At 37.5% G+C, this 139,740-nt stretch overlaps 17 protein-coding genes and 1 non-coding gene across 22 annotated transcripts in view; 4 read left to right on the plus strand and 14 right to left on the minus strand.

Moving 5' to 3' along the window:
* LOC18777200 (50S ribosomal protein L7/L12) overlaps positions 1-601 on the minus strand; it is a 1,629-nt gene extending 1,028 nt beyond the window's left edge. Inside the window, exon 1 of one of the 2 annotated variants that reach the window (XM_007209573.2) lies at positions 472-601. The gene's annotated coding sequence lies outside the window, so the exon portion shown is untranslated. Of the gene's footprint in view, positions 1-249; positions 445-471 lie in introns of those variants that run through there. The other variant, XM_007209572.2, reaches the window with a different exon arrangement.
* Positions 1,704-3,890, minus strand: LOC18776482 (dof zinc finger protein DOF5.6). Its single transcript, XM_007210165.2, has 2 exons — positions 3,542-3,890; positions 1,704-3,049 (listed from the first exon to the last, which is right to left on the minus strand). Exons 1-2 carry the CDS (start codon positions 3,590-3,592, stop codon positions 2,117-2,119), a joined length of 984 nt encoding a protein of 327 aa, XP_007210227.1. The 5' UTR covers positions 3,593-3,890; the 3' UTR covers positions 1,704-2,116.
* On the minus strand, positions 10,774-12,486 carry LOC18777050. The gene has a single exon (XM_007208985.1). It carries the CDS (start codon positions 12,484-12,486, stop codon positions 10,774-10,776), a length of 1,713 nt encoding a protein of 570 aa, XP_007209047.1.
* LOC18775923 lies at positions 17,468-19,180 on the minus strand. Its single transcript, XM_007208878.1, has one exon. It carries the CDS (start codon positions 19,178-19,180, stop codon positions 17,468-17,470), a length of 1,713 nt encoding a protein of 570 aa, XP_007208940.1.
* On the minus strand, positions 33,669-35,381 carry LOC18775816. Its single transcript, XM_020564777.1, has one exon. It carries the CDS (start codon positions 35,379-35,381, stop codon positions 33,669-33,671), a length of 1,713 nt encoding a protein of 570 aa, XP_020420366.1.
* LOC18775824 (serine/threonine-protein kinase ATM) lies at positions 43,930-79,542 on the plus strand. The gene is made up of 79 exons (XM_020563871.1): positions 43,930-44,251; positions 44,794-44,902; positions 45,001-45,138; positions 45,236-45,397; positions 45,505-45,700; positions 45,842-45,998; positions 46,100-46,239; positions 46,386-46,473; positions 46,956-47,059; positions 47,239-47,337; positions 48,001-48,057; positions 48,334-48,412; positions 48,983-49,057; positions 49,786-49,827; positions 49,943-50,013; positions 50,119-50,167; positions 50,389-50,460; positions 51,077-51,223; positions 51,325-51,414; positions 51,501-51,688; positions 52,208-52,817; positions 52,919-52,990; positions 53,108-53,272; positions 53,911-54,036; positions 55,386-55,513; positions 55,767-55,923; positions 56,607-56,653; positions 56,930-56,993; positions 57,729-57,803; positions 59,124-59,243; positions 59,591-59,776; positions 59,952-60,073; positions 60,156-60,225; positions 60,347-60,474; positions 60,887-61,028; positions 61,182-61,322; positions 61,427-61,525; positions 61,909-61,955; positions 62,194-62,365; positions 62,453-62,674; positions 63,708-63,779; positions 63,916-63,985; positions 64,385-64,502; positions 64,592-64,715; positions 65,288-65,425; positions 66,532-66,642; positions 66,811-66,858; positions 66,985-67,089; positions 67,325-67,411; positions 67,624-67,941; positions 68,070-68,185; positions 68,282-68,348; positions 68,430-68,504; positions 69,053-69,178; positions 69,895-70,059; positions 70,145-70,243; positions 70,990-71,141; positions 71,239-71,440; positions 71,527-71,574; positions 71,689-71,772; positions 71,999-72,082; positions 72,341-72,421; positions 72,634-72,723; positions 72,799-72,861; positions 73,129-73,269; positions 73,378-73,434; positions 73,602-73,661; positions 73,920-74,014; positions 74,115-74,223; positions 74,713-74,802; positions 75,733-75,812; positions 75,901-75,979; positions 76,483-76,529; positions 76,622-76,721; positions 77,062-77,193; positions 77,292-77,426; positions 77,514-77,579; positions 78,060-78,203; positions 78,865-79,542. The coding sequence occupies exons 1-79, from the start codon at positions 44,183-44,185 to the stop codon at positions 78,940-78,942; spliced, it is 9,081 nt and encodes a 3,026-aa protein (XP_020419460.1). The 5' UTR covers positions 43,930-44,182; the 3' UTR covers positions 78,943-79,542.
* LOC18777257 (probable inactive poly [ADP-ribose] polymerase SRO5) lies at positions 80,745-83,765 on the plus strand. 2 transcript variants are annotated; one of them, XR_002271879.1, is made up of 6 exons: positions 80,745-82,012; positions 82,230-82,471; positions 82,581-82,717; positions 82,816-82,911; positions 83,098-83,211; positions 83,355-83,438. XR_002271879.1 is itself a non-coding variant. In XM_020564819.1 (5 exons), the coding sequence occupies exons 1-5, from the start codon at positions 81,417-81,419 to the stop codon at positions 83,460-83,462; spliced, it is 1,179 nt and encodes a 392-aa protein (XP_020420408.1). In that variant the 5' UTR covers positions 80,757-81,416; the 3' UTR covers positions 83,463-83,765. The 2 variants fall into 2 exon arrangements, 1 of the variants encoding a protein (XP_020420408.1); XM_020564819.1 differs by lacking the exon at positions 83,098-83,211 and having other exon boundaries at positions 80,757-82,012; positions 83,355-83,765.
* LOC18776156 lies at positions 87,553-89,003 on the plus strand. The gene has a single exon (XM_020564938.1). It carries the CDS (start codon positions 87,873-87,875, stop codon positions 88,806-88,808), a length of 936 nt encoding a protein of 311 aa, XP_020420527.1. The 5' UTR covers positions 87,553-87,872; the 3' UTR covers positions 88,809-89,003.
* Positions 92,729-97,436, minus strand: LOC18776640 (1-deoxy-D-xylulose 5-phosphate reductoisomerase, chloroplastic). Its single transcript, XM_007210030.2, has 12 exons — positions 96,938-97,436; positions 96,397-96,581; positions 95,842-95,928; positions 95,490-95,615; positions 95,344-95,406; positions 94,960-95,109; positions 94,697-94,764; positions 94,368-94,479; positions 94,125-94,229; positions 93,883-94,004; positions 93,405-93,551; positions 92,729-93,257 (listed from the first exon to the last, which is right to left on the minus strand). Exons 1-12 carry the CDS (start codon positions 97,023-97,025, stop codon positions 93,089-93,091), a joined length of 1,422 nt encoding a protein of 473 aa, XP_007210092.2. The 5' UTR covers positions 97,026-97,436; the 3' UTR covers positions 92,729-93,088.
* Positions 98,656-103,398, minus strand: LOC18776915 (peroxisomal membrane protein PEX14). Of its 2 annotated transcripts, XM_020564113.1 has the most exons (13): positions 103,266-103,398; positions 103,037-103,115; positions 102,432-102,670; positions 102,307-102,346; positions 102,033-102,217; positions 101,645-101,834; positions 101,405-101,494; positions 101,165-101,235; positions 101,007-101,049; positions 100,849-100,916; positions 100,121-100,165; positions 99,952-100,020; positions 98,707-99,572 (listed from the first exon to the last, which is right to left on the minus strand). In XM_020564113.1, the coding sequence occupies exons 2-13, from the start codon at positions 103,092-103,094 to the stop codon at positions 99,093-99,095; spliced, it is 1,578 nt and encodes a 525-aa protein (XP_020419702.1). In that variant the 5' UTR covers positions 103,095-103,115; positions 103,266-103,398; the 3' UTR covers positions 98,707-99,092. The 2 variants fall into 2 exon arrangements, with proteins under 2 accessions (XP_007209904.1, XP_020419702.1); XM_007209842.2 differs by having other exon boundaries at positions 98,656-99,572; positions 103,037-103,398.
* Positions 106,082-107,697, minus strand: LOC18776731 (transcription factor WER). Its single transcript, XM_007209493.2, has 3 exons — positions 107,329-107,697; positions 107,115-107,244; positions 106,082-106,585 (listed from the first exon to the last, which is right to left on the minus strand). Exons 1-3 carry the CDS (start codon positions 107,444-107,446, stop codon positions 106,138-106,140), a joined length of 696 nt encoding a protein of 231 aa, XP_007209555.1. The 5' UTR covers positions 107,447-107,697; the 3' UTR covers positions 106,082-106,137.
* LOC18776408 (putative exosome complex component rrp40) lies at positions 110,486-113,391 on the minus strand. The gene is made up of 10 exons (XM_007209463.2): positions 113,217-113,391; positions 113,063-113,137; positions 112,885-112,971; positions 112,731-112,787; positions 112,536-112,628; positions 111,928-112,000; positions 111,705-111,780; positions 111,473-111,563; positions 111,046-111,169; positions 110,486-110,928 (listed from the first exon to the last, which is right to left on the minus strand). The coding sequence occupies exons 1-10, from the start codon at positions 113,265-113,267 to the stop codon at positions 110,924-110,926; spliced, it is 732 nt and encodes a 243-aa protein (XP_007209525.2). The 5' UTR covers positions 113,268-113,391; the 3' UTR covers positions 110,486-110,923.
* LOC18776378 (putative pentatricopeptide repeat-containing protein At3g01580) lies at positions 113,458-117,124 on the plus strand. 2 transcript variants are annotated; one of them, XM_020564461.1, is made up of 4 exons: positions 113,458-116,046; positions 116,189-116,335; positions 116,469-116,578; positions 116,734-117,124. In XM_020564461.1, the coding sequence occupies exons 1-2, from the start codon at positions 113,581-113,583 to the stop codon at positions 116,228-116,230; spliced, it is 2,508 nt and encodes an 835-aa protein (XP_020420050.1). In that variant the 5' UTR covers positions 113,458-113,580; the 3' UTR covers positions 116,231-116,335; positions 116,469-116,578; positions 116,734-117,124. The 2 variants fall into 2 exon arrangements, with proteins under 2 accessions (XP_020420050.1, XP_020420049.1); XM_020564460.1 differs by having other exon boundaries at positions 113,458-116,335.
* LOC18777151 (protein KINESIN LIGHT CHAIN-RELATED 3) lies at positions 118,279-122,254 on the minus strand. Its single transcript, XM_007211234.2, has 3 exons — positions 121,917-122,254; positions 119,296-121,328; positions 118,279-118,832 (listed from the first exon to the last, which is right to left on the minus strand). Exons 2-3 carry the CDS (start codon positions 121,281-121,283, stop codon positions 118,622-118,624), a joined length of 2,199 nt encoding a protein of 732 aa, XP_007211296.1. The 5' UTR covers positions 121,284-121,328; positions 121,917-122,254; the 3' UTR covers positions 118,279-118,621.
* Positions 124,131-124,210, minus strand: TRNAL-UAG. Its single transcript has one exon. It is a non-coding gene; the product is annotated as a tRNA-Leu (tRNA).
* LOC18778101 (serine/threonine-protein kinase HT1) lies at positions 124,998-129,171 on the minus strand. The gene is made up of 3 exons (XM_007209255.2): positions 127,985-129,171; positions 126,911-127,366; positions 124,998-125,415 (listed from the first exon to the last, which is right to left on the minus strand). Exons 1-3 carry the CDS (start codon positions 128,342-128,344, stop codon positions 125,176-125,178), a joined length of 1,056 nt encoding a protein of 351 aa, XP_007209317.1. The 5' UTR covers positions 128,345-129,171; the 3' UTR covers positions 124,998-125,175.
* On the minus strand, positions 132,991-135,125 carry LOC18776183 (CASP-like protein 4A3). The gene is made up of 3 exons (XM_007209335.2): positions 134,389-135,125; positions 133,785-133,920; positions 132,991-133,463 (listed from the first exon to the last, which is right to left on the minus strand). Exons 1-3 carry the CDS (start codon positions 134,967-134,969, stop codon positions 133,269-133,271), a joined length of 912 nt encoding a protein of 303 aa, XP_007209397.1. The 5' UTR covers positions 134,970-135,125; the 3' UTR covers positions 132,991-133,268.
* LOC18776260 (protein EXECUTER 2, chloroplastic) overlaps positions 136,043-139,740 on the minus strand; it is a 4,959-nt gene continuing 1,261 nt past the window's right edge. The window contains exons 4-11 of the mRNA XM_007210237.2: positions 138,978-139,084; positions 138,826-138,907; positions 137,964-138,662; positions 137,434-137,560; positions 137,174-137,343; positions 136,970-137,044; positions 136,630-136,722; positions 136,043-136,500 (exon numbers count right to left, since the gene is read on the minus strand). Coding sequence (XP_007210299.1) covers positions 136,399-136,500; positions 136,630-136,722; positions 136,970-137,044; positions 137,174-137,343; positions 137,434-137,560; positions 137,964-138,662; positions 138,826-138,907; positions 138,978-139,084 — 1,455 coding nt within the window. The 3' untranslated portion in view covers positions 136,043-136,398. The remainder of the gene's footprint in view (positions 136,501-136,629; positions 136,723-136,969; positions 137,045-137,173; positions 137,344-137,433; positions 137,561-137,963; positions 138,663-138,825; positions 138,908-138,977; positions 139,085-139,740) is intronic.

A 139,740-nucleotide genomic window follows, 5' to 3' on the forward strand; every position in this document is an offset into this window, starting at 1 on the left:
TGTTTCATCATAAATTTTATGAATGCAACATCTGCAGACTGGTCAAGTCTATAACTTTAGAGTAATTCTATATGTAAACTTACAGATGTAACAGAAAAACAATAAGAAAAAAGTAAATTTTATAGAGAATTCAAATGGGCATTTCCACAAACATGTGGTGTGAGAAACAGGATGCAATAACAATGACTCAAAGAAAACAAATAAATTCCCCAGAAAAGAAAACTCAACTATCAAATTTTCCAAACTAACCCAATATTAAACTATCCCATTAGCTGAGAAATCTCATTGTAAGCGCTTCTGACACTGAACTGACCCCTTTTGACTACAAACTCTTACGGTGGTTCTGGGTTTCTCATAAAACTCAAAACCCGTTGAAGAAACTCCGAAGCATCTCAATATTAAATAATATAAAACAGGGAAACTCCAAAGCATGTAAAAGATTTAACAAAAACCCATAAGGAACAAACTCACCGTAGCTTTATAAATGCGAGCAAAAACCACCGCCAACTGCAAGAGAGCGAAATAAGACAAAGTGAGCAAAAGCGTAAGGAGATGATTATGGAAATTGTTCGGGTCGGGTTACAATTTTGCCCAAATGAAAATGATCTTTAACAGAAAATAGAATTGTCCATTTCGCCCAAAGTTTCTGGGCTAATAGACACAATGGTTTACCCCTTCGACCAATGTTGGGTCTCAACCCAATTGAGCAGCCCTAACTTTTGAAGGCTTAATCATCCTAATCAGTGTGCAACATGTCATATTATCAAAAGCTTCTATAATGAGGGTTTATCTTGAGGGGTTCAATTTAACCATCTAATTATAATTATGCATTGGATCAGACGGGCTGTTAAGGACCCTCTTATTCGCCTCCTTTCATATATCTTTTTATATTATTTTTTAAAATTTTGTTGATGCTAAGTACGGAAGGAGTACATCAATTAGCACTTTAGTTGAGTGGTGTTTCTCTTTCTAATGTTAAAGAGGTTTTGAGTTCAAAATTCCATCCCCATCAATCAAACGAAGTTAGCTACCCAAATCCCATATGATGAAATGGTCCAAATTTTATTATATTAGTAACTCTCACGAAAATATATAACGTATTAGCATCGGACGTTGTATATATATGGCCTTTGCTTTAGTAAAATTATAGCATTGTGAGGGTTTCACATAATAAAACTTACAAGTGTGCCATAACGGGAAGGTCTTTTGTGTTTGTTCACTTATCCGATTTGAGTATAATTTATGGGATAGAAAACAACCTACGTTTGTTCAGTCAAAAAAAGCTTATCCAAATAAATTAGTTTAAAGTTCTTTCCTTTCATTTGAAATTCGTACCTTTTCCCATCTCGGAGAAGAGGGAAGGGAAGGGGAGACTTTTTGATCTTGTCCTTCCATTTCAATTTTCTCGTACCAACAACCAGGGCAGGGCCTCAGGGGGTTACAATGGAGGAGCACATGGCATGAAAATAAAATTTTATATTAGTTTTGCTTTCACTGAAAACTCTGCTTTGCTCTCCTTTTATGTCTCAAGCATTCCCAACCACGCAGACAGAGTTTAAAACACTTTATCAACTTATGATAATAACTTTTGACCTCAAAAAGAAAACTTGTGATAATAACTTAATCACACTCTCCCTCGATCATGCAGACAAACGGCACATAAAGATATAAGACTTAAGCAAGTACTAAATAACACATTAGTCTTTTGGACTAAAAAAACACTGCTAGTATATCTTCCTCGGTTTTACAACAATATCCTGCACCTTTGAATTTGTCTTGCACTTGCAGCCAACGAGAGTACAACAACCTTAGAAGAAAGACCAAAAAGAAAGGCAGTACTCATTTTTGGACTCTCCGTCTTCCCATTCACACACACACACTCTCTCGTTGTCCTTGTTAGGTCAATAAAGATGAAAGCAAGACCACCTTCATACATACCCAAAAAATTTAAATAAAAAAACACAAAGAAATTAAAACCCTTTTGGTCTCAAAAGGCATACATGCATATACTTAGAGAACTATAGTAGTGGTACTGGTAGTAGTTTGAATCCCTACTCTAAGATGCAGATGATGATTAATTAATTAATTAAAGTCACTAATCACACCTAATTAGATTTTAGACTAATGGGTTTGTGGTGGAGGGGCCATAATTGTTCATGACATTGGTCCATGATCCTAGACCATTGAGGTACCCAAATGACTCCTTTCCATGGTCAGAGCAGCCTTGGTCTTGCCACTCAAGGGACAAGAGCTTAGTGTTTGGCTTCACATCCATTCCATTTTGGTGATGATCCTGATCATGACTTGCTTGGTGATCATATGGTAACATCAACCTCTGGCAAGTGTCCATGAAATTACCGTTCTGCCCATCAAATGATGACATCCCAAATGGAGAGCAAAGGCCATGATGAAAACTTGACTCACCACCCATATTATTTGCAAGCCCACCCATCATTCCCAAATCAGCACCATTCCCCATAAAGTCATAATTCCTAGCATTCCCAACTATGGCTTCCAATTTGCTCTCCATGAAATCAATAGGCCTTGGGTTGTTGTTGTTATTACTCTCAAGCATACCATTGTACCTGCTGTCCATGAAACTAGGGTTATTATTACTCCCAAGCATCAAGCCATTGAGGTGTGAAAATTGCATCTGATCAGGAAATGAAAGGTGGAGATCAGTTGGGTTGTGAGAAACTGATGAGGATGATGAGCCAGCATTCTGGTTCATCAATGGATTATGAGGCTCATTGGGTTTCTTGGAAGCAACTTTCTTGTTCTTTCTGCAGCCACCACCCACAGGAATGTTCCTGAGGGTGCCTCCTTTGGTCCAGTACCTTCTGCAGGTCTTGCAAAAGTACCTAGGCTGAGAGAGGCTGTAGTTGTTGTAGTAGCAGAACTTGGTGTGGGTAGAGTCACATCTAGGGCACTTGAGGGCTTGGTCATGCTGGGGCCTCAGCCTTCTCTCTATCAAGGGCCGTGAGCAGGTTAACATGTCCCCAGATAATGGTGAGGAAGAGTCCATGGGAGAGTCCTCGTGCATCGTTCCCTGACAGGGAAAGGAATTAGGAGATATTTTGTCAGAACTATAATATAATTTTACAGGACGACACATTCTTTGTCCTTTCACCACATCTCAATCAATCAAATGTAAAGGCATTTTGGATTGTCCCCAATTTATACATTTTGGTGCCACAAAAATCCCGGGATTTGTTGCATTATCTTCCACATATATATTCAGTGAAATTAGTCTAGTTTTTCAACAAAATTGAGAAAATAAAAAATGGGAACTTTTTGAAGTGCTCTATTATTATCATCAAAATGAATTTGATCAAATTTCTCATGGGCAAGTTTTGTTTATGAATGTGGTTCTCTCTCATCCATCAACAATGGCATTTTCTATGGCATTAACTAGAGCATTATCTAAGATAACCCTAGGAAAAATGTATATTAATTATGCTCAATTATATCTTCTTGTTGCATTTAGGGTACGAACACCTAGAATAAATGCAGTATAAATTAAACCACAAGCAGAACGTACCTGTAACCAGTCAGATGAATCCATGCAAACTTGCAGAGAGTTATGGCCCATCAAACAAATTCACCTATGGCTCGTCACTAAAACCCAGATCAATGAAGCAGACGAAAAAGGAGCAATATTTTTAACCAAAGCTCTTCCTTCACACACACTTCATTCCTAAGCTCTCTCAGTCTCACTAGAGTAAGAAAACCAGTTTCTTTATAGAACTAGAAAAGGCACTGAGAGAATTAGTGAGGAGATGAAGAGGAGGAGGGTTTTTATTGTGTGGCTTCTTGTTGGGTTGGTGTGGAAGAGTGGAACTATAAGAAGGCAACAAAAGGGCTGAGTGGCAGCTGCCTGCTAAACTACACTCTCTCTCTCTCTCTCTCTCTCTCTCTCTCTCTCTGCGCAGGATTTGGCTTACGGCACCGTCGGTGGGCAATATGAGTGGGCCCCCACAATGTCTGCACGAGGCCCAACACTGGCCCCACCCCTTACCTCAGCTTGACTAAAACCCCTCCTCCTCTAACCAACGGCCACGATGCCATCAAGGGAGTTTGGGCAACACAACCTGGGCCGTTGATGTTGGTAGTACACACGTCAGAGATCACGGCGTGGTCGTCACACTTGAACGAGCGTCAGTTTATTATGTGGACATGACAGAAGCTGAGAGAGAGACTGAGAGAGGGTTTGAGTTGAGACAGAATATTTGGGTCCTCGATAAAGAAGCATACCGAAAGAGCACTCCACTTGCGGGCCCTGATGTGTGGGGGCCCTTCTCCCTCCTCCTACAAGCAAAGGATATATTCTCCCCCCAAACCCTCTAGTCACGTGGCACCCGTTAGTATATAGGCAATATGTATGTCCCACTGTTTTTATAGACTTACAGTCGAGTTCATAATTCAACTTCATATAGAGAGAAAGCTGATTTCAAAACACGCTTGATTTGATATAAAATATTGTTCTCAAACTATATATTGATTGAAATGTTTGATGAGCTAAATTATCGTCTGAATGCATGATTTATAAATTAACAATTAATGAGAGCTGCACTTTTTATCACGTTTATCTTCATTTTGTATAACTTCATTGTACACTTTGCAAAGAAGAAAAAATAAGAAATGAGAATCGAGCCCAGAACCCATCATAAATGAAGCTCTAATGCCACTTTTTTTTTTCTTTTTTTTTTTCTTTTTTTTGAGATCTTTTCCTATTGGAAGGGGCGATAGCATATTAAACTCACACACACAACACGGATGCTAGGACTTGAACCCAAGACCTTGCCTGAAGGAGTAAATATTCCAAACCACTACACTAGTGGATCTTTTGCCACATTTTAATAACTACCAATCCTAAAATTTTAAGCCATCAATTCATACCAAGCTTAAAATTACAACCTAACCCGTATGCAACATTAGCTTTCATAACCCAACTCAAATGAAATTTAAAGCTTGGAGGGGTTATGGCTTAGAATTTAGAACAAGGAACATTCGAATTATGCTCTCATCATCAGTGTAAAATATAAGTAAACAAGCATGCATCATGCATGCCATAACTAAGTAATGGAGGATGCTGGATCTTGGTAGCTTGAGGTTGATGGCGTGATGGACACACTGAAAATCATGGGGGCCCAAAGTTCACTTTGTCAGATGGTGAATAAAGTGGGGTTTGTGCCCACGTTAATTTCACCGTACAGAAAACCAACTGTTCTATATTCTTATATCTATACAAAGGAAAGGACGACGGTGAATCCATCTGATTTTTAGTGTTCTTCTCTCTGCTATGCATCAGATTTCAATGATCAGCTTCCATTTTATCATTTTGCTTTGTTTCTTTTTAATTATTTGTTGGTGTTGAACCAATTAAAGAAACTTTCATAATTACTTTGTGACGAGCTTGCATGCGGGGGTTTTGAAAGTGAGCAATCATTTGTTAGGTGTTGAACCATATGCATGAAGGACCACGTACCACTGGCTTTTTCCTATATGTGTTTTCCAATAATCTATGAAATTTATCAAAATTAATATGTTTGATCTCTCATAATAATCTAACTTGCTTCAACTTTGATGAGCACTATTCATCCATTTATCGACTTTGCAAACCTTAGAGTGCTTAATCACAACCATCGTATAAAACATGAGCCAAATTTTATGTGAGGAGAGTGTGAGGAACGACTTTATGCATCATTTAACTTATGACTGCTTGTTTTTGTAATCGAGTAATTGTGAGAGAACAACATATATTCTTCTTCCCGATAGAGTCTTTTCACATGTGTATTTGTACTTGAGAGCATTTGTGTCTCACATTGCTTGGATGACCTGCCTAGCTAATATTAAGAGTTGTTAGGATAGCTAGTTAAAGATCTAGATAGTGAGAGAGAGGGAAAGGTTAAAAACCCTTCATCTACAAGGAAAAACTTGGGGCCATTCTTTTCAAGACAAAATTGAAGTGCAAAAGTGCATGCATATAAGAAACAAATCTTAGCTCCTACACACTTGTCAACTTTATTTACATTATCCGTTTCAAAAAAATTTGTTCTTCCTTCATGGAACACATTGTAGCTAGGGCATTTTAAGAATAAAAAGACCAATAATTCAGTATTAATTTGGATATATACTACTTTTCCTTCTGCATTGCACATGCCATGCACTACGGGGGCATGTTTTGTATATTCGATAAATCAAGGATCAGACAGATCACTTTAAAAGTGTGTCCCTTAATTCACTAACTTACAACTAAAAATGGGTCGATGCAAATCTTGAGTTTGAAGCTTCTGAACACCTGTCCCATAATGGCATAATCTCATCTCTTTATGTAACATCTTGCTTTGTCCTCGATCCTTTTTTCATTTCTTCTCTTCTCTCACTCAAATAAAAGCTATGGAAAGGACAGTACATAATGCCACAAAGTTTATTCTTAAATTCTTTACATCTTTGCCTCTTCTTTTTTTCTTTTTTCAAATGGAAGAATGTCAATGTGCTTGTTGTTGTTCATCAGCCAATACAAAACCACGATCTGGGGTTACAAAATTTGAGTTCAAATTTCAAAATTCCAAGGGCATGGCCCGTGGTCCGTGGATATCATATGATATGTATCAAATGCCAAATTGTGTCCAAAGCATTCCTAGCCTTTGATTATGATCAGGTTGTGATCGATGGTGTGGTGGTCCTATTCATCATGATGGTCAAACAAGCCAAAACCTCGTTATGGGTGCAGTCAATCAGGTTCTTTGGGGCCAAAAGAAGGACCCCACCATGAGTCTGTCGATCCCAAAGCCTATTAGGCCATGAGTAGGTTAATCATGCAGGTGTTGGAGCAAAATCCCCAACTTGGTCTTGGGACCATATTATTTATTACAAAAGTTTCATGATGTCACTCTCTTGCTCATCATCTGGGAATTTCCTTGTGGTTCTAAACTTAGAGGTTGAGAGTAATACTCTCAAAAAGTAAAGTAATTATATAATGTGTCTCACTCACGCACGAGAGAGATAAATATGGATGATTTTGTTTGAAAAAAAAAAAGAAAAAAGAATGATTGTGTACAATTTGTGGTATTTATATCAATGAATACATTTTATCTCAAGATTTTGTAATATGCTAAATTAAGAACTGAGAGATGAAGAAAGAGAAATACACATTATTATATATAATTTATAGCGTTTAACGAAAAAAGAGAAATACTGTACACATGATTGTATACAACTTTATGACTTCCAGAGGTATTAGTGAACTAGCATGTTCCGCATCCATTCTTATGCATTTGAAACCAAAACAAGAGTGAGAAAAAGAAGCTTACGTGTGGTATGGTATGTGACTAGAACGACCAATAGTCTAAGATTATGTCCACTTTCTCTTCAACTAAGAAATCAACGGCATGTTTCTATATATACACAAGTCTGCTACAAGATCACACTTGCGGTCAGTCTCTTATCCGCATGCGCGACACTTCCAGCGCTGACTGCGGCGCAGCACATAGCAAGCAAACAAAGTCGCAAAAATTCCCTTCTTCATATAACTCTACCAAATTAATTAATTGACCAATCTAGTGGGTCGGTGGACAGGATCTTAAGCCCCAGCCTTTTGTTATTTTTATTTTTAATTAAAAGAAAAAACCCTATTCTAGTTTCTCTTTGTTTCTCTAGCTATCTGTCAGCATGATTGTTGTCTCTGTTATTTCTGCGGGGTCCCGGCATTGTCCAGTGAACCCGGCCGAGCGTCCCTTGGATATGATGTAACCCTAGACATTCTTGCATCGTCTTCTTGTGCATATTTTTGTCCTCTTTGTTGCTTGTGGCTTGAGGCTTGTGTACATAGTCAATATTAATTAATTGTTAACTCTTTGAGAATCTTGTGATTAGTGAATCTAGAAGGAATTTGGATTGTTTTGAGGGCGATGCTGCTTGTATTAGTCAATCAAATAGGCTGAGCAACTAAGTCACTTATTTAGTGGATTGACACAATATTTTTAGATATGTATAATGTATTGCGTGAGGATTATGTTCACATTGTGTCTTATCTTAGATCTTTAACATTGACAAAAAAGAATATATATAAAATCTTTTTTTATTGAGGGATTCTTTAAATTATTTTATTTGAGGGACATTAGTCTTTAGGGTACTGTACTAATTTTTTTTCAACCATCCAAACTATATATTTTTCAAGTATTCATTTAAAGATCATCCTTAAAAAAAACAAATAAACTAAAAATCATCAAGGCATCTATTTGAGACCAACACAATCAATGAACACGGTGCTTCAAGAAAATACTTAAATTTTAATAATTTAATGAATGACCAAATGATATCGGATTCAAGTGATTTTTGTGTAGAGATGATTTTTGAATGAATATCTACAAAAGAGACAGTTTGGATTAGTGAAATATAAGGCAGAGAGGGTCCTACAAAGGTGTCACCTTAGCAGCAAACTCATATATGCAGAAAAATTGCTCAAAGACAGTAAAGTCTCGATCACCACCGGGATCCCAAAGCCCTAACAGAAAGGAACTCGACAAGAGAGGAATAGAGATTGCAACCAATAGCCCTAGCTGCCTAAAATAAGAACCAACACTAAAGATCCTATAACGCACAAAAGTCATACTATCCAAGAGATAATAGCAGAGCTAGTGTAGGGAAACTCGTAACCCCAACCGTCACTCCCCCGGCTACCAACAAGAGCAGAGCAGCCGAACCTGAGTTGACGACGAAGGAGAGGAGAAGACAAAGACCTGATCGAAACAAAAGCCATTTCTGCATAGATTGGCTCGCGCAGAGAGCAACACCACCACACAGACCAACAGCCAAATCAAATCGATAATACCAATAGCCAACGTCGAGAAGGGACCAGACGCCAAAGACAATCGGAAGCAGAAGTGAACGTGAAGAGCAAAGGGAAGATGGAGCCAGAAAAGCTCGTGTCGCCAAACCCTAGGCACCCTAACTTTTAACCTTCCATGAGGGCACAATGTCGGTATGGGCTGAACGAGACCACGACAGGCATCGATAATCGAAGGTGAGGGTGATAGGATGAGGACGATGGAGCGCTAAGGAGAAGGAAGCGTGACGACGGCAGTTGCCAAAAGGCAAAAGCTACACCCAAACCCTAACGCTAGTCTCTCCTCACTAGCGAGAGAGAATCCATGTACTTTTATGCTTAATTATAGAATTTTCGTACAATAAAATAAAAAAAGTTCTAACATTAAATTATGACATTTGGAATGAAAATAAGTTATGTCATGCATTTTGAGATATATTACACTAGAGTTTATGGATCATTTAACGGTGAACTATTCGTTTTAAAGTAGATATATATTAGAAAATAATTTGGGTATATGCACAATATTACCAATCCGCATGTTATAATCAAAGATAATAGTGGTTTTATTTTTCAAAATTCATTGAAATATTAACTATCAATCGACAAATTAATCTATAATCAATAGAAGAAATACGGTTCTTGATCATCCCACTTGAAAATATGTAATTACTTCCTTTAAGATTAAGTCATTGATTAGCAGTACATGCGTGCATCACATGGTTGGCGGCTTGAGAGAAATCCACATCCAATTTTCACCGCACGCCATATATTAATTACCTAATCCATATTAATCCTCGACTATAATTGGTTTCATACCATCAAAAGCTATATCACCATACTGATTGATATATTGGGTTGCACGTATAATCAGAAACGAATCAAGAAATTTTTTCAATTTTTTAAAAATCTTTTCCTTGACCTGTGTCTCAATGAAGGCATGTATTAATGTGAAGATACTTACCGGTTTCAAACTTCTTCAGATGATCCCAAACCTTGGCCTTCTTTTTCTCGGGGGAAGAATCACAAGTGGACCTGAAGAAATATAGAGTAGAGAGGGATAATAAGTGCTAGACAAAGCTTTTACGAATGCGACAATGACTGTGACATTCTCGGCAGAGCTACTTTGTAGCAACGAAAGTGGAGCTCGAAACCCCTGGCTGGCCTTCTTTTTCTCGGAGGCATTCTCGGCACAATGCCGCCATAATAAGAGGAGAGAGAGAGAGGCACGAAGAAAGCATCTATTGAAACACAAGTTTGTTTAAACTTGATATGTATGAGCCAATTACACCAACAGTTTTCACCGGTGAATTAAAACAAGCAAAACAAGTAAGGCGGTGACTTAAACACTAATATAAGAGAAAGAAGTGAGACTTACAACAGCAGTTACATTACCCAACAATGGCAACCCCTGCAGGCTGCAGCATCAGGCAACTCCACGAACCATAGTAAAGATAGCAGTGCTCATACATATGCCCTCGAACCAGTAGATGAAAATATCCTCTCTTTTTTTGGTCAAAAGATGAAAATATCCTTACTAATGAGTCGGTTGATGAAAAATAAGAACTTTAAACCAATGTGAAAATAATTTCAATAAATAAAGATGAGTATTGAAAAAAAAAAATGTAAGTTGGATTCAAGCGCTTTCAAGTGCGGGGTAATTACATTTTAATTGTTATATTTTATATTTCAGATTTCGTGCGACATGCATTGCATCCGTGTGTGACTTGTGTAACAAAATTAGTGATAGCAATTTTAAGATGTTTTAACATTACAAAATTAATGATAACAATATATCTTTCAACCTTGTCGATCGGTTGGTACAAAGAAAATATAATTAATAAGCCAATTACAATCAATCTAGTCTCATTTTGCTTGAAACCAGTTGACTAGCTAAAAACAAAATAAGGTCTAAAGAGAAGCTACATATTTATAGGTGTATGTCAGTCCACTACAGTGAGAGCTTGATAACGTTCATCAGAGATAGCTAATTCCATGAGATAGTCGGGACCAATTTCGCCTTCATTGTTGAGAAAGTGCTTGAGCAGATTGTTAGAGAAGCCATTGAGAATGGACACCCCCGGTTGTGTACGAGGCGCCACCGGCTTCTCCGGGTTGTACTTTGACAAAGTCCAAAACACCATGTGTGGCACAACATCCCCGTACCCTTTCTCCTTATACTTGCTCTGTATTGCCTGGTAATCAATCTTCCAAGAAGTTTCGGCCGCACTGGCACGATCAAAGTCCGCGTGACTCAACACTAACACCTTCTTGATCATCTGATCCGGCTTCAAGTTCTCATTCACAGCCACTTGGAGAATCAAATCAAACAGCTTCTCAAAATCAAGGTCGACACCGCAGGTCATCCTCCTCACAAACTCGTACTTGTACCTAAGATCGTCGCCGCCTTGTATGGAATGTAGCTGAGGCTCACGACTGAATTGGATCACCTTTCCTTTCCATGGCTCTTCACTCAGTTCAGACAGCAAGAGTCCCAAAGCAATGGAGACCTCCAAGGAGACCTCGTCGTCCATGAATTTGGGGTGGACATCACATACAGCCAACCAGTTTTTAAACTTGCCCTGCTTTGAGTAGACGTCCTCCACCATTGACTTCCACTGGAGCTCAGCAGCGCGGCCTAAATTCCAATGGTGCACGTAGCCTGTGATCTCATGCGGAAGCAGAGCATCCGCCAACAAGGACGAGGAGGACGAAATCTTGCCAGCACTGCCACTGCAGCAGCAGCTGGCTTTCACCTTCTCCAAATAGGTCTCAACAGCACTGGCCTCGTCTGGCGGATAATCCTGGGCAAAGTAGGCCTTCTTCAAGGAGGGCAAAACCTCATCCTTGAGCCGCTTGACCATGACTCTGTCGGCATCTTTGGCCTTGGCCCGTTTTCCTTTACCATGACCTCCACCTAATTCTAATTTGTGATATTCTTCTGGCGGGAAAAACTTCCTGGCAATGTTTTCAAGCAGCAAAGTGATGCTGTAGTCGGGGTTGTAATCCGCGAATGTTGACACGGCAGAATGTATATCGCATGCGGCCATGGTTATTCTGTCGTCATTATCAGATTCAGATAATTGCTTCAATTTGTTGTTTTTGTTCTGCTCCTCCGCCGCCTCCTTGAATTTCAATTTCTCCATATCAGACTTGAACATCTCGGCCAAAATATCCGAAACCTGGTCGTGCAACAATTGATAATCGCGGTCATGCTTGTACCGCTTAACAGCCTTGTGCAACAATTGATAACGGTTGTAGCCCCGACGGCGAGTAGTCTTGTAAATGTCTTGGCCTTCTCGAAGGATGTGGTACACAATGTTCATTGAGTTGGAAAAAGCCTCGAAGGACCGGACAATAGACGCCAGGTTGCACAATAGTGTCTTGGGGTGGTTGTGGTGGAGCCAAAACGCAGCCGTGTAGAAGGCAGAGAGATTGAACTTTCCATCCAGTAGGTTGCAGACGAGCTTGAGGGCGGTTAGGGGATTGTGGGACCAGGCCAGAGGTAGCACTTGCTTCACATAATTACACGAGGCCTCCATCTGGGCCCGGTCGTGAACGTCTTCTTCCCCGACGTTGTAAAAGAGATCAAGGCATGGGTTGTTGTTGTTGTTGACAAGCTGATCAGGGTGTGTCTCTGCCTCTGGCTTCGACATGGTTTTGATTAGGGTTTTGGTTTTGTTTGCTTCTGTGCTGTTCTTGTTCTTCTTGTGTTGTCTTGTGTGTATCTCTCTGTTAATTTATATAGGAATACGAAGTCTCCCTGTTAATATAGGAATGAATAGAAATAATAATAAGAAAAGGAATACGAAATCTCCCTGTTAATATAGGAATGAATAGAAATAATAATTTTCGACCAAAAAAAGAAAGAATATAAATAATAATAAGAATAGGAAGAAATCTCCTTGTTAATATAGGAATGAATAGAAATAATAAGGAAAGTATTAAGTAAGCCAGCCATTACCCATGCCTTGCAGGACTAATTTCTCAATAATATATATAGTTAATATATATTGATGATCTTTTAATTTGGTTGGATTTGATTGGAGGATTCGGATCTTTTGCTTGTACGTTCTCTACTTTGATCTCTTCCGAATCACTGCAAGAAAATTTGAAGGGAAAAACTACAAAAAAATTTCTTTTCCACTTCGCATTGGGCAAAATAATGTACATGCTTTGTGTAAAAGTTAAAATTTAGGATATATCAAAAGAGTCACTTCTGGCAAATGCCTAGTCTTATTTTAATTCTTCCTTTTATTCTCAGATGAACACATTATAAAACCACAAAGAATTAAATATCTAATTTCGCATTGGGGTCCATGTGGATCCTCTAGTTCTCGTAATAGAGCATCCGGAAGGGCAGACTGTTAATAGAAAGATAGAACCGCAACATATCCTCATTCAATACAGTTTGAGTGTCACTATCAACCACATCGCCCAAACAAAACCCTATTAGAGAAACACTTCACCCCACCAAAAATTAGAAGAAGAACTCATAACCTAATTTCCATGAAAAAATTAATAAAATTTATTGATTAAATATAAAAAAAATTGTAATAAGACATAATTAGACACCAGAAGAAATATAAAGAAAGAGAAGATGAAGACAGAAGAAGCAAGAACAAACATATTGGACAGAGTATAAGAGAGAGAGGTGAGAGATGGATATCTGGAGAAGAGTGAAGATATGAAAAGAGCGTATGATTTTTCAGGTAGAAAGGTTATTTTTCTTTTTCCCTAGTCTCATAATTAAGCGTGTATTATCTAGACCAGGGTGTGTGAGTTGTATTAGTTAGTTGGGTAAGGAGAGTATTAAAAGCCCAATCTGTTTAAAATAGTCGGGTCATTAAATTATACAAGTTGACACCAAACAGCTGACATGTTCTATTTACTCATATCCAAAGTCTAATACGAGTGTACCAAATGAACCCTTAACTGCCAAACTATAAAAGCCTCTGTTAGTTTCTTTAATTTCCTTTTAGTCTTTGCAATTTTTGATGTTATACTGGTTCTCTATTTCTTTCTAGTCTATAGATTCTTTCACCTTTTTTTTTCTTTTCTTTTTTCTTTTTTTGGCTTTGTTTGATATTTTGGTTGAACCATTGGCAAGTGTTATTGCTAACTAAGTGTTATTGTTTTCTAGTTGAATTCGATAACATGTGGTGAAAATGTAGGTTTTTTAATTTGTATGTAGATTTGTTTTTCATAGCCAATTTAGTCCTTGTAGCTTTTTCCCAAACTCTTTGTAGTCGTGAGGAATCTGGATCATGTGGATAACCTCTCCCTCTCACTCCCTGCCTCTTACCATTTCCTTTTCCTCAAAACAATCCAAGCCTATGTTTGAATACTCTAAATTAGTATAAGTGAGGTGTTAATTTGCATGTATAAGTTTATGTAAATCTCTATCTCGAACAAAGTACAGGTTGCTTGACATCTATGTATTTGGATAGAATCCTTGGTAGAAAAAGTACATCAATGTGCTCATATGTCATAGGAAAGAAATAACTAAATGTGTTGGCGCTTGGACTAGCATAATCTCATAGTGGTTATTTTAGTATACTAACAAATTTAATGATTTTTCCTGCTTCATTTGAGCATGCAGATGCTTCCATGACTTGTTTTTGTCAAGAGATTGTGATTCTCTTCTCTTCCCACAAATTTAATGTTCTCTTGGCAGATTTCTCTCTCTATTTGTTTTTGGTAAGTATGTGAGTATTTGTTAATAGAAAGAAGAATACATAAATCAAGGTGGTATACTAAATATTTTTGAGACTCCTGCATACACTTTTCAATACCCATCCTTTTTCTGTTTCTCTAACAATCGAATATTTGATGAATTCGATCTAATTTTGAATGGGTTTGTTTGGAGGTTTGGGTCAGATTTTTGTAACATTGAATTTGCAAGACCTGGTCGTACGGTCCCTAAACATGTTAGCTAATCTTTGCACCCCTGGCTAGTCCGCTCACTTTAGTCTTTGGGTCAGATTTTCTTGAAATGGGCTGCTTTGATAAATTTATGTATAACGAAACTGAAATCAGTTGCCTAATTCCTCATGTGTACATCTACATAGGAAGCCCTACTTGTTACTTCCTCGCTCATGCTTTCCATCCTAGGATTGTCTCTACCCTCCATGTATGTGAGTTTTAAATTTTCATCATTATATATATTACTAAACATTAGAGATTATTTAAGGCAGATAATCAATTATCTGAATTCTGCTTAGTCTTAGTTCCATGTGCATTAATTAACTCTTTAATCCATACGCTTTCATTTAAGCAGATTGATGTGATTAGTGTGGCTCATACAACAAAGGCAATCTTAGGTTCATCAAGCAAAGTCGAGCTTCAAAGTAGATTTGCACGTGAAATTGGTTCTTCTATCGCTTCAGAATCCCTTGCTGAAGAAGCAAAATTTATTAACCTGAACTTCTTGTCTAATGTTCCAAAGTCTCAATGTTCTTCAAACGAACTCCCAACTCCACTACTGGAAGAAGCAACATGAGAGGAATCAATGTCTCTGGACAAAGGACTGGCAGAAAAGTAAGATTCGTCATATTCTATATGTGATCCGGCTGCATCAGAAAAGTAAGATTCCTCATATTTTATATTACTTCAAGCTTTTTATTTATGTATGGGCTGAAGGTTGGTAAAAATAATAAAGTGATTAGACAAATACAAAAATTAGGGCCTTGATTAGGACCTATTTTAATTTATATACATATTATCATGCCTCATTAGGGAAAAAAAATTGGTTTTCAATATGAATAAAACAGAGAGCAAGTACCTTGAACAACAATTAATGCACGATGAGGGGCTAATCCAATTGTCAGAAAACCAAGTGGCAAAACCATGCTACCAATGGCAGCTTTCAAATTGTAACTAAGACTTTGCCATACTCTCAACCTGTTGTCAGGATCCGCAACAGGTCCACCCATGTAGTCAGCAACTAACAGAGAAAGTTTGAGCACCAGATTGCTGTTTACAAAAACCAGAGGATCTGAACTTGACTTTACAGCCATTTCTAGGGCCATCTGTTCAAGTTTCAACAAGTTCGCATCAGCAGCTCTGTTGACTAAAACTGCTTCCCAGGTGTTCCTTGCAGAACAACAAGAGAAGGCATTCTCTCTGAGGTTGACGTACTCAGTCAAAATCCCATACAGATCATAGAAACCACCCAAGATATTGTCATCATAGCTAAGAGCATTGTAATTCTGTGAAGAATGGATAAATCTACGATATGAGACAGGTTAGAAAGGAATAAAATATTACAAAACTGAAGAAACAAAATTAAATTTAAGAACACTGCTATACATCATTGCTCCCATATGTTTAAGATGTTATGTTTTAGAATATCGTGGAAATATTCACACACAGAAAATTCTTCCGATTTGCCCCATCGATTCTGTCACATGTGGCCTAGGTGGGGAATTATGATTTCACCATGCTTTATGGTTTATGAGTTAAATGAAATTAATCACAGTCACAGATGACAATTTCTAAAAGCATGCTTTATGATTCACCATGCATCTATAAGAAGACACCTTAACTAAAGGTAAATAAGCCCCAACAATAACAAATAACATAGATTAGGCTAAATCTTCGTCTAATATGTCAATACAGCCAACTGAAACCATTTTATGTTCAGCCTGAACAACTAAGCAGGCATACTAATTAGTTTATTAGGAACTATGTATGGATGGACCAACGGAAAATATACTCACGTCTGCCATCATTAGACCTTTCAGCTAAGGACGTTACGAGATTGGTTTGTCAAATTGGAAGCCATAGCACTCCAAAATCCAGCCCTTTTCATTAATGTGATCTCATCGGCCTAAATAAATAAACATCCATCAAAACTGAGATATACATAAGCAAATGACCTTTTCAAACTCCACATAGGTTTCTCCAGGTGCCCAATGGGCATCAAAGTGGATAACGAGGAAATTGCTGCTTGCTGTTCAAATGAATTAGAGCTGGAAAACCACATTGGTCCCAGTAGGGTCTGCACATGATAACCACTAAGGGTTTAGTCACAAAATTCAATGCAAAAACACTACTTCAAGATGCCTTGATTTAATAGAATACCTATCTAAACTTATCAATGCAAACACAACCTCAACTAGCCCATTACTAGTTTGTGTAGGTGCGGTATGTGACTTTTGGGGTTGATAGCTTGGTCCGAAACCGAAAGGAAGAATCCGACCTTTGGGAATAAAGGATGTCAGGCAATGGACTACTTGCTGGACCTAAATATCTCTCTGTAAGACAATTATACAGGCTTTGTTTCCATCAGGACCATGTTAAAATCCCAAACTAGTTCCTCTTGACTGACAACTGTTATAATGGTTGGCAACCTCGCATCAATCCCTTTAAAGATAAAAAATACTTCTTTAGCAGTCTACTGATCCCTCTACGCCTCTATACGGATGGTATTACCATGTAAGTAACAACAAAACACATTAGATTTTAGCAAATAGTTTAAGTTCATGCATCTGTAGCTTATATTTTTAACATTACAAAAATAATGATTTATTAACAAATCTTTCAATCTTGGCGAACTAACTCAAGATAATTAAGGTAAGAGCAGCACTAATTAAAAAGAAAAGATAATTAATAATAAGCCAATTACAATAAATCTCAGTCCACTATAGTGAAAGCTTGATAACGTTCATCGGATATGGCTAATTCCATGAGATGGTCGGGGCCAATTTCGCCTTCATTGTCGAGGAAGAGCTTGAGCAGATTGTTAGAGAAGCCATTGAGAATGGACAACCCCGGTTGTGTACGAGGCGCCACCGGCTTCTCCGGGTTGTACTCTGACAAAGTCCAAAACACCACGTGTGGCACAACATCCCCGTACCCTTTCTCCTTATACTTGCTCTGTATTGCCTGGTAATCAATCTCCCAAGAAGTTTCGGCCGCATTGGCACTGTCAAAGTCCCGGTGACTCAACACCAACACCTTCTTGATCATCTGATCCGGCTTCAAGTTCTCATTCACAGCCACTTGGAGAATCAAATCAAACAGCTTCTCAAAATCAAGGTCGACACTGCAGTTCATCCTCCTCACAAACTCGTACTTGTACCTAAGATCGTCGCCGCCTTGTATGGAATGTAGCTGAGGCTCATCACTGAATTGGATCACCTTTCCTTTCCATGGCTCTTCACTCAGTTCAGACAGCAAGAGTCCCAAAGCAATGGAGACCTCCAAGGAGACCTCGTCGTCCATGAATTTGAGGTGGACATCACATACAGCCAACCAGTTTTTGAACTTGCCCTGCTTTGAGTAGACGTCCTCCACCATTGACTTCCACTGGAGCTCAGCAGCGCGGCCTAAATTCCAATGGTGCACGTAGCCTGTGATCTCATGCGGAAGCAGAGCATCCGCCAACAAGGACGAGGAGGACGAAATCTTGCCAGCACTGCCACTGCAGCAGCAGCTGGCTTTCACCTTCTCCAAATAGGTCTCAACAGCACTGGCCTCGTCTGGCGGATAATCCTGGGCAAAGTAGGCCTTCTTCAAGGAGGGCAAAACCTCATCCTTGAGCCGCTTGACCATGACTCTGTCGGCATCTTTGGCCTTGGCCCGTTTTCCTTTACCATGACCTCCACCTAATTCTAATTTGTGATATTCTTCTGGCGGGAAAAACTTCCTGGCAATGTTTTCAAGCAGCAAAGTGATGCTGTAGTCGGGGTTGTAATCCGCGAATGTTGACACGGCAGAATGTATATCGCATGCGGCCATGGTTATTCTGTCGTCATTATCAGATTCAGATAATTGCTTCAATTTGTTGTTTTTGTTCTGCTCCTCCGCCGCCTCCTTGAATTTCAATTTCTCCATATCAGACTTGAACATCTCGGCCAAAATATCCGAAACCTGGTCGTGCAACAATTGATAATCGCGGTCATGCTTGTACCGCTTAACAGCCTTGTGCAACAATTGATAACGGTTGTAGCCCCGACGGCGAGTAGTCTTGTAAATGTCTTGGCCTTCTCGAAGGATGTGGTACACAATGTTCATTGAGTTGGAAAAAGCCTCGAAGGACCGGACAATAGACGCCAGGTTGCACAATAGTGTCTTGGGGTGGTTGTGGTGGAGCCAAAACGCAGCCGTGTAGAAGGCAGAGAGATTGAACTTTCCATCCAGTAGGTTGCAGACGAGCTTGAGGGCGGTTATGGGATTGTGGGACCAGGCCAGAGGTAGCACTTGCTTCACATAATTACACGAGGCCTCCATCTGGGCCGGGTCGTGAACGTCTTCTTCCCCGACGTTGTAAAAGAGATCAAGGCATGGGTTGTTGTTGTTGTTGACAAGCTGATCAGGGTGTGTCTCTGCCTCTGGCTTCGACATGGTTTTGATTAGGGTTTTGGTTTTGTTTGCTTCTTCTGTGCTGTTCTTGTTCTTCTTGTGTTGTCTTGTGTGTATCTCTCTGTTAATTTATATAGGAATGCGAAGTCTCCCTGTTAATATAGGAATGAATATAAATAATAATAAGAAAAGGAATACGAAATCTCCCTGTTAATATAGGAATGAATAGAAATAATAATTTTCGACCAAAACAAGAAAGAAAATAAATAATAATAAGAATAGGAAGAAATCTCCCTGTTAATATAGGAATGAATAGAAATAATAAGGAAAGTATTAAAATGAATAGAAATAATAAGGACAGTATCAAGTAAGCCAGCCATTACCTATGTCTTGTAGGACTAATTTCTCTATAATATATGTAGTTAATAAAATTATTATAGCCTGAACAAGTAAGCAAATCAAACATACCCATATTGATGATCTTTTAATTTGGTTGGATTCGGATCTTTCGCTTGTCTTTTCTCTACTTTGATCTCCTCTGAACCACTACAAGAAGATTTGAAGGGAAAAACTACAAGTAATTTCAAGGTGCCGACAATATTAGATTTCTCATCATCAAAAGAGAAAAAGAAAATTTTTGAAAAACGCATTAAACAATGTGATAGAGCTAACTAAATTTGGCCCAAAAAAATTTAAACCCATGATTGGAGATGGGCTTTATATTATTTTATGACTATATGTGTCCTATGGCCCATGGTTGAAGATTGCCTTATCAGTTTCAAACTTCTTCAGATGATTCTATCGTGGGCTGATCCGAACAAGCGAAAAGCCAAATCTTTTGTTGTCCAAAAAAATTGAAAAGGAAAGACAAGTATCAATCAATTAACTCTGTCTTTGTCTGCAAATCATCAAAATTGTGAATCTATTTCACTGCATTCACGAAATGAAATATAGCGGTATCACATAGCCCTAATTTCACTTGGCAAACTTTTTATGTTCTTTCTTTTGGTTTAAAATTTTTTGTTTATGCTTTAAAATACGTTCTACATTCAAATCGTGAACCCCTGGAAAAATTCAATTACAATTGAAACCCGAAGACAAGGGAGGATAGTTCTCATTATGTGGTCCACATGAAAATTTGAAGGAAAGGAAAAATTACAAGAAAAAAACCAAAAATGCAAATAGTAAATAGTAAATCAAAAACAATATTTAGGTTCCCTGCCTGACCTACAATTAATTTGGGAGCAAAATCTCAACATAATACTCAAGCAGGCTTCGGCTTTGCTTTAATGCGCTTCACCCCAGCAAGCGCTACTCCAGTGCCTGCATCATCATATATCGAAACAAAATTATAAATCCATCATAACATGTTTGCTGTAACTTGAGTCAATATACAGCATAAGAAATCAACTTCTACATCTTTTGAAAATCAAGCAGTACAAGTAGTAACTTTAAAGAAACATTAGATCTCTCGTTGAGCCGATTGAGGAGAATCTGACCCATGAACACAATTCTTTTGTAAATCCAGCCCATACATGGCTCTGATGCTGGGGAATAAAGAGGGAACTAATTAGGAGGAAATTCAAGGAAAGTTACTTGACTTAAGCAAACTAGCACCACCGCCGAGGCTTCGGAAGCCGGAGAGAAGTTGAGAGAGCGAAGGAACCACCTTCAAACTGGCAACTGAAAGGCAGAAAGACCAAACGCGAAACAGGGAGATGAACAAAACAAATTTTCATTTCATTTAAACATAAGCTCATTTTCCCTTACATTTCCATTTTCTTTCCTTCTTTGGATCACTGATCCTTCTTTACAGTGGAAGTCCAGCTACAAAAGCTAGAAGCTATCCTAACATAAGCATTTTCCTACAATCTATTTTTATTTCTATTTTTGTCTTCTCTTCTCTTTCATCCTCCTCTTACTCTTCGTAATCACTCCTATTCATCGCCACCATCTTGAGTTTCATCTTCTTCACTTTCTCCTTCATATCTTTTGGCTTCAAAATATCCTTGATGTCCTTGTTTTTAGTGTCAAAACAAATGGTACGGATCACAGAATTTGTGTCCCATTTGGCTCTCTTAGCAAGTTGGAGTAGAGTGTCAAAATCCTCTCCGGATTTTATGAAAAATTTGTGGTGTGAAACAGCGGTATTCACTGCTTCATTCAAAGTTTCCTCAGCAACCAACAAATCGTTAGTTGCCTCCCTAAACTTTGAGAGAGCAAGTTGTGAGGCAGTAGGCATTTTCGTTAGAACTTGGCTTGGCAAAAAGTTTGTGTGTGCACTGTGCTATGATCCACTCTCACTTGGCTGTGTCTATCTTTAAATAGAGCTATTGGTAATTCAACGATTAAGAGAGACAGACAGCCTCCCTCCTCTCTCACTCATCCCCCGTTCGCTTAGCTGTTAAAGCATATAGACATTATAGCGTAGCAGCAGAGCCAGAAAGCCAGAGCCCTGTCTCTCTCTCTGCCTCTCTCTGTCTCTCTCTCTCATACGCCAACCCATAAGATAAAAACAAACCTTTTTTTCTTTTCACAAAGAATAAGGAATTGCATGGTTTTGCATAACTGGGTAAATAGCCATTTGTCCTTGCATGTTTCCACTTGGCAGTTGGCACTTCACCACCTCACTCCCCTCCATGCAATCCATCAACAAAACTTGCTTTCGTTTTCTTTTATCTCTTCCTTTTTTACTGTAAAAAAGGAAAAAACGTTGCAAAAAAGGAAAAAACGTTGCTTTCTTCTCTGTTTTTACTTTCTTGCCATTGGTTTTTATTTAGGGCATTTGGTGAGTGAAGTGAAAATACGATGTGCTGAAAAAGGATTTTGTATTAATTCGTTTTCAGCCAAAGCCTAGCAAGATCAGCAGCTATCAGAAACGATCTTGCCGCAGAGGAGATGAGCCAATCGAAAACAATGCTTCTGTGTATTCAAGTGATAATGATGAAAATGACCATTTGTTTTGGCTTACATTTTGAAATTATGGTCAAGGAGAAGTTAAGTTAACCTGACACCAAGTCAGTTGTGAGGATGGTCATGCCAAATAATCAAATTTCCATCTAATAGAATATATTTTTACTTACTTACTTAATTTGTTTGATGTGACCGTTACATTATATATAATTCATTTATATTATAATATGTGCATTTATTTAATAATTATATATAATTCATTTTATATTATAATATGTATATTTATTTAATAATATTATAAGTAACTTAAGTTCATATATATTATAATACATGTATTTATTTAATAATATTATAAGTAACTTAAGTTCATAAATATGAAGCTCATGTGACATCATAACCGGCATACTAATTAAAAAAAGTCTTATGTTTATCATAACAAAAAGAAGATAGAATAGAACCCCCCAAAAAAGCCAACTTCAATTACAGTACTGAAACATTAAATTTATAGCTAGGAGGACGAACTTAGGAAATGATAAAAGTAATTGAAAGAGGAAAGCAAAAAAGAAAAAATCTCTCTCCCGTCCGATGGCTTCCCACAAAGAGGCATTGAAGGAAGCAGGGGTTGTGATGACTTAAGGGAAGCTAGTGGCCCCAGGGAAGTCCCCACCAAACTTGGTTCCGGTGCCGACAATTGAGACGCCATGAAGTGTCTCGGACCATCATTCATGGCCTTTGATCCCAAGGCGTATATACAAAACTTGTTATCCGCACTCTAAAAAAATTATCATGAACTATTGTCAATAACAATCCTTGAAATATATTATTCAAAATCTATGTACATTGATACATTATTATAGGTGCATGTATTTTTACATTTAGTGTACACGGTTATATAATTATAATAACATACCTATTCGGTAATTCCCTTCTAGTGAGAGACACCTTAGGGAGTCCACTAATGAACTTTTTTCAACTATCTGAGTTGTCTATTTTTCAATTATTTATTCAAATATGAATATAAATTTGAAAATCATTAACACGTCGAGTTGTGACTATCAAATTAGATGAAACTTATGCTTCAAGAGAATACTAAAATGACACCAATTTAATTTAGCGGTTAATTGATTTCAGATTCAAGTGTTTGTGTGTGTGTGTGTTTTTTTTTTTTCATATATGATCTTTGAACACTAAAATGACAACAACTTAATTGAGTGGTAGTTGATTTTCAAATCCAAGTGTTTTTTAATAGATAATCTTTGAAGAAAAATAAAAAATTAAATGAATCAGATCATTGAAATACGATATGGAGCATACCACTTAAATAAGCTTATTTGATATATTCATTAATTGAAGCTTTTTGACCTAATCGAAATGCATATAGTAGTACAACCCTAATCTAATACGACTCAATTTGTCAGGCAGTTATCTCACCAAATGATAAAATTCTAAATATTTATTTTTTTTTGTTTCAAAGTTTGCAAATTATACATTTTCATCTATTTTCTTCTGGAGTTCAGAAATGCAATCACTCAAAATCACTTCGAGAGTTTGCAAATTATAAATTTGCTAAAAGGCTTTAGTATGTTAAAAAATTTAGAGCTTGTAGGTCATGATTGGGAGCAATTCTAAAGTTAAGCGTTTGAATTCCCCTCCCTTAGGTACACTTAAATTTCCTTGTTTTTTTTTGTTGGTTTTTTATTTGGGGAGTGTGGGTGCGTGGTTTTTATTTAGCCACTGTGCTGCTAAACGTGAAACGTGAAAGATAGTAGTGGGCCAATGCCATGCCAGCCTCCCTCCTCTCTCAGTCATCCCTCGTTCTCTTAGCTGTCGAAGCTTATAGACATTATAGCGTTGCAGCAGAGCCAGAAAGCCAGAGCCCTCTCTCTCTCTCTCTCTCTCTCTCTCATACGCCAACCCATAAGATAAAAACAAACCTTTTTTTCTTTTCACAAAGAATAAGGAATTGCGTAGCAGGGTAAACAGCCATTTGTCCTTGTATGTTTCCACTTGGCAGTTGGCACTTCACCACCTCACTCCCCTCAATGCAATCCATCCATTTTTATGCAGCAAAACTTGCTTTCTTTTTCTTTTATCTCTTCCCTTTTGACTGTAAAAAAGGAAAAAAAACGTTGCTTTCTTGTTTTTACTTTGTTGCCATTAGTTTTTGTTTTGGGCATTCGGTGAGTGAAGTGAAAATACGATGTGCTGAAAAAGGATTTTGTATTAATTCGTTTTCAGCCAAAGCCTGGCAAGATCAGCAGCTATCAGAAACGATCTTGGCGCAGAAGAGATGAGCCAATCGAAAACAATGCTTCTGTGTATTGAAGTGATAATGATGAAAATGACCGTTCGTTTTGGCTTACATTTTGAAATTATGGTCAAGGGGAAGTTAAGTTAACCTGACACCAAGTCAGTTGTGAGGATGGTCATGCGATCTAGCTTCTTCACACTGGTAATTATTGTATGGGCAGTGAGTGTCTCACACGGCAAAATGGCAAGTCCTTGGTCCTTGCATCTTTTGGGTTGCAAGCGAAAGAGTCGCTGCCTTGGCAACTTTGCTGGAAAACACAAAAAGGAAAAGGCAGATGAGGGATATTGAAGCTGCAGCCATTCTTCTAGCTACTGTAAAATTGTGCTTTCATCTGGGACTGGGACGGGGAGGGGAGGCAAAAGTCATGTGGTATATATAACCATACGCGTGCTACAGTAGTGCACACAAGGATGGTGGTATGGAATATTGGATGGATGTTCATGAATGATGTTATATACTCATAATGTTTTTTAAACTGCTTAGAGAAAAGCTGTGTGTGTACGCAACACGCGGGCGGTGGGGAATAATATCATATCATATAAGTTGGTGGTGAGTTGATAAATGATGAGAGCAAAATTCATAATTGAATTTACCAGCTGCCATTGTAACTTGCAAGTAAGTCAAATAAATAATTTGAGAAGATCAGAAGAGTAGGTTTATGTAGGGTTTAGGATAATTTGAGAAGATCAGCCATTGGTCGTCCACTTTCCAAGAGATGTCGGGTCGGAGCTCACCTTCTAAACCTGGATCATGTCGAGATGCTAGATTAGATATTTAATCAGTAAGCCTGTGAAGAAAAAAATGTTGCTCTTGGGAGCATATGGGAAAATAGTAGAATTTGATTGAACGGAAACGTTTATGAAATTGACCATGCCACTATGATGAATTGAATATGCAGGATTCTAAAAGGCCTCCTGCTGCTGCCACAATTCTCTTTGGGGCCAATGATGCGGCTATTTTGGGGAGAACAAGTGAACAACAACATGTTCCTGTTGAAAAATACAAGGATAATCTTAGAAAAATTGTTCTTCATTTGAAGGTTCAACACGTTCCTTTCGCTCATTTATCGTCTTTGCCTCAAAGTTTGGTTCTCTGAGAAACCATAACGGCCACTATATCTTCCTAAATTTTCCAGCATTATCATAATCTCATGTATAATTTTAGACCATGTTTAAGGCTACCCAATTCCTTGTGCCTTGTTTCTGGCTGATGAATGGTTAATATTTATCTGGTATAACATTCTCATCACACTTGAACTTGCCTGCTCATTGTATATGGGCACTTATTACTTCCCATGAGTTTAGGGTCTGTAAATTCCAGATGTGCCTATACATTCTGCACATGTGTTTTCTAAAGTGCAACTATTTTCGCAGTCAATTATTTGACCCATCTCATTGCATGTTGTTCTAGGTCCAACGACTCAACTTGTATAACTTTCTTCTTTTTATTTGTTCTTTTTTTTTTTGGCTTTTCTTCAAGTTGGGTCCACCACCCCCCCATTATAGTTCCACACGATATGTCGTTCGCTTTGTTCTAAAAGGGTTATTTACAGATTAGGGTTTAACTACCATGGTACTCGTGAAAATGGGGCAACTCTTAACAACCAAGTTTGAAAACTTTAACCTTTGTTTAGCCTTTATTGTTCTTTTAGCATACCAATTTTGTTAGTTTACAAGAAATAAAATGGATCATCATCGTCATTCTCATCATCGTTGTCACTTGCTCTGTTTCTCTCACCCTTATTTCTGCAACTGCAACTAAGGTATAGTACTCAATCAATCTCATGAAACATGTACCATAATAATATTTAACATGATTGATTTCCATTAAACCAAAACATGATGATATTTGATCAAGACACCCAAATTGTGATCAGCTCATATATTAATTTGTAAGTCAGATTGATGTATGATTTCTTAAAGTTAATGCTCTTGGAAGGAAAAATGAGGTTGATCTGTCAGTTACTGGTTGAAAGTGACCAAATTGTGACCAGCTCATATGTTACATTCATGCGTGGCTTATGTAACAAAATTAATGATAACAATTATAAGATGTTTTAACCATACAAAAATAATGAATTGTTAACAAATCTTTCAACCTTGGTGGTTGGTACTGCCCAACTAACTCAAGATAATTAAGCTAAGAGCAGCACTAATTAAAAAATATATATAATTAATAATAATTAATCCAATTACAATAATCTGAGTCCACTATATCGAGAGCTTGATAAGATTAATTCATCAAAGATGGCTAATTCCATGAGACGGTCGGGGCCAATTTCGCCTTCATTGTCGATGAAGAGCTTGAGCAGAATGTTGCAGAAGCCAGCTTCTCCGGGTTGTGCTTTGGCAAAGTCCAAAACACCATTTGTGGCACCACATCCCCATACCCTTTCTCCTGATACTTGCTATATAGGTTTAAATACTGAGAAAACAAGAATTAAAGAACATAAACAAACAAATAGAATTTGGGGTTTCCTGAAAAATGTATCCTAACCCGTCAAAGCTTAAGAAATCCAAACCTGAAGCCAAATTATGGAAGATCTCTCAGCCAATACGCGCTGTATATGCTTTCCCTCTGTCTGCAACAAGTACTGACAATGAAAAGAAAAATAACGTCGTCTTCTTATTCTTTTTTCATTTGGACTGATATGGATCTAATTTGGGTCAATCCAATAGTAGGTTTTCATATAACTAAATATGAGGACAAGAAATCATGCTAAAGATTCAAATTGTTTCAATCATGTCAAGGATCTATATATGTTGTGTTGTTCATGTGATGATTTGTGGTGATTTAGTTATTCATTATTGCTATTATCATTCGGGTTCTTCAAGTGAAAAACTAAAAGGGGAAGAAGAACTTTGATTTGGGGAAAAAGACCAACATGGGAAGATCATCAATTGTAAAGTAAAAAAGGAGGAGGGCAACCCCCTCCTACAAGGTATTAATAACCGAATATAACTCTTAATTATACTCTTAGCATAGGCCCCTCACTCTCCCCACTAATATGTTCATAATGTCTCAAAATACATACAAAATGAATCAATTCCAATAATAGTTTAAAATTTTGATAATATCGCCGATATTTTGGCGATATAATCTTTTTTTGAAGCCCCGATATTTTGGCAATATTCCATGCATTTATCTTATAAATTTCGATTTTTCGGTGTTAATATCAAGAAGATAATTTCCATCATTCACAAGTTGACTTTGGGCAATCTATCGCCGATATATCTCCATATCGCCAATTTATCACCATTCATCTCAAGTAATTTTGTAAATTATATCGCTAATATAATTTTGTAAATTTATACATATATTATATAAATTCCTCTTATTTATTATTGTCATGTATCTTTACATTTGTTACTGAGTTTTTATCAAAAATTACCAAAATTCAACCCCCACTTTCAAAAATGTCAGTTTCTATAAAATCTTTCAAATATAGCAAAAAACTCACCTAAATAGACACAAATACCCTTAAAAATTAAAACCCACATAAACTTGAAAAGAAAGATCATGTACAAATTGGATGTTGAGTTTGAATTTGCCAATGGAAAAAGTTTGTCGATAATGGCCAATTGAACCACATCTTGAACACTTATGAGTTGATGGTTCTTCTCCACGTGATGGGATTCTCTTTTCCTTGCGCCTGCCGTACCTTCGATGCACGCAATTTCCACATGCATCGGTCATCAACACAATTAACTTCAAATCTTTCTTTATTGGATCACTTCACTTTGATCACTTCACTTTGAACTCATAATTTTTCGTCATAGCATCAATACCCAACTTCATTTTTATATCCTCCTTAGTCTCATACACTTGACCTACAATTATATCTCCACTTGCATTGCATAGCTCTGTCATGTCTGATCCATGTACATTGTTTTTATCCTTGTTTCGAGCATTTGGTTTGTTGGAGTTGGGTTCATCAGAGTGCATATTGATAGTTGGAACATCATCACATTCCATATTTTCATGAGGCAAGTCATTGAATTCAACATTATCTTGGAACACATCATCAACCTCTACAGCCTCAAATTGAATGTTCTCACAAAGCAACTCATCTAGCCGTGTTGTATTGTTTTCCTCTTCATATTCTGAGTCCTCAATTTCTGCATTTCCCAAATCATTTTCTGAATCATGGTATTGATCATTATCTTCTAAATCAGCTTGAGTACCCAAGTTGAGGTCCATTGGCATTGGTTGATTGCTTCCACTTCCATAAGAAAATATTTTACGCTTCAATGTAATGCACAATAGAATCTTGTAAGTCCTTGAAAGACTTTCAAAAATAAAAGCTCTCATATCATCATCATCAACTATTTTTTGCAGGCCATGCACTTTTCATTGCATCGTATATGACTTTCATAGTTATCTCATACTCATTTCAGTCCACATTTACAATGTCATATACCTTATTTCGAAGCTCCCTGTATCATAATTTTATCTGAAACAAGTAGTCCTTTAGTTTTGCAATTTTTGTATGTTGAGTTAACCCAGCAATTTTTGTATGTTGAGTTAACCCACTTCCATCGTAGTTAATTAAAATTGTCAAACTAGACATCCTAAAAGGTAAACCAACATAATAAAAAATACAATACACATTGAGAAAACATTGTTCAAACCATATATATATATATATATATGTCAGAATAGCAAATATATATATGATTTGTATATTTTGTTGTCAGAATAGCATATCAGTAATCATGTGCAATTTGGGTATACCATAGGAGAAACACTCACAACACCCACGAAACACATGAAACATATTTACAGAGAGGAAATTTTCAATTATTTCTGCTAGGAGATGGATTTGCAGCCAAATCAAATCGATAATACTAATAGCCAACATCGAGAAGGGACCAGACGCCAAAGACAATCGGAAGCAGAAGCGAACGTGAAGAGCAAAGGGAAGATGGAGCCAGAAAAGCTCGTGTCGCCAAACCCTAGGCACCCTAACTTTTAACCTTCCCTGAGGGCACAATGTGGGTATGGGCTGAACGAGACCACGACAGGCATCGATAATCGAAGGTGAGGGTGACAGGATGAGGACGATGGAGGGCTAAGGAGAAGGAAGCGTGACGACGGCAATTGCCAAAAGGCAAAAGCTACACCCAAAACCTAACGCTAGTCTCTCCTCACTGGCGAGAGAGAATCCATGTCCTTCTATGCTTAATTATAGAATTTTCGTACAATAAAATAAAAAAAGTTCTAACATTAAATTATGACATTTGGAATGAAAATAAGTTATGTCATGCATTTTGAGATATATTACACTAGAGTTTATGGATCATTTAAGGGTGAACTATTTGTTTTAAAGTAGATATATATATATATATATATCTATATATATATTAGAAAATAATTTGGGTATATGCACAATATTACCAATCCGCATGTTATAATCAAAGATAATAGTGGTTTTATTTTTCAAAATTCATTAAAATATTAACTATCAATCGACAAATTAATCTATAATCAATAGAAGAAATACGATTCTTGATCATCCCACTTGAAAATATGTAATTACTTCCTTTAAGATTAAGCCATTGATTAGCATGCGTGCATCACATGGTTGGCGGCTTGAGAGAAATCCACATCCAATTTTCACCGCACGCCATAGATTAATTACCTAATCCATATTAATCCTCGACTTTAATTGGTTTCATACCATCAAAAGCTATATCACCATACTGATTGATATATTTTGGGTTGCACGTATAATCAGAAACTGTAACACCCCAACCCCAAATTTAACTCTTATTTAATTAATTAATTATTTAAGGGTATTTTGGTCATATTTTTAACCGGAGAGAGTTTGGGGCAGTGACTAGTATTTTTGGATAGATCGTACTGAGATAAGTTCATAGACACGTAGTGGGCTCGAATCGGAGTTGTAACGAGAGAGATATGGTCAAAAGAAGCCCAGTGGCATAATCGTAAATATTTTGAAATGGGATTTTTTATAATCTGGTTTCTCTCTCTCTCTCTCTCTCTCTCTCTCTCTCTCTCTCTCTCTCTCTCTCTCTCTCTCTCTCTCTCTCTCTCTCCCGCGCGACCTCTCTCTCTCTCCTCTCTCCCGTTTCGCTGCCGTCGCCTTCAAAGAGGCGCCGGCGCCGCCACAGGGCACCACCAGCCACTGACCGGTGGCATTCGAACCGTCGTCGTCCCCCCTTCCTTCTCCGACCGTTCCCAACCGGCGACGCGGCCTGTGCTGGCCGGAAAATGCAGAAAACCGCCCGGAGGTCATCGAAACTTCAATGCCGTCGATCTCCCTCCTCCGGCCACCATTTCCGTCGACCCAGGTATGGATATTGAACCTCTCGAGCTGTTCTAGCTGCCTGTTGGTTGGGTTTTGATCGATTCGATCCCTAGATCACTCGATTTTCAAATTGAAAATCGGCCGAACTTCGGCTGCCGTGATCGGCCATTTTCGGCCACTTTTTGGGGTAGGACCAAGAACAAAAGTGGCTCCAAATAGGGTGTTATACCTAGGGTAGGAGTTTGGAGCCGTGGTTTTGAGATTTTTCGGTGAACCGTTATCGCTTAGGGTACCCACGAGCTGCCGGCGAGTGCGGCGGTGCGTGGGCAATGTAGAAAAAGTAGCGATGTGTTCCGATGAGATCCTTAGGTTGTCACTAGTGCGTAGGATTTCGCGGATCTCAATTCGGACGTCGTTTGACTATCGAACGGATATTCGCATATTGCGCGTTATCCGGGTTCAATAGGTTGGGACCGTCGGATGGTCCCAAATTTAATATATGTTAATCTCGGTATTTATAGGATCGTGTAGGAATTCACGGATCGTGAATCGGAGCCCCGGATGTTCCGAATAATAATTTTAAGTTCATATTTCATATTAACCGTCAGATCGTGCGATCGTGAGCAATCCGACCGTCCGATCTGAACCAAACTTGCAGGACAAGTGTCCTATACTTGGTAGAACCCATAGGGACTTTCGGATCGAAAATTGGAGGTCGTGGGTTCCGCAGGCCCGGTTGACCAGGGTTAGAGTAGTTTGACCCTTGGTTGACCGTGAGTCTCGTGGAGTAATCTCACCTTTCTAGGGGGATTATCTGGTGCTAGATGATTGTGGAGGGTTACACAATATTAGAATTAATTTATATAATTATAGGTTATATATGGTTGTACAAGGGTACAACAGAGTCTAGAATGTCAGTTTGGAGTGCTATACGCACTACTTTAGGTACCTCCCCGGATGTTGGATTCACTACATGCACCACCAAGTGAAAGTTAGGTCCCACGTGGCGTAGGTTATCCGGTGTTGGGACAGACCCCATACGTGGCGTTGGTTGTACCAGCGTATGGGGAGATTTGTAATATGATGTTCAGGTTTCACGTGGCGTAGGTTATCCAGCGTTGAGACAGGCCACGTACGTGGCATTGGTTGTACCGGCGTACGGGGAGATTATGTGATATTGTGTTGAGGTCGCACGTGGCGTAGGTTATCCGGCGTGTCGACAGACCCCATACGTGGCGTTGGTTGTACCGGCGTATGGGGAGATTTGTGATATGATATTGAGGTCCCGCGTGGCGTAGGTTATCCGGCGTTGGGACAGGCCCCATACGTGGCGTTGGTTGTACCGGCGTATGGGGAGTTATGTGATATGATGTGCAGGTCTCGCGTGGCGTAGGTTATCCGGCGTTGAGACAGACCCCATACGTGGCGTTGGTTGTACCGGCGTATGGGGAGATATTATGATAGTATGGCATGGTCGCACGTGGCGTAGGTTATCCAGCGTGTTGACAGGCCCCCTACGTGGCGTTGGTTGTATCGGCGTATGGGGAGATTATGTGAAATACAGAGAGATGAAATAAGGTATCGCCTATGTGTGGAATTGGGTTTTATGGAAGAATTACGTGTGGCTTGATCCCTCAAGGAGGGTACGTAGGCAGCCTAAGGTTATTAGCCGCAGCCGCAGACTAAATGTTAGTTATAATTTGTATTTGAATTGCTTGGTAGTTGGTTAAGGATTATTGGAAGGCCGAAGGCCATTTGTGTGAATTGCATGAAATTATATTGTGCATGCTGCTAGTTGAGAATATTAAATGCGTTTTCATGCAGGTATAAATTTTGGGAAATGTCCAATTTATAGGGGAGACTCTGCCGAAATTTCGGCAGAAAGTCTCGGCTTTTAGTAAGTGGGCCCGGCATCGGGGTGATGTCAGGAATTCTAAAGGGTTCGTCTCGGATTTTGAGAAAATTCGGGGCGGGTCCTTTCAGAAACAAATCAAGAAATTTTTTCAATTTTTTTAAAATCTTTTCCTTGACCTGTGTCTCAATGAAGGCATGTATTAATGTGAAGATACTTACCGGTTTCAAACTTCTTCAGATGATCCCAAACCTTGGCCTTCTTTTTCTCGGGGGAAGAATCACAAGTGGACCTGAAGAAATATAGAGCAGAGAGGGATAATAAGTGCTAGACAAAGCTTTTACGAATGCGACAATGACTGTGACCTTCTCGGCAGAGCTACTTTGTAGCAACGAAAGTGGAGCTCGAAACCCCTGGCTGGCCTTCTTTTTCTCGGAGGCATTCTCGGCACAATGCCGCCATAATAAGAGAAGAGAGAGAGAGAGGCACGAAGAAAGCATCTATTGAAACACAAGTTTGTTTAAACTTGATATGTATGAACCAATTACACCAACAGTTTTCACCGGTGAATTAAAACAAGTAAGGCGGTGACTTAAACACTAATATAAGAGAAAGAAGTGAGACTTACAACAGCAGTTACATTACCCAACCCCTGCAGGCTGCAGCACAGGCAACTCCACGAACAATAGTAAAGATAGCAGTGCTCATACATATGCCCTCGAACCAGTAGATGAAAATATCCTCTCTTTTTTGGGTCAAAAGATGAAAATATCCTTACTAATGAGTCGGTTGATGAAAAATAAGAACTTTAAACCAATGTGAAAATAATTTCAATAAATAAAGATGAGTATTGAAAAAAAAAATGTAAGTTGGATTCAAGCGCTTTCAAGTGCGGGGTAATTACATTTTAATTGTTATATTTTATATTTCAGATTTCGTGCAACATGCATTGCATCCGTGTGTGACTTGTGTAACAAAATTAGTGATAGCAATTTTAAGATGTTTTAACATTACAAAATTAATGATAACAAATATATCTTTCAACCTTGTCGATCGGTTGGTACAAAGAAAATATAATTAATAAGCCAATTACAATCAATCTAGTCTCATTTTGCTTGAAACCAGTTGACTAGCTAAAAACAAAATAAGGTCTAAAGAGAAGCTATATATTTATAGGTGTATGTCAGTCCACTACAGTGAGAGCTTGATAACGTTCATCAGAGATAGCTAATTCCATGAGATAGTCGGGGCCAATTTCGCCTTCATTGTTGAGAAAGTGCTTGAGCAGATTGTTAGAGAAGCCATTGAGAATGGACACCCCCGGTTGTGTACGAGGCGCCACCGGCTTCTCCGGGTTGTACTTTGACAAAGTCCAAAACACCATGTGTGGCACAACATCCCCGTACCCTTTCTCCTTATACTTGCTCTGTATTGCCTGGTAATCAATCTTCCAAGAAGTTTCGGCCGCACTGGCACGATCAAAGTCCGCGTGACTCAACACTAACACCTTCTTGATCATCTGATCCGGCTTCAAGTTCTCATTCACAGCCACTTGGAGAATCAAATCAAACAGCTTCTCAAAATCAAGGTCGACACCGCAGGTCATCCTCCTCACAAACTCGTACTTGTACCTAAAATCGTCCCCGCCTCGTATGGAATGTAGCTGAGGCTCACGACTGAATTGGATCACCTTTCCTTTCCATGGCTCTTCACTCAGTTCAGACAGCAAGAGGCCCAAAGCAATGGAGACCTCCAAGGAGACCTCGTCGTCCATGAATTTGGGGTGGACATCACATACAGCCAACCAGTTTTTGAACTTGCCCTGCTTTGAGTAGACGTCCTCCACCATTGACTTCCACTGGAGCTCAGCAGCGCGGCCGAAATTCCAATGGTGCACGTAGCCTGTGATCTCATGCGGAAGCAGAGCATCCGCCAACAAGGACGAGGAGGACGAAATCTTGCTAGCACTGCCACTGCAGCAGCAGCTGGCTTTCACCTTTTCCAAATAGGTCTCAACAGCACTGGCCTCGTCTGGTGGATAACCCTGGGCAAAGTAGGCCTTCTTCAAGGAGGGAAAAACCTCATCCTTGAGCCGCTTGACCATGACCCTGTCGGCATATTTGGCCTTGGCCCGTTTTCCTTTACCATGACCTCCACCTAATTCTAATTTGTGATATTCTTCTGGCGGGAAACACTTCCTGGCGATGCTTTCAAGCAGCAGAGTGATGTTGTAGTCGGGGTTCGGCCTCGAGAAGTTTGACAAGGCATAATGGAAATTGACTGCGGCCGAGGTTATTCTGTCGTCATTATCAGATTCAGATAATTGCTTCAATTTGTTGTTTTTGTTCTGCTCCTCCTCCGCCTCCTTGAATTTCAATTTCTCCATATCAGACTTGAATATCTCGGCCAAAATATCCGAAACCTGGTCGTGCAACAATTGATAATCGCGGTCATGCTTGTACCGCTTAACAGCCTTGTGCAACAATTGATAACGGTTGTAGCCCCGCCGGGGAGTAGTCTTGTAAATTTCTTGGCCTTCTTGAAGGATGTGGTACACAATGTTCATTGACATGGAAAAAGCCCCGAAGGACCGGAAAATAGAACCCAGGTTGCACAATAGTGTCTTGGGGTGGTTGTGGTGGAGCCAAAACGCAGCCGTGTAGAAGGCAGAGAGATTGAACTTTCCATCCAGTAGGTTGCAGACGAGCTTGAGGGCGGTTAGGGAATTGTGGGACCAGGCCAGCGGTAGCACTTGCTTCACATAATTACACGAGGCCTCCATCTGGGCCGGGTCGTGAACGTCTTCTTCCCCGAAGTTGTAAAAGAGATCAAGGCATGGGTTGTTGTTGTTGTTGTTGACAAGCTCAGGGTGTGTCTCTGCCTCTGGCTTCGACATGGTTTTGATTAGGGTTTTGGTTTTGTTTGCTTCTTCTGTGTTGTTCTTGTTCTTGTTGTGTTTTCTTGTGTGTATCTCTCTGTTAATTTATATAGGAATACGAAGTCTCCCTGTTAATATAGGAATGAATAGAAATAATAATAAGAAAAGGAATACGAAATCTCCCTGTTAATATAAGAATGAATAGAAATAATAATTTTCGACCAAAAAAAGAAGAAGAAAGAAAAGAAATAATAATAAGAATAGGAAGAAATCTCCCTGTTAACATAGGAATGAATAGAAATAATAAGGAAAGTATCAAGTAAGCCAGCCATTACCTATGTGTTGTAGGACTAATTTCTCTATAATATATATAGTTAATAAAATTATTATAGCCTGAACAAGTAAGCAAATCAAACATACCCATATTGATGATCTTTTAACCACTACAAGAAAATTTGAAGGGAAAAATTACAAGTAATTTCAAGGTGCCAACAATATTAGATTTCTTCATCTAACGAGAAAAAGAAAGATTCTGAAAAATGCATTAAACAATGTGATAGAGCTGAGTAAATTTGGCTCTCCAAATTTAGCCCAAATTTTTTTGAACATGGCTGGAGATGAGCTTTGATTATTTTAGAACTATATTTGTCCTATGGCCCATGACTTAAGATGGCCTTATCGGTTTCAAACTTCTTCAAATGATTCTATCATGGGCTGACCCGAACAAGCGAAAAGCCCAATCTTTTGTTGCCCAAAAAAATGGAAAAGGAAAGACAAGTATCAATCAATTAACTCTGTCTTCGTCTGCAAATCATCAAAATTGTAAATCTATTTCACTGCTTTCACCAAATGAAATATAGCGGTATCACATAGCCTAATTTCACTTGGCAAACTTTTTATGTTCTTTCTTTTGGTTAACAAATTTTTTTTTATCTTTCAAAATACGTTATACATTCAAATCGTGAACCCCTGGAAAAATTCAATTACAATTGAAACCCGAAGACAAGGGAGGATAGTTCTCATTATGTGGTCCACATGAAAATTTGAAGGAAAGGAAAAATTACAAGAAAAAACCAAAAATGCAAATAGTAAATAGTAAATCAAAAACATTATTTAGGTTCCCTGCCTGACCTACAATTAATTTGGGAGCAAAATCTCAACATAATACTCAAGCAGTCTTCGGCTTTGCTTTAATGCGCTTCACCCCAGCAAGCGCTACTCCATTGCCTGCATCATCAATATCGAAACAAAATTATAAATCCATCATAACATGTTTGCTGTAACTAAGTCAATATTCAGGATAAGAAATCAACTTCTACATCTTTTGAAAATCAAGCAGTACAAAGTAACTTTAAAGAAAAATGAGATCTCTCGTTGAGCCGATTGAGGAGAATCTGACCCATGAACACAATTCTTTTGCTCAGAACACAATTCAAGGCCCATTCTGTCTGAAATGCTGATGACGTGATACATTTAATGTATGAACCTGCTTGGTTTGATCCTACCAATCCAATTTGGAATAAGAAAATTGATGGTAATAGAAAAGCAACAAAAAAGTGAACCATATTAAATCTTGATGACAAACTAATCTGATATACCCTTACAGAAGCGAGCACAGAAAGGCCAGTGAAGCAGCTTCGACTCTGAAATCATGCATGGTTGCCTACACAAGTTGCTTTGACCTCCAAACATGGGAAAGTTTCTCAAGTCTGCAAGTATACATACAACATTTCAAGTGTCATCGAATAGAACTTCGCAGCTGAAGGAATGATTTGTGGGACGCCGCTGAAGCAATATGCGGTGACAATGAATTGAAAATAGAAGCCACGAAATGCTACAATTGGATTCCCATGGTGGATTATACTTGGATATCTAGTCATCTCTATTCATGCAAATTTTGGAATTTAGCAACGCAAGCAATCATTCCTACAGAATTTACTATTGCACCCAAAAAAAAAGACTGCTGACAACATACACACATTGAAGAATTATAAAACATGTGCTGCATATAGAAACATACTGTGGTGAAAATATTTATGAAATCCTTACCTCCCCGAGAAACATGGCAGAAAGAATAACTGAGAAAAATGGTTCCCCAAAGTGTGCACCACTGCCAGTGGCAGAATTGCTGCAAGCTGTTGACAAGTTGCTCAAAATAAGAATCACTTAAAGGAAATCAATATATCAGACACTTGACTTAAGCAAACTAGCACCACCGCCGAGGCTTAGGAAGCCGGAGAGAAGTTGAGAGAGTGAAGGAAACACCTTCAAACTGGCAACTGAAAGGCAGAAAGACCAAACGCGAAGCAGGGAGATAAACAAAACAAATTTTGATTTCATTTAGACATAAGCTCATTTTCCCTTACATTTCCATTTTCTTTCTTTCTTTGGATCAGTGATCCTTCTTTACAGTGGGAGTCTAGCTACAATAGCCAAAAACTACCCTAACATAAATCTTAATCTACTTTTATTTCTATTTTTGTCTTCTCTTCTACTTCATCCTTCTCTTACTCTTTGTAATCAACCGGACTCAGAGGAACCATCTTCAGTTTCATTTTCATGACTTCATCTTTGATATAGATCACCTGCAGCGCATTTTTGATATCCTGGTCTTTTTTGTCAAATGAAATAGTGCGATTCACAGAACCACCATCCCATTTTGCTCTCTTAGCAAGTTGGAGTAGGGTGTGGAGATCCTCTTCGGATTTTATGAAAAATTTGTGGTGTGAAGCAGCATTATTCATTGCTTCATTCAAAGTTTCCTCAGCAACCAACAAATCGTTAGTTGCCTTCCTGAAATTTGAGAGAGAAAGTTGTGAGGCGATTGACATTTTGGCTTGGGCAAAAGGTTTTGTGTGGTGTGTGCTATGAAGTGCTAAAATATGAAAACTATGAGAGAATATTTGTTTGTGGGAATTTTCTGTGTATTCTTCTCCTTGTAGGAGGTCATATTTATAATACAACGAAACCTGAATGGGCAAGTAAATAATAAATTCCTAAATCTATTTGCAGTAGGAAATCAGGAATTAAAGTAAATCAATTACAATTATAATAGGAATTCTTAGTGTGTAAGGAAAGTAAGTCAATATCCACAAGTCACGCCAACACTCCCCCTCACGTTGGTGCATAGATGTCGCCAATGCCCAACTGATCTAGTGAATTGTGGAATGCTTTATTGGAAATCGCCTTTGTCAAAATATCCGCCAATTGATCCTCGGATTTCACAAAAGGAAACTGAAACACTTTAGCCTCAAGCTTTTGTTTGATGAAGTGTCGATCCACCTCAACATGTTTAGTACGATCATGCTGAACCGGATTCTGTGCAATGGCTATAGCAGCCTTGTTATCACAAAAGAGATTCATTGTGGATGTAGGTTTATACCCAAGTTCAGTAAGCAACTTTCTTAACCAAAGAAGTTCACAAATCCCTTTAGTCATGCCTCTGAACTCAGCTTCTGCACTGGATAAAGCTACTACATTCTGTTTCTTGCTTCTCCATGTCACCAAATTACCTCCCACGAATGTGAAGTAACCCGATGTGGATTTTCTATCTGTTACATTACCTGCCCAATCTGCATCTGAATAACCATCAATATTTAGATGACCATGCTTTGAGAACATAAGTCCTTTTCCAGGTGCAGACTTCAAATATCTAAGTATCCGAAGAACTGCATTCATATGGTCTTCACTTGGAGAGTGCATAAATTGACTGACAACGCTCACCGCATAAGCAATGTTTGGTCGAGTATGTGACAAATAGATCAATCTTCCCACTAACCTTTGGTATCTTTCTTTGTTAGTTGGAACTTGATCCGGATATTCTCCAAGATGATGATTCTGAATAATAGGAGTGTCCGCAGGTTTACAATCTAGCATTCCTGTGTCTGTCAACAAGTCTAAGACATATTTCCTTTGAGAGAGAAATATGCCTTGCTGCGATCGAGCCACCTCAATTCCCAAGAAATACTTGAGTCCACCTAGATCCTTCATCTCAAACTCCGTAGCCAGATAGTCTTGTAGCTGTGATATTTCCTGTTTATCATTCCCAGTAATAATCATATCATCAACATAAATTATTAGTGCTGTTACCTTCCCTTTTCGATGTTTCAAGAACAAAGTATGATCTGAGTTGCACTGTTTGAAACCATTATTCTTCATTGCCATGGTGAACCGTCCAAACCATGCACGTGGTGACTGTTTCAATCCATACAATGCTTTTCGTAACCTGCAAACTGTTCCAGTCTGAGTAGTATTATATCCAGGAGGAATGTCCATGTACACCTCCTCCGTGAGTTCGCCATGTAGAAAAGCATTCTTTACATCAAACTGGTGTAGTGACCAATCTAAATTAGCTGCAAGGGACAATAAGACTCTGACGGTGTTTAACTTTGCAACGGGAGCAAAGGTTTCTTCATAGTCTATACCATAGGTCTGTGTGTACCCTTTTGCCACAAGTCTTGCCTTGTATCGCTCGATAGATTCATCTGCATTGTGTTTTATAGTAAACACCCATCTACATCCGATAGTCTTTTTTCCTCGGGGTATAATCTCCAATGTCCAAGTCTGATTTTTCTCAAGGGCTTTCATCTCCTCTTTTATAGCTTGGACCCACTTAGGATCTTTCAATGCTTCAGAGACCTTGGTTGGAATATGGATAGCAGACAACTGATGCACAAAAGCCTTAAGTGGTTCAGACAGCTTCTCAGTGGATACATGATTTGCAATTGGATACTTGGATGTCTTGCCAATATCAGGTGAATAACGGTTTGGTGGCTTCCCACGATTTTGCCTGAAAGGTAATTGATATCCAATAGTTTTATCATCTAAATGCACAAGTCTAGTAGGAGTAGTTACCTCAAGGATATTCTCAAGAGATTGGTCTGTTGGTACTGTTGAGTTAGAGGGGGGGTCTTCATCTTGTTGTTCTGTATTGTCTGTAAGTGTGAGACTCGGATCAGAAATATCTTCGCGTGGATCAGGTGGGTCAGGCAATTGATCGCTATGAATGAGCGATTGGTCGCTTTTCGACAGAGAGTAATCTCGTGCTCCAGACTCGGAATGATCAATCATTTCTGTACAAAGGAGAATTTCTTGATTTTCCAAGTTGCTCCAATTCTTCTCTTCACTTCGTATCTCCCCCTGAAGTGTAGAATTGGATGATGGGTCATGGAAGAACAGCTCAGATTCCAGAAAGGTCACATCCAAAGTGACATAGGTTCGTTGGGTAGGAGGGTGATAACAACGGTAGCCTTTCTGATGAGTGGCATAACCCATAAAAACACAACGAAGCGCACATGGATCAAGTTTGCTACGTTGATTTTTGTGGAGATGAACGAAAGCCACACATCCAAAGATTCGGGGTGTGAGTACCAAAACAGAAGGCAGAGGTCTGTGTTGTGCAAGCACCTGTAAGGGAGTTTTAAAGGTCAGTACACTAGAAGGCATGCGGTTGATCAGATGAACTGCGGTGACAATAGCATCATCCCAGTGATGGCGAGGAACATGAGCGCCAATCAGAAGTGCTCGGGCGGTTTCAAGAAGATGTCGATTCTTTCGTTCAGCAACACCATTTTGTTGTGGTGTCTGAGGACAAGTCGTCTCATGGATAATTCCATGTTGTTGGAAGTAAGTCTGAAAGTCATGATTGACAAATTCTCCACCATTGTCGGAGCGAAGAATCTGGATTTGGGCATTAAACTGAGTTTTCATCTGTTTGTGGAAGGACTGAAAACAGGAAAACACTTCGTTTTTATTCTTCAGCAAATAAAGCCATGTCATCCGTGTACAATCATCGATGAATGTGACAAACCATCGAACACCAGAAGGAGCAGTGATAGGAGAAGGTCCCCAGACATCAGAGTGAATTAACGTAAATGGAGTAGTACACTTGTTCGTACTCAACGGGTAGGGCACACGGTGACTCTTGGCCAAAATACAAGTATCACATGTGAAGTCAGAGTCCTTGAAACCTGAGAATAAATCTGGTATAAGATGCTTCATATAACTAAAAGAAGGATGTCCCAATCGACGGTGCCACAACCAGATTTGCTTTTGTTTGCTATCAAAGGGATGTGTCACGCTGTTAGCCATGCCGGGACTGAAGTCATCGACATAATATAGCCCCTCTCTCTTAGTACCACGACCAAGAATCTCCTTAGTGTGAATATCCTGAAGCAAACAAAAACTCGGGTAAATGAGTACACAACAATTCAATTGTTCAGTAAGCTGACTAACTGACAATAATTTAGTGGATAAAGATGGAACAAGTAAAGTATTAGACAGTGTGAGAGAGGATGAGAGTGCAACAGTGCAAGCCCCTGTCACAGGATAAGTAACACCATTGGCATTTGCAATACAGGTTCGTCGAGGTTGTGTAGTATTCAGAAAATCATCAGGATCAAACGTCATATGATCAGTTGCACCGGAATCAATTATCCAGCTCATGGAATCAATCTTATCGGAAGTATGGAATCCATAACCAGTACCATTACTGGTCATATTGCATGGTCCTCGATCTATAAGAGTAGCCCACCAATTGGGGTAGCCATGCGATTTAAAACAAGTCTCGCAAGTGTGTCGTGGATCACCACAATATGCGCAATCTAGTCCATGTGTCGGGGTCGTTAGTCTAGAAGTCATAATTTGTGCAGCGGAAGATGCATAGGATACAGGTTGAGTAGGAATTGGGATCGGAATCTGAGCCTGAGTCGGGGCCGGAGTCGGAGTCGAAATTGGGATCAGGGTCTGAATCAGAGACAAATTCGGGTTTGGGGTCATCATCGGAGTGGGGGTCGGGGTCGTCTTCGGAGTCGGGGTCGGGGTCGGGGTCGGGGTCGTCGTCGTCATAGTCGGGGTCGTCGTCGTCATAGTCGGGGTCGGGGTCGGGGTCGTCGTCGTCATAGTCAGGGTCGGGGTCGGGGTCGTCAAAAAAGGATCCTGATTCTGGATCGGGTTCAGGGTCAAAGTCTGCATCTGTAGAAGCGGAGCCATCTGGGCACTCAACCCAATGATGATTGGTGGAGAATGAGAGAAGGAGTCGGTGGTGCTACCTCCATGAGGGTTGAAAAAATCATCAACCCCCATAGCAGCGGCGGGGGTTTGAAACTAGAGTCAGCAATTCCAAGATCGCCGCTCTGATACCATGCTAAAATATGAAAACTATGAGAGAATATTTGTTTGTGGGAATTTTCTGTGTATTCTTCTCCTTGTAGGAGGTCATATTTATAATACAACGAAACCTGAATGGGCAAGTAAATAATAAATTCCTAAATCTATTTGCAGTAGGAAATCATGAATTAAAGTAAATCAATTACAATTATAATAGGAATTTTTAGTGTGTAAGGAAAGTAAGTCAATATCCACAAGTCACGCCAACATGAAGTACTCCTATCTTTAAATAGAGCTATTGGTAATTCATTGAGCAAGAGAGACAAACAGGTTGCGTGTGCTGCTAAACGTGAAACGTGAAAGAGAGTAGTGGGCCAATGCCATGCCAGCCTACCTCCTCTCTCAGTCATCCCCCGTTCGCTTAGCTGTTGAAGCAGATAGACATTATAGCGTTGCAGCAGAGCCAGAAAGCCAGAGCCCTCTCTCTCTCATACGCCAACAAACCTTTTTTTATTTTCACAAATAATAAGGAATTGCATGGTTTTGCATAGCAGGGTAAACAGCCATTTGTCCTTGTATGTTTCCACTTGGCAGTTGGCACTTCGCCACCTCACTCCCCTCCATGCAATCCATCCATTTTTATGCAACAAAACTTGCTTTCTTTTTCTTTTATCTCTTCCCTTTTTACTGCAAAAAAGGAAAAAACGTTGCTTTCTTCTCTGTTTTTACTTTCTTGCCGTTGGTTTTTGTTTTGGGCATTTGGTGAGTGAAGTGAAAATATGATGTGCTGAAAAAGGATTTTGTATTAATTCGTTTTCAGCCGAAGCCTGGCAAGATCAGCAGCTATCAGAAACGATCTTGCCGCAGAGGAGATGAGCCAATCGAAAACAATGCTTCTGTGTATTGACGTGATAATTATGAAGATGACCATTTGTTTTGGCTTACATTTTGAAAAAGGATTTTGTATTAATTCGTTTTCAGCCAAAGCCTGGCAAGATGAGCAGCTATCAGAAACGATCATCTTGTGCCACAATTAATTCCTTACTAGTTACATTCATATAAACAAGCAATAATAACTCAAGTTGAGTTGAAATTTTATCTTTTAACTGAAATGGTAAAGTAAGAGATGGGAACGTATGTCATTCTTGTTGGCGAGTTTTGTTTGACAATTCTTATTGGGAGACTTTGGAAAAGCCCAAAGGAGAGAGAAAAATTTTAAAAGAAGCCAAAATGGACAAAATTGCCCTTATTTATTTTTTGATTTCCTAAGGAATCCTTTACATTTGCATGTCTTTGGTTTGAAAGTTGAGAGGTTTTTCTGTCTTTTTTGAAAAAGCTTTGGCTTTTTCCAAAAGTGAAAGTTTTTTTATGAGTAAAACCTAAATTTACTAAAAAAAAAAACAGATAAAAAGAAGAAAATTTTCGGCCATCGTCTTTCCTATTTGGGTTTGACGACCTTTTGGACCTTTGGACCTCTGGCATATTAACATCAGCAAATACAAACCTTTGCTGTCTAAAACCCTTGAGCTAAGCAAAACCTTGCCAAAAGTCACACTCAGAAACCCCACTCTCTCGTCTCTACCACTTCCTCCTTCATCTTCCCGCCATTTTTTCCGTCCCAAATACCCACTGCCATTAGGAAACGAAACCTAGCTGGAGTCTCTCGCGCTGAGAGATCGCCGGGTTCGTAATCGGAGCTCCGGTGGCTTCCGATGGTGATTTCCAGAGACGTCCAAGAGATTGTCTTAAAGCTCTCGTCCGATAAAGCCAGGACTCGAGAAGTATTTATCTCCTACTCTCTCACCGATATTTCTTTCCCCTCCGTTTGGTCGCCTGGAAAATGCAATACTACGAAAATAAAATGAAATTATTAAACTGATAATAAATAATTTCAGGGTTGTGAAGTACTGTATAACCTTAACCCTAATCGCTATAGTAGCGCTTTTTGGTAAGTAGATGTTTCTGTTTATGGAATGCGAACTTGGAAATTTATTGGTGACCAAGAGGATCCATGTACGTCTATTCTGTGTAATTATGATAACGGAGAAGCTTAATGTGTGCTTAATTGTTCTAAAGTTTAACATGGAATCCGAGACCAATCAGGTCAAAATGCTGTCTGAACTTTAGGCTTCAAATGAGAGAATTCATTCTGAAATTGTGTTTAAGAATGATTCTGAACTACTGAGTTGTTGGTTCTTTTGCGTTTTTGTTGTTTTCTTTGCTGCTTAACACAGTATTACTTTCATTGACAAAAAAAAAACACAGTATTGTTTTCTTGTTTCACGGAAATCATTGTGTGATCAAGATTTTGATGTATCTACAGGAAGGGATAAAGTTGTTGAATACATGGTTAGAAGGAGAAAGATCGATTGGTTTCTGTAAATATCTTGGAAAGAACACTGCAGAGCTTAAACCAGATGAGATTCCTCACTGTATGATGAAGATTTATTCACGACAAATGCAGTTTCGCTCGTATTATATAAATAATCATTGAAAAAGTGAACGCAAACTGTTTTTATTGTTATTGCAGCTGAAACCTGGCCTTTTTTCACCAATATGCTCATTCAGTGCGCTTCGTTGGAGATATCCTCAAGCAAGCGACCAAAGTTGATATTTGCAAAGACTCTACGGGTAGTGGTTCAGCGAGCAGAGGATGATAATTTTTCAGGTACTAAAGAGAGCCAAGAGATTAAGTTTTGAAGTGATAGAGAGAGTGTGATTAAGCATTTTACATCTAACTATGCTTGTTTTCATCATCATTTCAGGCAAGCCGTTGCCATTGTTACCTGTAGTTAAAAATCTTTTTAATCATATATGGGAGGTTGTAAAAAATGCCACAAGCTTTCAATCGGAATATGGGATTGTTCTCCGGCATCTATTGGCTGTCAGAGATTATCGATTTCACATGAGGAAGGACATCTATTGCAGTGAGTCATTCTTTTGACTAAATAACCTTGAGTACATATCTCTTCTTGAATGTTATATAAAACTGTTGTTGCTCATTTTTTTAATTATCTTATTCTGCATTGATAAGAGCTGGTGAAAAAGTACATGAAGTTGGTAGAGGACAGCTGGGGTGGTAAGAATGATAATCAATATCATCCCAAGGAGGAGGTCTTTCGCTGCATTCTTACACTCCATGCGCTTTTGGAGAATCCGCCTGGAGATTTCCCACATAATCTCAGGGAAGACATTGTTAAGCGTTTTGTCAAAATTTTCTGTTTCATTAGGTAACTCTCTCTCTCTCTCTCTCTCTCTCTCTCTCTCTCTCGCCCACCTCCCGCATTGATGTGGCCTAAAATGTTCAACATTCGCCTTCTATGTTCATTATGATGGAGTACATGCTGTTTTTCGTGTTGTATCTTGCCCAGGGATGAGGGAAAGATTTCGCGAAAACTTATTGAGTGTATCAATATATTTTTGATAAAAGATGGTCCAAATTTGGATTGTGAATCCTTGGAGATCCATAATGCTGTGCAGCAATTTGTGTTCCGGTGTTGGCTGACAACCCATGATCGATCCCTTAAGGTTTTTAATGCATTTCAAAGAAATTTCGGCAGTTTATTTATATGTATTTGAGTATCCTGATTGCTAACTATATTTGCATTTGTATTTTTTTTCTTTTGCAGGATGTACTTATTCTTTATGCAAGGTTACAGCTGAATATTACTAGGGGTGCTACTGATGGGAGCATTTTGGTACATCAACTTCTAGACATAGTTTACAAGGAGCTAGATCAAAGCTATATATCCAATGCTAATGTGCCTAGGTGGGCTTTTTCTTTTTCCTTTCCACTCTTTTTTTTCCTCGTTATTATAAACTTTTTTTTTTTACATTTCCTCTTATGGTATTCCTGATAGAAGCTTACATTTGTGGCTTCAATAGATGATCATGTAAAACTTTCTGTATGTGCAGGACTGATGCAACCAAAGATGACAAGTTTGGTACTTTGAGTAGCTCACATTGTGGTCTGGTTGAGCTTGCAGCCGCTGTACTTTATCGGGTAACTACTCCACTTTCATCTCATTGTGGAACTTTTGCCTAATCTTAATATCTTCACTGTGGTTTCGCAAATTTCTTTACAATGATTTGGATTTTTATTTTTGGGTTCCATCCTTCAAAGCTTATGTTAACATTGCCAAAGTTCTGCTAGTTTTTGTTGGTTTGCTTTAAGGCAATATTCCAATTCTTAATATGTATGAAATTATGAATTCCACACTACTGTATATGTTGCTTCAATTTTGGCAAAAGTGGTTTAAGGTGGAGTGAGGTTGGAGTAGGTCTTGAGTGCAAGTTTTGTTTCTCAAACAACTGATTTAAACACTTGGAGAAGCAGAAAATTTGTTGCACTTTTTCTCCTTTGCTTTCTTGAGACTGATGATCCTGGTTTATGGCTGATCTCTTTTTTTGCATCTCATCTTTTTCCTTTTCAATGAAGTTCTTGTTTCCTATAAAAAACATAAAAAAGGTGATTTCACTCTTCAGGCTTGTACTAACATGACTAAAGCACCATCAACTGAAAAGCGGGTCAAGAGAGAGCATGCTGCTGCCCATTTAAGAGAGGCTCTCATGCAAGGAAAATGGTTGTGGTAAGTTTAGGCTGACTGATTATGTTTGTAGTTTAGTTTCTTTGTGTAGTATCTTGTGCACTCTATCTGTGGATGATACCGCACTTCCTTCAGTGTAAAACAATTTTCTATAATCTAATGTGGACGATAAACTATTGTGTGGCACTGATGCTTATGACGGGCTGGTTTAATGATTTCAGGAATGCTTCATTTTGTTTTCTGACTCGTAAATACCACACACGTATTAGTAAGGATATTTTCATCTACTGGTTCGAGGGCATATGCACAAGCTTTCAAAGGTACTTCATGCCATGTTATAGTTAGTTATAATTGTCCCATTATCTAGTGTTAATCAAACTAATGTTTATTCTGATCTCTCTCTCTCTCTCAACTTCTTTTAGCATAACTTTACTGAAAACCAAGTTCTTATAATTTCGACATATGAATTTAGAACCTGGAATGCTCCTCTTTAATTGTTGTTATACTACTTTGGAGTCTTGTACCTGGTTTGTTCTAAGTTAGATCCTGTGCCATATATTTGTTATCCAGTATATATATGTATACTATATATGCACATTATTTAGGGAAAAAAATACAAACTCCTTGAAATGTGTGGCTGTGTTGGATCAAGGTTTGATCCTGTTTGCCTCTAGAATGAAAGTTGCGTCTCTATGTGGCAACAATTGCCGTTGTTGCGTGTATATGCAATTCAAATTACACTTTTGGGTTGAGTGTCTATGCACATTTGTGCAGTTAAGTGTTTCTTGACTAGATATCATCTTAAGTTTGAGTATTCCTGCATGCTTGTGTAGGCAATTACTATTGGACAGTTAGTTGACTCAAGTGTAAAATGTTTCACTTCTGGCCCATATCTGTGGTATACTTGTTAGCACACTGAATAAAATGGTGAAGCTGCTTATGTTTCGATTATTATTGTACTGATGGAATTGAACATATTGCAGAATTTTGAATGATGCAAATATGGTGCATGCTTATGATGGTTTGCTCTGGACCCTGAGGTATACTGCTCTTATTTCCCATAAGACATCTACTATTCAGTTGAATTTGTTAAGTGTATAGCCAGTGTGTGTATAAGTTTGATAAAAGTGTAACACCTGTGGTCCATTTCAATATGACTGTGGCATATATGGTGCTAATCTAAGTTTAATATTGTTATGTCTGCACAAACATCTACTGGCAAACAAGATATGGATGACACCTTTACGTTCTTCTCTCTACTTCTTTATCCTTTACTTCATGTGCACTCGTATTTATATACTTACTTGCATGTGAAGGAGCTTGCAGGAACTCTCGTCTGTGTTGCTTTCAGATCCGAAGCTGAAGAAGCCATCAAGCTCCTCGGGCTTGAATGAGGTGCTTCTTCTTCTTCTTTTAATTTTAATTTTTTTTTTTTTGCAGATCAATGTTTTCTTTTTACAGCTTTTCATTCTTTTTTGTGTTACCCCTTTCCAGATTTAAGCCTGTCATCTTTTAAGAGGTTCAATTGAAAGATTGTTTTTAACTACAGTATTTAAGCTACAGTTAATCAATGTGAAAAAGTAACATAAACTGAGATGAGTGGAAATCTGATTATCCATCCTTTGTCCAACTGAATGAACCCTGGGTTTGTACTATCCTAAGTTTGTTAGTGCTTTCTTCAGGGACTCTGCAAATATCAGTAATATGTATGGAATTGGTTCTGATAGGGTTGGAGTTTCCTCTTTACAATTAATTTTTTCTAGGAGCGCGTTACATAAATGGTTAAAGAAGTACTTGGTAAATGATTTCAACTTTAGGTGGTGTCTCACTTTAAAAAATTTACTGCACTGGGGTTGTGGGGGTTCAAGAGAGTCAACTTTATTCTTTATGTACTGCTACTATCATTAATATTATTTCCTGTAATTGGTATTTGAATTGACTGGATTGCTGGACAATATTTTGCAGTTTGATTGTGGTTGGCAAGTTGTGTGGACTTGCCTGATGCAGGGGTTGCCATTGTTCAGTAATGTAACTCCGGTTGTAAGTCTCGGTTCTTTCTCTTCGATAGGAAACACATTTATAAATTTTGTTTTTGAAATAAAGCTTGTATAAAGACAAGCAGCCAAGATATGCATCAATGCATGCTCCACAAATCAGAAAAATTAGAGGAAATTTTAATCAGCTTACAACTCCCACCAATCAAGCTGAATTAAGTTGGCTTTCTGTTCTCTTCAAACATATTTGTATTTTCAGCTGAGTTATGGATATACATTTCTATGTTTCTCCTCCATGGTTCTGTAATTACATATCTGGTACATCTTTGCCTCTGTTTTGCTGGAAAGTTTTCTGTTTGCCTTATATTGTTCTGTTGTCTGCCAGAAATTTAAGGTGCTCCAATCAGCTTAGATTAGTTTTTAACTCACGGGATTATTTTTTAGCATCACTAAAAGGTTTAAAAACAATTGACTTGGGTTCCAATAACTGTTAAATGTGTCGGACACGGTAGCTTTATTCTCAACTTTTTTTCATAGTATACTCTGTTGTTCATTATATTCTGAAATTCCCTTTAGCACACATTAAGACACACATAGCCTAAGTTTTAATGGAATTAGGTAAATCTAACAAGACGTTTATAGTATCTTTTGGAATTAGGGAATGAATATGTTGAAAATCTCAAGACGTTTATAGTATATTCTCAAGTTACTTTTGGAACTTCTGAACTTCTGTCAAGATTTTGCTTTTTGTTCATTTTGTGTGCCTTTGTGCAGGTAGATGCCGCTATGGTGCTCCTTGGAAACATAATATCAAATGTGAGTGTGACAACGTGTGTTCTTCAGACTGTTCTCTAATATTTTATGCAGTTAGGTACTGTCACTTGTATAAATTTGCTCTAAAGTCTTCTTAATTCACACTTTCTCTTTCCAGGATCTTATATACACATGTGTTGTACCTCAGGATGTTTGGGATCTTAGGTTATTTAAACAAATGCCATCAGTGTAAGTGCATGCATTGCCTGTCAATTAAATTACTATGATGACCTACATGTGATGCTGTTCTTGTGATGCAGGTTGCCTAATTGTGTGATTATGATTTTATTTCAGGTCTGTCTTGTATTTTATTTCGTGTTACTTCTCAAAGAAAGTTTCACAAGTAAGTGGGTGATTTGTAGCCTTGTTTGTCTCCTTATATAACCATTTGTTTCATTATTACCTCTACTTGTAAAACATGCAAGCAGTGTATTTCATCTAGTTTCTTGAAAGGCATTTGAAATTGCCTTCATTATAGTGAACATTACAAGATAGACAAATTAAGTTCCATCATATTTGTAGCCTTGTTTGTCTACTTATATAACCATCCTCATGTTTGTGTAGGGTGATGTTCGAGACATTTTACATCTGAGAAAAAACCTCCTGAGATCAGTTTTGGGTCAACTTAAGTGGATGGTATTGTTACTTTAATTTTAATTGAATATGTGGTATTCTTAGTTCTTCAATTAATCTTGTTTTTGTTAGAACCAGTGTGAATTGGCAGTGTTTACTCACATATCATATATGACCAGAAGGTCCGGAGTGAAGTTTTTCCTATACTCTGTAGTAATGAGAATGTTATTGATTCCAAAATGCATTGGAACACTGTTCAATTGAGACTGTTTGTTACCAACGAGGGTTTAGTTGAATGGTGAGGCCTGTGGTTTGGTGTTCGATTCCTCTAGGCACCTATCTAAGCCGAGTCTGTAAAGTTGAAAAAAATGAAACTGAGACTGTTTGTCATATGCCTCGAAGGTGTTATGGAAACAAACTAAAGCTGTAGAAATTTTTGAATATGGTAGTTTATTTGAGGAAGCCTTGTATCTCACTTGCCTTATTACAAAAATCATAGCTGACTCGGGGCTTTTCACTTATATGATGCAGTGGAACCCAAGTTGTGTGAAGTTCCCTTATATGATTCCATGGAGCCTCTGTTAATTCACCCCTTTGAAGTGCACGTGCTTTGAACTTGCTAAACTTTGTAGTTAGAAGTCATATTTTGTCAAGTTATAAACTGGTTTTTTGTGTGCAGGAGTCTTCTGTGCTTAATGAGCAGTTGGTGTTATTGTTACCTGCAGCTGTTTATTCTTTGTGTGCTGGTAGTGCTCCTTTTGCTCAATGCTGTAAAGAGCTTCCTCTATCTTACTCAATTGTAGATGTTACTGAGGCTTCAGAGAAGGTATGTGCTAATTCACCTTGGTTTTCATTTGGATTTTGAATGTCACTGAACTTGTTGGCGTCCAATTGGTCTGAAACTAGATTTTCCATTCCTGATTATAGCCAGAAGAATCTGAGCACAATTGTCTGCATGGGCTATTTGACTGCACTGTGGAAGTTCTCGCTAATATTGATTCCAGCTCTAGCGTTGAGGTACTGGAATATTAATTTTATAAGCACCCCATTTTTTGGGATTGATTAATTTCATATATTTTTTGAGACATTATGGTCAAATTCAGGTTTCCCCCTCCCAAACCCATCCAAGTGTATGGCTCCCCACGCAGATAAGGGATCCACTGCTTTTTGAGATGGAGACCCTTATTCTTGAAGCTCTAGTAGACAAGGAGATGGGAAAGAGACCTCTATCTGATGCATTCTTTATATGTGCTCTATTGTCAAACTTCATCTATGGTTCAGTCTTGACGAGGTTTGTTTCATCTTCTTGTCTACATTTGTATTTGATAATAACATGTTCGTATCGGTTGTTGGCTTTGTTAATAGGATAAATATCTTCTTACTACTGAAGACATCTATGTCTGTACGAAGTACTTCTTTTGCTAAGTAAAATAGTTCACTATTCACTAGTAGGCGTTTGTAATTTGATGCTTGGCTTGACATGCATATGTTCTGGCTGTCTTTATGAGTTTTTCCTGCATTTGAGTCAGTGTTGCACTTGTGGGCTGCATAGTGTACTTATGGGGTTGTAGACATGTTATGTTCAACACTGTGCAGTATACCCTTTATGTCTACATACTGATCCTGATTCCAGATGTTGTGTCTGTTATGCCATGCTGTAAAAATTTGCAGTTGAAACTATTTCACGTGGTGGTTGAATTTATAGATTTTGCGGACATCGACATCTGACCTTTACCTTTGTATTGCTGGCTGCTTTTATTCTTCGCATGCTCTACCTTGTTTATACCATACCTGGTTTGGTTTATTCCAGGCAAAGAGAGGAAGCTTCATCATTCCTTTCAAAATTGGGCCAATACCTTTTAGAATGGCTCAACTGTGCAGTTCATGTCACCCAAGGAAACCACAATGATTTTCTGGCTCTTGGTTGCTTGGGCTCTGACTTTGCCTCTAATGGAACAAGCTCTATTGTTGCTTCCTTAAGGAGTTTTGTTTACTCCCCTATCTTCAGTAGGTGGAAAGATCAAAATCATGTGGATGTTGAACTTTATGGTTCCATCATCCAATTGATGGAGAGGCTTTTAAAAGCACTGGCTAAGGTGTATGAAGTTTACGGTAATGGTGTAAGTAGTCATAAGTATGATGTGGCCCTGCAAGACTTATCAGCATGTGATACCCAAATACAAAATTCTTGTCCTTCTGGTAGCCAGAAAAGTAGGATTGTGGACATGGAGTTGGATGTTAATGAAGATTCCAGAGATGTGGATGTATTAACTGTTGGTGGTAAAATTGCCAGTAGGGTATCCTCTTCTGTAGAGAAATGGAAGCTGGACATGATATTGCTTATTTCAGATTTTTTCCCAGTTTTACACGTTACCTGGGATGTCCTGTTTGAACTCCTGTTGAAAGAAAGTGATCAAATGGTATCACACACTTCTCTTCTCCACATATGTTTGATATTCTGAAATCCATGCATGTAATAATCGCATCCCTTTTGATTTCATTTTTCTTTATTTCAACTCAGGTGCGGGAAAAAATTCTACTTGGTCTTTGTCAACAGCCATACTGGTCATCTCCTGAAAATGTTACAGACATGGTAATTAATAACTCCTCTGAATTTAGGTTACAGATTTACAAGATGGCTAGGTATTTAATGGTTTAATTTCAAAATAGAGTTTGATGGATCATGGGTTTATAGTTGCCTTGTTTGCAGGTCAGTTTAATGAATGAAATGGTTAAGATGAAAGTCAGTCTTAAACTTGATTGTGTTAAGATATTATCTGCCATTCGTGTTTTGCTGGGCACTTTATTATCCTTGGACTCTATCAGGAAGGATAAATTTGTCATTGTCTCATTGGGGCAAAGAGGATCTAAGCAGGTACTTTCAAACTTTTTTTGCTCGATTTTACAATAAAAATGAAGACTGATATTTGCTGTCTTTCTTTTAATTTGTGGATTTTCTTCCTATGCACTTAACCTTTTCTCTTGATAAAGTTTTGTTTAATGTATAAATTCATATGTGCAGTATCAGAAAATAGTCATAAGTTTTATGCACTCTTTCTTTATATGAAAGTAAAGTAAAACAAAGTGACTTCCATTCTCGATAATAAAAAATCTATAAATTTAGAAACATAGCACAACACTATTTGTGAAGCATAAGTCAGAAATCAAATCTTGATGAAAGCTACTCCCTTCATGCCCTGTACAGGCAGCCAATTTTCTGCTACTGCATTTCAATCATGCAATTTATAAAAAAAACCTTATTATAGTTTGCACATGTCCTGCATAGCAACTCATACTCTTTTTTTTCCTAGCTACATATCTTGTCAATTTCTTTTTTGTTTGTTTGTTTGTATTTTTTTCCTGAAAAGAAAGCAAATGCTGTTGTATTGTGTATTATGCTCCTCGCATGAAGAAATCATCACGATAATCATTCCTTTCCATGGTTGTTGCAAGAGTTAATTGTATTCTTTCACTGAATAACCTTTTTTTTTTTTTTTTTTTTAAAAATCTCAGAACTTGATGCATCTTGGAGATGTGGTGAACAAAGTTGCTGAATGTGATCTTCTTGACTGGTTTGGACGTGCTAAGCTAATTAATTGCATATGCGATTTTGTTTTACTTAGTCCTCAAATTGGTGAGGTGATTTATTTCTCAATTACAAATTTAGCTACGGTTAAGCTCTGGAGCATTTGCAGGACAAAAATGAATACTGCAAATATAGATTTGTGCATGTGTGGACAACAAAAGTAGTTACTAAACTAGGAATCATTAACTTAGTGATCACAAATCCAATTTATATATCCATCACTGGGAAAGAAATTAGTAAACTTGCTGAAAAATATAATTTGCAGAACAAGGGGGAAATGAATTCACATGTGATGATGAGTTGTTATTATATGTTTTAAATGTCCACCAAGTGTCCAATGCATACGAGGGGAAATATGAATTCACATGTGATGAGGGCTTGTTAGTATAAGTTTTAAATGTCCATCAAATGTCCAATACCTGATGACATGGACCGGGTGGGGATCACTGATAAAGGGGTTCAGGGGACAAATTCTGGTTGTGCAAGTCCTATTTGTCCTGAGGTTTTGCGTAGCGTAGGCATGAGAGTTTCTCCCAGGGGTCACAAGGGGAGATTTTCGGCATTAGGGAGTCAGGAGTTAGACCATCTAAGGTTTGCAACCTAGTAGTTCATAATGGTTCTCTAAAGGCAGGAAATATGGATGAATTTTCTAGGGAGGTGGACAAAGAAGAGGGACAGAGTGGCGTTAGAGGGAAACAATGGGACAAGTTGGAGGAACTGTTGAATTGAATATGGTTGGAAGTGGTTAACTGGGGTAGTCTTGGCAGAAAGAGGTTGGTTGGTGATCTCACCCAATGAAAATTTTTAGTTAGAGTGGTTTTTAAGGATCTTTGGGTGAAAGAAACTTCTGAGTCCTGACTAAGTGGTTTTTGTGGAAACTCGGATGGAGCAGGTTGATAGGAGGTTGTGGGCAGCTTATGTGGTGTCAGGTATGGTGTGTTCGTGGGAATTTTAATGTGGTAATATTTAACTACAAAAACTCAACTGGTGGTCAATTAGGATTCCTTGGATTGGTCTGCCATTTTAGTTTAGGTGAGTCTGTTTGGTCCAATTTGGTGTGGGTTTTGGGTTTTAAGTTGTATTTTGGGTGTTTGATTTGAATGGACTCCTTGTCCATCTTGTTTTTTAGGTACTAATTTATTATATCTTCAATTTTTATTTTCTTGTCAAAAAGAAAAAGATTGTGTGAAAATGTGCCATTGCTTAATATAGTATTGGCTCCTTACCAAGTGTTTATGGTGTTATGTTGGGCAAGTGTACCTTTTGGATGTTAATAGGCACCTCAGTTCAGTTGCTTGCTCTTGTAATGCTTACTCTGTCTTAATTATCAGGAATAACTTTCTATTATTCTTTCCGTCTATTCTTATGTTGAATGGTTGCTGTGGTGTATCTCTTTTACCAGACACTGATTGAAAGGTTGTTGTTGATGCTCCAAGATCCTGATTATCGAGTCCGGTTCTCTCTGGCCAGACGAATTGATGTTCTTTTCCAAACATGGGATGGACATGAGGAATTATTCCATGATATCTGGTGAGTTTGGACTTAAATTATTTTCATATCATGTTGACTATGATTATTTGTGGCGCTTGTTTGTATTCTTCTCAACAAATCTTGCCTACCCCACCTTAACTTGAAAAGGGTACAACTGACATTAATGCTCTGAATGTCCTACATTCTATTTTATTTATTGTAAGTTCCCTCTTGGGGGCTTTACATTGCCTACTTTTTATATTAACATAAAGTATTTTTATTTGCTAACATCTATTTGTGCTTGTTATTCTAGTTCCAACTTTGGTGTGTTGTTGGTGTTTCCCTCAAAAGAAAAACTTGTTGCTGCAAGTGAGGTTGTAGCTGTCGGTCCACAGCCTCGTCCCACAATGGAAACTGTTATTATCACTCTTATGCATCTTGCTTTGCATAGTGAGAAAATAGAGTTTGAGGTATATGCTGACTTTCTTTATTTAAATTGTTCTCCCAGATGATAAAAATAACTTTGCATGCAAAGCAAAGAAGAATGTTGTGTGTGCAAAAGTTAAAAAAAACAAAAACCAAAAAGGAAGAAGAATCCAAAGTAAGTGAAATGTGGGTGAATGCGGAACAATTAAAACTGTACATCTACCAATCAGGTCCATTATGTTATTAATAGACTGTAGTCACTTTATATAAAGTATTTGTGACATACCCAAAGTTGTCAACCTTGCTAAAGTCATCTCAAATTCTACGGAGTACGGAGTAGCGCTATTTTTATCTTTTATTTTTTTTATTAGAAACAGTCAATCTGGCTAAACACATTCTCAACTGCTGCATACCATGTGCGCACATATTATAGTGTTCAGATGGATGGAAGGTGCGTAGAATAAAATTTGCAGTGTATGTGTGTGCATGTGTTTTATTTCATTTCCCTTTTTCTTTATGGAAAGGTGTAGAAGTGGCTACTAAGAATCCTTAGAACTAGTTTTAATTTCTGTTAGGTTGGAATGGAGTAAGCAGAAGTGATTCAAAAATGTCATTGGTCTTTTAAAATTCATTTGTATATGGATTAAATTTGTTTAGTTTATGACATTGTAAGAAGCTGTTTTGTTGTGCATTTGTATTCATTTGGCAATCTCCATGGCACATGCAGGCTGTGTTCATGATATGTGTGGTTTCTGCTATTGATCCTGGTCAGAGGTACAATATCTGCACTATCTTTTCTTTTCTTTTTTTTGAGAAGGAGAAATTTTATTTCATAAAAAAAACCATACAGAAAAGTGGATAAGTAATCCACCAATAACAGAAAGAAACAAGAAAACTAGTACAGAGATCTACAACTAGAGAAAAAAACCAATCCTAATCAAGACACTGCAGCCTTCCAATCAAGCAATATATTTGCACTATTATAATGTATTGTTTTTTTCATTTTATGTTTCTTTGATCTGTAAAGATTTTCCTTTCCCCTCCTTTCAGGGAATTGGTTGTCGCAGTACTTGATAATCTCTCCAGGCAGCTGCATTATACAACTAGGTTTAAGGTAATAATTGTAGTTCTCTCCTTGCATTATTACTATAATTATTATTATGATTATTTTGTTGGGTAATTCCAGAAGGGTGCCAACTCTTTGCTTAGCAAAATTCATGCTTCTTTTAGGAAAGTTAAGAAGGCTAGTTCGTTCTGGGGTTGCTGCAGGTTTGGCTTTTTTGTGGGTGATATGTATGGAGAGGGACAGGAGGATTTGACAATATAAAGGGGGTGGTGGTGGAATAGCTTTGGGAGAGGATGAGGTTTTTGTCATCTCTTTGGGTTTCAGTTTTGTCAGATTTCAGGGATCTTACATTCTCTTTTATTTTACTAATTGGAAGGTTGCTATAGGATAACTTGGTTGTTGTAGTTTTCTGTTGCATTTCTCTTGTAATCTGTTTATCTTTGTTTTCTGGGGGACTTCTTGTTCACTCTTACTTTTCATTGCCTTTTAATAAAATTTTGTTTCTTTAAAAAAATTATCACAAGTTTTATTATTATTATTGGGAAGTGATATTTGCACTGCCCTTATTATTATTATTATTACCATTATAATCATTATTTCTATTATTATTATATATTTTTTATTTCTTTTATTGGCATTTGGTGTAGCAAACAGTTTGCACAAGTTATTTGTTCATAACAACAATCATCTTGATCAAATTAAGACTTTCAATAATCTGAAACTTTAGTTACTTAACCAAATAATACATTGTATATAGTTGAGGTCTCCAAATTTCTTTTGCAGTACTTGGAAGAGCTTATGGGATCAATTCTCTTTTGTTGGATTGCTTGTGGTGTAAGCCTTGCTGCTCTTGTTGAGGTAATGTGCTCATTTGTCCACTGATCTTATTTATTTTGTTTCAATTGTGTTAATGACCTGCAGAAATTGTAGGTTCCTTTATTCTCCAAAAATATGTAGGGAATCTTGCTAATAAATTTGGCATCTGCTAGCCTTATCTTAGTAAAGGACATATTTTGCAGCCAAGCTTGTTATTGATATGGATTTTCCTGAATGATTCGTTAAGATGAAGGAGAGCTTTTTAACTAGTTGGGGTTTAGTGCAATAGCTTACACAAAATGGTGTGTTAACTATCTGGAACTTACTGATAAGGAATGGCTTTCTTATGTAAATGGTTGTGGAGATTCACTCTTGTGTAGGATTCAGTTTGATGTTTTGTTTTTAGAACTACTGAGTACAGTAGAACAGGTAGAATTCCAGGATTGGGAAGCAAGTTTCTTTGTCCTTTGAAATTCATCTTTCACAGTTATCCTTCCTTCTTCTAAGTGGTCCAAAATTGGGATGCCTTTAGAGTGACGTTTATCAAGGAGATTCATCCTTCAAGACCAAATACTTGTTTATTGCCTGATATCTGCGTTTTGTGCTATTAAAATGTGGACTCTATAGATTATAAATTTTCGAATTGCTCTCACCTATCAAATTTGGAGAAGGCTGCTACAAGTGTTTGGAGTTGTGGGTATTTTGTCTGGAGATTACTTCTTTTTGACAGAGGATATTTTGGGGCTGATGCTAAGAAGAAGGCGATCCTTCTTTGGCAGTTCAGTCTTGTCAGTTTTTTGGCTTGTTGGGATGGGAAGAAATGACAGGATTTTTTAGGATAAGTGGAGGAGGGGGATTTTCTTTGCAAAAGGAGCAGATTTTTGGCATCCTTGTGGCCTTCATTGCCCCCTTTAGCTTGATTTGTTTGGATTGTGTTGGAGTTTTGACTTAATTGTACTGTTTCTGCTGAAAGTTTGTTGGTAGACTATTTTTTTAGGTTGACAATTTGGCCTCCTTTCTTTACTTTTTATCTTTATTTAAGTGAATGTTTGTTACCAAAAAAACTAGAATAGTACTAACGATGTTAGTGTCATTGCCTTGACTATCTTGTTGGTTGCTGATAGTGTAATTTGTCTTCTTTTTTTTAAAAGTTCAATATTTTAGATTTGACGCTGCTAATGTTTGTAGCTTGTGCATTTAAGACAATTACATGCGACGGTGTGTGTTCTACAAACCATTCTGGGTGTGTCTTCACAATTAGCTTTTTGTGTTACCTGGTACTGCATTGTCAGACCAACTGTTGTGTAGGAATATCATATCCATAAATGTCCAATCTGATTAGTTGACAATTTACCTTTGCAGATAAGGCAATTATTTGTATCAGATTCCGAACCTAGTTATTTCATGCAGTATTGCTGCCATTGGCTTCTTCCGGCTCTACTTCTGCATGGGGATCACTGCAATCTCAGCTGGGTTGCTAAGGTAAGATGAATCTTGAACCTTCTTTCTCTCGTCCATTTGTTGGGTAACCTGTAAATTTTCAACCCTTGAGTAAATTTTAGCTGGGTTGTTAAGGTAAGATAAATTTTGAATTTTCTTTCCTTTCCCATTTGTTGGGTGACCTGTAAAATTTCCAACACTTACGTAGTTTTTCCTCAAAGTTTATCTGTGGTAGACGGATTAGCTAGGTTACAAGATTATTTCCCTATTCATCATCCGTTATTCGTTGTCAACTCTTCGTTTCTTTTTTCTATATATATATATATATATATATATATTTGTCGTCAACCCTTTTAAGTTGTTAGCCTCACAGGGTTATTTTATTCCAGATTGCTTGTCAACCTCTGGAAGTTCTGGTGAAAAATCACTTTGTGCAGATTTTTTCAGTTTGCATGGCATTGCATTGCAGTAAGAAATCTGGGTGGGAAAAGGGAGCAGATGTGCTTCAGAATTCAATTTTGCATCTTGCTCAGATATCCGAGAATGAACGAGACAAACTCATCAAGAAAAATATGGTTTGCTACTGATTCTATGGATTCAATTGGGTTTTGGATTGATTGCCCTACCTTTCACACACACACACACACACACACACACACATATATATATATATATCGTATTTTTTGGTTCATTAGAATTAACTAGATGGTTTTAATCTCTTATAGTTGTTCTTCCTTGGCACATTTATAGGTATCTATTGTCAGCCACATTCTGTCTCTTTCCTCGTCTGCATCAAACCCTGCAGTTCCATTCTTTTCTAGGGACACAATTGCACGTGCAATTCAGACAGTTGTTGACGGATTTTTGGAGATGTACACTATTTTCTTTGATTTATTTGGTTTACATATCTGAAAATTCTAGCTTAAAATGTTTTCTTAATAACCCTATGTGTAGGGAGGATGATGCTACTAGTATCTGTGTTGTTGACAAGATAAACATTTTTCGCGCAGATAGGGTTTTCATGGTAAAATGCCATTTGGATATCTCCTTATGCCTATGATGGGATTCCCCTTATATTCAATTCTCTTGTTCAGTTGGCATGTTCAATGCATTTTGTGAAATGAATTGCTATTGTGGTTCTGCAGTTTATAGTGGAACTGCATCATAAGATTGCAGCAGCAGCCCACCATAGGCATACATGTCACCGACTGACTGGAGTTGAGGTGCTTATAGATATTCTTGGGTATAGAGCTGCTGTTGCAAGCACTTCCAAGTAAGTTTACATTATCAGTATACATCATTAGATAATTAAAACAATGTTTGGTCAAGCAATTCATACAAGCTTCTAATTAATTTGTTACTTGTGTGACTGGATTAGCATTTTCGAAAAAGAATGCAGATGCCTTTTGCAGATTATAGTGGTGCACTTAAGTGGGCAGAGTTCCTTTATTATCCCCTATTTTTTCTAATGTTAAAGCCAATAATATGATATTCGTATCTTTTAATGGTGTTTGTGTGCAGTTCTCTTTCCATATAGGATGGAAGAGGAAAAGTGATGTTATGTTATATAATTGTAGTCCTTTTCCTATGTAGTGAAAACACTGAAAACAGAAATTTTTTGGACGTTTTTTAACTATATAATTTAATATGCACTTACTTTTGTGATTATTTGATGTTTGATGCAGTTATCTTTTCAATTTGGTTAGTCAATTCATTGGTTGCCGTGCTTTACAAGATCAATGCTGTCGTATCATTTCTGCATTGCTGAAAACTTTTAAAAGTAATCCATCCAAAGAAATTATCAGTGTTCTGGGTGAGCAACTTCAGGTGTGTTCCTTTATTGACTCTATATGTCTATCTTTTCTTCTGCATCCGCACATCTTCTCCCCTAGGGCCCCACCACCTTCAATACCCCATTTCCCCCCAAAAAAAGACCCCTTTCAGTATTCTCTGCTACACTCATGTTGTGTTTTGATGCAGTTTTTAGTGTCAAAGTTGGTGGCATGTTGCATTCCCACTGAAGCTAAGGGAGAACAATCTGGCAGCAGATCATCCCAAGTCTTGTCTTTGCTCCTCGAGCTCACTGTGGATTCTGATCCATCTCTTTATGATTACATCAGAGTAACGTTTCTGACTTCTCAACAATGAAGTTTCACCTCTTAAATAGTCTTAATTTGGTTTTGGTGGAGTTATACCCTTTCATTTGTGTAATTTCTCTGTGGTAGGAATTGGAGCCCTTCCCTGAAATAGATATCTTTGATGGGATTCGGAAGTTCCATCAGGATTTATGCCGAGCTTACTCTCCACGAGATCATTTGTTGAAGGTATATAATATCGATTTTTGTATATACAATATGAAAATAATAGATGGTCCTTATCCTACGCTAGTTTTGAGAGTGTAAACCTACAAATTTTTCATGGTTATTTGAACTGGGCATCATGAGTTCAAGTCTCTACAGATGCAACCTTCCAATTTATGTTGGATTCCATGTGTCAGGCTCTCTAGTGGTGGGAGAGAGTCCCATATATGATGGAGAGCGTTAATATATAAAAATTATAGTTCATCCACATTCTAACAGCTTAAGCTTTTGGAAATACTGGTAAACCAACAAAGTTCATCAGTGTAGATTTACTTTGCTTTTTATGAAATCCAAATATTGTTAAATATTTTCTCACTGATTGAATTATTTACTGTGACTTTTTTCAGTTTGTTAAGAGATCTTGCTACCTTCCGCCAAGATTACTTCTGTGGAGGTGGTTTCTCCTTCTTTTCTGTCTCTTCTGTGGTCTTGTTCTCTAACCCTACATGTTGTCATTTGTAGAATGAAATTGCACAATCACTTTTGAGGAATATACTACAAAATTGTTTTGATGATTTTAATAACTGTTGAACTTTAAAATGTTTCAATTTTATTTCAGGAATTGTAATCCAATTCTTCTTACATTGTTTGTTGGTAATAAGATTCTCTGTGAACTTGGTACATTCTTGCAGTCTCCAAGCACTGCACAAGAAGTTTCTTTTGGGTGAGACATTTCAAAGTGAAAAGAATACATATTGGCATTGTGACCAGGAAATTATCAGTGCTGTCTGGACACTGGTCCGCATGTGTGGCTCGGATGATACAAATACTGTTAGAGTTTTGCTCTCTGATTTCATATCTAGGGTACGTCTGCCAGACTGATATTATCTCTTCTTCTGCCCATTGAACTCAGCAATAATACTTTTTCCTTTTCTTTTCCAAAAAATGCAGGTTGGTATTGGGGATCCACATTGTGTTGTTTTTCATCTTCCAGGAAACTCTAGTGATATCCATGTCTACCAACCTATTAGTCATGACTCTTCTACAGAAGTCAAATTTCGGATGGATATTGGCTTATCTGAAGAACTTGTGGTTGCACTTTTGAAACTTCTGAAAAAGTACCTGATGGATGATTCCGTTAAAATAGTTGATATGACATCTCAAGCTCTTCGGGTGAGTCTTTGGATGGCCATTTGACTTTGCCCTCTTTTCAAGTCTGTCAGACTTCATTCAATGATAACGTTGTCTTGACCACTTCATCTTAATTAATTTGATACCTGGTCACTGATATATTCATTATTGTTTAATTTTGTTTACCTTCCATACTTTAAGAGGACTAACGGCAAACTTATTATGAGTATGACTTATGGTAAGTGAAGAATTGTGGCACACTTCCTATGATTAATGAGATCTTTAGGTACCCCCTTCTAACCACAATCTTGATCACAACCTGTCTATGCTGGGCACATTCATTTCTATGCTGAAAAATTGGTGGTACCAAAGTTGAACTCTCTTAGCAATTCTTTATTGTGAATGGTCAATCATGATACAAGTTCAGGCTTAAGAAAAAAAAAATCCAGAATATAAGAAAATTGCTGTGATAGACAAGGGTGTATGCAAATTTGCAAGATTGAGGGAAGTATAAGTATATAATATATTTGAATGATGTTAGTTCATTAAAGGGGAGGACCGAGTGAAATGTAAGGTAAGGTTAAGGTGAGGAGGCAATGTTTTCCTAAAGATATAAAATCCTAACAAAGTTGAGTCCGGGGCCTTATGACTGTTTTGGTTCGGTAAATATTATTGTCCATAGATTAGGTGCATGGATCCTACATTTGTATAAGATTGAAAATGATGAGCTTGGATTACCGTAATAGTCTAGTCTGCAAGTTTATTGCTATATTACTGTTTCACTTAGCAAAATGCTTCAAGTGTGTGGGTTCTTGTCGTATGTATCGACTAGTTGAGCCTATACCTAGGTAAACTATTACTTCTTGTCCAGGAACTGTTTTTTTTTTTTTTTTTTTTTTTAAAACAATAAAACTATGCATGCTGTTGTTACTTATAGCATGAATTTTTATTTGCTCGTGGAACTTTAAATCTATTGTTTGCTCCCCCCCTCCTTCTTCTTTCTCTTTTTGGCTTTACTTGTTATAATCTGATGGTTTTTATGGGGTTCTATAATATGCTTTTTTCCTGGAAGCAGGGAATTCTTTCAACTCAAAGGGGTCAAAGTACTATGTTGTCATTTGATTCTTATGAGAGGTCTCTTATTGAGGTAACTATGCTTTTCTCTGTATTTTTATTTTATTATACATTTTATTAGTTGTGGAATTAAATTTTATACCTAGTTATAATACTGTGGATGATGTTATTTCAATGGAATACTCGTGTAATTTATTCTTGTCTTCCAGGTTCACTCAAAGGGTGTCAATATTGAGCTGGTGGAGAAGCTCCTTTTCGATCTGGAAATTAAGTTTAAAGGTAACGCTGGTGCTGGTTTTGATACGTATTCATTTCTGTTTAAAGTGATATTCAAAATTGTGGTTAATGTTATTTAAACTGTTTGTTAAAGGTTGTCTTAGTAGTGTTTAGTTAGGCTTCTTGATGCTTTCTGCTTCATGTGGCCCTAGGGATCCAGACGCAGCATGGGCTTCCTTTTTATTTATCACTGGTTGTAAAATCTCATTGTTTTTTCATGCGTGGGTGACTCTGTGATGTCAACTCTCATGATACCTTCCAAGTTGCATCATGCTGATTTATACCTTCAATTTTGGATTCATATCATTTGTCACACCTCTTACTTGGGTTATTTGTTGTTGTGTGGTTCTCATTAATGGTTTTCCGGTTCAACATGTAATAATTCCTTAAATTCATTTTCAGCTGAAGCAATTCCATTAGAGAATTCTACTGTATGGGTGACAGATTGTAAAACTTTCGATACATGGATTTGTCAACTTGTCTACTCACTAATTGGCTATTGCAGTGATGTGATTCTGAGGTATTATCTTTGATATTGTATGTTGTTAAGGGTTCATTGATCAAGATATGTTGGTCAGAATGGTTATCCTTTTTTGCTGCTTCTTTCAGATTATGTCAGGATGTTGTGTTGGCGAAAGCTGAAGTTGCCGAGCTTCTATTACCAAGCCTTGTTGTCAATCTTGCTGGAAGGAAGGATATGGATGTTGATCTCCTCAAATTAATCTCTTTGCAGGTTGAATCTGGAATGTATTTTGGTCTATTTTTAATTTTAGTGTGATGTTTCTGCCATTTGTACATTAAAAGTTAAAACTATTAGTGGCATTAAGTTACCTTTTTGGTGCTTCATGTTTTGGAAGGTTTTCATTTTATGGGGGGCAGTAACTGAAAAATAGACTGTCTTCATAGGAAACTTGTTTTGATTGTCTCTTAATTTTGGGGCAAGTGTTGTGTTGGGAGACTCTATTTCTTGTTTGGGAGGGGAACTTTTATTGGAAGAAACTTGGTGTTATTTCAGAAGAGTTGTGATGTGATTGAGACGCCTATATGAGATTGTGAATGTGAGGCAGTTGAATGGGCTATTTCTTATTCTTCATGCTATTCAGGATTGTAAATTTAGATGATTCGATGTGCTGGCTAAATCTAAAGACATGAATTGATTCCATGTTTTATAACTTAGTCCTCATTGAGTTATTTATTTTATTAGTTATCTATGTAAAAGCATTGCAGGTCTGTTTCCCCTCTGCTGTATCTTGTTCTTGTTATGCACATTGTTGATTTGATTGGTTGCCTATGTTTTGTATGCAGGTGCAGGAATATATATTTACAGACTCTAATATGTTAATCAAATCAATTCAAATTTGGTTGAATGCCCTTAATGAACTTCGGTTATGTCATGTGATGCAAAGAACAACGTTGTTGCCATCGAGGGCAGAAATTTCCAAGGTATTCTATGAAACTATTTTGTAGTTGCTTCTAATGATTTCATTTTTTTTAGTTTAAAGTTTCTTTCAGATTGTTAAGTACTTTAATTTTCTCGCATTAAACGAAAAATCGTTGTATGGTTCTCTTTTCAGTTCCCTACACCTCTTCAAGATGGCCTTTTCACTATTATTACCTTCTCTCTCTTTCTCTTTCTTTTCTTTTTCTTTAAACAGTACAACGGGGTGGAAAAGATATATGTGTGTGTGTGTGTTTTCTTTTGCATAGGAAGCAGAATAGTTGCAATAAAAAGGTGAAGAGTACAATCAAAGTGGACCAACAGTCTAAGAGAAACTCCTCTCATCCTACAAAAACGGGACACCAGAAGTATAATACATGAAAAATCTCTCTCAGTCAGACAAAAAACGCAAGCATCAAAATGAAAAATTAGAAACAGCAACTACCTAAGATACAGTCAATAATACAACACTCCTCTCCTACCAAGAAGGATTGCACTAAGGGGTAGTCAAATAGTTGGACGAAGAAACCCATAAAGATGCAAAAAGTCCAATCCGGTTCCTATCACAAATTAACTCCAAAGCTCTAAACCCAGTGGAAAAGATGTTCGCCGCAATATTACAAATTGCATTGCAACAGCACAATCATTCCTATTCCTGCCAAGAACTAAACTACTTACTAATCTAGGAAACAGCCTTCTTTTCCCTTTCACTTAACAAAGTGTGACATCCTTCTTCTTATTTTAATACCATTTTGGATATGAGAGATGGAGCCAAGAATAAGATTGAGATATATTTGTTGATGTTTGAGAAAAAGTTTTGAAGATAACCTTAAAATAAAATAACCTCTAAAATTTGAATTTTTTGGATATTTTCTGCTTGCATTTGATGCATTTAAGTTTCTATAGTATGTACGTTTAATAATAGATTAGACAATATTACGTTCTGCTGCTGCCAATTTTGAATCAAGTATGAGAGAGGTCTATTGGTCGTCTTGACAGTGATCTTTTACTAATTTAATCGTGCAAAGTATGTTTTTCATCCAAGTACTTTGGTCACAAGAATATTTCACATAGATGGCACTAATCTAATTATTACCTTTTGGGTTTGTAGAGTGCTAAGCCTTCTAGTTATAGCTCCAAATCCCGTTCCACCCCTGGAAAGGCCGGAGATTCAGCTACTGCGTTAAGTGGAACGGCAATGGCGACGTCTTTATGGGACAAGGTATTGTGTTGTGCATATGTTCGAAGATATTCTGTTATCTGCTGCCTTACTCTCTGGAGTTAATTATGTTTAAATATTGTGTTTGGTTCAGTTTAAGGCTTGTCAAACATATTTTCTGAACCATTCTTTTTTCTTGTTATTTGTCTGATAATTTAAATATGTTCCCAGGTTTATTGGCTTTCTATTGATTATCTTATCGTCGCCAAGTCAGCAGTTGTGAGTTCTGAACCGTTCCTACTTCATTTCTTTTTCTTATAATTTAATTCCAAGTCTGTGCCCAAACAACTTTCTTTAGTTAGTATCCATAAGTCCATAGCTTTGACAAGGATGTGTACTTCATAGATTTGTGGCAATTACTTTACTGCCGTGATGTACGTGGAGCATTGGTGTGAAGAGCATTTCAACAGCCTCACACTGGGGAGCCCAGATTTCTCTCACATTGAAGCGGTTAGTTCCACATATATAGTGAGCTTTGTACTTGTTTTCTAATGAGCTGATATGTTAGATCTTGTTTACAGTTGGGGTCTGTTGTTCTGTTGTAAAACAATATACAAAAATGGAAGATACATATGGTCCTTCCATATGGGAAGAATTGTTTGTTCTCCTGTTCTGTTTTGTCCTTCTATTTAATCGGTGCTGCTTTTGACTTCCTCTTCCTGTTCTGTGTCTTTCTGCTCTTCAGTTGCCACATCATATTGAAATACTTGTCGCAGCCGTCACTCAGATCAATGAACCTGACAGCTTATATGGGATCATCCAGTCACACAAGGTTAGCAAAAATTATGGTTTTGCAATGAGGTGAATTTATGCTTAGTTGTGTCTGTTATGTAGTCTTACCAATTATGACTTTGGCCATCCAGTTTCATTTGAATCATCAGATATTGAGAGCACTTTAGAATGTCTGAGATATTATATTCAGAACATAAGTATATTCTCATAGTTGTATTATTTTTTCTGGTTTTGTGGTGATGGCACTGAAAGCTGACCTCTCAAATCATTACCTTCGAGCATGAGGGAAACTGGAGCAAGGCCCTTGAGTATTATGACTTGCAAGTACGTTCAGCTTCCTTGGTACCAGTGGATTTTGGTTCCAGAAATTTGTCACTGGAAGAGACTCAACCAACAGATCATTTATCCAATTCCACATTGGAAAATGCGATGAGGCAGAGGAAATCTTATAAAGGTCTGATTAGATCTTTGCAGCAAACTGGTTGTATGCATGTTCTAGATTTGTATTGCCAAGGATTGACAACTCGGAAGGGACACTTTCATCATGATCTGGAGTTTACTGAATTGCAGGTCTTCAATCTTAACTAGTTAAATATGCCTGATCAATGGCATGTTTGGCTTTATGGTTAGCAAATTTTCTCACTAGTTTAATGCTACAAGTACCATTTTTCTTGATGTTGTTGATCTACTATTTGCAGTATGAGGCTGCTTGGCGTACTGCAAACTGGGATTTCTCCTTACTTCACGTTGGGAATAATTCTATTTCATCAAGTATGCACATCAAAAGTGATCATTTTAATGAAAATTTGCATAGGTAAGAGATATTCGTGCCATACAAGTGAAGAAAACAAAACATATATGTTAGTCTTGAAGCATCTAAGACTGTTTATTTATCCTTGTTAACGGTCAGTTGTTTGAGGGCTCTGAAAAAGGGAGATTTCAATGAGTTTCACGGAAAGCTGAAAAACTCAAAGCAGGTGATATGGGTCTCAACTCTGTCTCTCCTACAAACTCGACATTGTGTAATTTTACTTATGTTGTGTGTTCATATGTGTCAGGAGCTTGTGTGGTGTGTTTCTCGTGCTAGTGAAGAAAGTACTGAACACATATATTCAGCAATAATTAAGCTCCAGGTATGTGATAAACATAAAAGGCAGGTTCTCCTTAATATGTTCACTTTTGGCCTCCATTGCTGCTAAATTTTTTGAAGCATGGATTACCTCTCTCAAGGAAAGAGGTTCATTCCAAATTTTAATTTGTAATTGAACGAAGACATTAAATTGGCATTACGTTCCAGAATTTGAATTCTATTGGATGACTCTGTTTGGATAGTTAGGTCTGATTTTAGTCATTCTTGATAGCAACACATCTCGAAGATGTAGAGAGTTACACGGACAGCATTCTTTCGATCCTCACCAACTTTGGTGTCTATCAGTACTTTTTCCATGCTAATAATTGCATTGGATGCAATACTTATAAATAGTTTAAATATGTAATGTCTGTCCATTACAAGGTTATTCTTGTTAATGATTTAATTTGTCGATTCATTATGCTTGGGTAAACCTAGACATGCCATGAGAACCAGAAAAAACCCGTTACATATTTTCTAAATTTTATTACCAAAGAAGAAGAAAAATCGTACCTTTTTTTTTTTTCCTTAAACTTATGTATCCTTGCGCAGATCCTTTATCATCTTGGCATGGCTTGGGATTTGCGTTGGACATCATGTCATTATGGTGAGGGTATAAATTCTTATCCAGAGATGGAAGAAGTGAATTCTGAACCTGTAATCCCTACCATAAATCAGGTATTACAATGATGGATGAAATCAATTAAGTAGCCATCGTTTGTTTGTTGGTGGATGATCAGTACAAGTGGCTACAAAATGATACATGTGATAATCATGTTTCTAAATTATGTTGTACAATTATTGAAAATTAAATTAGTAATTTTTTTTTTTCAAGTTAATCTCACTTCATACACCACTGTGGCACCAAAAATGAGGATTTAGTGGTTGGTAGTCCTGTTGACATTTCCCAATATACTAGCTCAAGAGAGTGAGCTAGCTATACTACAGATGTATAGGCAAAATAATATTTCATGCAAACCATAAACAGATTTAAATTTAAGTGTTCAAGAACATTTAGGCCAGGGACCTTGGATAGGATAAAGACCTTTTTTTCTATTCAAATGATGATTTAGTTTTTTGTTTTCCCGCAAATAGGTTATACAATGCCCTAAGTATTAATTAATATTTGGTATATATTGAAGTTGTAATTTTTTTTTTTATGTGTAGTAGTAACATGTTATAGCCGTATTTACATTAGAAGAAGATTGAGCCTAATCTGTGTTCTTTGTTATTGTTTGGGCTTATTTAAGGTTTCTTCTTATAGATGCATGGTGAAATCATAAACCATGGTTTAGAAATTTCATATGCGATTAATTTAATTTACCTCAGTTTCAGATATATATGTGCATGCACAAATGTCTGGTTGCCTGACATAGTCTTTTACTTTGAATTAGTTATCTTGGCTGAACATGGATTGGAGTTCCATTTTGGAACGGACCCAGTTACACATGAATTTACTAGAGCCTTTGATAGCGTTCAGGCGAGTTCTACTTCAAATCTTAAATTGTAGGGACTGTATGGTGCAACATCTTCTGCAGTCCACATCTACCCTCCGTAAGGTATTTTCAGCATTTCATAATCATAGAACCATCCACTTAACCTGCTTTCCTGATATCTCCTTGTCTGTTTTTCCATGTTATATAGGGTTCTAGATTTTCTCAAGCAGCTGCAGCTCTGCATGAGTTTAAGTTCCTCTGTGTTGAATCAGGAGAGCAAGATTCGTCCCTATATTGGCTTGGAAGGGTACATAGTTTATATAATTCTTAACCACTGCTTTGAGTACATATAAGAGGCTCCTATTTGAGAATTTCTTTTTTTTTTTTACTATAGATCCTGCTTAACTGCATCTGTAGTCACAAGACTCTCAAATTTTTGTGGACAACTTTTGATGTTGTAGAGTGCTGGGAAGCTCTAAATAATGACTTCCTGAAATATCTCCCTTAAAGTTAATTTCTTTCTCACATTTGAGAATATATCCTCTTTTTTCTTGTCTCTAATTATTCAAACATCAGCGACAATGAGTCTTAGGACTGTAAATCATTGTTAAGCTTTTTTAATGGCGGGCTCACTCTCTTCGCATGTAACCCGCCATCTAGATTTGAATGTTTATACGATCTGTGGGAACTGTTGCCTGATACTTTTCTTTTGCACAATTACTTGATTTTTCCAACAAACTTCTGAGTTGCTTCCAAGTCTGGGTGGATGGAAACAACGTGCAAAACAGAATTTAATAGCTTCTACTTAAACTTCATTTTCAAGTGCAAGGTTATTGCTATGCTTTATTTGTTCAGTAGAAACAAGTTCTCTCATAGTCCTTTCACTGAATCTGTGAACAGTGTATGTTTCACTTTGCGGCCTTTTCTGGTTTGTTTTAATTAATTTCTGTATTTTAATTAAATTTGGTTTTAATTTGTCTGTCTGTCTAAATGTTTCTGTCATCCTTTTTCAGAAGTTGGAAATAACACTGGTAAACTTTTGTATCTTGGCAGCTTGAAGAAGCTAAGCTTTTGCGCGGCCAAGGTCAGCATGAGATGGCAATCAGCCTCGCAAAATATGTCTCACAAAATTTCCTGTCAAATGAAGAGTCTTCAGATGTTCATCGCTTGGTTGGGAAGTGGCTGGCAGAGACTAGATCTAGCAAGTTATAGAAAATCTTAACTACTGATAATTTGATTTTGGATGTGAATAAAAGATATACTGATTTTTCTTTTAATTTTTTGTCTGGAATATAAATTCAGCTCGAGAACTATTTTAGAGAAGTATTTGAAGCCTGCTGTTTCACTTACCGAGAATCAGAAGGCTGCAGACAAGAGGTCCAGAGATAGACAAAGCCGAACACATTTTCATCTTGCGCACTATGCAGATGCTCTATTTAGGAGTTATGAGGAAAGACTAAACTCTAATGAGTGGCAAGCAGCTATGCGTTTAAGGAAACACAAGGTACTCAAGAATAACTTAGAACAAGCACTCAAAGTTCCTCAAGTTTAGTGTTTTTGAGCAATTTTTAGTAATTGACAATTTCACAGACAATGGAATTGGAAGCACTCATTAAACGGCTAAAATCTTCGACAAAGGTAAATTCAAACCATTATTATGTTTCCTTATTTGCCATTTTGATTTATAGGTACCATGGGGATAACCTGCCAAGTTTCCATGGCATTTTTTTCTTCTTCTATATATAATTTTAGGGGGAGAAGATTGACTACTCTGTCAAAATTCAAGAGCTGCAAAAGCAACTTGCAATGGACAAGGAGGAGGCCGAAAAACTTCAGGTAGTTGTTATACCTTGGTTTGTTGAAGTCTTGTTCAAAATTTGTCCTTCTCACTTGCTTTGTGTTGGAGGGGCAATTTTAACAACTAGTGAATGATCTGTGGGACATCTGGATCTAAAATCTGGGCTTCCTTTGTAAATGCAGAGTGTGAGCGTATCTACGGGAATTGACTTGTAAAAATATAATCTACTTTTAACTGTTGTATTTGTTTTCATTAACTTCTCAGGATGACAGGGACAATTTCCTTAACCTAGCATTGGAGGGATATCAGCGTTGTTTGGTTGTTGGCAACAAATATGATGTGCGAGTGGTATGCGCTTACTCTCAACGTCTATGTCCAACCGAACCTAATCTAGCACTGTAATTATGTAGTGAATGGTCCTAAAAGTCTCTGGCCCTTAATGTTGATTACTTTTGCATGAGGTTAATTTTTATTCAATTTGAGCAGAAAACAAAATGTTTGCCTTGGATTGAGTGGAAAGTTTTACACAAATAAAAGCCATCCTCATTGATTTATTTTATTGTTGAACCTGTATAATGCCATTGAGGGGCTAACACATGTTTTCAGGTTTTTCGGCTAATTTCCCTGTGGTTCTCTCTCTCTTCTAGAAAAAATGTCATAGACAGCATGCTTACCACAATCACCGAGGTACATTGTGAATGAGAACAATATTATTAATCAATATTTGAAATAATAGAAACCAAATTTCTATAGTTTTCTGTAAAAAAGTTATATATATATATATATATTATACATACACACACACACACACACACACACACACACACACACACATATATTTCTGGATAATGAATGCTATATAAGAGTTGTGCTTGATTTGTAATCCAATACTTGTACAGGTTCAGTCTTACAAATTCATCCCTTTAGTATACCAAATTGCTTCAAGAGTGGGTAGCTTAAAGGATTGCCCTGGACCTCGTAATTTTCAGGTTCACATTGAGCTCATATTCTTGGCTCCTTCAGAAGTTGGGAGTATATTCTGATTCTAATTATTGGATGTGCAGTTTGCCTTGGTTTCTCTTGTAAAGAAAATGGCTATTGACCATCCATATCATACTATCTTTCAGGTATTCAAGATTAATTTTAGTGGCCTCAGCTGGCCTGAAATTCCAAGCATGTTTTGTTCTTGAGTAATATGCTTACAAGGGTTTCATATTTCTGTATGAATTGCTATAATAAGTGAAATAGGAAACAAAAACCTTCTCATTGCCAATATCGCACCACAAGTACCATGCTTTTTTCAATCGTGCTCATTGTGAATATGGTCTTGTCAACCTGTTTTATGCATTGAAATAATATTGAATATTTTACGTTCCCATCTGTACTCGCACTAGCTTCTAGCATTGGCAAATGGTGACCGTATCAAAGACAAGCAGCGCAGCAGGAACTCATTTGTGGTAGATATGGATAAAAAGCTTGCAGCAGAGAATCTTTTACAAGAGTTAACATCATATCACGGAGCTATGATAAATCAAGTATTTTGCATTATTTTTCCAGATCAAGTGATTTATCTTAATTTATTGTTATATCTATATGAACTAAAAATGCGTACAGATATATTTATATATGCATTCTTTTATTAGATGAAACAAATGGTAGAGATCTATATCAAACTTGCTGAACTAGAAACAAAGAGAGAGGTTAGTGAAATGGATATCAAGTCGAGCTTTTCTTCTTCCTAATTACACATTACTACTGTTCCTAGTCTTTTAATATCTTAATTCAATAACTTTGTTGCATTCCTATGATGAAGGAAAAGCCTTAAAACAGTTTTGTCTGCTACTACCTAACTAGATTGTGTCAACAGGATACCAATAGAAAGGTAATGCTACCAAGAGAACTGCGTAATCTTCGACAGCTGGAACTTGTAAGTACAGCACTTTTATAGTTTGTACTTAGGAATTTGATAGGGATGTGATGATTGATACTGTGAAATCTTTCTATGATAAACAATGGTATTTTGGGAAGTGAAGGTTATTCTTGTTTTATTACTTGAAAATTCCAATTTCAATAGACTGATTAGGTGATTTGGCATCTTAATTGGTTTTTGGACGGAAATTGGCTCATTGAGCTTGCATCTATTACTTAACTAATTAATAGCCTTGCATTTATGATGAAATGGCAGGTGCCTGTTGTGACAGCTACCTTTTCCATTGACCAGAGTTGTCAATACCATGAAGGCTCTTTCCCCTACTTCAAAGGATTAGGAGATTCAGTTAGGTATGTCTTTGCAATATTATGAAATTCCGTATCAATGTGTTTTTATAATCTTCTTACCATAAGAGATGCTACATTCTGATGTATTTTGGTGTATATACAGAGTAATGAATGGTATAAATGCTCCAAAGGTGGTCGAATGCCTAGGTTCTGATGGCTGCAGATACAGACAGCTGGCAAAATCTGGAAATGATGATCTAAGACAGGATGCTGTAAGAGTTTTTACTCGGTGTTTGTATGTCGGCTGGGTGTGCGTTCGTGTGCCTGCAAATGCATATCTTTTCGTCTATATTATTTGTCTTGCCATCTAACTCCTTCGGGGACAGTATGTAAAGTTTCAAGCTTTCTGATAGCACAGAAGCTTCAGAATTTTTACCTGACTATTCCCAAACGTCCATTCCTACTTTAAAACAGTGCATTGAACATGCTATTCTTAATTTGGTACCCTTACAACTTTTGTTGTCTAGTTACTTGCCGCCCTAGGTGGGATCGGTGTAATGTGTAGTTACATGGAACATTAGTAATATTACTCTTTAGTCTTTACTTAGCTTTGCTATGAGGGCATTCCTTGTCTTCTCTGGAGTCTTGCTTGTTTCCTTTTTTTTTTTTCCTAAAATAAATGTTTTAGTATCCTGTTTCCTTTTGGGAATAAACGCTTCTGTCATGGTTTCACATATACAAGATTCATTATAAATTTACAGGTAATGGAACAATTTTTTGGTTTAGTCAACACCTTTCTACAGAACCACCGGGATACATGGAAAAGAAGATTAGGAGTGCGCACATACAAGGTATCTTCTTCAACACATAATGAGATATCAGATCCCATCATGATCAAGGAGAAGGTTGATATTTAATTTGGTGAAAATGAAGAATATCACCAAAATTTTCTTTTTGGATGATTGTTCTAGTGCATGAGAAATTAGTTCCCTCTTTTTTATTTTTTTTATTTTATTTGCGTTTTTGAAACATTTTTACACACTTTAAAATTTCCATTGAGAAATTTTCCATGCATGTTATCAGGTCTGTATCATGTCTCTTTAAGTATTAATGTTATTAAGATAGAGATTATTGCATCCCAAAGGGGGATGGAAGTTGATATCTGATGGGGATGGGACTTCAATAATTCCTTTATGCATTTTGAGGATTTAGTAATAAATGAACTCTTGTGCGTGAAAATTGCATTATGACATATCAGATCCCATAATGACATATCAGATCCATCATGATCAAGGAGAAGGTTGATATTTAATTCGGTGAAAACGAAGAATATCACCAAAATTTTCTTTTTGGATGATTGTTCTAGTGCATGAGAAATTAGTTCCCTCTTTTTTCTTTTTTTTTTTCTTTTTTTTTATTTTTTTATTTTTTTATTTTTGCCTTTTTGAAACATTTTTACACAGTTTAAAATTTCCATTGAGAAATTTTCCATGCATGTTATCAGATCTGTATCATGTCTCTTTAAGTATTAATGTTATTAAGATAGAGATTATTGCATCCCAAAGGGGGATGGAAGTTGATATCTGATGGGGATGGGACTTCAATAATTCCTTTATGCATTTTGAGGATTTAGTAATAAATGAACTCTTGTGTGTGAAAATTGCATTATTGATTCCAACTGCATATGCATCGGTTTTGTTATAAAAAAATAAAATCCTAACAATAATCTTTATCATCTAATTCTTTTACCTATTGAAATCGCAATGTTCTTGATGCAATAGGTAGTTCCATTTACTCCAAGTGCTGGTGTTCTTGAATGGGTTGATGGCACTCTTCCTCTTGGTGAATATCTTATAGGAAGGTAATGGGTACCATCTTTTAGAGCCTACTTGAGGTTTAGAATGATTGAATAATATGGTTTTTCTAACTTTCCTTTTTTCAATTTTCAGCATGAGAAATGGAGGTGCCCATGGTCGCTATGGGGTGGGGGACTGGTCATTTCTTAAATGCCGAGAACACGTGACAAATGCAAGTATTACTGCTTACAATTTGTAACAGTAGGAAGAATATTGTGATTTAAGAAAACCAGTTAATTGAAATGGCATAAATAATAGAGGGTGTTCTCCTTTTCACTAAACCTAGAAAGTTTTGTACGAAGTTTTTGGGAACGCCTCTTTTTAGGACAAACATTTATGTCTGAATACCAATATTTTATTCATGTCTCTCAAATTTGTGCATATATGGGGCTTAATATTATTTGTTTTCTTTACTTATCATTAGATCTTTCACTCAGGTGTAAAGTGAAATGCTAGGCTTAACGTTTGCTCCAATATTGTAGGTGATACAAAATAGTATGGATAGTAGATGTCTTGGAGAGAGAGCTAGAGTTAACAATTCTATATTGAGTATCACAACTTACGAATGCAAAAGAAAATGTTACAGAGCAGATTAGAGTTATCATACTAGTACTCTCATTCAAAAGCATATGTTCACCTTTAACAAACTTACATAAATTCTCTGGTCTTTGACAGGGAAAGGACAAGCGCAAGGCATTCCAAGAAGTTTGTAGGAAGTTCAGGTATGTCAGACCTGTCTTTGACATGGAGAACACCAAGTTTTCCAAAATTTTAACTGGTTAACCTCTTAATTCAATTGACACACCTCATGCAGGCCTGTCATGCATCATTTTTTCTTGGAGAGATTCTTGCAACCAGCTGACTGGTTTGAAAAGAGGCTTGCATACACACGAAGTGTTGCTACTAGTTCAATGGTTAGTGATTTATACTCGTTCTGAGGCAGTTGAGTTTGGACATGGTCTTTAATAATAGGGAATGTCGTAGTTTCAACTTCCAAGCCTTGTTAGAGATGTTCTCACCATGGAACTGACAAACCACTTGTCCATAATAATGCGTATAATGTACCAAGGCCCTAATCGAAACATCCAAACCTTTGTTCTTATGGCAAAATGTCATTGTAGTTCAAATCCAAATAATAGTTTCCAGTCTTTTTCATTAAGAATAATCTTTTTAGGATGAATCCTGCTTAATTTATAAAGATGACTGCATGATTGTCTACTTGTTGATAATTCTGGAAATTGCACTCATATTCAGGTTGGTTATATTGTTGGCCTTGGAGATCGACATGCTATGAATATCTTAATTGATCAAACCACTGCAGAAGTTGTTCATATAGATCTTGGTGTTGCCTTTGAACAAGGCTTGATGCTTAAAACACCAGAACGGGTTTGTACTTTGTGATTATGTTTCCCCTTCTAAGCTTGTTTATGTAGCTTCTTGACTTTAGTATGGTTCAATGTTCTTATCTTAACAAATTTTCACAGGTTCCATTCAGACTTACAAGGGACATCATTGATGGAATGGGTGTCACTGGAGTAGAAGGGGTTTTCAGAAGATGCTGTGAAGAAACTCTTTCTGTTATGAGGACAAATAAAGAAGCACTACTGACCATCATTGAAGTATGTAACTTTAGTCGATTTCTCAAATTAATAAATAAAAATCAAAACTTCTTGCTTCTCTTGATATCAGATGGGATTTCTATGCAGGTTTTTATTCATGATCCACTTTATAAGTGGGCTTTATCACCTCTGAAAGCTTTGCAGCGTCAAAAGGTAATGGAAACTTAACTTTCTGTTTACATTCAGTGTATGCATATGCAATCTGAGTCCAGGACTTGTCTGCCAAGAAATGCTAAGGGAATGGGATAAATTGGGGCCTTCAAAAATTTATCAACATCAGATTATGTGTGAAAATTATTTACAAATTAGAACGGCATTGACAACTTAAAAATTTGAACACACTGGAAAACAAGGTTTCCTAAGTTTTGTGTCTTTCACCAAAATTATGTATACTCAGCGAGCTTAGGTGGACAAATTCCACTTCCTATCAAAGCTCAGAACCTAAAACAATGATAATAATGTTTTGGCCATTTTGACAAAAGTAATTACTTAATAGAATATGCCACCTTCAAACGTTTGATTCAGTCATCCATCTCAGTTGACATTCTTAAATTGTTTCACACGTAGCAGCTGTTCAAACTACCCCAGCTTACATTATCGATTATACTGAATAAATTTATTTTTCTTGGTAAGGAAACGGATGACGACTTGAATTTAAGCTTGGAAGGCTTGCAAGATGGATACGAAGGTAATAAGGATGCTGCACGTGCGTTGATGCGTGTAAAACAAAAACTAGATGGATACGAAGAAGGAGAGATGCGAAGTGTACATGGACAGGTAATTCTCGAGTGCCACAGTTACATCGACTTTATAGCCTCCTTATATATTCTTTCTTTACCCATTTGATTGATAAGGTTGGGTACCCATACTGCATCAAACAACTAGCACCAATGAACATGGTATCATTACAGCTGTGCCAATGTTGAGCATTACCATAAAATGGACATTGATTCCCTCTCATGTAAAAATTGTGACAGAGGAATCAGTTTTGACATCTCTTTTGGTGCAATCCTGGTGGTCCTCATCTAGTGATTCATATAGCTACCTAGTTTTTCATCTGCTTCACTGTTTACAAGGGAAACCAAAGATCCAGAGGTTAAAATACAAAGAGCATATCGAACTTATCTAGTAGTGGCAGATGATAATCTACTTCTCAAATACCTTTAACCAGAAAAATTCCAGCCTTCATTATCAAGGCTGTATGCACTAGATCAGGAGAACTTCCAGCCTCTTGTACGGAAACACCCCTGCCAATCTCAACAAGAATTATAACTATTGTGGAACTAGCCCTGTGAGGACCTTTGTTTCCTCAGGCACATTGTGGAACTACCCCTGCAAATGGAGACTCTTCTTTGGGTTTAATACTTAGTTGAGAATGGTGCGATTTGAATACATTTTAGCTTTGGGTATCTGTCATAAGACAAATCTAAATTTGCAGGTTCAACAACTTATACAAGATGCTATCGATCCCGAGCGTCTTTGTCAACTGTTTCCTGGATGGGGAGCATGGTTGTGATGGATTTTTCTCTGTCAGCTTAGTCCCATCCCAACAGCTTCGAATCATCTTGTATAGGCGGCATTAAATTTTATCAAGTTTTGTGATCTGTTCTTTTCTTCTGTATATATTCCTGAGTATACGAGGTGTAGTCGGTCCATGTATAGTATGCTCCAATGCTTATGGCAGCTAGTTGCATCAGGTCAATTAGATTGTAATTATTGTAAGCAATAATGTATATCATTTGGGTGGTGTGGTTTTAATTTCCTTTGTGCGTCAACATTGTACATCGAACCCCGAATGTAGGGACAAATTGGGAGGAAAAACAAAAAACAAAAAAGCCGACAACTATATATTTTATACGAAAACACTTGAGAGAGCCCAATTGGAGAAACAAAAAAACATTCATCTAGCTAGTTATTTTCTAATTGGTCCTTAGTGTGTTTCTTTCCATTTAAAAGTACATCAGGCAGTTTTCCTTATAGTATTGGGTTTGAAGAGTTTTCTTCGAAAATGTATAGTTTTCATGGGAAAGCTATACTAGTAATAGCATACTGCAATGAAATTATATTAAAATATATACAACCACGTGCAAGAATGTTTATACACCTTATTTTGCTTATTGGGCTTATATTTTTTGTCTTACAAGCAGCCAAGTACTCGGGGCATGTTTGGGACTGCTGCTTTTAAATTGTATTTATCTTCTTTTTTTATTTATTTATTTATTTTGGGTTTAATCTTACCTATCCATTATTGGGAGATGGTGAATTTTACTCGGTTTTCCTATTATAGATTTCATGAAAAGCAAAAAAAATTAAAAATAAAAACATACAATTTGTCTCTCTAGGGCAGAATATGAAGGAATGCTCAAGCTTCGGTCGACCTACATAGGCCCAAGTTTCTATTATTATTAGGGAGACATTTGACCTTTTTTATTTGACATCCCGAAGATGAAAATGCGTTGACCCAAGGTGATTTCCGAAGAAAAAAAGTGCAGATTGCTAGTGGCTGGTACTCTTGTTGTATCACTGTTTCAGCTGGGATCTTTGTCCGACCCACTGAAACCGAGAGAGGTCGGCCCACAGGCTCAGCAGTTCCATTCTATTGGTATGACAATCATGCCTTGAAAATTATTTATTTTATTTTCTCGGCCAAGACATAGCCAGCCACATTGAAGACCCCTTGAGATCAATATAAGTAGAAAAACTTGTATGAACAGGAATAGTATTGTTTTGTTATTCCAATTAATGTAAACTGCCAGGTAGAAAAGTTAAAGTGTTTCTCATATTTGCCCATACCAAATGTCCAAAAGAAAACCGGGAAAGCTATGAATACAGCTTAGCACCAAAAGAAAAATAAAAAATCTATGAACCCATGTCATGTTACCTTTAATCCAGGACAAGTTAGGGTGGCGAAAAACTGCTCAATCACATTTAGGCACACAAACACACAGACGTGACAAAACATTCATTACTTCATTCAAGCTCTATCCAATCCACAAATCCATGACCCCTCAATTAAATTTTTGATTCACAATATCGTCCCCATCCAATCTCCCCACCGACCAATCTGAGCAGGTCTTTTTAAATTTTAAGCTACCCCTTTCCCCATGCCAATGATGTGTTTTTGCCCCTCTCATTTTATGTTCGAAAAGGCCAAAAAATGAACAGATATTTACAAGGGTATTGTAGTAATTCCATACAGTTCAAAAATCCACCGGGTATAGTTTTGGGTTTGGGTAAACCGCCTTAGCCAAAAAAAAGTCCAGAGAGCGCCTATGGCCTCCCTTTTCGGTAATAAAACGACGGGTAATCAAAACAATTAGCGCCGCACCGCCTTTTTAACAAAACAAAAACAAGGCGGTTCCGTTAGTTTTTCCTGAACTGTATTTATATTTTCTTCTTCTTCTTCGTCTCTCCTTCTCCAAGCAAACCTTCTCATTTAAAACAAAACCCCAACGCACACACTTACAAAAGCACAGACAGTTTCGTTATGATTTCTTACACACCCTCTTCAAATCCCATATTCTTTATTTCTGGGTTTTCTCTCACTACCGTTTTTGTGATTTGAATTTCATATAAAACCACCCCTTTGCAATTACAACTCTCTCTCTCTCTCTCTCTCTCTCTCTCTCTCTCTCTCTCTCAAAACTGTCCAGAAATGTATGCATACTATTGATATTTTTAGTAAGTTTGCCTTTTTTAGCGTTCTCAAAATTTGCCGACTCTTCTTAAGTCCCATCCTTTTGTATACATACAATTTCATTTCTGTTTTGTTGGATCAATTTCTTTTGCTCCAACACTTTCCGGGTCTGAATCAAATTCTTCTCTGATTCTTTCTTTGGTTTAAGAAAAAACAGAGTTTCTTTGTTCTTTTGCTTTACCTCCACGAAACTCTAATACGTGTCCATATTTAGTCTTTAGATACAATTGTCTTCGGTTTCAGATTGTAAACCACACTAGATTTCCTTCCGCTTTCTTCTGGGTTTTATTGCAATGGCGTGTAGCGGTGTTCAAGGTCGGTTGTCCTCTGTTTTCACCGATGGGAGCAACCCTCATGGTTTTACAGCGTTTTCTTCTGAAAATTCGTCCGAAGATGAACTCACCGATCAACTTACCGATTCGGGTACGAGCGATACGGCCTCAGAGACCTCCGTCCAAGATCAAGATTCGTTCATCTCCGACTGCGAAAGTGTCGTAGATTCGGGTTCCAGTTCTGCGCAATCGCGGATGTTCAATGACGGGTTGGTCGCACTTTTCGACGGGGACAGAGTCCACGATCTCATCAAGCAGAGGTTTGTTTCAAGTTTGGGTTTGCTTGGACCGCACGCCAATGTTGTGGCCATTCATAGAAACTCCTATTCTAGCCTTGTGGGGCAAGCAAGGCTGCGTTCGTTTCAAATTTACTTGAAAGCCGTGGAGGAGAAATGTGGTGGCAATCCCAATGTGAAATATGCTTGGTATGCACCTTCTTCTAAGGATGAGATTTCTAAGATCATCTGCCATGGTTTTGGTCACCATGAGAAGCCTCAGAAAGATGGGTTATACGGCAGTGGCGTCTACCTTGCTCCTGATGATTCTCCTATGACATGGTGAGTGATTGCTTTGTCCCAATTTCTTGGGCTACTCAACTTGGAATTGAACAAGTCCATTAATTAATTTGTATGATTGTTGACGAATTCTCATGCCAACTTAGACTTTTCTGGATTCTTTAATTTAAACAACTGCTCATCTGTTTTTCATTGTGTAGAAGTTTGATTTTGTCACTTTTTCTCAACATCTGGTTGACAAATTTGTTTTGTGTTCTAGTGTGGAAGGCTCCAATGTTGATGAAGACGGTCTGCGACATCTTTTGCTCTGCCGTGTTATATTGGGGAGGCCAGAGGTTGTGCATCCTGGTTCTGAACAGTATCATCCAAGTTCCGAAGAGTTCGATTCGGGTGTGGACAATCCTATTGCTCCGAAGAAGTATATAGTATGGAGCACCTACATGAACACACACATCTTGCCAGAATATGTCATTAGCTTCAGAGCTCCTACTTGCTTGAAAGGTATGCAACTTTCTCAACTTTATAAATAAAAAAAATATTCTGTCTGGATTTGTTTCTACAATGTTTGGAATCTATAGTTCATGTTCTACACTTTTGTTTCATGATGTAGGGTTCTTAAAGACTCAAGAATCAATTAAGAAACCAACTTCACCTTGGATGCCATTTCCAGCTCTAATTGGTGTACTTTCAAAGTTTTTGCCTCCACCTACCTTTGCTCTGATCAGCAAGCATTACAAAGATCACAGGGTAAGTAGTACTTCATTGCATTTGTAGATTGGTACTCTTTTTGTAATTAAAAATTTATTATTGTTGTCCTCATTTTTGTGAACCCTTCTTTCTTTCAGGAGAACAAAATCTCAAGGCATGAACTAATACAAAGAGTGAGACAAATAGCAGGAGACAAGTTACTGGCTTCAATCATCAAATCTTTCAGAGCAAAGGTATGAAATTGATTTCTTCTTTTTTTATTTGGCAGAGGAATGAATAAGAACTTATTTTCAACTTGTTAAGCATTTAATTTATTAGGAAATCATTACCTTTATTTTCAATATTCTGTCTAGCTGGTTCTTCTTGGCTACTTGCTTACCAATGCAGAGAATTCCTTATTTGGGAGTTTCTTGTTGCAGGTTCTGTCACCAATTCAGTAAACTTGCATCAAATTTCTTTTCCAACTCTCTTACATAAAGTGGTCCCAACATAAAAGTTTATATAATTTTATAATCTTATGAATCCTACATCATGTGAGTGAGTCAGAAAAAAGGAACGCTTCATTGTACCCTCTTCAATTTTCAATATTTTTTTTTTCGTTTTCATGCTCTCCAATTTCCCATGTATTACATAATTTGTGTATAATAATCTGATTGTAGATTTTTTTTTTGTGCAGCAAATCAAAGGTTTGCAAAGGGTTGCTCAAAATGGAGACAGAAATGGGAAGGAATTCAAAAATAACACAGGCGGTGTAGATGAACAACCTATTCCTTTGTTGGGATGATGAGTTAAACAGTGCACAGTTGCAAGTTGCAGTAGAGGGAGGATCCAATTGACATATTCTAACCACAAGGGAAGGGGATCCAGTCCAGTAGAGATGCCTGAGGGGTTTCCTGGGATTTCACTAGTTTTGGGATCTACCTAGAAGTCAATAGTAAATTTCACCTATTTTTCTATTTTTCTCTCTGTTACCTAGTCACGCTGACATTGTACTGGTTGAAATTGAATTGGTGCTCTCCACAATCAACGGTTTGAGACTGGATGATGATAATGATGATGATGATATATTCTCTTTTCTTCTTTCTTACGTGGGGGTTTTGTTTTGTTTTTTTTTTTTTCTAGTACCAAATATTCTCTCATGTCATGGATGGTGATATGATGCTCCGAATGACATGAGAAACCAAAGAAAGAGCATATGCCTACTTTCATATCAATTATTGATCCTTTCTTTTACTAAAAGGATCCCAATCCAGTCTTGGTGCCTAAGACAATGGTAAATGAAGTTCCTCTTCTGCTAAGTTCTAAGGCCTTTAAAGTAAATAGTGGAAAGCAGAAAGTATTATTCCGCACCTAAGGCCTATTTATATGAGCCCAATATAGACTGAAGCTGGACCTCAGGCCTACTTATCAGCTCTGACGGTAAGATTAGATTGGGGCATATCAGATTTGCTAAAGGCCAAGTTTTTTTTATCATTGAAATGACATTGTTTGAAAGGGGATTGGCTTTGTATGTATAAAGATACTTGGTGTTCATGTTTGTTCGGGGTAGGCATCAATCCGGCTGAACCGGCTACATTGGCCAATTCAAACCGCATTTACCAGTTTCGTTTGGTTTCGAACAATTAAGAAACCAACTTCACCTTGGATGTCATTTCCAGCTCTAATTGGTTTACTTTCTAAGTTTTTGCCTCCACCCACCATGGCTTTGATCAGCAAGCATTATAAAGATCACAGCATGAAATGGTCAACTTGCAGTAGGGAGATTAATATGGTGGATAAAATGACATATTCTAACCACAAGTGAGGGGGATCCAGCAGAGATGCCTAAGGGGTTTTTCTGGGATTTCACTAGTTTTGGGACCTACTTAAAAAGTCAGAGTAATTTTTACCTAAGAAAGAGCATGTGCCTACTTTCATATCAATTATTGATCTTTTACCCAATTTATTACAAGGATTCCAAGCCATTCTTGGTGCCCAAGTCAATGGTAAATTGTTCCTCAAGTCATGGTTTTTACATGGCCTAAATTGTACTGTTGAACCACGATATTTATACTGGAAATTAAAAATATTGCAAAAAATAAAAAACATAATTCCGCTGCTGGACTCGAACCCGGTTTAAACTGATCCAATTTGTTTTCACGAGCCCAAATATTGAACGAAGTTGGGCCTATTTATATGAGCCCAATGTAACTAAACTTTTAAAAGCCCAATCTTGACTGAACGTGGGCCTCAGCCCAATATTATCAGATTTATTAAAGTTAAATATTTTTTTAATTGATAATCTATATATATAACGTAAAAGACAGAGAACGGTAAAACATTCAAAATACTAGAAAATGTCATTAACTAATGCAAATATTAAAAATTAAAATTATTAATTAAATGATGATAATATGATAAATTTATATTTTTCATATTAAAAACAAAATTAGATAATAAATCTTATTTTTATGGAACATAACTATCTATTTTATCTTTTCTTAATTTTAAAAATAAATTAAAAATTAAACCAATAAAACAAAAAAGAAAATGAATTGACATGCATGTGGCCATTTTTCGATCCAGAAGAATTAAGAAGCTGGAATTTGAATAAATATACTACTGGTGATGGGAATTAAATGTGACAGCCTTTGAGAGGATGTCTTCCTCACGAAAATTGAAAATTTCCATTTTTCTTATTTCTTTTCTTTTTAAACAAGATTTTATGCCACATTTTTCCATGGATGGTCGGTCCACGGTGTCTGGGATTACTGTAAAACGACAACGGGTTTAGGTGATAACTGTGGGCCGTGCTGTTCCATTGCCACACCACTCCAAGATAATCAATCAGTCACCCAAGTAAGCGTAAAAGCAAAGTTCTAGACGTTTTGATGCTAAAAAAACTGTTGTAATATAAGACAAATAGACACTATTATAAATAGATGCAATAGGCTTTTCATTGACTTATCCAAAACTCCACACGGAATTACAGTAAACGTCTTTTATGTATACGTGGATGGTTGTCGATTGTTGATGAATTACGTTAGCTGTTTTATATATAGATATACACGTATGATTTACTGTAAAATTAGAATGCAAGTCGTATTTGGAGGTTTATTATTAGAAATGAATGATGTTTTATGTGTAGATGTATACGTATGATTTATTGTAAAATTAGAACGCAAGTCGTGTTTGGAGGTTTATTATTAGAGGGGAATGATTTGATTGGAAATATTTAGTATATTTTATGTACATATGCTCCTTTGATGATTATGAGACTCGATCATTTGTTGTTATAATTCAATAAAACGCATGGTATACCAACAATATCAAAGCTTGCTCACGCAAGCTGTTCATAATTGCAGCTAAAAAGATGCCTTACTTGCTTTCAAAGGCTAATCTCATTAATGCAGTGTGTTATATATACTTGATATAATATTATTAATCTTAATACTATTTATTTCCCCAAACGTGCTTTTACATTACTTGCAAAATTGCATCTCATCACACAAAAAATAATTATATATAATTCAAACGCCAAAATAATGAGCGAGCAAGCAATGCATTGCATGATCCATGACATTGTTCATGCAGAATGTGCTATTCACGCCCAAACCATTGCTATTCATACCATGTGTGTTTCATAATCTGCATTAATAGAATAATTAATTGAAACAAATTTGTTGAGAGAGAGAAACCCAAAAATCATCTACCCATGTTAGGCCACATTATTTGTAGATTATATTTTGGTAGGTGGGTGTGTTGATCATATTTTTGTTTTAAAGTCAGGCAATTCATGTATCACGGGGACAAATTCCGAACAATCCAATTAACACCCCATTGATGGTGGTGTGTTGATCAATTCAAGAAGCGAGGAGCACCCTTTAGGCTTGGAGTGTTAGGCAATTGGTAGGTAACATGGAACAAAACCTCAAAAAGTACATCCATATGATTTAGCTCATCAAATCATTTCATTAACCCTTATGGTTATGATTATTATTAATAATTAATAATAAGGGTAGGTGGGTTTAATAGGCAAATGATAATACTTTTCTATGAAAAAAGAGGTTGTCCTGTTCTCACAAACAGGTTGGAAATAAATAAATAAAAGTTTGATATGTCACAAATCAAGGTTTTCATATCCACATCACAACTTGCATAGTTTCCTGCAAAACATCTGAGAATTTCCAAAATATATGTCTCTTAATCTACGAGTGTCAAGTTGGTGGGTCTAGTCCCCATCAATCAAAAGAACTTTGTGGTTTAGATAAATCAATAATTTAATTATTTAATAATTATTTTTATTTTATAATGAATGAGAACAAGGAGGGTCACCTTCAAGTATTCTTGCGCAGGCAGGCACACACCAAAATCTGAAATGAATTAATCTTTTTTTTTTTTTTTTTTAACGCACACAAAGATGAAGTTTTATTATACTTATGTGAAGATTAATGATAATAATAATAATTTAATGTAAGATTAACAGCCCGGCAACCTGCTGTTGTTTTGTTTTTGAGGTTCCAACGGCTTCTTAGTACACGTGTGAACTCATGGGCTTCACACGCGACATGACAGCCCACATACGAGTACTGGTCAGGTCACCCTCCTCCTCTCACTTGTCATCTAAATGCGTTTTTCTTGCGAAAAATAAAAATCCTTTTAATTTCCCTTACGTAATTGTTTAATTAATTTAAAATTGATAGGCAACTGCAAACAAACCTGAACAGTGAACAGGTGGCAGGCGGAGCGGAGGGGGCGATTGTGCCAAACAAACCTCTCATATTTAGCAACTTCACACACAGAGACAGAGGGGCGGGAGCTTATCCTAATTTTCACAAAAACGCGTATTCAATTTCCGGAGTATTGTAGAGGAGACTTTTAATATATGCGGCCAAAACCCAAAACAAAAAATAAAAAGACTTTTTGTTTTTTTTATTTTTAAATTTAGCGTCGGAAAAATTGAAGCCATTTTTCACAACCACTCACGGTCACAAAAAATCATTTATATAAACCCAAATCCAAGGTGAAGGGTCAAGCCCCACACTTTGGGTCATTCTCATTTCCACCCAACTCTCCTCTCTCTCTCTCTCTCTCTCTCTCTCTCTCTCTCTCTCTCCTCTCTTCTCTTTGCTCTGTTTGCTCTGTTTCTCTGAATTAAAATATCAGAAAGCTGCACAGAGAGAATTGAATTGAAGAAGCTACCAAATTGATAATAATGCAGGCTGCTTCAGGTCCATTAATCTCACTCTCTCCCAGCTTCAACACCTACTCTTCCTCCGACCGACTCGCTCAGATCGCCGCCCGAGTTGTCAGCGAGTTAACCTTTCAAGATCATCAACTCACCCACGATGAGCCCGACTGGGAGAGTTTGTACGCTACTCATCATCTTGAAGAAGAACAAGAACAAGTAACACAACAACAACAACAACAACACCGACAACCCCAAAACGACGGCGTACATGAAGAGGCGGAGCAGGAGGAAGAGGAGTTTGAGTTTGCTTTTGTCGGCAGAGACGCACACACGTCGCCCATCTCTGCTGACGAGATTTTCTCCAACGGTCAGATCAGGCCCGTCTACCCGCTCTTCGACCAAGGCTTATTAAAAGAGCACAACGACGTCGTGTCTCCTAAAAACGTTAACGGCGATGCGGACGCAGTTAATAAGAAGAACTCCGAGGCAGTTACGACGCCGAAGCAACGTCGTTTGCCGCTCAGAATGCTCATGATCGAAGAGGAGCGCGAAACGGCATCGTGCTCGTCCTCCGAGGCCGACGACCTCGAGAACCTGCCACCTGGCACCTACTGCGTGTGGACCCCTCCGAAGACCAAGAGCAGCTCCGCTGGCTCGTCGAAGCGCTGGAAGTTTCGGGACCTTCTTTATCGTAGCAGCAGCGACGGCAAGGAGACTTTCATGTTTCTGGCTCCGTCGTCGACCAAGAGAGCCGACAACAAGAACAACAACAAGGACGACGTCGTCTCCAAGAAAAGAGTCGGCGGCGGCGGCGTGTCGCAGAATGAGGAGCGTTTTGTCGTGAGGAGCAAAGCCGCGGAGGAAGGAGATAAACGACGGTCGTTTTTACCGTACAGGCAGGACTTTGTGGGGTTCTTCTCTAACGTGAATGGGCTTAGCAGGAATTTGCATCCATTTTGAGAGATTAGTGATTGAAAGTTTGGCCAAGTTTTGGTTTTTGTGAGTATTTTCTAATTTCTATTATTAATTTTTATTAGCCTCTTCTTTTTTTTTCTTTGAGAAAATTACAATTAATTAATAGAAATGGGTTTGTTCATTTTCATGTAATTACATGGAATATATTTTATATTGTGAGAGCATTGGGAACTTCGTTTATGTTGAGTAAATCCACGTGGAAATTAATCAACCATTTTTTCACTGGTTATAATTTGTTGAGTGGGTTTCACGCGGCATTGGCAAAAGATTCATTTGGTATCACAATCAGAGGGTTGTCCTTTTTCAGAAGCTTCCGAGAAAATAACAAAATTAGATTTCTTTTCAAACTTTTTATCAACCTCACTTTGATTTTGATTTGTGGAAAGTCAATTAAGGACACTCAAAAAAGAGAAATTAAATTAATATGAGTTGGTATTAGGAACTCAAAAAAGCCTACTTTATACATCTTGCTTAAGTTAATCAACATCAAGTAATACCTAATTAAGAGGGTGTCTTGCAAGTAAGCGGGAAGACGGAAATATGAAATTATTAATTTAGATTATCTCATTTTGACTTTATTTTATTATTCTACCCTACACCACTACATGCTTCAAATAATGAATAGAAAAGCTATCAAGATTTGGGTTATACCAGTTGGCTAAGACAGTATGTTTATTCTTTACACTCAAGTTCAATTTTCTTTCTTTTACGTTAGAGTAGTTTATAATATTGTATTGTCATAAAAAGAGACATAGAAAATCCATTTAATGCAATACAAATTTGGCATGCATGACATTAAATTTATAGCATATGTTTTCTTCTTCATTATATTCTCATAAGTCATAATGAATGAATTGGATGTGGCTGCTGGTGGCTCCATGAGTTAAGGTGATACAGCCAGCCAATATGGTGACTCTTTTGTTAAAGTATAGAAAACTGGGCCCCATAAAAACAATAACAGAGACGGGTCAAGTGGAAAAAGCAAAAGGTGAGAGATGAGATGACTATGAATTCCATGGGCAGCAATATTTTTGTGGGTGTGTGAGAGTGTGTGTCCCATTTGGGTACGATTTGGTCTTGGTCTTTCATCTGCACCCACCCTTTGCCATTTTCCTCAGAGTCAATCCAGCTGCAAAAGCTCCTTCCTTACTCTCTAAAACATAGGGAAATGTGAAAAGCAGATTCTTTCATTCTCTCTCTCTCTCTCTGTGGTTTGGTGAGAGAGAGAGGGAGGACAGACAAACTGAGGATGAATGGTTGTGTCAAACACATGGAAGTACCTGAGAGACTTGAACCAGATTTGCTAACTGGGCACCTTGAAAAAGAGCCAAAACTGCAAGGATTTTGACAGCACATAATGGACACTAGCACATATACATACAAAATACTTGAGTGAATGAGTTCACTTCCAACTTCCAAACTCCAAACAAACAGCACTTCATAGTTTCAACTTCCAACTACATGTTGGCAAACAAGTCTTGCACCCCTTCTCTCATCTTCCTTTAATATAACCATAAATTATAAAGAAAAAATGCATAAAAGGGTTTGGAAAAATTAACCCCGTGTCAGTGATTAACAAAACTTTCTAGGTCTAAGCTCTCTCTGCCAAAGAGAAAAGATAAGATTATTGGCTAATCATATTTCAGGTGAGCTTTATTTAGCTTCTTCTACACATCCCTATAAAGAAAAGAAAGGAAAAAGAAGATCAAATAATAATGAAAGAAGGGACTGAGAAGCTAGCAGAGAAGGTGGGCATCTGGTTCTCGTTCTGGCTATGACCCATATAGCCTGTGGCCTGTGGGGTACTTCTACTTTCACATCCTTTCTCTTTTACTTCTTTTAGAGCATACAATGCCAAAGGCTGTAAAAACAATCTCAGAGCTACCCCATATTTCTTGGGTGCCCAACCAAATCCACATAGGGACTTATCTCCCCTCCCTCCTCTTTGCCACTAGCCATAGCACACAAGTTTTATTAAATTAAATAATAAAAAATAATTTTTTTTTTCTCGAACAATTGTCGTTCATAAAATTTAAACTCACAATCACTCGTCCAATAAATAGTAGATAAAATGGACTTAAAAAATACAATAATTATGTGGTACCTGTTTATGTCTATTTGATAGGAGATATGTATGATAGTGGGTAGGATTCCTTAATGAATAGCTGGCCATGTTCATGTTCACCAAGAACCCACTTAAATATCTTCTCTATCTTGAAATGGCAGACCAGGTTCATTTCCATGCCCACATTATTATCCACATTGAATTATCCATCTCAATCAGCAAGCAAGCATACAGGCACTTACTATGAACAAAATTGACATGTAAATCTCATCAAAGACTTATATGCAATTGAATTAAAAGCTGATGGAAAAAGAGTCTACTTTCCTCATGTTTACAAACAGAGCTTTCACAGGAGAAAAAAAGAAAAAGAAAAAGTTGTGTAATATAAGAATTAGATGCTTTTCCAAAGATGAGGATTGCGCCTTGGAAGGCATTGCCATTACTGTTTGATAACAATCTTTCTCCTACAATATCATGTACTAGTGGGGGAAGCATTATCATAGTGATGTGTCAATGAAAAATAACATAAAAGTTTGTCTAGCCCATTGGAAAATGACCTTAACTTGTAGATCAAAGGTTTTAGGTTCAAATCTCTGTACCTTCTAGTTTAGAGACTATCGCTTATACTAAAAGTTATATTTTATTTTATTTTTTGGATTGAAAAAGGAAATACCAATATAATTTTAATCCTAATGTGAGTAGAGAAAACCGTATGTCTGCGTATTATATTGATATTATATACGTATGTATGCTCTAGAATTATGAAGAAAAAAAAATACAATCAATAATGTGAGGACATTACCATCCCATATTTACATTATGGAGTTGGCTTTGCATGAATATAGAAAAATAGAAAAAATTGTGTTTAGCTAGGCATCCACCGTCTTAATGGAATATGAGATATATATTGCCCACTTCACGAGCACTGTCCAAAAAAGTGAAATAATCACTTGCATCATAGCGACTAGAGTAACTAATAGGGTTGTTGGTTGGAGGTTTGATGGAGACAATGGGACAAAGTTCTTTTTCACTTTGGCAAAACGCCCGTGTTTTGTGGGGATTGTTTGATGGATTACACAATTTACACAAGTTTAGAAGTTATCATAATATTTTAGGGTCTGTAGTCTCTTTCTTGTAAAATGGAATTGGTTTTTTTTTTTTTTTTTTTTTTTTCGGTTGAAAGAAATGGAATGGTTTACGTGTAGAAATAAATAACTACTCTTAATCACGCAGATACATAATTGATGACGATTTTATGGCAATCATATGTACAAGAAAAACGAAGTGGAGGCGGCAACGGCTGCCGGCATTATTGGAAATTTCAACTTCAATTGAAAACGATAAATGAAGACTGGAGAGAGAGAGAGCATAGAACAAAGTTGTCAATCACACCACAGGGAACCTTCTCATTCTTCAGAGGTCGTCATTTTGTGGGCTCTCACGATGTGAACCAAGCTAGTCTGTATAGCGTTTGACGTAACGACGTTGCTAATAAAGCTTTTGAACTTTCTGGTTGGGCTGGTTAGCTTGAGTTTGTCAAATTTCCAACCCCAGCCCGACCTTGGACCTTTTGACGACTGACCTTGGAGCTTGGTTGGCTCACATTGTGGTTCCAATATAAAAAAAGAGAAACTTCCTTACCCGGCGGTGTCACTGCCCTGCCCCCACCCTCTCTATCGAGTAAAACTTCCCTATCTCCATTTCATTGTCATCCTCCTCCTCTCTCCTTCCTACCCAATGTCACTGACCCCCTCTCCCTATTGAATAAAACTTCACCATCCCCCTTTCATTTCTCTCCATCTCTCTCCTCTCGTACCCACTAAACAGATGTTAAATGGCATTTAAAGTAGATAAAAATGGCCTCTTTGTTGCAGTCTGTATACAATGCACCTTGGGGTGGCACTGGCAGTCAGTCTAACAAGGCCTGAGAACAGAGAATCAAACACTTATTACAATTTCACAACAAATCTGATTTTCCTTAGATATCCTGTTTCTCTCATTGAAAATTACCGTCCACAATAGGACTTTCATAGTTGACCATTGTTTTCATACATATACAACCCAATTTAGGGGGGGAACACATTTCAGTTCACTCCCCCGCCTCCCACCCCAAGCCAGGGACACCTTGGGAGATTCAACGTACTGGCCGACAGTCCATTCATAGCACCAGAATCTTGGCCGACAAGCACAGACTAACTGCTCATGCAAAAACAGGAATTGAACTTGAAGCGCTCGGCAAATTAGCTGCATAATCTCGTGCCCATAAATCATAATGTATAATTTCCTCGAGGGAAGGTGAGGCCACTAGTTCTGCCCGGTGCTTAGCACATGTTAGCTCAACAATCTTGAAAATATCAAGATAACTGATTCTGCAGAAGAGGCAAACTTTTATATTAGCGGAAGATTGTATGACAAGAAAATGCATACTAGAGAAGATTTGCAATCTAACTCCTCAGGCAGTTAAAGTTTGGAAGTTCAAATTTTCTATCAATGGAAGATGAATAAACAGCACATACTTTTCACTGATAAACATCTCCACAGCTTTTTCATTTGCTGCACTAAGAACTCCTGTCATGGTGCCACCGGCCCGTCCAGCAGCATAGGCAAGATCCATGGATGGGTATTTCACATTGTCGGGAGCTTTAAAGGTTAGTGAACCAAGCCTGCATCAATATTAATTTTTAGTCAATGTTATAGTTTCTCGAAGAAGGCAGTGTTATGATTGTAGTAGATCTCAGCAACATAATAGGCACCTAGTAAACTTAGCTAAACATTCAGCATTCACGATAGAAATATACAGAGACATTAAATCATTAGAAGTTCCAACAGTATTTGACGTAGTCATCCAGCTTTAGAGTCAGAAATGCGCTTATTCATATAACATGAACTTAGTTATCAGGAAAAGGAACATTTAAAAGACTCAAAAAATTAAAAAATTAAAAAACGACCCAAGCTGAACACCCATGAAGATGAAATAAGGAAAAGGTTCATTACTTGCACAGATCAAGACGAGGCCATGTTAGTTCAGAGCAATAGATTCTCTCTGGCCATGACATGGTGTAGAGAATTGGCAAGCGCATATCAGGCCACCCCAATTGCGCCAGAACAGATGAATCCTGAAAAGAACGTATTACGAATCCCAAAAAATATGAGTGCAGTGTTTTTACAAACTACAGAAACATTTAAAACACAAAAGTAGCAGGCCAAAACTACAGATAAATGTTGAGTAGTTGAACCTGTGTTTCAATCATTGAATGTATAATAGATTGCGGATGAATCACAATATCAATGTTGTCATATTCAGCTCCAAACAAGTAATGGGCTTCAATGACTTCTAGACCCTGTCAAAAGTGCAAAGAACTTAATGTCTAACTGCTAGAAACTCAAAATTCAAATAGCACATAGATTGGAATAGTGCATGGTGCTTCCAATATGAACGCTTTCAACATGAAAAAGATTAGAAATGATAAATAAAAAACCTTATTGAAAAGAGTAGCAGAATCAACAGTTATTTTCTTTCCCATATTCCAGTTAGGATGCTTCAGAGCATCAGCAACTTTAACTTCTTTCAATTTCTCAACAGGCCAATCCCTGTCATTACAAGAGTGAGCACTCGTCAAAATCCTCGTTCTGTATCCAAAAACAGAGAAATACAACAATCCCTAATTTGGCCATGTACAAAATAGATTGAGCCCAATCAGGTTTCATTGATAACAAAAACTATATCCTGAGAGTTAGCTCAATAAGATGTTACAATACAAGTAAATAATGCATAGAATAGAACTTGAACACATATATAATGATTTACCTGAAAGACCCACCAGACGCTGTCAATATGATACGCCGAAGTGCACCCTCTGGCAAGCCTTGGATACACTGAAGAAAGGAGAATTCATTAAGCTTCACTAAGATATAAGATTCACAAATATAACATAATACATTAAACTAAGGTGCAGCATGTAATTTAATAATGCTTTAGAACACCAACAAAACGCAACTAGTGTAACAGACATTTGAATCAGTACATAATTCTTGAATAACTTAACCTATAAGTATGAAGATGTTGCATACCTGAAAAATTGCAGAATGTTCTGAATCAGCAGGAAGAATTTTCACGTTATGCTTGCGAGCAAGAGGAAGAACAAAAGGACCTCCAGCAATCAGGGTCTCTTTATTGGCTAATGCTATGTCTTTCCCTGCTTCAATTGCAGCCACCGTAGGCTATGATTAAGAAGATAACAGGAGAAAATTCAGGCTGCTAATTTATGTTAATTTATAAGTCAAATACTGTTTTTTTCTTCTGAAAATATTTCGTTGAATTTCATTATAAATCATCACTCATTAAAAGGTATTAGCCAACTCTGCTGTCCATCAACCTTCCCTTGTCGTCCAGTTCCTATATTATTTATTTCAAAATTTATATGACATTTATAACTTCAATGACAAAGCAATTACCTTCAATCCTGCACAACCTACTATTCCAGTAACTACTGTGACTGCATCTGGGTGGCGGGCAACCTGAGAAGAGAAAAACATGAGCAATTTCTTCTAGATGAGGAAAATAAAATTCATCAACAGAGGGCAATTAGATGCTAGCCCACCTCAATAACTCCTTGCTCGCCAGGAATAATCTCAGGCTTTTCTTCTAAATCAGCCAAGGCCTCATTAAGCTCATTAACTAATGATTCATTTCTAACTGCAACAAGTTGGGGCTTGAATCTCTTCACCTGTCCAAAGCAAAAAAATGGATTCTCAACCCCAAGTTAAATATCTAAGAAATATCAATCACAAACCCCAGATCACCAGGGTTTGTAGCTATAATGGATGACTATCAGGTTGAGTTGGTGGAGTGAGCCAAGTCAGGTTTTTCTACTCAAAATCCAATGTTTATTTGTAAGTTGGAATAAATAATCCTTCTAAGCACTAGGAAATATTATCTGATGGATTGATTACCTGATCCACAAGAAGAGTTACATTTGAACCAGCTGCTAGAGCTACAATTCTGAATTTATCTGGGTTCTCTGCCACTATGTCCAGTGTCTGTAGAAACAACAGATTCTGACTATAAGCAACTGATACGATACCCAGAATTTGTTTCACTAAGAAAAAGAATAGCTTTTTCCCCACTGAAAAGAGTTTTAAAAAAAACTAGAGAGACAGAGAGAGAGAGAGCCAAGGCAGGGAAAATTCCAGGCCCTCTTCCATCTATCTACAAGGAAGACATAATAAAACCATCAAAACTAGATTTCTGAGTTTTGTAAGACCATTATCTCCATATTTACATAAAAATTAGTGTCTAACAAACGTTCTGATTCATGGGCTGTTATACAGTAAGATGCACTACCACATCAGTAGGTAGCAAATCATGTTATTTCTATATTTGAGCTTCAAACCTTCTATCAATTTCGTTTGCTCTTTTCCAAGAAGAACTTCATACAGGTTTTAAAATTATATTTATATCTTTAATCTCCCATAAACAATTTAAAAGAAAAATATATATTTCCACACCTGGGTTCCAATGGAACCAGTAGATCCAACAATCGAGATAGGCTTTGGGCCATCCCAAGTTCTGCGGCTTGTCTCCAGAACGGCACGTCCCGGCCAAGCTGGAGGAGGTGTCTGTGCTGCTGCTGAGCATTGAATTCTTCTCCCAACTACTGTTTTACAATCTTTCCTCCTCAAAGCAAACCCACCTACGTTTAAGAACAAAATTTTATTAAGATTACCAAGACTGCAAATTTACATAACCATAAAATTATATCAACAAGTCTATCATTAAAATTCAGAGCTGCATACAAGTAAAATTTAAGAGAAAAGCACATGTAGGCATTTCATGTTTATAATGAACTTTCAGTTATACAATAAAGCACATGGACCTCATCATTTTACAAACACAGAAACCATAGAATCATGGTGACCAATTTGAACCGTAATGTCAGCATGCTCTTTGGAAAGCTAAAAAAGGAAAAGTCTCCATTTTGTCAGTTTTCCTGCGTTGTCTCAGGAACCAAACAGAAAATTGAAAGCAAAAGAAGACAGTAACTGGAACCTGGAAGCTTGGGGAGGTGGGTGGACTTGGTGGAATCCAAGAAAGAGATGGCTTTGATTTCAGCCGGAGACAATAAATTGAGAGCCATCCCAACTCAGCTTTTTGATTCAAATCAACAAAAAGCAATAAACTTTGAGAGAGAAGAAGATAAATTTCAAACAAAAGACCAAAACCACGAGAACCCTTTGAGCCAATTTTTATGTGGTCGTGAAAATTGCAAAGCTTTATAGTAAAATAATGATGGGTTTCTGGTAATGGTTAATTGGGCTTCTTCTTTCCTTTTAAATTATTTTGTTTTTAACATTTTTGGCATAAATAATCAAACGTGGGAAGTGAGGTGCAGACGGAGAGAATGAGGACGAAACTGTAGGATAGGACGAGAAGCTGAAAACGGAATCAACTTCTTCTGGTGGACTGTAATTACTTTTTTCGTGGGAAAATTTGATGCTTTCGGGTCAGATTTACTTCTATCCAAAGCTCATACGACACCGTTTCAAAGCTCAGCATTTTATATGAAATAGGACAAGGACAGGGACTTGGGAGAGTATATGCTGTTTATACCATTTGATGATATTCCGTCATAATCCATCCAAAACATTTCCTTTCAAAAAGGAATTGATGCCTTGTATTTGTATGAATTGTTTGTACCTAAAAAAGAAAGCTTATAAAATGTTTCTGTTTTTGGGTATGCCATTATGGTAAGCTTGGAATTATATGGCATTGTTGTTGGGTGTTTCTGATTTCAGAATTATTATAAATACAAACAATTTTGGTATTTTTATTTTAGGAGTACCAATGATTGTACAAGTGCAAAGTATATGAATTAGCATATAAATATTTTCAAGCACTTGCCCTACTTCCATCTATTTCTGATTTTGTCATTCTATCCATACATGATGATCCTCTGTTTGCTCAAGGGAAGATATACCAAAACATTATTGGTTCTGGGGTCAGACAAATCATGTGCAAAACTTGGAAGATGTTAACAATTTATGCCGCCAGTTGAAAAAACAAAATTATAATTTTTGGATTGAGAAGGATGGAATATCGATTTGAAGTAGGAGGAAAATTTGCTTGTCGCAGGATATCATTATTTTACTATTTCTAATTAATTACGTTGAGCCATACATATAAAGAATTTCACATGACGAAACATGATTTAATGATTAAGTAAGGGTAACAAAACAACCCCGTGACATGCAATTTCTCATCTTTGAAGTAGGGCCAGTCCAAAGGGGTGCACAGATGCTGATTTGACCCCAAATTTTTTTTCTTTCATTTTCTGATTAGTTTGACTTAAGGTATCTAATGCATTAGATCCTTCGTCACCAGAAGTTAAACAGAAAGTGCTTCCTGAATCCTCCCAATTGAAGACCCACCCCTATATTTTTTATAATAATCATTTTATTTGTCCTAAAGACAAACATGGTTATAAATATTAATATTCAGCTTAAAGACAAAGATGATTATAAATATTCAGATTGGGGAGAAAAGGGAAGCTTCAATTGAGATAGAAGATCCAAATAGCAACTACCAATGCAAATTACATAAGACGATCAACTGATTAAGTGCTTGTCATTGTTGCAATGTGGATAGGGTTTATTTTATTTTATTTATATATAATATAGAGAGAGAAGGAATTCGATCAAATAGTCTCAGATGCAGAGATATTTACTATAACCACTTGAGCTATAATCTTCTTGTTTGTGCGGATATGGTTTGAATAAAGGTTACCAAATTTCATATAGTGCTATTTCATGCGCACACGATTGAAATTTGTACCAAACTAATTTGTTGTTTGAATGGCACAGAATGTTTAAACCACAACTATTTTTTATGAAAAGCTAGTCCCACCCAAAAAGCATGAAGAGAAAAATCAATAAACATATTTATCAGAAACAGTAACGCCACTAAAGCCTGAAATACTCTTTGAAAAGGGGCACATGTACGCTTCTCATGCAAGAGGGAGGAGGGTCGGCCAAAAGTGTCCAACACTAGAAAGTCCACTTCAACTTTTCACATTTGAACAACTTATTATTTTATATTTGAAGAAACATCTTGCTTTGATTTGATCTCTCCAATCCTTGTATAACAGGCGTGCATAAACGGGTAGCACCTTAGAACAAGCTTTTAAATGCAATTAACTCCTGATTTCTCACAAGCTGTATTCCTCTTGTATTTCAGGAGATCCCAACGGTGGGCTTCCGTTACTTAGCTCTAATGCACCTCCAGATTCAGATATTTTTGTTATCCTCTGCAACTCATCACTCACATCTGATGGAGGTGCAACAGGCAGATCATTACCCAGCTGTTCTTTCTGCACTGGTGGTTTTGGTCGTCGGATAGCTTCAGCTGCAGCTGCCATTGCAACCGGGGGTGGCTGGGGAGGAACCCATGTACGCTGAACTGGCTGAACTGGAAGCTCACTAGTTCGTGCACCAAAAGACCCTGCATTGACTTCATTTTCTATCTCAGTGATTCTAGCATTTTTCCGCTGCCACCAAGGCACTGTACCATCACCGTTTGACTGATAATCGAGCCCATTGTCCTGAATGCTGGAATTCAAGCCTTCACTGCTTACTTGAGACTGAAATACTTGGCTCGAGTTGTTTTGGGCCTGACCAACCTCCCAAGGCTACCCAAGAAAACAAAAAGTAACAATCATCTCCATTTGGTATCAAAGCAAGAAAATTGAATTTTTGAACTTGGTCAAAATTTTCATTGAAGCTCATGCATTTGAAAAAATATATTTCCATAATTTCATAAAGCATATGACTAATTCTTGTAAATTCGAAGATAATTTTTTTAAAAACAAGCCACTTTTCGTTTGTCCAAAATACAGATTGTGAAAGACATGCAGCAATCTATAATCTAATTCTTTGTTATATGATCCAACCATGTGTACTAATCTGGAGTGAATCAAAGAAGGAAAAGAGGGGGTGGGCCGCAGGGGTGGTGGTGGTGTTGGTGGTGTGTGTTTATATGAAAAGGTGAAAAGCTCTAAAAAGCAATACCTTAGCTCTCGGTGCCAAGCGAGGATTTGATAGTTGCTGATTAGGGTTGGGGGGTAAATCATCAATGTCCTGCGTATGCATCCAGAATGACAAAGGGTTAACATTTAAGTGATGAAAAAATAAAGAAGAAAAAAGCTGACTTCAATTGGAAAATCTACAAAGAGTTTACTTTGACATTAGGAGGTTTCTCCCCTCTTTGAACCATGGCCATGATCTGCAATATTATGATAAAAATTAAATAGGCAGGCATAAAATTAACAATGCACATGAGTGTTAAATTTCCGAAGCCTTAAACCTGACCACACATAACAACAATGAAAGAGTTAACTATTGCCTGGATAATCCGCAAACTCAAATTGCAGTTCAAATGAAAAGCAATTATAAGACACATATTATAATATTCCAGTTCCCCAACTGGTTAGATAAAATTAAAACTACATAAAAGATTATTTTCAATCTTGTCAGCTTATAATCTGTTAGACCTCCTGCATCTTTTATGATTCATCCATTCTAACCTTAGATATCTCTTAATAACAAATTGGTCCAACTGGAAGGTTAGAGTACATTATATAAGAACTCTTCAAGCTCTAAGTACAATGTAAAAAAAAATGGTAAATGAAAAGAATTTTACATACAACTAAAATGATAACATGCCCTGAGAAATCCCTATAAATTAGATCTTTGCATCCACTGACTGATTGCCACTGGATGACAGTCTATACACGAGAGTTGAGAGCTAACAGAGTATTTTATACCAAAATATTTAATTTGCACATAAAAAAAAAAAGACTACATTCCTTGAACCATTAGATTGGTTTAATATGATAAAAGAGAAGCTCTCAATGATAGACCCATGTACTAAACAGTACTTATGAAAAGACCATAAAAATGACTTACATCCATATAAGACTTTGGGTGAGGTGCAGCAGATGGTTCCACAGATGCAGGAGCTGAGGAAGATTGCACTGTACAGAAAATTGTAATAACACAAAGCAGAAATCAATAAACATTAGAAAGATTAGACAATAGAAAGTTGGCAATTGGAGAATAATAACCTGATCGCACGTCATACTCTGCCTTGCCATTCGCATATTGTTGCTGTAAAACAGATCAATAGTAAAAAAGCTATCTTTTGAATCAATGCAGATATGATATTATCTACACCTTTTAAATATCAATGGGAATTCCAAATTTATGCCTATCTTCAGCTGACCTTTGAATTTGTGGTATTGTAGTGATTATCCTCATGATCAACAAGAGAGGTTCTTGAGGCCTTTGTTTCTCCTGATCATTAGGCAGAAAGATAGAATATCAATAAAAATCATCATTGGAGTCCAGTTACAAACAAAAACCAGTCTTTTTCCTGATTGCAAACAAATGATGACGCAACTGTATTTTAGGCAGAACAATCAATCACAAGCATTAGCTTGATCACGTATAATATTTCCAGTACCTTCCAATTTCCGAATGGAATTATTCATTGACTTCATTTCTTGCACTTGAACATCTAACAAACTCATGAGTTCCACAAAGTATCTCCTCTCTGGCCCAAGTATAAACAATGGTTCGAAATCATGAAAACAGTAATACGTATCAGTATAAGTAAAAAAGAAGACAATAATAAGATCACTAAATAAAGGGAATGACGACAGAAATAGGTTAACACAGTAGCTACAAAGTACCATAGCCCCACCTTCGGTCTTAGAGTTCAGCATCTCCTGGCTTGCTTTTGCCACATCTGCTGCTGCAGCTGCAGCAGCTTTAGCAGCTGCCGCAGCTTCTTCTGCCAAACTTGGTTTCAGGTCGGTTTTCTTCTCAATGTTGTTTTCATCTTCCAATACAACCTTGCGTACCCAAGCCTTCAACTTAGGGATAATAGATTTCTAAAACAGGGAACATGTTATCAGAAGCCACCAAGCTAATAACTATTGAGTGATCAAAGTCTAAAGGGTACAATTACTCAGCCACCATGTGAAACTGGGAAAAGAAGCATATAAAAGCAAAATAACTCATAGGGCTAGCATCAGAACATGAGGATAACAATTAATATGTCTTGATTGTAGAAAAGTTGAGTATTTTACCTTAAGTAATATAGCTGTTCCAGCACCAGAAACTGCCAGTAATCCTACAGCAACAATGGCATGAGACCAGTGGAATCTATACCCATTTAAGGTACGCACAGAGGAAATGGCGTTAGTTGGAGCAGCAGCTGCAGGCTGAGTGGTACTTTGTGCCTGAACATTTGACGATGTCTTTACTTGTCCATCTGACATAAGAAAGCATATACAACTCACTTGTACAAACAATGCACAAACTTTAAGCCAAAATCCCACTTTAATACCAGTTTTTTGTTACCTTGATTTGCAGTAGTTGCCTGCGCACTTGAAGATGGGTCCTGCAATGTGCAAACAAACAATGTGAAACATGAAAAAGATTGATGATTGACGATTTGCTTGAATAGCAATCAACAATTCACTTACAGGCACACGCCGAAATGCTTCATCAATCTCTTCCTTTGTGAGGCCCTTCTTCTCAAGAAAAGACCGTCTGTACATGACTGGAGATCCCTTAACTTTCGGGTGTGAAAGGAATTTCACCGCATTTTGTACTTGTTCCTCTCTCATTGGTTCAGAGTTCACAAAGACAGATGGTGTAGAAGTTAGTTTAGGGGGCTCAGCCCCAGCATCTTGCTGACCCTCAATTGTAGGTTGAGCACGCCCTGTTGCACAAGTTAAAAATCGGATTACCATCTTAAACATACAGCTTAGATATACATAGCTAAGATTCATAGCTTTCTTCTATTCTTACATAAGCTAGACTGCAGCTAATTTACAAGAACTATGTTTTTATCATAACCCATTAATTTATTTAACTCGTTAAACAATAATCATACAAACAAATCTTCTGGTTTTATTTAATTAATTGCACCAGGAACTAAGCAACTCCAAGCAAATCACTAGGTAACCAAATAGTAGTTATGTATTGAACATAAATTCCTGAACTTCCTCCTCAACTATAGGAGCAGTACTGTATAAATAAACAACAATTAAAAGAAGAAAATTTGAGAAAAAGAGAGAAATTGAACCTGGGTTTTGTGGCTTTTCGTCCGCAGGACTGGGAGCTGCGGATTGAGTGGTGGCCATACTGACCTCTTCCTCCTCTAGCTGAATCACTCAGCAAAGAGAAAATTGGAAGAGACAATTAAATAAAAAGAGAGAATCAGAGAGGGAAGGGAAAAACAAACAAGAAAAAAAACTGAATGAAAGCTTTCATTAAGCTTTTCTGATTGTAATATTGATGATGAAAGTACTTACAGGAGATGATGAAAATAATGAGGTCAGCCTAAAGCTAAGAAGGTGGGCTTTTGCTCATCCCAAAGCAGCGTCGCTATTATTAGTGTTACGAAGAGAAAGTCTGGAACTTGAATGACGCCAAAGAATGCTGCTGCAGATAATGTGTTGCTATCGGCTGCGGTGCTTCAGGGACATGGGCCAATTCCATTAGTTCATTTTGGAACCCATTGGAGTAATGGGCCTAAAACTATTGGCCCAGCAATGTAACTCTGGTCATCTGTAGAGTCCAAGCATCAAAGGCTTTGAGCCCTGGTCTTAGTTATATTCATCGTGTTGTTGCGTCTTGGAACAATTGTTACTCGTATTCACCGATTCGAATAATGTTAAAGCGATCACTTTTTTTTTGTCACTGACAATATGAAATCGTGGTTAATGCGTTGATCAACAGTTAGCTGTGATAATCGATATAATAAGCACATATTAAACGATGCATTATAAAGCCAGAAAATGTAGTCCGTTTAATATCTTATGTTGTTTGGCCGGAAAAGGGTTCCCAATCCCAAGTCTCCCAACTTTCCAGAAAAAGAAGATGAATGACTTGTGCAGGTCGTTTTCTGAAAATGGTTCCTTGTTCCGATAATTGGTTTTTGAGGTGAAGGAAGGCCTTCATAATGCTCAATTATTTTTGTAAAAAGGAAGAGAGTACATACATTTATTTATTTATTTTCTCAAAAATGGAAAAAAGAGAAAATACTTGTTGCATCATGGGGCATATATCTTTAAGATTGACATGGACATCTTGTTGCAGCATGAACACATTTCTTATTGTAAGACCACTGAACATCCGACCAGAAACCAATATTTCCTTTTCAAAACTAACACCACGAACTGTATATCTATTAAGAACCAACCAAACAAGATAACACAAGTTTACACCCATCAGAAATTTTAGACAGCCAATTGTGAGAGATAATATGCATCAAAGTTGCACCGTCTTGGAATAAATAAAATGCTTTCATTCGCAACTCCCGTCTCTAAAGATTGTGCAGTACTCAAACACGGGCACATGATATAAGACCACGATGAATGCTTTTAGCTAGCAAAGTCTTTCATTCATGATGCGTCTGTGTTGGTTGTGACTTGTTGGCTACGTAGGGGTTCAGTTAATTGGTCGTACATAGATTCGAATACAAAGCCTATCCTACAACACTCTTCTACGTATATCTTTTGCAGCTTTCAGGCTTTCAGGCAGGTGCCTCCCTGCATTCGTTAATCATTTCTAGCATGGACCACTTGATCACGATATAGAGTTGCGAAGGGTCACTAGTGCTTTCCATCTTTTGTGTATCTGCTTTTTTCAACAGATTATTTTTTTCTTCTTCTGTAGTTCATGTCCTGTACTGAGTCTGCGTTGAGCCCACAGACCTTTGGTTAATTAAGAGATGCACAAGTCATATGCTAGATGTCTAATTAATCGAGAAGAGTCGAGAATATTGCTGAAGAGGGACAAATTAAAGTTTGCAAACAAACATTTTTTAAGAGTGAAATGTATACACAAGCACAACACGTCTCAACGACGTAGCTTTCTTTATGCCAATGATTTTGTTGTTGAAAGGGAAGTGACTTTCAAGTAGACAAAGAAAAGCACTTTTGCATAATTCAAAAGGAGCAATTATTTATATGTGTGGGGAAGCAATTCAAAATCATCCAAAAGCTATTTTCTAAGAAGAGAGGGAGGTTTCCCTATTGCACAATTGGGACCGAAAAAAGACAAAATAAAACATGACAAGGTCAAAAACTTAAAGGCAAGCCCATTTGCCCCTATCACCTTTTTGCTTTTTTGGGTAATAAGAGCCAAGGCCTGGTGCCTTTATTTTATGCCTGTATGCTGTATCTATAAAACATGTCATGCTCTTCCTTTTTATTTTTTTGGGACAAAACATGTCATTCTTTGATGGGCTTTCTCTCTCTAGCTCAAAAGATCTCTGCTGTCCTCAATTCTTCATTGGTCATTGTTACCTGGTTATTACAGAGCAAAAAGTCCCAATAGGCCATCACAGATTTCCTATCTTTTACTTGCCCTTTTCTGCTTCCCACCTTGATTGGGTTGATTGTAAAATCTCAGAGAAAAAAGACAGCTAGCATGTGTTGAAGTTCAATAATTATTGGCACATGCACAAGGACAAGGGGGCCTAAAGAAGCAGACGAGATTTGCATCTTAGCTCTCCCAAGATCACTAGCAAATTTGAAATCTTTTAAATGTAACTGGTTGGATACAATCATATTTCCCTCTAATCGCATAACTAATATACCAATGTGATGAAAGAGATAGATACATACTTGTAAAAACGAAAAGGAAAATGAATATAGACATGTTGCCTTGATTTGAGTCCAGAAGGAAGCTAATGTAATATGCATTATATCCAGAACCAGAAGCAGGAAGGACCACCACCAAAAGTGTGAGCACTAAGTGTGGCAAGGCAAGATACTATACAAAACAGAGGGACACCACTGGACCCTGCCTCAGTGACTAGCATTTATATTTGTCTACTTGTCCTGATGTGAGCTAAAGTGTGTGCACCTTGAAGATCTTAATTAGATTTTGATTAGATCTTGGTGATGGATTCAATTGATTTAACCCCTTACTTTAAATCAACCCAACTGCCTCCATCATCTGGATTATTTATGCTTGATTAGGTTTATATCAATTGGTAAGTATATATCAGATGAGAAGTATTTAACAAAAAATATTATATTAGATTATTAATCAGTGATGATAGAGAGAGAGAGAGAGAGAGAGAGAGAGAGAGAGAGAGAGAGAGAGAGAGAGAGAGAGAGAGAGAGAGAGAACATATACAAAATGTTAAAAGTCTACAAGCCATCAGAAACAAATTCAAAATTGAAGAGGGTAATGGTGATCATCTAGACTAGGGTCCAATACATAATAAGGGCTATATAGATTAAGGTCATCATTGTAAAACCAAAAGGAGCTGTCATAATTATTGTTGTTCATCATCGCCTCCCACATGCCACTAAAACCAACCCCACTTTTAGAGCCAATGTTGTCTTTGATCATCATCAATTTATCATCAAACCCAGCAGCAGATGCAGCTTCATGATCACCAATATTGGAATTGGAATTGGGTTGTGGCTGCTGCTCAGAGTTTGACTCTGAGGCCGTACAGAAGCTCCCTTTCATTTGTTTTGAGCCTAAACAAGTCTTGGCTTTCGCCTTTCCCTTCTTCGAATTCACACCGAGCTTCTTGCTCAAATGAGTGTTCCAATGGTTCTTGACTTGGTTGTCAGTTCTCCCAGGAACACGTCCAGCTATCAAAGACCACCTAATTAAGAAAAAACATGTAACAAAATTGAGATCAATAATATATCAGCTAAGACTGCTACAGCAGAGCTTTTTTCTTTTTATTTTTCTTTGGTAGGTTAAATATTGCATGGTAAATAATTAATATGTAAATGCACACATCAATGTCAGCAGTAAAAACTAGAGGGGTACAGTAGGAATTAATGCAATTATAGTTGTCTAGTATTAATAACTTTGTACATGTACTAGCTACTATAGCATAGCAATAATGCATGAAATTTAATTACAGTGGTCACTGCCTGCCCAGTATTTGTTGTTGGGGCTTGAAGGCAATGAAACGCCAAGAAAGAAAGAATATTTAACAGGGATGGTTATACCAGAGTTCATCAGGCATGGTAAAATTTGGCAGGAAAGAAGACAGAAGAAGCAAGTTAATCATGCAGAAAATAAAAGAAATTGCAGCTTGTTCACATTGAATTAATAAAAGACCATCAATATCTTTTGAGAATCTTATATGGAGATATTGATTTTGAAGAAGGAGATGGAGGAACCTGTTTCCAAGGAGGTTATGGAGTCGAATGATAAGGTCATCTTCTTCCTCAGAGAAGTCACCTCTCTTCACACTTGGGCTCAGATAATTCATCCACCTTAACCTGCAGCTTTTGCCACACCTCCTTAATCCTACACCACATCAATAATTCACAACTTAGTTGCAGAAAAAGAAATAGAAGAAGAAAGCATGCATTCTGCTGAATTGCCAAGTACCTGTGACTTTATTAACACGATTCCACTTCCCTTTTCCATGCATCCTTATATAATCCATTAGAATTCTGTCCTCCTCCACTGTCCAAAGACCTTTCTTATACTCATTCCCACCTTCCATTCTTGTTCTTGTTAGTAAAGCACAACCAAGCAAGCAAGCAAGACTCTTGAGAGAGAGAGAGATAGAGAGAGAGAGAGACAGAGAGAGGAAAAGAGGAAAAGCTACTTGGGGCTTCAATTGGAAGTCTACTCAATGTGGGGTTTTTTTGTGGATGAAATACTCATACTAATACATGGTGGTTTATATATATATATATATATATATATAATATATAGGTGTGAAACTATATATAGATAAAAAGCTAGTGTTGGGACTTGGGAGGGAGTGATATATAATGAGTGTGTGGGTGGCTATCTAATTTCAATATCTGCAGGCATCGGCAATGCTTTTGCTTGGCACTATCTACTGCTGTCATATAATGTCGTAATATATATAATACAACTTTAATTGCACACAAAAATAATGTTATATAATAGAAACAGACATTAATTTCGATATAGTACTATATATATATATATATATATATATATGGACAGGAAAAAAGCTAGCTAATTGTAGCAGACGACCATTGTTTGTCTGTTACCCTAACGCTTACATATCATTATGGAATGGATCCCATCATTGTCAGCTCCAGCCTCTCTCTCTCTCTCTCTCTCTCTCTCTCTCTCTCTCTCTCTCTCTCTCTCTCTCTCCCACCTTGGCCCCCTTGGCACATGATGATCAGGAAATTAAAGTTAATATGCAGCTTAATTAAGTTAGGTTGGCTAAGCTCATAATTCAGTTTGACAATCTGATGGAGCCCATCATTTCATCATCAAGTTTCTAAGCTTTCTCATAATGAACAAATGACAAGAAAGTTAATGTGGCCAACATGATATTGTTAAGATATCCATTCATCATTAAGGAAAAGAAGAAAAACTCCCCAATGCAATAATAACAACAAGGTATACAATATGCATTATGATTAATCTTATTGAGCTTTAACATCTTATAATTGATTTTTAATAACTTGCTCATGCACAGTGGTGGTGATTTCTGTTCACAAGTTTTATAGACTCTGCTTTTGCCCCTAACCACTTCAAACAAAGAGCAAGCAATCTGCTTTTGCTCAAACACATGTATGACAGAAACAGAATGAAAAAGTCTTTCAAACTAAAGATTCTGGGTCAAATAATTACAAAAAAATTCAAAGTATATTAATTTTGTTGCCTACCCTGAAGATGAAGGCAATGCACATAAATTCTATGGTAGCTATTATGTTCACACACAGAGTGACACAGGAACAAAACCAATGTGACACACATTGGTCTGATAAGAAGATAAAGATTGCACACTGTCTTTTTGCACGTGCTGATGATGCCCACATCTATTGTTCGTTGCAGATCAACCTACCACGTAGAGTCTCTTTCCATATCATCGATTGAAATTCAGTTCACAACCTTTGTTCTTAAGAAAAACTGATAAAAGATGGGGAAAAAATATTTATATATCTTGGTTTTGTTATATTCGCAGCATGCACAAATCTCTAGGTATAATCCAATGAATCTGTGAATTGCAAGCTTCTTTTTTTTAAGTCTGGTTGAATCATTGGATTTTGTTTCTTTCTCACCTCAAAATTCCCGTGGGGAGAGAGAGAGAGAGAGAGAGAGAGAGAGAGAGAGTAGGGCTGTGTCTGTGTGTTTGGGTCTGAAGCTAGTTATTCACAATTTGAGTTGAATAAGTTAGTCTGCTGGATGATCTTATCAGGCATCAATTTGTATGCAACTTACAACATACCAAGCCAGTAGGCCTGTGAATCTATGACCTTTGAATGAATAGATGTGAGTGAGAATATATATATATATATATATATATATATATAATAATTGAAGAATCACGGCATGGAATTTCAAGCTAGCTGATATATAATTAATAGCTCCTAGTTATTCTATTTTCCAGAAGAAGTAGCCAGCCTCTGATCATCTGGGCTGAACCACTGAAAGTGAAAATAATTAAACCATCATATATTTTTCTGGTACAAAACAGAGAGATCCACATAATAATTTCTCTGTAGTTACAAGAAACTGGGTTTCTGTTAAATTGTTTTCCCCCATTTCCAATAGACTTCTTACAATTGAATTGAAAGTTACACATGCATGCAAGCAACATAATTATATAAATGATGACCTCTTCGACCAAGTTGGTACTTTTCAGAAAATAATCTGAAAATCAACCAGCTTTCAAGTTTCAACTAAGCCATTATAAGTCAGCAGAAATCTCTGCGATCAAATTTAAAAAATAAGAAAATGACAGAGTGATCAGATACAGAAAATCAGGAAGGCAATGCAAGATCCAGTTTTGGTCTGAGTGAGAGTGAGACTTCACAAACTGGGGTCTGTACTTTTGGAAGCTTAATTATGAATCACTGTCTTTGTGGGCTACAGGCACAGTGAGAACCTTCGGAACCTAAATACAACAAAAACAGCAATCAATGAGACTAGCAATTTACCAGAGGTCCATAATCACTGAGACCTTTTTACATACATGTGAGTGAAGCAGTTGCATTTAATGCATCATTCAGAAAATGGTGGAGCTTCTCTCTGTTTGCCACGTGTGTGGACTGGATTGATCCATTGCTGAACCAGTCCGTGATCATTTTCCTCTCATCTCCAAAGTCTTACTAGTGCAGCAAAAGCCCTGAGAATCTTGATAGTGCACGAGCTGAGCACAAAGTAATAAGCAACATGATTCAGAATGTGGTGAATCTTTGGTAGAATCGGATGTATACAACTATGTTTATGTCTCTATCATTTCGTGATTGTATTGGTCCATAGCCAGTAACGTGATGAGAGAGATATGTACATGATTGTATACAACCGGTAATAGACCCGTTATCAAGCTATGCCGGGAGTAGATAACTTGGCTTTTGAGCTTGTTAATCGGCTGCAACCTGAGCTTCAAAATTTATTACCTATAAGTGTACAGAACCATTTAAGAAAGAAAAGGGTGAAACTAAGATATCATTGTTGCTTGCCCAATTTCTACCAAACTGACAAAAAAGCGGTGGCTTTGTCGTCAAAACAGCAAATTAAGTGGGACCCAAGTGCAGTTTTCAATATGTACAGTATAGTTCTGTCACCCAAATTCAGGGACATGATGGTGTACATCGCTAGTCAGCAATGTGTTGTCACATTGAAACTGGGGTAAAGAAACAAGAGTTTCATTGTAGCTTCGTAAGCTGTAACATTTGAATAATGTGGCACAAGTCGAATTGCATTTGAGAATACAAAATACATAGGCACATTCTCAATTTACATGATGAAATCTGCCGCTTAAATAAACAGCATACTTCTAAGCTCTAAAGCTAATTAACAAAATTTGGAGTTAAGACATAGTTCCTATACATCTTAACTGGTTTAGAAGGCTTTTCCTAAAGATCATTTTAGCATACGAGATTGTGATCACTGGATTCCGGTGTCTTCTTTAACCTTCATGAAAAAACGCCTTGTGTGTAACAGAAGGAGTTTGACCGCTACAAAGCTTGCACTTCTTGAATGGTCATGCTACACAAAAAGCATAAAAGAAAGTTAGTTTCATATCATGACAGCGTTGAAACAAAATGATACAGAAACATGCAGACAATTAAGATAGGAATTTGAATCATAACGTGATGGACTAACTTGATAACTTCAAATTCTGAATTAGTTTATCCACCATAATTCTCTGCTGCACCCCACTCAGAGATTCCGCGTTCATAATTGCATTAGCAACAACGGTCACCGTAGATGGTGAACCAGCATTGACCTGGAAGTTAAGAAGAATTTAAAACAATTGGTATTAGAAGGAATTATGTTTCAAATGGAAAAGGAGTTTTAGAAAACAAGTCTACGACAATGAAAATGTCCCTACTGAGAATTACGTTCAGCCAAGACCCAATAAAGGGAAATCAAGCTGAGCAAGCAATGATCTTAGTTTGAATAGGTTTTTCTATTGATGGTGAAAGCAAAGAAATTAGCTACAACGAAGATAATAGGAACTGTTTACAACCAATTAAGAAAGAATAATTTTCACAAAAATAAAATTGAAAAAGGCCATTAAGAAGTATACCCAAACACGGCCATTTAAACCAATTGCTGTTTCAAAGGAAATATTCTTCCCAAGCGCCTCCAGAACTGGACATCTTGGTGAGCTCAGCAGCCTGAAAACCGGATGACTGGTTAATTTTAAAATAGAAGAAAGAAAACCCTCTGTTTTATGCATTGACCATGTGCTTAGACAACAGCAGTATCTATCCCCTAAGCACTTCTTACATATCATAGCAAGGGGAACTACATCTCACATTTTTGAAAGGCCAGTTGAACATTCAAACATGTAGCCATCCTTAAGGGGGCCATACTCTGCTGCTTTTCCACTGGCTAGAGATTACACAAAACTTTCAATCATAGTCAAGAAATAATCACAGAAATCCAATGAAGCAACATTTACAAGAACTAAAACACAAGGCACACGTATTGACATATAAAGCATGTCCCAAAATGAAAAAGAAAAGATAGAAAACCAACCATCAATGCATGATAACTCAGGATTCATGCCCGGGTTTGCCTTCACTACCCGGACATAAAGCAATGTACCCACCTGTCAAGTAACTGATTAGCCATGGTAAAGGATTGCAGAAAAAAAAAAACTAAATTTGAAGTTAAAAGAGAATAAATAGCTATCACGCAAAGGACCAAAATTACAACAATGAAATTAATACGTCTCAATACAGACGTGCTCCTTCCCCAACCTCACCCCAAAAAACAAAAAATCTATTTTCTGTAAATTTGTCATAAAGTCTTTCAAATAATTTATAGAACCATTTTCACACATTTTTCTTTGACATGACTTTGAAGATCATTTAAGTTGCAGGAAGTTAAAACCAGTCACCAACAATAAGATCAAGACAAACTTAATGCTCATAAAAGCTCCCTCAATCTCCCTCATATATATAAATAACTTTTTTTTCTTGGGAGTAATAACTGGTCTAGTAGATGAGGCTGCATAGGCGCATTGCAGAGAGATAACGATGCTTTAGTTTTTTTCTTCAAATACTCATGTTTCCAGTATACATATTCAATGATATGAGCAACCTGGCAATAAATATATAGACGCAACTTAAATGTATACAAACCTCAAACTTTGGTATGTTTCTCCTGGTTCCTCCTTCGAAAGCAAGCACAGGCAAAAATGCAATTGTAGGTCCCTTGATGTCCACCAGAAAATTCTAAACCCAAACAAGGAAAAACAAAACAAATTCATGAGCAAGAAGCTGGCACCAATGAATCAATAATCACCCAATGCAATAAGGACACATTCAAGCTCTTACATCTGCTTTAGAGTCAGCCACAATTCCAAGAACAGAGTCCCCCGCACAAGGCACATACTGCACAAACCACCAAAATTAAAATTTCAACGCACATGAAAAACAAATGAAAGATTTTTGTTTTTAAAATAGTGAATGTGGAGGGAAACACGCATACCCTTTTCTGAGAGGTTTCGACCCAATATTTGTTTGGCTTTGAAAACTTCAAAGTCCCAGCCTTCATCGCAGCTATTGCATCACAATCCTGAAATTTTTAATTTTTAATTTTAAAAAGTATATAATGGAGATATTGACAGCCATATGTCTCCTTACAGTCACCAGAGAGAGAGAGAGACCTGGCGAAGACCACCGCCGAGCTTGATAGTCTGGTTAGCCATGCTGGTGAGGTCAAGAACCACATCGCCTGGAACCTGAACAACAAGAAATTGAAAATCACATAAACGAAAAAGAAACAATTACCGGAGGGAAAATAGGAAGATAAGTTCTTACTACTGATTGGTCGACGAAGCTCGCCGGCGAACCGGTCGCTTTTTCTGCCATTCAATTACGGAATCGTGCGAGTTTTTGACGAGTTGTCGGCGATTAGAAGATTTTTTGAGCTCTGTAGGCTTTGAGTAGAAGGAAGAAGACAACGTAGCGGCAAGATTGTCCCGCGAAGGGTATTTAAGTCATTCAATAACCAATTATAAGCCCTAAATAACAACGACGCCGTATTTACGTACAGTTCACATCAAATTCCCCGCCTTTGCACGACATCGTTTCGCGCCGGATAACATTTTCAGTTTGAGTCCTCGTTCTCGTGGAAGTGTTTCTTCCGTTCCGGTGAGGTTCTGGGACCTTGGGACCAGAGAGAATGGCAGTTGCTAGACCACTAGACTTCTACTCGGTTCATACTTACGGTCATGGCCTGCACCAGCACAACCCGTTAAGACCATCCGAGGCATTACAGTACAAGCTCAGGGGTGCAAGTAAGCCTTGCCTGGTATCTTTTAGCTCCAAGTTTCATACTTTTTGTTCTAAAGTACAATTCCTGCAAAACCCATCTCGGAAATCAATTTTTGGACGCGGACTTTCGAGGGATTCTTCCCTAGACGAAGTTTTGTCGGCTGGTCAGCTGATTAAGGAGTATGTGGAGGATGGGAATTGCGAAGATGCAATAACGCTTTATGTTAAAATGCTTGAATTTGGTTTGCCTGTTGAGGAATTTCGATTCTTTCCGTGTTTGATTAAGGCCTTTGGGGGGTTTTCTGATGTAGGCAAGGCTAGGGAGATTCATGGGCATGTGTTGAAATTAGGAGTTTTAGATGATGTTTATGATGTCAATTCTCTTTTGGGTGTTTATTGGAAATACGGAGCAATTGAGGATGCAGTTCAGATGTTTGAGAAAATGTGTAAGAGGGATTTGGTTTCATGGAATACAATGATATCTGGCCTCTGTCATTCGGGAGATTACATGGGTTCGTTGAGAATGTTTAGTCGAATGATCCATGATCACTGGGTGTTGCCGAATCGGGTAGCTTGCCTTTCAGCTCTCACGTCCTGCTCTTCAGTTCAGTCTTTAGTTCATGGAAGAGAACTTCATGGGTTTGTTATGAAAAGGGAGATAGATACTGATCAGTTCTTGGTTAGTGGGTTAATCGATATGTACATGAAATGTGGGGATGTGAAGAATGCGGAATATGTTTTTAGGAGCATTATTAATGAAGAGTCGATCAGAGGGAATCCAGTCATATGGAATGTGATGATCTCGGGTTATGTCTTTAATGGGTGTTTGTCACACGCAGTGGAGGTTTTCCTAGAGATGTTGTCAATTGGGTTGTCACCAGATACTTCCACAATGGTTGCCGTTATAGTTTTGTGCTCTCAGATGTTGGATTTAGCATTCGGAAGGCAAATGCATAAATTCTGTTTTGGCATTCAATTGAACAATGATGCTAGAGTCGAAACTGCTCTCATGGACATGTATTTTAAATGCGGTGATAGCAAGGCTGGTCTTGAAATCTTCCAAAGATCTCTAAATCGTAACATGGTCATGTGGGGAGCTATCATTTCAAATTTTGCTCAAAGTAGTCGTCCTGATGAGGCATTGAACCTGTTCCATAGCTATATATTAGAATATGGGTTTGTCGATTCTGTCATAATCTTGGCTGTTCTACGAGCCTGTTCTTCCTTGACTGCTAAGACTAGAGGCGTGGAAATCCATGGACTAGTAGTAAAATTGGGGTTTGATTCAGATGTTTTTGTTGGTGGTGCCTTGGTTGATATGTATGCTAAATGCAAAGACATCGAGTTAGCTCAAAAAGTCTTTTATAGACTACCAGCTAGAGATTTGGTATCATGGAATGCCTTGATATCTGGATATACTCAGAATGAGTGTCTAGATGAAGCTTTAAAGGCGTTCCTTGACATGCAATTTGAAAAAGTTAGACCCAATGCTGTGACAATTGCAAGTATTCTGTCAGTTTGTGCTCAGTTGTCAGTCATGATGTTGTGCAAGGAGGTTCATGGTTACCTGTTACGAAAAGACTTTGAGTCCAATATTCTTGTGAGCAATTCTCTAATAACTACTTATGCAAAATGTGGAGACATAAGTAGCTCATGGGCTATATTTGAGAAAATGCCTGAAAGAAATGAAGTATCATGGAATTCAATTCTTTTGGGGTTAGGAATGCATGGCCATGCGGATGAAACATTTGGTTTATTCGAAAGAATGGAAACAGCAGGAATGAAGCCTGACCATGCCACTTTTACAGCTCTATTGTCCGCATGCAGTCATGCAGGGAGGGTTGAAGAGGGATTGAAATATTTTAAACGTATGGTTCAAGATTACAAAATTGAACCTCAACTTGAACAGTACACCTGCATGGTTGATCTTTTAGGCCGAGCTGGGCATCTTAGCCATGCATATGATATTATTTTGACAATGCCTTGTGTCCCAGATGATCGTATATGGGGATCATTGCTCGGATCATGCAAAATTCATGGTGATGAAAGACTGGCAGAAATTGTCGCTGATCATATCTTTGAACTTGATCCTACTAGTATCGGTTACCGTACCCTTCTTGCAAACTTGTATGAAGATTATGGGAAATGGAATGAAGTTACTAGGATTAGATCAGACATCAGAGGCATGGGACTCAAGAAGACGCCTGGCTGTAGTTGGATTGAAGTGGATAGTAATGTTCACATATTTACTGCAGGTGATCAGTCTCATAATCAGTCCGACGAGATATATACAATAATTGAAAGTTTAACAAGTGAAATAAGGAAGGCAGGATATATTCCTCAACCATTGACTGTAAGTGTTGGGCTTGATGAGGTTAGTAATGAAAATCTTATATCATTTAAAGACGACGATTTGCTGTATTCAGTGGCAAGTAGAAAGAATAACCAAAAAGTTTCAACCGAAATGATGATTGGATCATTCTCAGTCAATTGTTAACCCATGTTGCTTTTAATAGAGAGGAACCGATTTACTGTTTGGAGTGATTGAGGAGGATTGAGATAATTCCCATTCAATGGCCTACATTCCAGCAATGAAATTATTAGTCAGAGCCATTCATCTATCTTTGCAACTGATTGACCTCTATTTTGGGAGCATTTCCAGAGTAAGTTTTGGGATTTAATTGTATTTTTAAACAAAAAACGTTATGATCCCAAAGATTTTAGGAATTTTTTTTACTTTCTCAAGGATGCTTGAGTCTGGTCTCTAAGTGGGTATTTGGTGACATTGTTTTGCAGCCAGCAGTTTGGCCAGTTGCAGCAAGTGGCGCCACGCCATCCAATTATGTTATGGTTCAGCAAACTGAGAAGAGATGGAAATGAAATGAACCATGTGCTGAGGAAACAAGGTAAAAGTTTTTCTTTCTTTTGTGGGATCGAGTGGGGGATGTGGGAGGGGAAGTTGAAGGAGATCTCTCAGTTGAAAGCTTGAAACTTAAGTTGCATCTTAGTTAATAGATTGGAGTTCAAGAACCGCTAACAAGTCTATTTGCTTCAACTGCAGGGCAGCGTTCAGTTCTCATTGTTGCTTCATGTTAGGTGTTTCTCAACCGCTATAGCAGTGGTTGATGCTTTCTCAATTGGAGTGGTTAGTGATGGTACATCCCAACCTGTGGGTTGAAGACTTGTTCCTAAAGATCTAGTGCAGCCTTTTGGAGCTGAAATAGTTTTCTGAATTGGGTGTTTATGAGATTAATTTTCCAAATATTCTCAAGAATGCGTTTATTTATGTGAAAACTTTGATGTGTGTTCCCAGCCACCGGAGGGAAGGCAAATTAAACAAATCACCTGCAACATTGTACATAGAGCATTAAGCATTCTTTGTCATTAGGTGAAGTGTACTTTACTGTGCATATAAAATTATCAATGACAATTGTTAAGCAGTTAAGTTGTCATTATGTGCAGACCGCAGATTGGAAAGGTGCAGCCCACAGATACCAGTGTGTTCTAGAAGCCATTTAAAATACACTTTTTTAAGTGCTTGGCCATAGTTTAATAAGAAACAGAAGCATGGACCGAGAAACATAAGCCTGAAAAAATGGAAGTTATAACCGGTCGTGACAATCTCCAGTAGGACCAGTACAGAAAGGAATTGCCTGGAGACAAAGGGAGAGGCATCCCCCACCCTACTGCTGGGGTGGGAGTGGGCCACACTGACTTCAATGGTATACCCCCCAACCATAAAGAGCGATTGACCCACCAAAGATTAATTTTCAAATCTTGTCTAACCTAAACACCTGGCTGGATTGGATGTAACACAACATCAACCTAGGCACATACCCAATACCTAATTTCACAACATTTTTATGTCGAATCTTTTCCAGATAGTTTAATGCTGTATAACACATTGTCACCAAAATGATGTCAAGCCCTCTAAAAAAAAGGGAGAGAGAGAGAGAGAGAGAGAAGAAGAACTCCTGCATGCAATGAAAACCAAGGCAGTGGTCCACCAAAGTTAACTATCCACCTCTCTTAAATGTAATGTTAAGTTGTCTGTTGTGATGGAGAACAAATCACAGCTAGCAGTATGAGTTGGAGTTTCTTGGTGGCTTTAGGTTCACAAATCTAGCTATTTTTTCTTGAGAAACTATACAAGAGGTGAGTAGATTTGCCCTCACAAATCTCATCACTTTCTGCCCTTTTGCTGTTGGCAGATGCAAACTCAAAAAAACTTGCTTATAACGGGGATAGCACTGTTTTGCTATCACCAGCCAATAACGCAATGACACGTGGAAAAATTATCTTACATGTCATCGTGTTATTGATCGGGAATAGCAAAAAGTGCTATCCTCGTTGTATGAGAGTTTCTCTCAATGCAAACCTGGGATCTTGACAGCAAACCGTTGACATTTCTTGACAACAATCTAAAATCATAATTTTTTTGCTCCAAAAGTACAATAATTGCATTAAACATATAAAAGGTAGACACTAGATTGCAAAAAGCAACTGCTCACCAACACCAGAGATCTATTTTTCAAGATTATCAAATTATTGGCTTGCAAGTTGCAACTGGGGTCCCAAATTTTATGTCATCATAGATCCTGAATAATTGGATACATCAAAAGATAAATCTTCAGACTGTAGCAGTGTTAAACAAATCTATGATTCTTGAATGTCGTATTACAAATGATGATGAATTTGGTACCAATCTTGGTACATCCAATTACATAAATAGTGTGACACAAAATAATATAAACTTCGGCCAATACAGTATATTATAAGTTAATAATATAACCAAAACCCCAGCCTCAGTTTATTTCATGCACCCTACATAACAAGAATCTTATCAACACACCCAACGACTGTTTCTTCTTCATTCTTGGGTTTTTCTATCTTTTTCTTCTTAAATATGTCCTATATTACATCCTGTTTCCCAAATATTGCCGTTCTTTTCATACCTTAACACCATCATTGCTTATACTGTGGGAGTTGGCATCAAGGAGGTTCTCTAGTGATCTGGCTTTTCTGCTCCGAACTCTGCCTGCTTCTTTCAATAACTCAGCCAACCTTCTTTTCTCATCATCTACATCAGGATTAGCTGTCCCAAGTTTTTCTTCTCTCATCTCAACGACGTACTCCAAGATTTCAATTGCATCCTCCAACCTGGGTTAATAACAAGATAATTTGTAAACTGTCTCACTCAAGATGCCTAATTAGCAATAATTTTTGCATCCAACCAAAAATTGTCTCTTCCAAAAGACTAAAGAGCAATAAATTACAAAAACTTCTACAGCTTAGCGAGTTCTTTTTCTCCAAATAGTCCGTCAGAACAATGTTCTAACAACTTGGTTTTCAACAAAAAGTCCAAAAAGGAAAGGAAGGGCTGCATATGTTAAACTTGTCAGGCTTTCAGCATAAGAAAAAGGAACAAGAAACAGATATCAGCCCTTACATTCAGAATTGTATCACTACCACCTAGCATGGACAAATGAAAATAAGAAAATAAAGCAAGTGGAAACCCAATTGATCATTTGAAAAAACAGGATTACCAAGAGAAGAACAAAAGCATGCATAATGAAGATTGAAGATGACACTGGTGGTGGGACAAGATAAAGATTGACGATACCTGCCAGTTGCATCATAAGTGCCAGCAAGATTGCTATAAACCCCAAGTGTATCAGGGTGATACCGCCCACACTCATGTTCCAAGACAGTCCTGGCTTCTTCGAAGAATTCTTGAGCCTCATTTATGGAATAACGTTGTACACAAGCAAGCCCCATTTGGTTAAGAACAATTCCGAAAAAGGCAGTTTTCTTCTCTCCAGTTGCACGGAGCTTTGAAATCGCACTTTTAAAGGAGTCGTAAGACTCCGAATAATTCCCCAACATGTAGTACATGACCCCCATTTGAGCTTCAATCCCGGCAATTGTGCTTTGCTGACCAGGGGCATCATTGTATATTTTTAACGCCTTCTGTAGCAACTTGACTGCCTGCTCAAGGTCATTCATTGATTCATATATAGCAGAAACATCTGTGAGACCACTTGCCATTTCCTCAGGAGGGACTCCAGGCATGGGCTTTTCATAAATTCTAAGGGCATTCTCACAGTATGATTTTGATTCTCTAACTTTCCCGGTCCTGTTATACAAATCAGCCAGACGGATAAAGACTGAACCAACAGATGGATGGTTCTCTCCTTTGGTGGTCTTGAACACAGTCAGTGCCTTCTGATAAGCAAAAGTAGCTTCATCATACCGAGACAAAGATAAGTACGTGTCTCCAATGCTGCAATCGACAGAAGCCACCTCCACTTCCTGGCCATTTGCAACCATAGCCATGCTGGCTAAAACAAGGTGCTCAAGAGCAGCTTCATGATCTCCCTTCGTTTCACATATAAGACCCATCAGTCTCCTATCTGCTGCCTCTTCCAGAGAAGCTGGGGAACCATTCTCTTTATGACTGTCAAGAGACATCTGGCAAAGCCTCTGAGCCTCATCAAATTGCAGCGCTTGAACATGAGCTTCAGCCAGATACCGACAAGTCTCACCCACTCGTACATCTGTTTCTCCCAAAACTTGTCTTTGGATTTCCAATCCACTTGTGTAATGCATAATTGAATTCTCAAGTTGGCCCAGCATAGCATAAGTATCACCCAACTGCATGTGGCCAGCAAATTTAGCAAGGGCATGATTTTGGTCTTCCTCAATAGCTGAAATCTCAATTGAGCGCTCGAGAACAGGAATTGCCTTACTGTACTGGCCTAAGCTACAGTAAATCGCCGATGTAACATGCAAACACATTACTAGCTCTAAACAGGGTTTCCCATTTGAAGATAATTCAAACGATTTTGCAGCTCGAAGAGCTAATTCAAGAGCCTTCTGGGGATTATCCCCTGAAGAAATCAAATCCCTAGCTTGCTTAAGCAAAAACGGCCCAAGATCCGGATTGTTTAATCCTGATTCAGCCACATCCTCAGTTCCAATCTGCAACTTTGACCCTCCTGAAGATGCATTCCTGCGTTTCTTCACAGAAGTGGGTCCTGCATGTTGTTTTTGTGGATTCTTATCACTAACCCCATAAATGGGAGGTTTATCAGGACTTCTTCCCTTCAACACTGGTTTTGATGAAGTTTCAGTGTCCACCTGCAAGTGAGCAACTTTCTTAGAGTTCCCTGAAGAAGTGGATTTTGTACTTGCAGATTTATCCATCTTTACTGGTTTTCTATCCAAGGATGAAGCTTCCTTCTTAAAACTTGAATCACTACGAGAATCATACGCTGGCTTTTGTAGAACTTCCTCTTCCATTATCTCCACCTCTCTCATCTCTCCTCCAACAAGATGGTGTAACTCCGAATCAATCCTAGACTCCTCACCATCCGATCGAAAACTACGTCTTGAGGGTGACTGATCAGAACTCTGCATATCGCACACATTCTCATAAAGCTGCTCAATTGAGGTGTCAACCACCCCATCAACTGGACGATCAGGTCCTGTACTCCCAGGACTTTGCTGACTCATAGTACCCTTTGGGAAGCCATTTAGAGCTGGGTTTTCCTTATTAGGCATGGAATTTCCATTCGATTCATATACAACCTCTTCAACAATTCCAGGCATCTCGACGTACCCAAATCAACAAAATCTCTATATCAAATAACTTATCTGCAACAAATGTTTCATTCAAAAAGGAAAAGGAAAATATGAAACAACTGTTATAAACAAATCCAAAAAACCGAAGCAGATAACTTTAGCAGAGTTCAAATGCATACATACTACACAAATCTACAGTTGACAGATATTGAAATAACCTTGAACAGAAAGCAAAATGCATTAACAATATCCAAAAAAATTCATGTCTGGGAATTTCAGAAATATGCTTTTGAAAATTTGTATGTTCACCCATAAACTTGAGGAACATATGAAGTAATAACCTACAAAAATGCAAAATTTATATTTGCAAATGAAAGGAAACAATGAACAATAGCTGAAAGTGCCCTCATCAGATCTTTACAAACAAGTACAAACAATCAACCAAAATAAATACGTTTTACATACAACCCATCACCGAATTGAAACATGACAACGATTAAAACCAATAACATGGATAAACAACACGAACCCATCAACAATAACATCACGTTCTTGTGCAGTTGACCCCTGAAAGTAATCCAAAAACATACCAAAAGGGAAAACATATAATGGGTTGAGCTGAAACAACAACATACACAAAGAAGAAATGGATAGCCATACCTGAACAATCAATCTACCATGACAAAACGACGCCAAAGGGATTGTGTTATCAGGGTCTCAATAAAAATGCGTATATATATAAGGTAATGGAGGAAATATCAAAATAATTTATCTTTTTTATGGTGGGGGGTGAATAAGATGAAGAAGACAGAGGTAGAGGCAAAATGGGGAAATGTCAAAAGAAAAAAGATTTAATCTTTAAAAAATGGAATTAAAAAGAAAATTGTTGAAAGTTGCAGACTTTGGAATATCGAAGCGGAAGAGAGAAGGCGAAATCTTCCCCACCCACCCGCGCGTCCTGCAACTGCCGAAATTCCGATTTGTTTTGTTCTTTTCCGGGACTCTAATTTAAACTGAAGCTTTCCACGTGGCGTTCTGATGTGGTTTATTGGCGTCCAAAGACAGTTATGCCCTTTGAAAGACAATGAGAAATGGGCGGTGTTTTATTTTCCTATTTCTGTATTGATTTTTACTTTTTCTTTTAGTTTTTTGGGTGGGATGTAGGTTTTTTGCGGACAGAGGGTCGTTATTCTTGAAGTTACTTTTCTTCTTCTCAACTTGATCACCAAGCTGGTGCTAACATGTCGGTACAATACGAGAAATTTATACAATAATGATCTTCATTGAATTGTGTCAATGTGAGTAATATAGTATGCTCGACATATGTAAAATCGAAAATCAATGAGATAGACGCAAGACTTTATGAGTAAAGAAACGAGAATTAGATATGTGCGCTACGCTGATGATATAGTTTTTGCCATTAAAGAAGGAGCCAACTCAAGAGTTTAAAATTTTAGTGACGTAAATTCTATGGTAATTAGTAACTTAGAAATTGCCGGAGTGTGTGGTAGTTGGTGGAATTCACCTTCTTCTTTGACCTCAACTTGATGTATTGGCCTCTTCTTCACACATTTGACAATGTTGGTCCTGAATTTGCTTTAATTTGTTTTAATTTGTTTGCATTCGTGAACAGTGCATTGAATGAAAAACTACTATAGCACATGAAGCAATAAATAGCCATGAGCAAGGGCCATACCTCTAAGTAGGCTTCACCTTATCTTTATGGGGAGCAAAGAACATTTGGGTTCACTTATGGGTGATGATACACTTCAACTACTTCATCCCCAAAAGTTGGAATATAAAAGAAATTGGAATTGGATTGCTTGAAGGTATTGAACTCACTCAAGAGAAAAATATGACAATTTATTTATAAACGTATTCAACTTCAGAGAATTGAAAGTATCCAAGTCCTTTGGATAAGGAGGGTTCCAACCTTAATTAGGATTACAATTCAAGCACAAACGCCAGATATAATGAGCCAAATAAAATACAATGAAACCAACTCACTAGAAGCGAACCAAATAAAACATACATAACATAAACATCAAGAAAAATCAGTGCCAAATTAGACCCAACAATCGGCAAAACTGCCTCTAATTCGAGAAGGGATAAAGAAAAAGAGCATAACTACTAGCTTCCTCCAGATACTCAAACAACCATCAAAGCACCATCTCTCCTCAATGAGGGTAGCTTTAGGAATTTAAGATGCCCAAAAGCTACAATAATCTCGTGAGGAGACAAATTGGGGGAAGTGAAGGTGCATTAGCTTTTGAAATAATCATTGGGGTAAACGAGCTTCACAATGCTCTAGGTTTTGATTGATGCAAAAAAGTTCTATAATAATACCCCCCAAATGGGGCTTGTTACAAAGCAAGAGACAATTATCCCACAAGAACCAAAGCCAATTTTGACCAAAAAAAAAAGAACCAAAGCCAAACCTACTCAACCACTCATGGGTCAAAATATTCAACACCTTGGAGACTTGGACCACCTAGTAGTAAGTAGAAAGTGATCTCTTGTTTATCTTATCATTACAACCAACCATATGGGAATCTCTTTACATTTTTCTGTCCTTTTTGGAACAAGTATTATTAGATACACACACAAAGGTTCTCACTTCACTCCATCTTCTCCCTCTAACATTAACCTAACAAAAATTGGACCCAATTCTTTATTAATTACACATGTTTTTATGAGTTTTTTTTTTTCACCTTGATCCATTGGTATTGGTTGGAGTTTCATAAAGGCTAAAACCCCTTAGTTTGTTTAAACTTTGATGATATCGTTATTTGTTTGTTAGGTAAGCCAACAATGAACCACTTATAATTTTGTTAAAAACACAAACAGAAAGAGAAAAAAAAACACCAAAAAGAATGACAGCTGTGGGATTTGAACCCACGCCCTTTCGGACCAGAGCCTAAATCTGGCGCCTTAGACCACTCGGCCAAACTGTCGCTTGAGTTATTGTGTCACAAATAATCTATAAATTGGGTACCTAGATGACTTCAAATTAATTTAATATTGGGCCGGGCGGATTTACTTTGATAATCCACATATCTTATCATCAGGTCTACCATTGGATGTTGGGCCAGGATTTTTTGGTCTCCTTTTGGGATAAGATCGCTTAAATTATCTATTTTGTCATTGGACTTGGACTGCCCTTTTCTTCAATTTGTATGGAGCTTACCCATGCACCAGCAATCTTGTATTCGATTGCCCTCCTCCTTCAATATCATTTTGTAAGATTAGTAATCACAATTTTATAAGATTAGTAATTCAAATTGTATATTGAAGTGAAAGAAAACATTGGGTGAACAATTTTCTTTTTATGATCAACGAGTAAAATGAGATTTGAATTTGCAACATCTTCTGATTTTTAGAAGAGAAGTACCATTAAACGAAGAGGCAATTGATATTGAAAGAACAATTCAATTTGTGTATGCACATATTGGGACATGCATGTGAAGTTCACATACTATTGTAGGAGAGATGATTTTATAACCAACGACATACAATAAATTTGGCTACCAAAGTTTTGCCCAATCTACACATGCCAAAACTGTCCCAAGAGCGGCAGTGCATCAGGAATGATGGAGAGGCACTGGTTTTAGAAGTTTCTATTGATTGTCTTATTCACCATATTTCACATCAAATTTGGGTAGAACAGATAAGAAAGCACGATGAATATGTTGCATTATTGTAAATCAATCATAGATGATGTTAAAGTAGCTGGGTTAAAAGTTAAAACACCAATTAAAAAGTAGTGCTTTCATTCCAATATATTCAAAGATAGAAAGTTAACAGGACAGAAAGAGAGGTTCACAATCGTAATTGTATGAGGATGGGAACCTTGACAAGAAAAGCATATGGTACATTCAACATCAATCACTTGATTCAAGAAAAAAATTTCCCTAGATTTTCAAGAAGCGGATCTATGGCGACCGATCCATTTTGGAAAGCATCGCAAAAGGGTGTGATCTGAAGGAGGCTTGTAAGATGAGAAAAAATCTGGGTCTTGCTCAAGGGACTCTGCATAACTTTCCAATATGTGAACTATCTCATCGAAATGAGGTCGCTTGTCTGGATGAGTTGACCAGCATCTGCTGATGAGACGACTGAATGCCGTCGGGCATGTGGATGGCAAAGGGGGTCTTGCATTCTGCACAAAATTCAGCAGATATAACTACACATAGAAGATCACAGCATATTCGTTTGACTAGTGCAGGATTCATATAAATAAATAAAAAACCACATCAACCCGACAAAGTTTCAAATAATTAATGCAGCTTCTGATATGTTAAGACTAATCTCATCTTCATTTCTAATCTCATGTTCCCCTTCTCTTTCCAGTTTCCTGCAACCAGACTGGAATGACAAGTTGTAGCTGTAAACCACAAGATTCTGACATTTGCAATAATTTCCAGCACATTTTACTCTTTCATGTGGTTCATTGTTTACACAAAGCACTAGACGTTTTATGGGAATCATAAGAACAGCCAAGTGCATTACATTCCAGGTGTTCCTAAACCAAAAGGTGACGTGCGACTCCAAAACACATCAGCTTCATGTTAAAAAGTTTCATGTGGTTCATTGTTTACACAAAGCACTAGACCTTTTGTGGGAATCATAAGCACAGCCAAGTGCATTACATTCCAGGCGTTTCTAAACCAAAAGGAGACGTGCGACTCCAAAACACATCAGCTTCATGTTAAAAAGTTTCAAGCATAGCAACAAAACCAGTTTACAGGAGTGGCAAGTGTGAATGCAAGGTGGCAAGTGTGATGTGAATTCAAACAGCTTTAACAGATAAAGTTTCCATTTGTTCCACAAACTCATAAACAGGTGCAAGACGTTGACGGCAAAAACTGAAACAGAAATGTTAGATATCAGTGTGCTTCTTTTTGGTAGAAGGTGATTAAGAAAATGATGAAGTTACTCTCCACAACATCCTTCGGATGTGTACCTGTATTAGTGCATGCTTATCAGTGCTTTAACATATCTTATCAACAACGAAAAAGCTATAGGATTTAATATAATTCTTCGATTTGGGAGGATATCATTTCCTGCTTGGATAAGGATGGCCAAAGCAGCAGGCCCCCACATGATCTGGATAATACAAGGACAAGCATATAAATGATTGTCGCTCACCCCACTTATGATGCATGTGAGAAAGATACAGGTCTAGTAGATGCATCAAGAAGGCTAGAACCTCAAAAGGATAGCTGACAAATTGTAATTTCCAATATGGCATATTTACTTTTACTACATGGAAATTCAAGACTTCTATCTATTGTTGTCAAGTGGAAGGACTGATATTTAAGAGTTTTTTAAGGCACGCAGAAAGACTACTTCTCAAAAACATCACTACACATGAGAGCTATTCGAGCAGTCAGTCTACCAATTAGAAGCTCATAGAAGGTGGCAATTAGAAACTGTGTTTTTAAATTTGTACCTTACTAAACACTATCATTCTCTGTTTCTATGCTTTTGTAACAGTCTTCATATCCTATTACTCAAGATTCCAATATCTCAATAATGGATACATTAGCATCATTTTAAACGTGTACACTTATGCTTGCTACAATCAAATATCACAAGTCTGTATCAATGTTTCATTGATAATGATAACTAATAGGTCTTGTTACGGAAAATACCTTCTGTGATACTGCAAATGCAGCCTGTTCAGGAGTCATGTTGTCAAATGGTGTCAATGCTGTTAAAAGCTCCCAAAGAACTATGCCAAAACTGTAAACATCAACTTTCTTCGTATGGTGTTTCTCTTTGATCATTTCAGGTGCCATCCAACGGTAAGTGCCCGTGAATCCCTTTGCACTGCCGCACTGTGATTCTAAGCATGAGATGCCAAAATCTGCAACTTTCACAGACATATCTTCCCCTAGCAATAGATTTTCTGACTTGAGATCCCTATGAAGTATACTTTGAGAATGGAGATATTGCATCCCACGTGCAATGTCGAGGGCTAGCTTCACAACTAGGCTGAGTGGAACAGAATGTGGCTCCTGCTGATGTAGATATTTTCTCAACGATCCCCCGCACAAATACTCAGTGATAATGCAGAAAACAGGAGGTTTCTTACAAGCTGCAACAAACTGCAGAATAAAATTGGTACACGAAGGTCAGAGAGCACAAAGGGACAGCTACCGTTCCAACATCAACAAGTTAAGAGGACTGATTCCAATTTTCCAGAATATATGTGATACCAATAAGACAGGTAAGAGATGCAAATAGTTTCTCCACACTGCCAACCCAAATATCAAAAAAACATACTCAGCCTAATAGAATTTATTAAGATGGAAAGCTCTTAAGCAGGGAATCTGTAACAATCAATCAATGACTCAACGATGACTCGTGCATATGCCTCAGGAGATGAGCATCTCTCTAACATTATGCAGAAGCTTTTTCTATTGCTTTCTTTCAGAAAAATCTTAGCGTGCAAGGTTAAACTTAAAAGGCATCAAGGAACTGGGGAAGGATCTTTGGTTTTCAATAGACCAAAGATTACAAAATTAAGCAGAAGCAGGAAAATTGAAAAAGTGCATGTCCATTGACCAACAAAACATAAACCAGGACCACATTCTTCTTTTCTACAGAGCTGAAAAGGCAAGCAACAACACCATAACCTAACGAGAGAGAGAGAGAGAGAGAGAGAGAGAGAGAGAGAGAGAGCATAACCATTAACCATTAACCATTGTGGAAACAGAGCTTACAGAGATGATATTTGGATGGTGCAGCCGAAAGAGCAAAGCCACCTCAGAAGTGAACTGCTTCTCAAGCAAAACAGCCAAGCCTTCATCCTCCTCAGGCTGGCTTATGAGCTTAATTGCCACATCCCTCTGCTTATAAACCCCTCTGTAAATCCTACTGTGTCTCCCTGAAGCAAATTTACACCCAATGTACAATTGGGACATGTCAGCACTCCACTCCTCCTCCCCTTCACCCTTAATCTCAGCCCCTGAAGACACCAAATACTTTGACCATGACACTGCCCTGTTGTACTCTCCAAGAGAGAGCCTCCTCTCAGGTTTGCCATTGTTGGAAATCTGCTTAAACCAGTGAAAATTCTTCATGGGTCAGAGCCAATACTCATCAAAACCATAAAATCTCAACCCCTTTCGGACTCTTCAAGTCACAAAAAGCCTCCAAATTTCGTGCAAATCTTGAATTTCAAGATGACCCACTACGGAAACAAGTACAACTTGCAAGCTTAAAGTATTATTTTTCCTCATAAACCTACATTTCGAAATCATCGATTTTCTTGCACAATTTTAAAAACTTTTCAGATAGAACTACAAAATCAAAGTACAGAATGGTTTGATGAAGCAGAAGCTGAGAATAAAGTTCATTTTTTTCATGCCAATAAACATGTTTTTGGCCAAAAGGAGGAGTCTTTGTTCAAAAATCTCAAATCTATATATTCAGACAAAAAGAACTCAAGGAAACAGAGAAAACCACCATTTGAATGGAAAAAAGTAGTTCTAAAACGAAGGTTTTTGAGTTTCCAAGGCCAAAACCACACATGGGTATTGCAAAGTGAAAAGAAAAACCTGAGGTGGTGAAGGCTATAATAGTTAAAGAGAAACTAAATGAGAAAAAGTTGAGAGCTTGTAATAATGCGAAGCTAACAAACAAAAACAGGGGAAGACTGTAGAGAGAGAGAGAGGAGAATGAGTCGGTTGAGTTAAGTTGAAATGGGTTGTTGTTGTTGTTGGAGCAGTGAAAGCATATGCAATGAAGGAGCTGGCTCTTCTTCTCTCATCTCTCTCTCTCTCTCTCTCCCCCCATAAAACTCACAGCTTCTCTACAAACACCATTCCTAACGTGCGAAGATCCACTTCTGAGGGGACAAACTGGATCCTTGTTGATTATGACCTCTACCTATCTGAATTTCCTTTTTTACCCTCCTCTTCTCATTTTTACCTCTTTGCCTTTTAGACTTTTTGAGTTGTCTTCCTTGCATGCCTATCCCCCTTTTACTCTTTGGAATGAGCAAACTAAAAGACCCCAAAACTGGCCTTCAACCTGCCCTTGCACTAACCACCTAGTGTTCTTGGGTTCGAAGGCCGGTAACGCATTCTCTACAAAACCCAAAAACTTTTCTTTCTTTCTTTTTTTTCCACATTTTAGTGATAATATCCTTGGTTTTAAAAATATAAATAAAAATTAAGGGGTGATATTGGATTCATATGAATAAGTGAAACATAATCGATTGCAAAATGTTGAAGTTTATTTTAAAGTTAGTAGCATTACTCATTAGTAATTTGTTTGTTTATAAATTTAGAGGAAAAGATTACTAATTGATAATGTATTGACCATAATTATTTTTTTTATGTTGTCATCAACTTATGATGACTACACATAAGTTACCATTTTATTCTCAAATCGTTGTCCCTCAATAACTTTTACCAATATACAAAGTTCAACACAAAGTAGTAATTTATGTCTTTTGGTGTTTTAGAAGAGTGACCGTAGGATACGTGAGGAGGCAAAATTTACTTTAAAAACAAAGTCTTGGTGAGATTGGATTACTTTACTTATGCTTAATTTTATCAAAGTAATGCATTAGGGTTGAATTTTAATTAATTTTAAAAGAATAAATTATTTTTATCATTGAAGTTTTGAAGAAGATCACTCGAGAATTGTTGAGCAAATTTAAAATGTATCTCCTATTATGATACAAAAAGTAAGAAACTAGAATTCATCCATTTTGTATTCCTTTATTTAAAAACAAATGATTAGTTATTTTTAATAAAAGAAACACAAAATATCATCCAACATAAAAAATAAAAATAGTATTCATCCATTTTGTATTTCCTCATTCAAATATCAATGATTAGTTCTTTTATGGTAAAAGAAACACAAGATGTCACCCAAACGTCAAAATAAAAAATGAGCTTCGACAACACAACCATGAACAACTACGCGCCAACTCCAAGGCTAGTTCGGTCCCTCGAAATTTCACAGAAGGGCATATTAGTCATTTCATTCGAAAGGGACACGTTACAACATAAATAGAAGAGAGAGAGACCGAGGAGGAGTAACGTTATGGCTGAAAAGCAGGTGGGTCCTATGCCCACACAGAGCGATCCGTGGGTGTGTCGGATAAGCCGTATGGTCCTCTTCCGTATACGGTCTCTCTCTCTCTCTCTCTTCCCTTTTTTTATTTTTTTTTTCTAATTATTATCGACGAGCTTTGTCCTATTTTTTCTGTTTAAATAATTTTAAAATGAGAAACAAAACAAAGAAATAAAACCCACCCGCTTGTAAAGCTCGTACGGTGCACGCCGACCATGACCTAGCTAGCCAACTCTGTCTAGGTTGACACAGACAAAGAGGTACAGCTAAAACTGCACCCACACAAGGTACAAGGCTACAAAGCCTGCAACCATTTCAATGTTGGGATCCGACTTCCTTACAGTTTACAACTTGGCTGGGTCCGAATGTGTCTGGTGGGTGGATCCATTTCCAATCAAAACAAAGTCTAATTATATCACCCCAAAAAACAAATTAATTTGTTATCATTCATTTATGTGACATGATATCCCAACTCATTTGAATCCATACAACAAGGCTTCAATATTAAAAACATGTTGGAGACAAATTCCTTGCTCACCCATATATCATATATGCCATATGATACATTACTATATTATGTTTAAAATTACGTGAATTAGGTTAATTAATCATAAATATGAGTCTATCTCGTCTTGCACTTTGAATTCCTTTTCTTACAGATTAAATTATGTTAGAATAATTTAGACCATCATTTGCATTATAATTAATTAGTGGTGTTGTTATGTTGGCTGATGATGTATTAATTATTTTGTGGGTTTAGAAGATTATCATCAAGATCTACCTTCCATTGAAGATCATCTCTGCATTAATTGGTAGGTTGGCATGCTGTACAACTGATTCATGATTAATTTTCAGTATCAGTTAAGATATTGTTAATTAGGTTGGTTTTCTAATCAGGAGTTGGAATCTTCTAGATAACTATACACATAATTCAATCTGTATAATAAAATATTAATTCAACAACCCTTGAGTGTATTTTAGGTGTCAACTCATTGTCAAGGGTCAAAATTCCAAAGTGATTTCATATTAATTGTATATTAGCACATCACGGTATCGAAAAGAGATAACATCTTAATTATTTATTTTATTGAAAAGAATCAAAGGGGGGCCCCTTTTATTTATTTATTTATTTATTTTTATTTTAAGCTTTTTTGTAGCACAAATTTGGGGTGGTGCACATGCGATCCGTACCTTGGAAACATTGATGAAATTAAAATACCACGTGTCCATGTTATGTAGTACGTACCAGCTCAGATTCCATAATTTAGCCAAAACTTGTGGTACAGAATATATCCTTAGGCCGTACTAATTATGGTTGGTGTGACTAATTAGATTATAATTAGAATATATAATTAATTAATTATCACAAATGACAAAGTTTGGGTGGTGTAAAGTATAAGCATATATTATATTATATTATATTATAGACGGACGAAATTGTTTTGATGGGTATGTGATGATATTATTAGGGTTGCATGAGATGAGATTTGGATTTATTGGTGGGGTTTTATGGATCGGAGGGCTGAGATTTGATGATGATGTGCATGCATGGAGATGAAGATGGAGATGGACAAGCGAATGTGAAGGGGAGAAGAAGATGATAGATTGAGGGAGGTTGACTGCTTCGTTAGAAAAAGACGGATCTGAGAGGGAATGTTTGTCATCTAGTTCCGTTTTGTGCACTGCATCAACATGGCTGATGGAGGATCCCACGTGAACCCCTTCCCTTCAACTCTTTTCATTCTATCTCCTATTATCGTCGCATGCCGTCATATGTTACGTTATTAGATTGTCAATTAAATTATATTTTTAAATATAATTTTAAAAAATTAATACTTTTAATTAACAATGGGATAACTTCGTATATCGAATTATAGGGGTTGAAGTTATTGGCTTGATTTTATTTTTTTAGGGTTTGGATAAGCATCAATTAGCATGTGAGAGAGGACGTGTCATGTGGACTGTCCGAAATATATATACCCAAAAAGGTTAGAGCACACCAACCCTAGCTAGGAACACTTGCATGAAAAAGTTCAGGTTGGTTGTTGGGTTAAGATATGATCGGTCGAAATCAACGGCCAACTAGAAATGTTGATATGTTGTGTGTAAATGTTTGATGGTGAGAGTTCACCATTCTTGAGAACAAAGCTAACGTGGTTGATGTTTGCGTTACACAATTATGGCAATCTTTTGCTTGGAGGACTTTGGGAATATGTCCAACAGAGCATCAAGCAAATGACATTGCTTGCAATAAACTTCAGAAGCTGAATGAAACAAAACAACCCAAGAGCAAGGACAACATTGGCTGATCCATAATGAATTATAATAGAAATAAATAAAATTGGGAATTTTCTTCTGGCTCCAATGATATTCAATTTCAAGCCCAAGTATATACTTGTTTAGTTATATTTTGGGTTTCCGACCCATGTAACCAAAAAGAAATGGATCCTATAACTCTCCAAATGATTTATCAAGCCCTTCATTGCAATTTGCAGGCCCTTTGTGCCAAATGGCCGCCCAACACTAACAAAAACAAGATAAAGATGGACCTTTTTGGTTTTTTCTTTAAATACAAGCGATTGTCTAAACTATAAAAGAACGAAATTTCTCACACACAATCTGCAAGTCAAGACCCCTTATACCGAGCTAGACCCCAGTTGGCAAAGATGAACTTTATTCTTCTTAGAAGTTGCAAACTTGTACAAAATCCACAACATATATATAAGCTATGCTCTCTCCATAAAAGATTTAAAGAGCCAGAATACACTGACCGTAGAATCGCTATGGGAGGAAAACATGCTGTTTGAAGCTGTACAAACAAAATTCAAAAAAATAATTTTTCATTCACATTCTATAATTATCTTCTCACAACATGAGAAATTGAAAACTTAGTCTACGGGCGGCTGGTTATAGTTGCGGTCATGCAGAGTCATGGGTACAGAGATTGTAACCAGAGATGAGGGAGCTAAGTGCAAAGGCAACAAAAGCCAGGAAGGCCATGCTGACCGAAGCAGTGGCCATCTCCGTGAACTCGTCTTTACCCCAATTTGATTGCCAGTCATCAACCCGAGTGGCTGCAGATGATGATGCTGAAATCAGAAGATATGCCAGTACCTGCAAATTGAACCCACAAAGCAAGCAAAACAATGCATTGCTTATCAGTACACAAATCTTTAGCTGCCCTTGAACCGAGGCAACCCAATCTATTCAAGTTTCTGATTGCTTGCTAACCCTAAATCTTAAAACAGAATCGTCTTAACACAGAAGCCTATATCACAACAGAAACCAGGAGAGAAATAATAGGCATTAGGCCATGAGTCCATGACCAACTTAGCCATGTTTGCAAGTCCTGAACAAATGCTTATATCCTTCTAAATCAAAATTCTACAAGCCAATGTTAAATCAACATATAAACAGATGGGCTGCATAACTTGCCTGATCCATGAAGAAATCGAAGTGGCGACGAAGATGGTGGCGGATCACATATTTCCGCGTGACTAGATGGTAGGATAGATTATAAGCCTGAAAGGCAGCATATACAAATGCAATAACATTCACAGCTAAGCAATACCTGCAGTCAGCAGCAAATAATCTTCACTTCACTATCAAATTATCTCCAAAAGTACAATCTAAATAGAAATTGCAAGAAGCCAATTCACATTGTACATGTTCACTCACGCAACCATTTAAGTATATAATAAACGAGCACATTGGATTTAACAATGCTTCTCAAACGAACTAAACATATGCAACAAACACTATTTTAAAAACTGAAGCAAAACAGACAACAAGAAAATATAATTTTTATGTTCTAATGAATGTCCTTTAGGTCTAACTGTATTTAACTCATGTTAAGTGGAAAATGAAAATTTTTTTTTTTTGGCATTTAGCAACCAAACGGCTTGAATTGATTTAAGCGCTTAAATCAAAATTAATTGGTTGACTTACTCAGCTAATCAAAATTAAAATTTCAGAAAAAGAGAAAATTTTAATGGAAATTAAGTCGAAATTGAAATTGAAATTGAAATTCAGAAGAGACCTGTATTCCTTGTAGCGATCGAAGGAGTCGCCGCTCCACCCCTGAGTTTTATCAGCAGCCATAACCGAGAACGAAATCAAGCACAGCACCACCTCGCTCACTCTAAACCCCAGCGCCGCCGTCTTCACCATATCTCCTCTCTTCGGCCGGGTCGAAGTTATCCCCCTCGATCTCCCACCTCCAATGACGCCGTTGACGACGTCTTCGCCGCCGTTGGCTCCAACGACAGGCCCCACCTTCGACACCGACGGCGCCATGTCCTCCCTCATCGACCGGTTGTACACCACCACAGGAGACGGCGCCTTAGCATTCTCCGGCGGTTTCTGAGGCCGGAGCGGCGAGTACTGGGTGAACTTGTCGACGGCCATGATCGCCTTGGAGTTGTCCACCCGCCTCTCTGGCGAGTTCTCGGGAGACTCGTAGGGCGGAGTTTCGGGCGGGTCGCCGGCGTCGGATCGGATCGGGGAGTGGAAGCGGAGCGGCGAGTCGTCCGAGTTCATCGAATAAGACTTGTTCATGTTTGGCTTGGATTTCTGGTTCTGGTTTTGTTGTTGGGGTTGGGTTTGGGATTGGGGTTCCATTGGCGCCTATTGTCTTTTCAAGATTTTATTGAGTGGGAAGAAGTGCGTTTGGGAACTGAGAAACGGAGAGAAAGAGAAAGAAAGTTAGAAGTGATGGTTGTGGGGACTTGGAGTCTTTAATTTCGCGTTTTGGCGCTGTGGGGATTAGGCCACGTGGAAAGGTTTTGTTTCCCGCTTACTACTTGGTCACTAAAGTGAGAAGCAGACAGCTTCATACGCGACGTCGTAAGAATCATACCACTTTTAAACACTCGCCACTGCCATTAAGCAAACAATGAGTTTGTTTTCACTAAACAAATTTATAATTATGATTAAACAAATCAATTTTATAATGATTACAGTAAAAAGCTAAGTGCGAAGAGTAATGGAAGAAAAAGAAAAAGCTAATACAAGTGCTTTTAATTTAAGAGCTTTAAGACGAAGCTTGCATGGTAAGGGCAAAAGCAAGAAAAACAAATTGAAGCCTACAAAATCCAAGCAAGCTTTGAGTGGAAAACTTTATGCAAAGTTCTTTTGGGTTTCTTTAGTAGTGCGCCATCTTTCTTCTTTCATGAGCTAAAGGCAAACATTCCTTTCCAACTTTTTTTATTTCTCTTCAAGTGGACAGATTCCTCCTTAGTTGCAGAGATGTTTCGAATAATGGACTTTCATTGAATATAATATAATATATATATAAATATATATGATAATATTCTCTTGTCATATAGTCCGGCATGTTATTTTACCGATTGTTAATCAAATCATTAACAAAGTGAAGTGATTTCTTATATTAGATCCTGATTGCCAGTTTGGCAAAAAGACTATTAGGAAGGAAGTATATACCTAAAACAACCAAGAAAAGCATCTCTTTTAGTCTCTTCAGTCTGTGCATCATTCATGTGTATTAATCACAATGGTTTTAGTGTTTAAATTAACAAAGGGAAAGCACCAGCGCGTTTGTTTTTTACCTTTAAGCAACCACAAGACATCTCACAATCTACTTTTCATGTTTTACTGATTTCTTAAACTTGGTACTCCATAATCATTGATGACTTGCCATTATCTAATTCATTAAGTCTTTGGGGAAACACATGGGAAGAACCGTGTTTGTAGATAATAAGATATCAACAGACCACAGAGAGGAAGCCAAGCAATATCTGGAAACCGATAACGACTTGGAGCCTCGTTGCAGTTTCAGTAGTAGTCGCAAAATATTTGGTCAGCAAAAATGATATACAGCTCATGAAGTTACAAGGGGCAAGAAGAAAGACGAGGGAAAAAAAGAGTTGAAATTGGGAGGAAAATAAATCCAAGTGCCTACTTAATACAGTGAAATTAACTTCTTTGCTCAGATACGGTACATTAAAAGAACCCTTCTCTGCCATCAGTGTGTGTGATGTCTTGCCATATCAAAGATGTAAGAGCTCAAACTGATTGTGGTACCATTGGCTCATTCTGGTAGTTTCAGGCGATTGAACAGTACAAGGAAACTTTGCTCCGGAACGATGTAAAGAAAACCAAGATCAGCACCCTTGACATATGGTCCAATGCCCTATACACAAACAGCAGCCAAAAGAAGGAAAAGGTTACAAATACAACGCAGATTTCTTGAGAGCTTGCTGGTTAATCAGGCTTTTATAAAGAAGTAAAGCAAGTAGACATCCTGAACCAGTTTATTCACCTTGGCATTGAGTTGGAGAAGTTCTCCTTCAACCCATTGTGGATTTCGGAACCCGAATTCTGCTATTCTTCCTTGACCTTTGTAACTTGCAACCTGGATAAATGAACTCTTAGTCAGCTGCATACACAAATGAACTCTTCGGATGTTTTAAGTAAAATAAAGGAAAGGGTGTTCTAAAGTGTTAAGCACGTGATCATAATCTACTAGTTTCCATGGTAATATGATACAGTCAATAGTAAGCCAAATAAGCTTCCCTGACTGATCCTAGAATCCTAGATAAAAACTACCACACACTGAACACATGCACATACGCAGAGGTTCCACTTGAAAGTATCATTACCACTCCTAATTCATCTGGATACATCCCCCGGTTGGAAAGGCGGTTCCCCTTTCCAATTTTAGCACGAAATGTCACCTGCATATGCAAAAATCCCACGGTTTAGTACAACATATGTTTACATATCCCATGATGCATGAATACAGTGAACATGTGGTTGTACAGAACAAGTAGCATGACAATCACGAGATCTGAAAAGCTATAAACCTGGCCAGCAGGAACATTCAGGTCGCCAGTTAGCTTAACTGCCTCAACATATTCGAAGAACTCCACATCTGCAGAACTGTCTTTGCCTTCTGAACCATTCCAGTGCCCATACTTACGCCTCAGTTGCACTACCTCAGTGCCATAAGGGCCAAATGCACCAACATACAAGCCTATACTTCAAACAGAAGAGTTCCTTAGAAAATTATCCTTTTTCTAAGTACAAGATAAAAAGACATGAAATGTGGAGAATGAAAACTCACCGTCAAAGGGATCCAAATCTCCACTTGAGGTATTGATCCGATTAAACGTTGTATGCTCGGATAATCTACTCCGCTTCTGTGCTTGACTAACAGCAAGCTTGACAATTTCACGCATATTCCTTGTAACCTAGTTATAAATTAAAAAGGAAACTATTAACTATTATAATTTTGATAAAACTGAAAAACCTTCCACCAGTTCTGTGAATTAAAAAAACAAGCCTCAAACTTTTGTATTGGCCCCCATAATCAATAGCTGAACCAAAATGGCCAGGATGCAAGCTTCCTAGAAATACTACATTACTATAAAAAGATAGAAAGGGAAAAAGGAAGACATCAACCAAGGATAGTCTTTGGGAATTCCTAATTCCACAATCCTTGTAAACCATGAGTTTACCTTGTACAACAAAAGTATCTAACTCAAATGATTCTATTCATGAACCCAATTACTTTATGTCAACTGGAAGATTCAGTTTTTTACTGCATGCAATTTCCATATCTTATTTTCCTGATGGCATATAAGTTCAACCGACCTTTGGAGAAACCTTGTCAGAATTCCAAAATGCCTTGGCAACATCAGAAGGCATGAGCTCAGAGACACTTTTAGCTGCTAGAGCTGCCACTTTAACTTTGGATGCTTTACTTTCTCTGGTATCATTATCTAGGCTTCTCCCTGGAATATGCAATACAAAAGAATCTCTCTCCACATCTTTGATTTCAGCAGGCCGACGCACATACTCATCCTTGATAGGAGCATCATCATCATTATGTACAACCCCACCAATAAAAAGTTTCATATCTAAATCCTTTTCATCCTGTGTGGTATCACTACCTTCTCCTAGAGTGACCTCATCAGGCTGAATTTCATCCATATTATCCACTTCGTCTTCAGAACTGTCATCAGAATCTGAATTCTCACTATTTTCTTGCATCAATTGGTTCACAGAATTGTCATCCTCTATCACTTCCTTAGCAACATCAACATCCATGACTTTAACTTTAAGTCCTGGAATTTTTTTCTTCAGAAAATTTATCACACTTTTAATTCCCTCCTCAGTTGCTCCCTCAATATTAATGCCCTTCTCCTCACTGCTCTCTGCCTTACCTTCAGTTTTCTGAACATCTACTAGGGTTGCATTCTCAACTTCAGAAGTGGATGAGCCTTTTTCAGGTTTGGACGGTGTAACAGCGGAGATTGTTGAATTGGCTTTGGGTTGGTGTAAGTAAACTACCTGCTAACAGATATGATATCAGAAGACCAGAGAGAGAGAGAGAGAGAGATTATTAACAGATATGTAAAATCTAGTCAGCCGGGCCACTTCGACAGTTACAAATTTGTATGGCAAGCACATATATGAGATGAAATATTATTATCTATTAGAAGCATCACATCACCTGCATAACGTGTGTCCCATCGGCATTTTTTACCACAAAAATTTCAAAAAGGGGACTTCCTGGCGATGCCGTAACCAACTGTCTGCAACAAATAATAATCACTAATGTTTTCCAACAGATGTTATATAAATCAAAGCCCAAAAGATCTTAACCTTGGACTGTAACTCTTGCCGACAAATCTGCCTACACCAGGAGTTATTCGTATGAGTCTTCCGAAGGGATCATCTGAATCTTTTGGGTAGCCAACCCACCAACCCACCTGCTTATACAGAAGGAATGACTTAGGGGACACAAAAAAAAATTCACTGCAAAGCACGCCTAAATAATAAGGCTGTCAATCACATTAAAATGGCATAAAGAATAAACCAGGAAAAAGATCCATCAGATAAACAAGTATTCAATAATTTAATGATCATAGATTAGATACGATAAAATAGCTTCACAAGAGTATGACTAAAACTAGTAGCAGTAGAACTGCACCGACTTTGGACACAATCTCAATCACATGCTAATCTATAATATCCCAGTAATGTATTGAAAAGACTAGTTTGTCGTGACAATCCAAATAATCTGCACAGCCACTATTTTTGGTTGTTTTTGGGTGGACCAAAGGGAAGGGGAATGTTTCATCTTTTGAAGAGAATAAAAAGATTAATATTATGCATCGGAGAAGACAGAGGAAGGCAGTGACATGCAGGGGATGGTACAGACTCAAAGGTCAATTATCAGATAAATGTTGCCATTCCCTCCCCTTGACCCTTTGGAGTCCCACAAAACTGCAATACCTCCCACTAAAACTAATGTACAAAGGAAGACAGAATACCTAGTCTTCCAACAAAATATACTTGATCGTATTTCAAATAAGTGGGAGAAGAAAGGAAGAGCAAAAGCTACCTACCCCAGCCAAGGAATATA

This window comes from Prunus persica, chromosome G5 (genome assembly GCF_000346465.2).
Source record: "Prunus persica cultivar Lovell chromosome G5, Prunus_persica_NCBIv2, whole genome shotgun sequence".
Classification (NCBI taxonomy): domain Eukaryota; kingdom Viridiplantae; phylum Streptophyta; class Magnoliopsida; order Rosales; family Rosaceae; genus Prunus; species Prunus persica.

Coding starts and splice junctions, on each gene's coding strand:
- LOC18776482 (XM_007210165.2), bottom strand. CDS start 3,592: ATGGGCCATAACTCTCTGCAAGTTTGCATGGATTCATCTGACTGGTTA. Junction 3,050..3,541: donor ATTCATCTGACTGGTTACAG/GTACGTTCTGCT, acceptor TTTCCCTGTCAG/GGAACGATGCACGAGGACTC.
- LOC18777151 (XM_007211234.2), bottom strand. CDS start 121,283: ATGCCTGGAATTGTTGAAGAGGTTGTATATGAATCGAATGGAAATTCC. Junction 118,833..119,295: donor ACTTATGATGCAACTGGCAG/GTATCGTCAATC, acceptor TTATTAACCCAG/GTTGGAGGATGCAATTGAAA.
- LOC18776183 (XM_007209335.2), bottom strand. CDS start 134,969: ATGGAACCCCAATCCCAAACCCAACCCCAACAACAAAACCAGAACCAG. Junction 133,921..134,388: donor GATCGCTACAAGGAATACAG/GTCTCTTCTGAA, acceptor TGCTGACTGCAG/GTATTGCTTAGCTGTGAATG. Junction 133,464..133,784: donor TCGATTTCTTCATGGATCAG/GCAAGTTATGCA, acceptor TTCAATTTGCAG/GTACTGGCATATCTTCTGAT.
- LOC18776731 (XM_007209493.2), bottom strand. CDS start 107,446: ATGGAAGGTGGGAATGAGTATAAGAAAGGTCTTTGGACAGTGGAGGAG. Junction 107,245..107,328: donor TCGTGTTAATAAAGTCACAG/GTACTTGGCAAT, acceptor GATGTGGTGTAG/GATTAAGGAGGTGTGGCAAA. Junction 106,586..107,114: donor CATAACCTCCTTGGAAACAG/GTTCCTCCATCT, acceptor TTTCTTAATTAG/GTGGTCTTTGATAGCTGGAC.
- LOC18776378 (XM_020564460.1), top strand. CDS start 113,581: ATGGCAGTTGCTAGACCACTAGACTTCTACTCGGTTCATACTTACGGT.
- LOC18777050 (XM_007208985.1), bottom strand. CDS start 12,486: ATGTCGAAGCCAGAGGCAGAGACACACCCTGATCAGCTTGTCAACAAC.
- LOC18775923 (XM_007208878.1), bottom strand. CDS start 19,180: ATGTCGAAGCCAGAGGCAGAGACACACCCTGATCAGCTTGTCAACAAC.
- LOC18776408 (XM_007209463.2), bottom strand. CDS start 113,267: ATGGCAGAAAAAGCGACCGGTTCGCCGGCGAGCTTCGTCGACCAATCA. Junction 113,138..113,216: donor GCTTCGTCGACCAATCAGTA/GTAAGAACTTAT, acceptor CTTGTTGTTCAG/GTTCCAGGCGATGTGGTTCT. Junction 112,788..112,884: donor TCGAAACCTCTCAGAAAAGG/GTATGCGTGTTT, acceptor TGGTTTGTGCAG/TATGTGCCTTGTGCGGGGGA.
- LOC18776156 (XM_020564938.1), top strand. CDS start 87,873: ATGCAGGCTGCTTCAGGTCCATTAATCTCACTCTCTCCCAGCTTCAAC.
- LOC18778101 (XM_007209255.2), bottom strand. CDS start 128,344: ATGAAGAATTTTCACTGGTTTAAGCAGATTTCCAACAATGGCAAACCT. Junction 127,367..127,984: donor ACCATCCAAATATCATCTCT/GTAAGCTCTGTT, acceptor TTTATTCTGCAG/TTTGTTGCAGCTTGTAAGAA. Junction 125,416..126,910: donor CATTTGCAGTATCACAGAAG/GTATTTTCCGTA, acceptor AATTTTGTGCAG/AATGCAAGACCCCCTTTGCC.
- LOC18776915 (XM_007209842.2), bottom strand. CDS start 103,094: ATGGCCACCACTCAATCCGCAGCTCCCAGTCCTGCGGACGAAAAGCCA. Junction 101,495..101,644: donor GCTGAACTCTAAGACCGAAG/GTGGGGCTATGG, acceptor TACTTGGGCCAG/AGAGGAGATACTTTGTGGAA. Junction 100,166..100,848: donor ACCCAAAGTCTTATATGGAT/GTAAGTCATTTT, acceptor ATAATATTGCAG/ATCATGGCCATGGTTCAAAG.
- LOC18775816 (XM_020564777.1), bottom strand. CDS start 35,381: ATGTCGAAGCCAGAGGCAGAGACACACCCTGAGCTTGTCAACAACAAC.
- LOC18775824 (XM_020563871.1), top strand. CDS start 44,183: ATGGTGATTTCCAGAGACGTCCAAGAGATTGTCTTAAAGCTCTCGTCC. Junction 50,168..50,388: donor TCTCAAAGAAAGTTTCACAA/GTAAGTGGGTGA, acceptor ATGTTTGTGTAG/GGTGATGTTCGAGACATTTT. Junction 74,015..74,114: donor GGATTAGGAGATTCAGTTAG/GTATGTCTTTGC, acceptor GTGTATATACAG/AGTAATGAATGGTATAAATG.
- LOC18776640 (XM_007210030.2), bottom strand. CDS start 97,025: ATGGCTCTCAATTTATTGTCTCCGGCTGAAATCAAAGCCATCTCTTTC. Junction 94,765..94,959: donor AACATTCTGCAATTTTTCAG/GTATGCAACATC, acceptor TCCTTTCTTCAG/TGTATCCAAGGCTTGCCAGA. Junction 93,552..93,882: donor CCTCGTCTTGATCTGTGCAA/GTAATGAACCTT, acceptor ATATTGATGCAG/GCTTGGTTCACTAACCTTTA.
- LOC18777257 (XM_020564819.1), top strand. CDS start 81,417: ATGGCGTGTAGCGGTGTTCAAGGTCGGTTGTCCTCTGTTTTCACCGAT. Junction 82,013..82,229: donor GATGATTCTCCTATGACATG/GTGAGTGATTGC, acceptor TTTGTGTTCTAG/TGTGGAAGGCTCCAATGTTG. Junction 82,912..83,354: donor TCAAATCTTTCAGAGCAAAG/GTATGAAATTGA, acceptor TTTTTTGTGCAG/CAAATCAAAGGTTTGCAAAG.